At 40.0% G+C, this 129945-nt stretch overlaps 3 protein-coding genes and 1 pseudogene across 5 annotated transcripts in view; 3 read left to right on the top strand and 1 right to left on the bottom strand.

Moving 5' to 3' along the window:
• LOC110585868 (C-X-C chemokine receptor type 1-like) overlaps positions 1-6169 on the bottom strand; it is a 64653-nt gene extending 58484 nt beyond the window's left edge. Inside the window, 1 exon segment of the mRNA XM_021696015.1 lies at positions 6051-6169. Within this exon segment, the coding sequence (XP_021551690.1) occupies positions 6051-6169 (119 nt within the window).
• A 3359-nt stretch (positions 6170-9528) lies between these two features.
• TM9SF2 (transmembrane 9 superfamily member 2) lies at positions 9529-67907 on the top strand. The gene is made up of 17 exons (XM_021696036.1): positions 9529-9899; positions 22500-22567; positions 24851-24944; positions 30189-30316; positions 34411-34540; positions 35605-35729; positions 37488-37599; positions 38873-38952; positions 40172-40280; positions 47327-47459; positions 50579-50698; positions 53609-53666; positions 57348-57507; positions 58858-59009; positions 60081-60192; positions 63439-63610; positions 67214-67907. Exons 1-17 carry the CDS (start codon positions 9729-9731, stop codon positions 67279-67281), a joined length of 1992 nt encoding a protein of 663 aa, XP_021551711.1. The 5' UTR covers positions 9529-9728; the 3' UTR covers positions 67282-67907.
• Positions 67908-99940: 32033 nt separating this feature from the next.
• Positions 99941-129945, top strand: part of CLYBL (citramalyl-CoA lyase) — a 246200-nt gene continuing 216195 nt past the window's right edge. For 2 of the 3 annotated variants that reach the window (XM_044913523.1, XM_044913524.1), the window contains exon 1: positions 99952-100014. In XM_044913523.1, coding sequence (XP_044769458.1) covers positions 99953-100014 — 62 coding nt within the window. In that variant the 5' untranslated portion in view covers position 99952. Of the gene's footprint in view, positions 100015-129945 lie in introns of all 3 variants that reach the window. The other variant, XM_021696042.1, reaches the window with a different exon arrangement.
• LOC110585906 lies at positions 126278-126533 on the top strand (annotated as a pseudogene).

Below are 129945 nucleotides of genomic sequence, written 5' to 3'. Positions count from 1 at the left end.
CCTTCCTTCCTTCCTTCCTTCCTTCCTTCCTTCCTTCCTTCCTTCCTCCTTTCTTCTTTCTCTCTCTCTCTCTTTCTTTTTTTATTTTCAGAGAGAGAGAGAACAAGTGGTGAGGAGGGTCAGAGAGAGAGGGAGAAGCAGACTCTCTGTTGATCAGGGAGCCCGATTCGGGGCTCCATCCCAGGACCCTGATATCATGACCCAAGCCAAAGGCAGACACCCAACTGACTGAGCCACCCAGGCACCCCTGTTTTCTATTTTTTACTGTTAAAAACATCCTTAGAGCTAAATCTTTTCACACATTCTAAATGTTTTCCTAGGACAGATACTGAGAAGTGGAATTGTTCTTTCAGATTATACACACTTTCAAGGCTTTAAAAAAATACGTAATGCCAAACTGTCCTCCAGAAAGCCTATTTAAGTCAAATCGTCAGGGTATGAAATAACACTGGGTACTATTGTTGTTTTTTAACTTTGCTTCCTTGTTAGCTTAAAAGAAGTATCTCATTGATTTTTAAAAATAAACCATTCTTGGGGCGCCTGGGTGGTGCAGTCAGTTAAGTGCTTGGATCCTGATCTTGGGGTGGTGAGATCAAGCCCCACAACAGACTCTGTGCTCAGTGTGGGGTCGGCTTGAGATTCTCTCCCTCTCTCCCTCTGCCGTTCCTGCTCCTGCTCTCTCTCTCTCTAAAAATAAATAAATCTTTATTTATTTATTTATTTTTTTAAAGATTTTATTTATTTATTTGACAGAGAGACACAGTGAGAGAGGGAACACAAGCAGGGGGAGTGGGAGAGAGAGAAGCAGGCTCCCCGCCGAGCAGGGAGCCCGATGTGGGGCTCGATCCCAGGACCCTGGGATCATAACCTGAGCCGAAGGCAGACGCTTAACGACTGAGCCACCCAGGTGCCCCAATAAATAAATCTTTAAAAAAAAAAATGCCATTCTTTCATTACAAGTAAGGCTGAATATTTATTTAAGTGCTTTTTGCTGTTTGTATATTTGTGTATGTGTGTGAATTATCTCTTTGTGTCCCTTGTGCATTTTTGGGCACCTTCCTTGTTTCTGTTTTAAGGATCTTTGTGCATTTTTCTATAGGGAAGGTTCATCTTTTTATTATTCTATGATAACTCTTTTATTGCAAATGTTTTCCTCCAGCGTTTCATTTCAATGTTCCTTAATTGTGCAGGCCCTTCTTGAGGCCTCGTTCAAATCCTTGTAAGTGAGGGATCCATTAGTGTGAGGGTTGCCAGATTTAGCAAATAAAAATAAACAACAAATAAGGGTGCCTGTGTGGCTCAGTCGGTTAAGCATCTGACTTTTTTTTTTTAAGATTTTATTTATTTAAGAGAATTCGCACAAGCAGGGGGGAGGGACAGAGGGAGAGGAGAAGCAGACTCCCCAATGAGCAGGAGCCCGATGTGGGGCTCTATCCCAGGACCCTGAGATCATGACCTGAGCTGAAGGCCGATGCTAAACCAACTGAGCCACCCAGGCATCCCCTAAACATCTGACTCTTGACCTCAGGTCTTGATTTCAGGGTTGTGAGTTCAAGCCCCATCTTGGGCTTTATGCTGGGTGTGGAACTTACTTGATAAATAAATAAGTAAGTAAATAAATGAATAAACAAACAAACAACAAATAATTTTTAATAATTATGCCTGAAAAATTATTATTTATCTGAAATGTAAGTGTAACTGGGTATCCTGTATCTTATCTAGCAACCCAGTCAAGAGTCACAACTGCAGTGAAGTATGGCTGAATTGGGTATTCGGTTCTAAACTCAGCACATTTGGTGAAAATTGTGTAAGGCCAAAAGTGCCTTTAAAAGTCCTTTAAAGGGACACCTGAGTGGCTCAGTAGGTTAAGCATCTGCCTTTGGCTCAGGTCATGATCCCAGGGTCCTGGGATGGAGCCCTGCATCGGCTTCCTGCTCAGCAGGGGAGTCCGCTTCTCCCTGCGCCCCTCCCCCAGCTCATGCTCTCTCTTTCTCAAATAAATAAAATCCTAAAAATAAAACAAAAAACAAAAATCTTTTAAGAAGCTTTCAGTATGTATGGAGTTCTGTCTTCTACCTTACATAGTAATTCATTCATTTATTTATTTATTTAGAGTGTGAGTGGGGGGAGGGGCAGAGGGAGAGGGAGAGAGAAGCTCAGCGCTGAGCACGGGAGCCCAACAGCGGGCTCCATCTCACGACCCCGAGATCATGACCTGAGCCTAAATCAAGAGTCTGACTTTGACTAAAGCCACCCAGGTGCTCCGCCCCCGCCCCCCGCCCCCCACCGGGTGTATATGGTAATTCTTATGCTCAGTGAAGTTGAGATCCTCTCAGAACAGAAGGAAAGTAAGTCCCTGGGCAGATGTCTGGTCATTCAAACCACTTCATTCCGTGTAAATAGGTATGGGAGGAAAAAGGTGAGGAAGTTAAAGTGTTTCTGTTTGCCTACAAGCTTTTTCTGGTTTATTTCAGTTTCTAAAATGTTTAAACAAGTATTTATTGGTAGTTGTAATTCAGATATAGTAGCAAAGTTCATCTCACATGAGAATTATGTTCTAAAGTTAGCTCTCAAGGAAAACATGACCAGGCTGTGACTCCATCAAATTATTTTTATACAGTTACCCTTGAGTCCATGCTCCCCAACTCCCTCAGTCCAAACTGTATTTTCAATAAACTTTCTGATCCCAAATATTTTTCTTCAGGGGAAACATGTATATTTTGGCCCATTCAGCAGCTACTTAAGGGTAATCATGGTGATGGGCCTTACACCACCTGTTATGCAATCGTGTGCTGTTTTAGGCACCCTTTGTCTTTGTTTCTTTTTATGGATGTTTTTCTAAAAACTTTGCCCAACATTTTATCTTAGTGAAATATACCTATTGATACTCAAAAATTTCAAATCAATCATTAGCCAGGAGTCTAAAGCAAAATGAATAGAAAGATATATTCATTTTTCTCAAATAATTCATGAATGACATTCAAATCTCATGTATTTCTAGCATATTTGAAACAGTCCCATGAAATAAAAAATGTGTAATCCTAGCCTAAGTTCATTTTTAATAGGATTTGGCCTGTAATAAAAGGTTCTGTCATCTTATCTGCATTCTCTTCCATATATTTATATCTATTTCTTATAATATACATATAATACATATTCAATATATTTCTATATATTCATATACATATATATAAAGGATCACTCAGATTGTTGTTTTACATATTAGGTACATTGCTTTTGTTGGCTAATACTATCTAAGCCCACGAATTTTCTCCTTATATGCTAATTTCCAATCCAACATATTATAAAGGAATCACATGGCTCTATTCATTTGCTGTGGTCGCTGGAAAATCATGTTCACTTCTGAATAGATTGGCCAGTCCAGGTGCAACTCAAACATTTATAAATAAATATACATACAAAAATACACATACATAAATATATATGTACACATACAAATATATATACATGCAAACATATGTGTGTATATATATATTTAAACTTTTTATTGTGGAAAATTTCAAATGCATAAAAGTGGAGAAAATGGTATAATCACCCTCCTGTACCCAATACCCAACTTCAATGATTACCAACTTTTTCACAATAATGATATATATTTTAATTAGCTTTTTTGGAAGTGCAACATACATACAAAAAGTGCACAGATCATAGGTGTACAGCTCTATGAATTATTACAAAGTTGCTGCACCCAGGTAACTACCACCCAGATTAAGATACAGAACATTACCAGCACTACAACAGCCCCCACAAGATGGCCTCCTAATCACCACCTCTTTTTTTTTTTTTTAATTTATTTATTTGGCAGAGAGATAGAGAGAGAGCACATGTAGGCAGAGCGGCAGGCAGAGGGAGAGGGAGAAGCAGGCTCTCCACTGAGCAGGCAGCCCGATGCAGGGCTGGAACCATGACCTGAGCCAAAGGCAGATGCTTAACCGACTGAGCCACCCAGGTGCCCTAATCACCACCTTTTTATAGCTTTTAAAAGGTAACCACTATCCTGATCTCTAACATTATAGATTACTTTTGCCTGTTTTTGAACTTTATATAAAGGGAATCCTGCAAGTGTTCTCATTCTCTTTGTTTTACTTAATATGTTTGTGAGATTAATACATATTATTGTTTTTAATAGTAATTTGTTTTCATTGCTGTATAGTACTCTGTGGTAGAACTATATTATATTTATCCATACTACTGTAGATAAACATTAGAGCTCATTTTGATGAACATATCTTTTGGTGGAATGTAAGTAGGTAGTTAGGTCTAGAAGTGAAATTTCTGGGCTATAGAATATGTGTGTCAAATAATTTCCCACCAATTTATACTCCCACTCACAGGGTATGTGCCTTCCAGTTGTCCCACATCCTTGTCAACACTTGATGTTGTCAGTCTTTTCAATTTTAGCTCTTCTGCCATGTAGCTGTATCTCATTGAAGTTTTAATTTGCAATTTCCTCATAAGTAATGAGGTCAAACATGTTTTCATTTTTGTTGACCACTATCTACTCTTGTGATGTTCTATCTCTTGCCCACTTTTCTACTTACTTGTCTTTGAAAAAATTGATTTTTAAGAATTCTTGTATTGTGGATAGGAATGCTTTGTTGGTTTTACGCACAGCAAATGTGGCTAAACTGCATTCGAAAGATGCAGGGTCCTGAAAGAAAGCAAATAAATATAAAGTACTAATATTGTTGTTCACTGCTTCACTTATAAGATGAAGGGTGAACCATTTTAAAATCCAAAAAAAATGATTACAATCTGAATTTGAGGGTTGGAGCTTATCCAGTGTCTAGTATTTTTGCAGAAATTTCAAGAAAAAGGCAAGTACATCTAGTGATACAGAGGAGTAAATAGCTGGCTAGTTACCCAGACAAGTGGATGGCATTATTTTGGTGAGAAGAACAGTCCCTGACATGAGGATCTGGCCTGGTACTTACAGCTAGGCCTTGAGTATAAACAGTTTCACAGAACATGAACATCAGACAAGGCCACTCTTGACTATGATCAAGACAAAACACAACCCCTCTGTAATTATGTCTAAAGAACAGACAAAACCTGAACATTGGCCAAACCACAAAATGACCAAACATTCCCCCTACTCTGGCTAAGAAGAGTGACTTCTGTTTCTTTACCAATTTCAGCTTTAGCCTCAGTCTAGCCTGCTAACTTTCTAGATAAGCTCATTAAGATATCCATTCTTAAGAATTACCCCTGCTTCTTGGCAACATCCAATCCAGAGCAAAGCTTCACTTCTGTAAACACTCCCCCAAATCATCCAACAAAAGCTCCAATCCTATAATGAGTCCCTTTCTAATACTCTCCTACTGAGATGTCCCATGGTTCTCCATGATGTGCATCCTCCCTCCCTCTATTGAATAATAAATCTGACTAGTAATGAACCCAACCACTGGTGTGTTTGTGATGGCCTTTGGATGGAGGGCATTGACATTGGAGATTTCAGGACAACTAGCAGCCTGAGACAGGTAACTTGTCAGGACACTAAAAATACACCTATCTATGGAGCAAATTTACATTAGCCACAGACACAGAAATGGATGGATAAATAAAATTATTAATTTTTTTTAAAACCCAGAGGAGACAGAAAAATTTATAGAGAAAGTAGATTTGTGGTTGCCTAAAGCTGTGTGTGGAAAGGGAGATTAAATGTTAAAGGTCATCTTGTTGGGGGCTGGTCTAAATCTGTATTATGGTGATGATGGCATGACTCAGTAAATTTGCTAAAAATCATTGAATTGTACACTTAAACTGAGTGAATTGCATGATATGTAAATTATACCTCAATAGTTGTTAAAACAACAGTAATCCCACAGAACAGCTACTTTAATCCAGCAAACATTCTCTCTCTGTAAGCAAACTACATGGCAAACTACACTGTAAGCGGAAAGTTGGTTGCTGGGCATACAAAGTAGAATTAGCTACATGATTAGAATATGTTCCTGTGTATCACAGTACCACCCATGTTGCAGATGTGGAGGCTTTGGGCCAGGCCATTACTGTCTTCCCAGAGTTACCTTTTGGTGGTGTTTGCCTCTGTGGCTTTCATTTTCCCAGATTCTTCTGGCTGAATAATCCCTCTTCTGATTGCAACTCCTATTTTAGCTTCTAAATCAAGTCTTGTCCTGGGAACCATTCTTTCGTCTTAAATTTTAAGATTTCTTATACCTTGGCTCTGAACTACTGTGAGTTGCATTTAGAGCCTATTGTTCAGGGCCAGTTTTATTTCCTAGTTGCAGTATTTAGACTGGGGAAGGGGACCATGGATGATTCACTTTTTGTCCCTTGGACTATCATAGTTTTATACCAGAAATTAAAGAACAATGAGGTGATTTTTATCTTCTAGAAAATCCTGAAAGCTCATTCTTTTACAGGATTATAATTAGCAGACTACAGCTGCCCTTCCTGGAACTTGACACAGACGTGGGATTGCCGGATAAAATGCATGCATGTTCCACGGAATATTTGGGATGTACATGCACTAAAAAAACTGTTCATTGGTTAATCTTAAGTTAAAATTTAACTAGGCATCCTGTACTTTTATTTGCGAGTAAATATACATAGAAGCCGTGGGAAACGCAGAAAAACAGGCTGTCTAAATTACTTTGGCAGAGAGGAGTGGAAAAACCAAATGCCAGATTATTAAGAGCCTAAAACGGGAGTCATCAAATGCTATCTGTCTCAGAGGAAAGGAGAAAATCATATCCTTCAAGTTTTACAGCCGAATCTGAAGTACTAGTACTTCAAGAATGGGAGCGTCACAAAGGGAGGATGGTAGGAAAACTTAATTCCTTTCTAGTTTGAAATTGGAATCCCCACTCAGGCTTTCTGCAAGACAGAGCTCAAGGAAGAAGCCCACTCAAAGTAGGGACTCCATTTTGTAGCCCAGACGAAAGCGTGGGGCGATCCCCCTAAGCCACGCCCTGGGCACCGCGCAGACACCGGAGCCAGGTAACCAAGGGAACCCCGGGGAAGGCGTTTCCGGGAGAGGCCGGAGCCGGAAATGAGGGTCCGCTCCGCCCCACGGCCGGACCCCGCCCCTGTCCTCCCACCGGGCCGGTCCGCGAGGGATGACGTGTCTGAACTCTGGAGGCGGAAGCCGGGAGGAGGTCGCCGGGGTAGGAGGGGAGGGGCCGCATGCTGGCCCTGCGCCTGCGCTGTCCGCGCTCTGGTCAGACAGGTTTGCGACTGGAGTCCGGAGACCATTTATTCAGGAGGACTCCACTTCTCCGGGTTTTTGGTGATGTTGAGTTACGGGGGTTAAAGAGGCGGCGGGGTTCGGAGGAAAGAAGGTTGGGGACCGCCTTGAACCCCCAGACTGCTGCGGTCTCAGCCTCAATGAATAGCTGATTGGCTGCGGGCTGTCACTCCCCTTTGTTCTATAAAAGATTAAATGTATCTGGAAAACCTGAGGTTTATTTCAGCTCTGACAGTCTGCGATCGTAAATTCAGATTTAGAATTTCTGTGGTCCGGCCAGTTCTAGTCCTGTAGTGCTTTCCAGTTTACTTGCTCCTCTCGTCTCCTTTATGTGACACACACGCTGCTCTAGGCTCTGGGGATGTAGAGATGTGGGATGTAGAGACAAAGTCCTTATTCCCACAGATTTACATATAAACGGGGAGTGAGACTGTAAACATAACCACGTTAATTCCAGATAGTGACAAGCAGCGTGAAGTGTCGGGTTTAAGCAGAACGGTTTTGAGGGACTTAAAGATTTTATAAGATCGCTCTTGGCAAGAATGGGAATTGAAAGGCAGTAAGTAGTTCAGGGGATCTAAGATTTTGGCTTGGACTAGGGTATGGCTGCCGACATGGAAAGGATTTAAGTCTTGTTCAGCGCCCAGCGAGCAGAACTTGTTGGACTGTATGTTGAGAGTGAGGGAATGAGACATTTAGGTTATCTCCCAGGTTTGGGTTCCGGAGCAAGGGGCAGCGGTGCCATTTCCTGAGATGGGGAAAACTGGGCGAAGAAGGGTTGGGGGTGGGCAGTGAGATAGTGAAGGTCAAGGAAAAATAAAAGAGTGAACAAAAATGTTACTTTTCCTTCCTTCTCCTTTCTAAATGGAAAACATCTGCTTCCTCTTATGTTGGAAGTCTCTCTAACTTCAAGTACAGAATAAACCCTTTTCCCTAGGTCAAAGTGGATGTTCAACAGATATGTTAATTAAATTGCTGGAGGAAGAGGGTGCAGAGAGGAAGACCACGCTCAGGCCCCTGCTAGCTTGGCTTTTGTTATAAAAATGGCTGTGATTTCTCTGTGCTAAGCAGTGTGCTCAGCGTTTAGCATACTTTTTTTTTTTTTCCATTTAATCTTCACAACAACCTTAAGAAGAGGGACATTCTTTTCTCTCTTCTTTCCAGTTCTACTACCCCGGACTGGATTAATTAAGTTGCTCGAGGTCACATTAACTAGATAGTAGTTGCAAGCATTTTATCTTTCATTGTTCTGATTACTCCACAGTACAGAGCAGTGGTTCTTAACCTTTTTTGTAGAGTCATAGATCCCTTTGAAAATTTAATGAACGTTGTAACCTTTCCAGGGGAGGAAACGTGCAAACACCCACAAGAATGTAGATAGAATCTCATGGGGCTCCACTTTCCTGAATTACCCATTCAGCAAATTTGCCCATTCTTGAGCTGGAGGTACTCCCGGGTTTTGATTCCTTGCTATATAGTCTAAGTGGATGCATTCTTACAAGGTATTCTTTCTAAAGCTCAACTGAATTGACTTTATGTCACCAAAAGCAAGTTACTACTTGAAAAATACTCAAGAAAATTCACACACAAACTCAAATGCGTAAGTGCACATACAAACATGGTCATCGCGTCATTTCAATAAGGGGACAGAAACTTGCTCAAAGGTAATACCAGATTGCTATTTCACTAGAACTACTTTCGTCACTTAACTCTTGCCTTTCTCTGCGAAGAAATGTCAACACTATCTTCCGTTCGCCTACTCGTTTTTCTCCCCACATCATTTCCACTCATCCTTAGAGATCCTTATTCTGTGCAAACAATCATTGTCTCACGCAAGAATGCTCCAAGGCATCCAATACTTGGAACCTGTCCGTGCAAACACCTGAGTGAGTATTTGAGACTTTCTGGCTAGTTCTTCCCCATTTGTTTCCATATCCTGCTCCCAACCAGGTGTCTCCCGAACTTCTTCCCGCCGCCAACGCCGCCTCCATCCGCAGGTACTTTCTGGAGCACCAACCCTGTAACAGGGGTTGATGTGCTGCGGGCATGTGGGGAGGAAACCTCGTGATTGTTATGGGAAACTGAACCAAAGCGGCAAGCTGGAAGCACCAGCCCGACAGTGGGGCGCTCCCCGACGCCCCAAGGGAACTCTAAATCAGAATTTGTAAGGGGACCGTGAACGCGGAAGCAGGCAACCACCAATCGGCCGGCTGAAAACCTGGAAAGTGGATTTCCTCCACGCTCCCTCCCGGAAACTCCTCCCGGGGCTTGCGGCCCCTCTCACTGAGCATGTGCAGGCGGCGTTGCGCATGCTCTGTCGAGCTTCGGTTCGGTTGCTGTTGCGGGACCGGCGGTGTCTCCTAGCGTAACCGGAACTGTCCATCGTGGAGCGGTCCTTGCTCAGCTCCCGCGGTCTTGTGGTCGTGTCCAAGGCTTCCCGTTCCTCCTTCCCTCTTCACCCCCTCGGCTCGGCTGCCCTTTCCCCGAAACAGCCGTCATGAGCGCGAGGCTGCCGGCGTTGTCGCAACCTCGGTGGCCGGGGCCGCTGCTGCTGGTGCTGCTCCTGCTGGAGGCGGCCCCAGGCCCGCGCCCGGGCGCCGCCTTCTACCTGCCCGGCCTGGCGCCCGTCAACTTCTGCGAAGAAGAAAAAAAGAGTGACGAGTGTAAGGTGGGTGAGGCCTGGCGGACCTTGAGTGCTCTGACCGACGGGGAACCTCCCCTTACCCAGGGAGCTGAGGTGCGAGGGGAAGGGGAAGGGGGCGTAGCCGGGTTGGATCCGGTGTCCCAAGAAGTGTTTGGGTTCGGCCCGGCCGTAGGTCGGAGGTTCTGGAACGGCCTTTGGGGGTAAATTCTGCGGGACTCAGTGAGCCTCAGGCTCGCCTCCCGTCTAGAGGTCCAGGTAGCACGAGCAGCTGTATTCAGTTTGCCAGGAAACAGGGACTCTGTATGTATGGCGCTCTGTTGGAGTTGGGTGCATGCAGGTCAGCAAGCATTCCATGGGTGAGTGTTCGCTCACAGCCCTGTGTCACGCACTCCAGGAAGTGGACGGCCAGGTCTTCCAGATACTTTTTATTTCATTGCTTCCCATCTTACTCTACTTTCTTGGAACTCCTGGTTGGTTTTGAGAGCTTGTTTCTTTCTAGGACATTGGTATATTAACAACGCTTAGCAGTTTGTTGCTTAACACCCAAACCGCATAAACTGCATTAATCAAAAGTTGCTGTAATGGTTGAGACCGTTAATTTCTACCTTTTAAGTTAAAAAAATATTTTTAACATGCAAAAAATGCGTAAGATCCCACCAGTTAGTTTTCTCTGAGAGTGTTTTAAAGACTTAAAAGGAGTAGATGACAGGAGAAACGCGTTTTCTTCCTAGGGCAAATTTTGAAAACTTTGACCTCTTATGATCTTTACACTCCAGGTAAACTAACTGCTAGTGAAGAGGCATAAGTAACTTGATTTTAGGTTATTCGGTGTAAAGCATCACGGTGCACATAACAATTATTTTTAAGTTGCTAACACCTACCATTGGGGCATGAGCGTGTCTTTGAAACCATTAATAATTTTAACAATTCAAGTAATCGTTCGGCAAACTTTTACGGTCTATAAATAGGTTTATTTACTAAGTTTGATTTTATTTTTAAAAGCTGGTGTTTATTTTATTACTGCTAGCTTTACTGTAGCAATGAATTTCAAGCTTATTTTAGGGCATTAAATAAGCTGTTAAATTTTTCATAGCATTTTACAGTTTGTTTTTAAAATCTTGGATCTCTAAAAATGTCTAAAGATCTTTAAGGTTTACTCAAGTCAGCAGTTACCACTTGCATAGTTTAACTTTCATACCCTGCAGTGCAAGAAGCTTTCACTCTTTGAGAGTTATGACTGAAAGAATATATAGTGCTTGCAAGTGGAAGAGAGAGCTAATCTTGAAAGCACACTGGTTTTACTGTTAAATATTTTAGTAACCAACCTTTAAAACCTAGTGTTTGGTCTTTCAATTTAAATTTAACGGCAATCCTCTATTGTGTTCCTAGTGCCTTAGAGACAAAAAAATGTATCCCTGTCTTCTAGGGACTTCAAAGTAAAGGACATACGCTTATGAACAGATTATTGAAATCTGATATGTTATAAAAGATGTATGTCCAAAGTGCCTTAAAACACAAATGAGGAAACATCTGTGGATTGGTGTCTTTAGGGGAAAGCTGCAGAAAGAAAGTGACATTTGAGATGGACTTTAGAAAATTAATGAGTGAAATTTACAGGTGGTCTGCCTCTAAGATGATACTTGGTTTCTCAACAGGGCCTTTAAGTAGCTACTTTTAAGTTAACTTTTGGTTAATTGGGGGGACTTCTTTGGGATTTTTAATTTTCAAAGCTATAGGGATAAAACAGGCAAGGCAAAACTTCTTTTTCCTGAAATGTTTAGATTTCATCTTTGTTACCAGCTGCTCTCACGGTCAACGGAAACAACTATTAGAAGAGCAGAAAGATGGAACTTTAGCAGTTTTTTCCTATATTTGACTAACTAGGATAGAGAATTTGAAGTAAACTTTAATGTATCTTCCTCTTGCCTCTCAGAGGAGAAAAACAGTAAATAGTTCAAATTTTCATTACTTCAGTCAGAGTATTGATTTTTCCCTCATATTTCATATTTAAGGAGGTCAGTCATGTATCTACTCTTCAGAAAAGCTGAAGGGAATTATTTTTAAAATAAACAATGAAAAGTAAAATATTGTGAGTGGGAAAAATTATTTCCAGAAGATGCTGTTAGCATAGGAAATCAGGAGTTGGATGAGTTGGGTAGGACACTGATACTGTTTCCATCAGTTTTTCCATCTGTAAGATAGGAATGATCATATTTGCTTATTCTCTCTTCCCCTTGAAAAGTGTTTTGCATTTGTTAGCGAAAAAGCACAGTATTTATTAGTTGTGGTATTATAAAACATAACTATAGAGATGAAACAAGTATATCTTCAGCATGTGTAATTTTTGTAGTGTAGTCATTACATGTACAGTGTCCTGCATTTAGCTCACTATGTATATTATTGAGAGACAATCAAAAGAACCCTGAGAATTTGGTCATTTTCTCCTCTCAAAATTATTTTATGTTCAAATTACTGGCAGAGAAATAGGAGTCCAGTGAACACAAAATTCTATTTATATTGTTCTAACTTCTGATTTATGATCTTTATTAGCCTTCATAAATACTGTGACTGTGTTCTGTGGATTCCTTTTTTTTTTTTTTTTAACTTACTATCACTACATGTACATACATTTGAATATCAACATAGTGCACATTCTTACTGGTTTTTATTGGCCATATAGTATTTTATCCTATTACTATACTGTGTGTTTAACCATTTCTTGCCAATAGGGCATTGCGATTGGTCCCAGTTTTTTTCTGTTATAAATAACTTTGCTAGAATGTATTTAGCAGGAATTACTTACATACTCCCAAATATAAAATTACTAGGTCAAAGGCAAGAAGCAATTTTATAGCTTTATTTAATATTGCCAGGTTTCTTTCAAAAAAGATAGGTTTGAAAAAAAAAAGATAGGTTTGATTTATAATGCCTTTAGCTAAATGATTCCCTATGTCTCCAGAATATTTTATAATTTTTATTCATTTTAATAGCTGTGTGATGGTATGGAAAACATTAACGGTGTATTACTTTCATTGCCATTAAGGTTTCGCTTTTAATTTTTTTCTTTTATTTGTCTTGTGTTGTTAGTTTTTGAAACCATAGTAATAAAAGGATTGAACTGTGGTGTTCTTTTCCTCTAGAATCCATTTTACTTCCTTAAAATCAAGGGACAATGTGTTGACTGCAATAAATAGAATAAAGCTCTGATCAGAAGTTAATAGATCTTCACAGAGTAAAATGTGCAGTTCTAATCTACCTTGTAAAAGTTTTGATCATTTCAGTTAGCTGCTGCATGCTGTTTAGCTTTAGATTGGTCTTCAGTGTGCTGAGTGGCATTCTGATGACGAATAGCTGATTAGTGAGCAGCATACTGTTGCTGCATTTAACTTTCAATTAATTGTTGGCTTGTCAACATGAATTCAGACCTAACAATTAAACTCTCCAGAATATCTGCCACTTTTTTACTGTTTGATGTGTAGATTGTGTTCTTAGATGAAAGATTAAGAATTCCTTTCCTGTCCAGTAAGGAAAAATGACCAAATATACCCCTTGGTGTTTAAAAAAAAATGTTTAAATGTTTAACAATTTTTTAATAAAAAGGAAACAATCAGAATCATACTTTTTAAAAAATTGTAGTTGACACAGTTACATTAGTTTTAGGTGTGCACCGTAGTAATGGGACAACTCTACAACTCTCATACAACACTATTACAATACCATTGATTATATTCCCTGTGCTGTACCTTTCATCCCTGCAACTTATTCATTCCATAACTGGAAGCCTGTGCCTTCCACTCCCCTTCATCCATTTTGCCCAACACCACATCCCTTTCCCCTCTGGCAACCACCAGTATGTTCTTTGTATTTATGGATCTGTTTCTGCTTTTTTTGTTGTTGTTTATTCCTTTGTTTTGCTTTTTAGATTACACATATGAATGAAATCATACAGTATTTGTCTTTGTCTGACTTATTTCACTTAGTATCAGACCCTCTAGGTTGTCTGTAATGTTGCAAATGGCAAGATCTTATTCTTTTCTATGGCTGAGTAATATTTCTGTGTGTGTACCACATTTTCTTTATCAATGGACGCTTAGGTTGCTTCCATATCTTGGCTATTATAAAAAATGCTGTAATAAACATAGGGTGCATATGTATTTTCACATTAGCATTTTCGTTTTCTTTGGGTAAATGCTCAGTAGTGGAATTACTGGATTGTATGGTATTTCTATTTTTAATATTTTGAGGAACCTCCATCCTGTTTTCCACGGTGGCTGCACCAGTTTATATTCCCACCAACAGTGCACAAGGGTTCCTTTTTCTCCACATCCTTGCCAACCTTGTTGTTTCTTGTCTTCTTGATTTTAGCCATTCTGACAGGTGTGAGGTGATATCTCATTGTGATTTTGATTGCATTTCCCTGATGGTGAGTGATGTTGAGCATCTTTTCATGTGTCTGTTGGCCATATGGATGTCTTTGGAAAAATGTCTATTCAGGTCATTTGCCCATTTTTTAATTAGGTTATTTTGTTTTTTAGTATTACATTGTACAAGGTCCTTTTTTCTTTTTAAAAGATTTTATTTATTTTTGAGAGAGAAAAAGAGAGAGAGTGAGCATGAGTCAGGGGGAGAGAAGGGGGACAGAGGGAGAAGCACACTCCCTGCTGAGCAGGGAGCTTGATGCGAGACTCAATCCCAGGACCCTGGGATTGTGATCTGAGCCGAAGGCGATGCTTAACTGACTGAGCCACACAGGTACCCTACGAGGTCTTTATATAATATTTTGGATATTAACGGATATATCTTTTATCAGATATATCTTCTCCCATTCAGTAGGTTTTCTTTTCATTTTGTTGATGGTTTCCTTTGCTGTGCAAAAGCTTTGTAGTTCAGTGTAGTCCCAATAGTTTGTTTTTGCTTTTGTTTCCCTTGCCTGGGGAAACATATCTGTAAATATGTTGCTAAGGCTGATGTCAAAGTGATTACTGCCTATATTTTCTTCTAGTTTTGTGATTTCAGGTCTCACATTTAGATCTTTAATCTATGTTGAGTTTCATTTTGTGTATGGTATAAGAAAGTGGTCCAGTCTTCCAAGCACCATTTATTGAAGAGACTGTCTTTTCCCCGTTGTAAATTCCTGCCTCCTTTGTCGTAGATTAATTGACCATATAAGTGTGGGTTTATTTCTGGGGTCTTTATCCTGTTGCATTGATCTGTGTGTTTTTGTGCCAGGATCATACTGTTTTGATTACTGTAGCTTTGTAGTATGTCTTGAAATCTGGGATTGCTGAATCCTTTAGCTTTGTTCTTTCTCCAGATTACTTTGGCTATTCAAGGTCTTTTGTGGTTCCATATGAATTTTAGGTTTATTTGTTCTAGTTCTGTGAAAAATACTACTGGTATTTTGATAGGGATTACATTGAATCTATAGATTGCTTTAGGTAGTATGGACATTTTAACAATATTTTTCTAATCCGTGAGCATGATACATCTTTCCATTTGTTTGTGTCATCTTCAGTTTCTTTTTTCAGTGCTCTATAGTTTTCAGAGTACGGGTCTTTCACGTCCTTTGTTAAAGTTACTTCTAGGTATTTTATTCTTTGGGGGGTAATTGTAAATGGCATAATTTTCTTAATTTCCCTTTCTGCTACTTCATTAATGAATAGAAATGTGACAGATTTCTGTATATTGTGTCCTGCAACTTTACTGAATTCATTTATTACTTCCGATAGTTTTTTGGTGGAGTCCTTAAGGTTTTAGGTATAGTATCATGTCATCTGTTATACTGACAGTTTTACCAGAATTAGACTTTTAAATGTTCTTTCTTGGTAGTTATGTTTAGAAACGTTTAATAAATTGTGTGTCTGTTATTTTGGGAGCAGTTGCCTGTAAATATGGAATAAGTAAAATTGAAGAAAGCAGTTCCAAATGTTGCTTTGAACAGACATACTGTGTATTTTACTTGTTTTAATTTGACCATAGTTACAATTTGAAGATTTTGAAATATCTAAAAAAATACAATTACGTTTGCACTTATTGATAAAATTGATATATATTTACTTATTGGCATTTAGTTTCACATTATCAGAGTTTTCTCTGGAATAAGAGATTGATTCTTAGCTTCTGGAAACTAATCAGTGTATGTGGGTTACTGATAATGTTTCAAATACGAAATTTGGCATGGAATGACTTTGATTATGATAAATTCGCATTCCAACAATTGTTTTTCTTTTCTGTGGAAAAAGTACATGGAGCTTAGAAAGTTTGCTTTCAGAAATTAAATTTTTTGAATAAAATTATTGTAAAAATGAGATTATTCATTATAGTGGATCTGAGAGCTATGATTGGGAAAGCAAGCAAGGTCCACTTGGATAAAATACTGTCCTGCTGCTGTTGGCTCTCCACAAAGGGAAGCCCTTCGCAAGGTGTATTTTTGAACATCTGAAACAAAGCCACAGACATGTGCTTATAAACCCCCACCCCACACACATAAATTCTAGAGACTGGTCTGTGCTCTGTGGACCTTAGAGCCCTGTTCTTTTTTTTTTTTTTTTTTTTAAGATTTTATTTATTTATTTATAGGACAGAGAGAGACACAGTGAGAGAGGGAACACAAGCAGGGGAAGTGGGAGAGGGAGAAGCAGGCTTCCCGCCGAGCAGGGACCTCGATGTGGGGCTCGATCCCAGGACCCTGGGATCATGACCTGAGCCGAAGGCAGACGCTTAACAACTGAGCCACCCAGGTGCCCCAGAGCCCCGTTCTTGAAGCTCTTACTTCTTATTCTTCTTTGCACTTTTTTATCAGTGTCCTATTAGTAAGCTTTGTAGTTAATTGTAGCTACTTTAAATGTGCTCTACAAAGTTACAAGGTCTTTCTCTGTTGCCATTAAAATTAACTAAGTATTGATGAAAGCCTTTGGAGGAAACTTTTGAAATATATTTTCTTTGCTCTTATTCTCAACTTTCAAACCTATTTCTCACCTATGCTAATAATAATGATAGACTGCAGTTTGTGTACTTTGTGGATGCCTTAGTTAATCCTCAGAACAATCCTGTCATTTGTAAATGGGGAAACTGAAGCTGAATAAGACGGAGTAACTCTCTCAAATGTATGTACCTAGTAAGTGGTGAAGCAAAGATGCAACTCCTAGAGTGTCTGATTCTGAAGGTTGAGCTCTTCACACCACGTTGGGGTACTGCTGTTTCTTCCATGCTGAATACTCTCTACCTCTTCTGCCTCACCCTGGAGATCCCTGGCTGCTAATTATCCTTGACTTCCACAATTGATGCAGTTTTAACCTGTGTAACCAATTTTTAAGGAGTCAGATTTTGTATTTATTCCTTTATTTGATACAATCTAAAGTTGAAATTCTATTTTTCAGTGAGATGGGGATAGAAGGAAGAACCTTAGTATCTAGGAGATCAGCTTCTGGGCATTGCTGGTCAGATAACTCAAAGTTCATGAGCATCCATTTATGCGTTCCAGCATTTCCATTGGGATTGTTTTCTTGTGTCTGAGTTAAGATTTCCCTTCTTTGAAATTTTTCCCACAGTGGACTCCTCCAATATTAAGCATTTGTCCGTAGTTTTCCTTTTCTGTGGCTGTGCCTTGGTATCTCAGAGCTTTTTGTGACTAGTCACTTGCTTTGATTCTTGTTCAGAGTTACATTTCTTCTCAGAATATTTCTTTCTACCTTGAAAACCAGTTGTAGGTGGGTTTGGGACCGATGTGATGGAAGGTCAAGTGGAATAAAAGCAAAAACCAAAGGAACAAGGAAACAGGGGAAAAAAAAAAAATACAGCCCTGTGGCATGGCACACGTGGCTTAAAGCTATAAAACAAAGCATAGTTGTGACCAAAGCTCGGATCAGATGTAGAATGGGTAGGTTAGGACCAGAAAAAAATTGTACATTTGGGAGGAGAAGGATTTAGAAGGGAGACCATAGCACTCTAAATTAAACCATTTCCATAAAAAATTTCTTAGGGTGGGATTTAATTAGTCTTCCTTTGTCTAAGTTTTGCTTTAGGATTTATCTGTAACTTCCTTAAAAAGTTTAATGTTGTCACAACTTTCCATGCTTGTAATAACTCAGTTTGGGACACTTTGAAAGCAGGAATGTGAAGTAAGTAACCTTTAAAGCTCTTTCTGGTTATGTCAGAGATATTTTAGAGTTGGCTGACTCTATTTAAGGCAAATTTCCAGAAGGAGATGCACTTAATTAACTTTTGGATGGGAAATAAAGATACTTAGAGTGGAAAGTGACCATAAACTTAACCAAATACTGTCCTTTTGTAGCACATTGCTATTTTAATGATTAAAAAAAAAAAAAAAACTAAATCCCTTGGGTTTCAGTAACTACCCCAAGGACTTATAAATAGCTTTGTCATTTTTTTCTTTTACTTTCTTGAATGTATGTCTTGTCTCTCCACCTGGATTAGAAATTCTTCAAAGGCAAGTGTTCATGTCTTTTGTATTATTATATCACTCATAATGTCTAGTATTGTGGCCACTAAATAAATGTGTCGAGTGAATGACTTTCTCGTGGTGGTTCAGGATTTTTTTTCTTGGGAATGTTCTTCAGTTTTCATGTACATTGCATATTCTGTTTCCTCCTATTTAATACTTATTTTGAAGTCATCTTTCCTAGTCTAGAACATCTTTCCACGCTAAATTTTACTCTTTCATCTTTATTTCTTATTGCTTTGATTTGGCTTTTGTTGCTTCATAGGAAGAATAAAGTCTACTCTCAACTTTAAAGCCTTTTCTTTTTCCAACTTTTAATTGTGACAGTCTTCAAAATTCAAAAAAGTTGACAGAATAGTATAATGATCACCTGTATATCCATCTAGACCTCTAGAGCCAACAGTTGATTATATTTTTCCTGTTTGTTTTACGCGTGTATGTGTTTATATTTTTAGGGATGAATGTCATGATGTCTGTAGCATACTTTTGGAAACCACATGAACTCACTAGTAGTCTCATTTCCTTTCTCCTTCCAATTTTTAACATTTTTCTCTACTGCCATATTACAAGGATTTTGTTCATTAAAGCAGTTTTATTTATTTATTTATTATTTTTGAGAAAGATCATGTGCGCAGGTGGGTGGGGGGTGCAGAGGGAGAGGGAGAGAAAATCTCAAGCAGGCTCCACGCCCAGCATGGAGCCCAATGCTGGGCTCGATCTCACAACCCTGAGATCATGACCTGAGTGAGCTGAAACCAAGAGTCAGAAGTTTAACTGATTGAGCCACTCAGGTGTCCCTACAAGGATCTCATTCTTAAAATATTATTGAAATTTCCTTGTTTCAGTATAAGAGTTGATATTTAAAATATAGAGTATTATAAATGTAGCATATTGGGGCGCTTGGGTGGCTCAGTCGTTAAACGTCTGCCTTCGGCTCAGGTCATGGTCCCAGGGTCCTGAGATCGAGCCCCGCATCGGGCTCCCTGCTCAGCGGGAAGTCTGCTTCTCCCTCTCCCACTCCCCCTGCTTGTGTTCCCTCTCTTGCTGTCTCTCTCTCTGTCAAATAAATAAATAAAATCTTTGAAAAAAAAATAAATGTAGCGTATTTACAAATATGTTGTAAATTGCTCTATTCTTTGTTAAATATATCATTAAATGTAATTTGCATTTCTTAGCATTTTGTGAGACAATAATTCTTAAATTTTCAGATTCTCACAATTTAAAGGAAGAATGAAAGTGCTACAGAAATAGCCAGGATGAATTGAATATCCAAGTGTGTTTTGATTAGTTCACTGAATAATAGAAAAAGGTCCATAACTTAGTGATGATATTTGTGATAGACTAACTTTCTTGTAAAAGTAAATGTGGAAAAGCATCAGAAGAGACAAGAAGGAAGAGAAAAGTAGAGGACTGAGAGCAGCAGAAATTAAAAGTGATGGAAGTGGCACTTGAGTTTCCTCACTTTTTTTTTGAGTTAGCAGTCCAGCTTTTGAACTTATTTCCTTGTCTTAAAGTAGAGCAAGTAATCCCTAGCTCATAAAGTTATTATGAGAATTGTGCTTGATAATTATCATCTTCCCCTTCCCTAGACTAATAGCTAAGAAAAGAGTAATGAATTGGCATAAACAATAGATCAGAAGGCTGTTGCCTTAGTGTCCTTTTATGGGAGTGGGCGGGGGGGTGGGGAGCCCTCAAGGTTATCCTTATACTGATAAATATTCAGATTCAGGAATGTCTGTTTTCTCTGAAATAGTAATAGTAGCAATGTTTATTTAATCATTTACCTTATAGTTATTGTGTACCGACTATGGACCAGCTTCTATATTCTTATCTGTTTTATTATCACCTCATACATTTGTCACATTAAAAATTACTACTTGACCAAAAGCACATATTTATTGAGTAAATTTAGGATTTGGAATGAACTGAGCAATCTGGTGCTATGCTGCCTCTAGACTGAATTTGTGTTCCCTACTTGTTTATGTGTTGTGTGTAAAAATTAATTTTGTTTTTAGGTGAAAGATTTATAAGAAGAATTGTTCTTTGGAGTTTGTTATTTTGGAAAAATTTGTGGGCAGCCCCTAATATAGACATCCGTATAAATCACAAAGCAAGGCTAAAACATATGCTTATTCACACCTTTATTATTAGGAGTGGAATGTGAAGCTACTTCACCAGATTAGGAAAAATTGACAGATATGGTAAATTGAATAGGAATTAGATATTAAAGGAGAGAGAGAGGGAAAGTGTGTGGTGGGAAGGGGCAGAGAGAGAGAGAGAGGGAGAAGCAGACTCCCCGCTGAGTGCAGAGCCCAACTCAGGGCTCCATCCCAGGACCCTGAGATCATGACTTGAGCCGAAATCAAGAGTCCATCGCTCAACTGACTAAGTCACCCAGGCGCCCCTAGCTCTAACCACATTTTAAGTGACAGATGGCCACATGTGTATTTGACAGTGCAGATAAGAATATGTCCATCATTGGGGTGCCTGGGTGGCTCAGTCGTTAAGCATCTGCCTTTGGCTCAGGTCCTGATCCCAAGGTCCTGGGATCGAGCCCTGCATTGGGCTCCCTGCTCCGCGGGAAGCCTGCTTCTCCCTCTCCCACTCCCCTGCTTGTGTTCCCTCTCTCGCTGTGTCTCTCTCAGTCAAATAAATAAATAAAATCTTTAAAAAAAAAAAAGAATATGTCCATCATTGCTTACAGTTCTATTGGACATTCTTGCATAATAGTAAATACTTAGTACTTTGTACCAAGCACTGCTCTTGAATTTTCTCAAAAACACTCGAAGCAAGGATTATTATTCCATTCTACAAAGGAAAAAAACTGAGTGAAGAAATTTACCCAAGATCACACAGCTAGTAAATGTCATAGTCAGGATTTAAACTCAGGTAACCTAGCTTCAAAGTCTTTGTCCTTGATCACTTTGTACTGAACAAGGTTGAGAGAGTAAGAATAGGCTTAATTGTGGCACAGGGGATTTAACTTCTGTGGTGGAAATGTGGCTCTTAGAGATTTTTGAAACTTAAAACCTAAAAAGTTCCATAGAATATAATAGCTGTATTCCTTCCTAGAGAGAAATCTAGAGATGTGAACTGGATCATCTTTTTAGAAACCTTTCAATCTTCATGAAGATATATTAAATAGGGTGTTTAGATTCTGAAGTGTCTTCATAGCAGTATTGACCCCTTATAATTCGTGAAAATTATTTTGGCAGAGTAAGCCATCAACTGGGAATTTTGCCTTCACAGCAGTTACTTATATTTGTGTTAATTATTCAAGCATTCTGTAATCCCTAAATGTCGTGTCTCATTATCTTTTTAGCTAAAATGACTAATGACAAAGAATATTATGCACAGAGGCAGTTTAATTTTTTGTATATGTTTGAGGCAGTGTTACCATTGAGTAATTTCATTTGCTTACAATTTTAGGGATTGCACATGATACTGTTCTCACTACTGTATATAGAGGCTAGTGTCTTATCTTACACTGTATATCAGGAATATTGGGTGAGCATTTATTTTAGCAGATGAGCAGTGTAGTTTAGGCATTCCCTATTCTGAATATCATTAAGTTCATTTGTTTTTATTCATTTAACAAATAAATAGCACTTCTTGTTTTAGTCACTGGAGTTCTTTATAAATGTTAACTCATTTAATCCTCATACACTTCTCTCTCTCTCTCTCTCTAAAATAATAAATAAATAAGTAAATAAATGAATAAATAAATGTTGGGGGGGAAAAAAAAAGGAGTGGCCCCTGGGTGGCTCAGTCAGTTAAGTTTCCGAATCTTGGTTTCAGCTCAGGTAATGATCTCATGGGTTGTGAGACTGATCCCTGCATGGGGCTCCGCACTCAGTGAGGAGTCTGCTTAAAGATTCTCTCCTGCCCCTCCCCTGTTCACACATACTCACCTTCTCTCTCTCTCTTTCTCTCTCAAGTAAATAAATCTTAAAAAAAATTATTGGAGGTATTTGCAACTCTTAAAAATATTTTGTTGTAATTTAATTGCATATAAGTCTACTCAGTGAATGGATTTATAGGAGAAATGTTTAAATATCATAAAATTCTACATTTCAAACATGTCAAATTCTTTTTCAGTTCTAAGCATGACTTAAGGTTTGATCTCTGTTTGTTTATATTCTAATTCTGTGTTTCTTCATCAGGCTGAAATAGAACTATTCGTGAACAGGCTTGATTCAGTGGAATCTGTTCTTCCTTATGAATATACGGCGTAAGTTTTTCAGCTTGGTTTTTATATAAAATTGTATTGACTCATCAGAATTTTGTACTTTTAAATATTTGTTTTCTTCACAGTTATGGATGAATTCATATGTATTTTAAACATGTATAAGGCCTGGAAACATTTTTTAAGGGGTATTCATTATTTCCAAAGTAGAGTTAAAATGTGAAACGTGATCTTTTTTCAATACAGTAGAAGCACCAACTGAAACAATGGATTTCCTTTTTTATCTGAGTGGACAAAAAGGCATTGTGTTTTCTTTAAATTTTTTAATTATAAAAAACCCCACACAGTTTTAAATAAAATTCTTATATCCCACATAATCCCCAGAAACAATTGCTTTGTTTTCTGCTCCTCCACATTTTTTCTCTGCATATTTTAATGTACCTAACCACATCTATACATTTTTGTTTTAAATAAAAAGTGGTTTTGCACTTTTTTCTCACTAGGTTTATTGTGGGCATCTTTCCATGTTAATACACAGCTACAGTTACCTTAGTCTTTTTTGTAGCTGTTTATTCTTTCTTTTCTTTCTTTTTTTTTTTTTAAGATTTATTTATTTCTTTTAGAGAGAGCATGAGCATGAGTGGGAGGGGCAGAGGGAAAGGGAGAGAGAATCCCAAGCAGACTTTGTGCTGAGTGTGGAGCCTGACACGGGGCTTGATCCCACAACCCTGAGACCGTGACCTGAGCCAAAACCAAGAGTCAGACACTTAACCAACTGCGCCACCCAGGTGCCCCTCTTTTTTTTTTTTTTATATGACAGAGAGAGACACAGCGAGAGAGGGAACACAAGCAGGGGGAGTGGAGGAGGGAGAAGCAGGCTTCCTGCGGAGCAGGGAGCCCGATGCGGGGCTGGATCCCAGGACCCTGGGATCATGACCTAAGCCGAAGGCAGACGCTTAACCATCTGAGCCACCCAGGCGCCCCGTCTTTTTTTTTTTTTTTTTTTTAAAGTAAGCTATCACCCAGTGTGGGGCTTGAACTCAGGACCCTGAGGAGAGATCAAGAGTCTCATGCTCTACCAACTGAGCCAGCCAGGTGCCCCTGTTTATTATTTCTTTGTAGAGATTGTGTAGAGTCATGTATGATTTGTTTCACTAATTCTTTGTCTATGAACATTTGGTTATTTTCTTTTTTTGATATTATGAAAAATGCTGCCTAAATTTGCTTTATTCATTTGACCACTATATACCATATTAAGTATAAAGCATAGTTCTTAAATTTTAGTTGGCTTCTAAGTGTCTGTGGTATCTAAAAGTTTTAAAAGAAAATATGTGTTTTCTGTAGAGAAAAGCACACACCAAAAAGTAAGACTATCCTATAAGAATCCATATGCCTAAATATGTATAAGAAGAGAGTATAACATTCATGAATGCATGGACCATCATTTATGTAACTATTAGAGACATAAATGCTCTAGTTTTTGTTTCTTTTGTTTTGTTAAATAAATGTATCTCCTTATTCTTTGTGGATATTCCTGGGAAAACTCAGTGATCTCTTACATCCAGTACATGGAAAGTCTTCATTTGAGGATTTCCCAGCCCCAGTTTTTTATTACCTGAGATTCATCTTTCTCTTAGTAATCTAATCTGTAGCCATCACTGCATGGGTCTCAAGTACTCCCATATCATTCCAAAATGAACACAGAACTGTTCTTTAATCTTCTGTAGCAAAGCTGAAATTTGGCTGTAATGTTTAAAGAAAATTTTATTAAAATCTGGTTAATAATACAAGGGAATTACGGAGAAGCTTGCAACTGACTGATTATGGCTTCTCCACAGTTTCATGTTCTCTAGGGTCTGTCTCGCCATGCTTCTCATGTTGGGATGTGTTGGCCAGTGTATCGGGATGAGGCAGAAACCCAGGGAACTTTGACACATCTTCCTGAAATGTCATTATTATGTAAAACTTTGGATTAGGAAGTTACAACAAAAGGAGATAAGTTAGCAAAATTCACTTGAAAAATAAGGATGTAAATAATTTTATCATTGGAATGAACAAAAATAATGTGTCAATTTTTTAAATTCTATAATTTACATCTTCAAAAAGATAGTTAGACATCAAAGTATTCTCAGGCCTAATTTTCTGATGTTTTGGTTTTTTGGGGGGGAAATGTACATGGGACTTGGAGTGTAACTTTCTTATTCTTTGACTAGAGCTATTGGAATATCAGTACTTACTCTGCCCTCTAGATTGGCTAGGGGTTTGATATTTCATTGTTTCCCTTTATGTGTAAAAGCTTAAATACTCTTCCCCCTCTCCCCACCCCAGGTTTGATTTTTGCCAAGCATCAGAAGGAAAACGCCCATCTGAAAATCTTGGTCAGGTATTATTTGGGGAAAGAATTGAACCTTCACCATATAAGGTTTGTATTCAGTGTTATATAGAAGTTATTTAGTTGCTTCTTTCTCTTTCTTTCATTCCTTTGTTTTTTTTTTCTTTTTTTTTTTTTCCTTCTTTTTTTTCTACAGAAAAGCCTGAGATAACTTAGCTCTCATAGCTAAGGAGGATTTCATTTCTCTTTTACCTCTGGAAATAATTTTTTAAACTCATAGTTTGGAAGGATCCCTCTCCTCACGATATGTCATGGATAAGTTTGTCTTAATGCACATTCATATACCAGTATTATAAATGATAAGAATAGTACTCCAACACCCTACCTCACCTTCAGAGGGACCAGAAACCCAGCCTTCAGTCATGAAAAGTGGCCCAGCAGCTCCTCATTTCCTTCTCCCCTTTGGGAACGGTATTCATACGTATTATATATATTGCCTCTTAGCAAATACAGCACTACTTGGGCTCCCCCATTGGGTTTTGGGAAAGCTAACCTTTCTCTTTTGACCATTGAAAGTATGTTTGGAATGTTCTCAGTACATTTTTAGGACATCAGTTAAACCAAATTCAGCACAATATGAGAGATTCTCTTCAATATATGTACTTCATCATCATCCAGAATTATTCTACCTTTTAAATCTCTTAACACTTAAGCCTGTTTTCCTTCCACATTGCACAGTCTCCTGTTCATTTTTTTTAATTAACGTATAATGTATTGTTTGTTTCAGGGGTACAGGTCTGCCCCTCTTCATTTTATATCTGCTCTCCTGCTACACAAAGAATAATAATCACTCTCTTTTACAAAAATTAAACTTGTTTATAATAACAGTGTACCGCCATATAAAAACTTAAATGTATAGAATAATATAAAGTGAAAAGCAAGACTGTCTTTCCCCCAGTTTCACATCACAGTTTTTTGTTAATCTTTCCTGAAATTTTCCATGCACTTACAAGCACATATAAATAAAATTAGATTTACTTATTTATGGTTACTTATTTATGGTTTAACATATTATTCTGCACTGTGCATTTTTCCTTTAACTCTCTACTTTGGGATCTGTCTGCATGAACACATTTATTTTAATCGCTGTAACTTGACTCCCAAATTTTATTCCCCAGCCTAATCCTTCCCGCAGAGTCTCATCCTTGTCTTCTGTGACTTAGACCCTATGGTTAGCTGCCTTCTCTGCTTTCTCACTAAACACTGCCATCTATTTTTCTTGGCACTTCATTGCACTGAGCATTGTCCAGCAAATCCGCACACCTAGAGTGGTCCCACTACCCATCTTAGTCCCTCTAGCACTGTACTGCACTGTGAAGCACTGGGGAAAAGACACAGAGTTTGCTAGTTTAATCCACATAATTGTACAAGTTTACAGTTTTCAACCATAAGTCCTCTTAAAATACTGCAATTTAAAATTTTCTACCCTAAAGATACCAGTAATTTAAAATTTTTTTCAAAGACGGGTGCCTGGATGGCTCATTCAGTTAAGCTTTTGCCTTGGGCTTAGGTCATGGTCCCACATTGGGCTCCCTGCAGGCAGTCTGCTTCTCTCTCTGCCCCTCACCCTGCGTGTACTCTCTCTCTCTTGCTTTCTCTCTCTCTCCCTCGCTTTCTCACTCGCTCTCACTCAAATAAATAAATAAAAACTTTAATTTTTAAAATTTTTTTTATTTTCAAAGACCGATTTGAAGGCATATGGGATTAAGTTACTGGGGAGAAAAGGCACTCAAAGTGTATAGACATGGGTGTTACTGAACAGGGCAAACATATTAATTACCTATCATCTTAATTGTGTATCACTCCCTGATGTGATATTTTGAAAGATTACTTTGGAAGTTATTGCATTGCTTTTATAGGAGAGGGTGATTTTCAGGCAGATTTATTAAATTATACAATCAACTTAAGATATTCCTGTGGTGTCTCAGCCCCAACATTCTGTTCAGTGATGCCTTCACCTTGAGAAATGATGGAAGAGAAGAGTATCAATAACATCTTCAGTGAACTTGAGGGGCAGCAGGAGTTTCTTGCAGTAGACAGCCCATAGCAGATTGCAGATAAACAGAGGGAAGACCAATAAAATATTCAAAGCCCTGGAGAAGTTTTGTCCCTTTGGGGTAGAATTTAAAGGCAAATTACTTCCATGGTAGGCTTCCATCCAGGGTATATTTATTTACAGGGAAAGACAGCCTTACTTATACAAAGGACCCTTCTTTTAGGCCTACTACTTTGCAGATTTAACTGTGAATCAGGAGTTGAGGTAAAATAGGAGAACAGGAGTGCTTCAAAATGAAGAAAGATGTACATCTCATATTTTCTATGAGTTTCCTAGAATTTTTTAGGATCAAGATTAAATCTTTAAGTCCCAACCTTAAAGTGACAGAGCAGGCATTTCTTAAGACCAAGGCATATAGGTAAACAGAAATATGGGGCTGAGAGATTAGATTTGTCCAAGCCAGCCATAAATGTATTGACCCATATTTTTTTTTTAAAAAAAGGTTTTATTTATTAGAGAGAGTGAGAAACAGCATGAGAGGGGAGAGGGTCAGAGGGAGAAGCAGGCTCCCTGCTCAATGTGGGACTCGATCCCAGGACTCCAGGATCATGACCTGAGCCGAAGGCAGTCGCTTAACCAACTGAGCCACCCAGGCACCCAGACCCATATTTTTCAGTATTGATTCAGTATTGATTCTTTGTCCTTTATTTTCACTGAATTTTGCCTTATTTTAGATCTGCAGTAAAAACAATAGTAAAAACCAGAAACAAAACAAAACCCCAAAGCTGCTTTGCTATCTTTTATTTATGAATTCTGTTGAGGTCGGAAAAACAGCAGTGCCAGGTTGTGTGTGTTATGTGAAGCTGGAGCCACATTTCATCCCAAATCTAACCAATCATATTCATTCATTTACTTAGTTAACACGTTTGTGCCAGGCATTGTGGTAGGTGTGGCATACAGCAGAGACCAGAGACAAAAATCTCTGCCCTCGTGGATCTTATATTCTGATGAGGAGAAGGAAACAAAATGAATTACTAAAATACATAGTGTATCAGTTGCTGATGGAAAAACTATCAAAAAATATATCAGGGAAGGTGGATGGAGAATTGGCAATTTTAAATGGGCCAGTGAAAGTCTTGCTGAGAAGGTGATATTTGAGCAAAAGACCTGAAGCATGTAAGGGAGTGAGCCACGTGAATATCTGGGAAAATGTTCTCTGTGAAGAAAGCAGCAAATGCAATGGTCTTAAGGTGTCAGCTTGCCTGGTGTGCTCAAGGTACAGAAAAAAGTTGGTGTGACTTGAGCAAATGAGCAAGATAGAGAATAGCAGGAAATGAGGGCAAAGAAGCAGTGGGAACAAATCACATAGTAACTCATAGGCCACTGTAAAGACTTTGGCCTGTATATCTGAGCAAGATGGTTAGCACTGAAGGGTTTTGAGTAGGCTTAGATTTTGATAGGATCACTAACTAGGGCTGCTGTGTTGAGGATGGACCATGGGAGGGGAGAGCAAGGAGAGAAGAGGGGAGACCGGTTAGGAGGATCTCAAAATCATTGAGATATGTATGACCTGAGAGTAGCTCAGACCATGGGGTAGACAGGTAGGTGTTGTGAAGTGGTCAAAATCTCAGAAACTGGTTACATTTTGAAGGTGGGGTAAGCGCAACAGAATTTGCTGAGGGATAGGATGTGGGGTGTGGGATGTGAACTTTCTGTTTTCTAGAATGGGACAGTCTCTGGGAAGAGCAGGTTTGGGGGGAATGGGAAATGAGGCATCTAATTAAGGATGTGAAATAAACACTTGAATATATGTGTCTGGAATTTGGAGGAGGGGCTCAGGCTAGATCTATACCTTTGAGAATCATCATTAGTGTATAAATGGTATTTAAAGCCAGGAATTGATGGGATCCCCAAGGGGGAGTGGGTATAGATAATGTAAGAGAAGGATTCCAAGGATTGAGCCTTGGGGCACTTGGTGTTACTAGGTCACAAGATGAAGATTCAGAAAAGGAGACTACCTCAAAGTTGGGAGGATTACATGAGTTAATAAATGTTTATTATTATGATTAAACATCCTCTCTAGTTTTGCTGTTTTCCTTCACAATTGAACACACAGTTGACTTGCCTAAACCCGGTAAGCATTGGATTGATTTGCCACTTTCCATATAACTAGTAATGTCTATCTCTGCTAAATTTAAATTTGACACCTATCCCTCTGATTCCTTAGTATGTGTACTTTTTTTTTCATTTTCCTCTCTTTAAAAAGGTACCTACAAGATGCATATAAGGTCAAGAATATTAAATAATTGTACAGACATTGCTACATTTACAGAAGTAGCAATGCACCAAAACTAAACTCTTGGCTGACAGGTGGCAGCAGTGGGCTACCCTTAAAGCATTTTCTTGTCAGCTGATGCACAGAAACCTGTTCAGGTGTTTTAATAATGTACAAAACAATGGACCACTTAAAAGTGAAACATATGCAGGTTTTTTTTAACCACCTGTAATAAAGTTGGAGTGTATGGAATGGTATACAATTATGGACTATAGTTAGTTTATAAAGTAAATTATAGCCTTTAGAAAACTAGGAAATACATTTTTAAAATGAAGCCGTAAATGGATCCTGATAAAGTAAACTTACATTATGAATACCATTATTTTTACACACATGAAATAAGTCCTAGACTCCAAAATTGGAGGAATCCTTAGTTTTTTAACTTTTAAATTATCCATTACTATCTGTTTCAGTTTTATTATTAAATAAAATCCTGAAAATTGACAGCCTTTTCAAATGTGAGTAAAAAGAATCATGTTTACCCTGATTTTTAGACATCCAAGTCTGACTTTTTCTTGTATCATCATAGTCTGCTACTGCTGAATCTCTCTTACCTGGCACAAGGAGGCACTTAACAAATATCCATCAAATGAATATATGGACATAGAAACCTGTCTACTTATTACTAGAAAGACTGATGTTCCATTTTGTTCTGCATGTAGTTTTTTTCCCCTTCTCAGATTCAGTTACATTTAAAAGGTGGGTGGATTGAAATTACCAAAAATAAAAATAAAAACTATTACTTATCAAAAGAAAAATTGATTTAAATTTTTAGAGAAACAGTAAGACTAAAATTTAAATGTGATTGAGCGATGAGAAATTTAAAAATATTATCAATATTAGTGCATTGAAGTAATTTAAGGAGACTAGTACTTTTACTCATGGCATAAGTGTGAAGGACCTAGATATTTTTTAATTTGCTTTTCACTTTATTTTAATACAGTTTACATTTAATAAGGAGGAGACCTGCAAGCTTGTCTGTACAAAAACATACCATACAGAGAAAGCTGAAGACAAACAAAAGTTAGAATTCTTGAAGAAAAGCATGTTACTGAATTATCAACATCACTGGTAAGACATGGAGATTTTAGACTTTTGTTATTTTCCTTTCCTAGATGCCACCTGTTTCACTGAATGTATAAATTACTTCATTAACTCTATAAAACATAGCAAATCAGTTGATTTCCCTTTTTTGTTGCTAGTAATAGCATGAAGTATGACTTCTACTTGCCAAGGATTACTAAGGTTGATGGCTTACAATATCATCTCTTAACTGCTTAGATTACTGTAATATTTGGTACTTCTTTTGGTACATAGACCTGGTACCTAGGGCACCCTTCTTTTTCATATGTAATTAACAAGAGCATATTTATGCTTTGAGAAAAGGACCTGGATCGGTCATCTAGAAAAATACTGTTATTTTATACTTGTAGGCCATGAAAGAGACCATGGGAAAACAAACTTAAACTATGTTTGATGTTTGATAAATAGCATCTACTGCAAATAAAACACTTGAATTTTGAGTAACCTCTTTTAATTTTATACACATGGTGTTACACTAACTAGGTCTTTACCAGTTTGTGTTGTAATCAAAAAGCATGTAAACCTATTTTATTTTTGCTTCTAAAGTAGTATCGACTCAAAAAAATAAAAGTAGTATTGAGTCATTATACAGAATTCAAATGTGGAATATTTAGAAAAGGGTCTAAGGAGCCAACTTTTCAAGTGTAATCATTATTATTCTTCCAGATAATTTTGCTGACAAATGCCTTTATGCTATGTGGAGTCCTAACTTACAAATGTTTTGCCTCTTCAAAAAAGTATAAGGTGTTGGAGGTAGTGAACAGAAAGACTGTCTTCATGTACTTCCTCTCGAATGTTTGTCCTATCAGTATCTCAGGATTGACTCATTTGCCCACACTGAGGGAGGTTAGGAAACATTGATCTCAGTTTGACATGCCCAGATCCTATGGTTCAAAACTATGCTTGGAGCCTATCATTCTGTCCCTTCTCCCTTCCATATACACAGAACAAAAAAGTCCTAGGGAGGGGCAGCCTTGGGTCACTTACCCATCCACGAACTAGTCTGTGATTAGGGGGATTTACTCTGATTGGCCAGATGGGTAGAATCTGGTTCAGTCTGCTAAACCATACAGGAACAAGTTTCTCATAGCAGGGCACTGTTAGAATAAGGAAGGAAACTTGCCTGATTACACTTGTGTCATCTTCTTCCTCATGTGACCCTCAGTGTAAATAGGAACTTGAAATCTCATTTCTTTGGTTTCTAGTAAGCCAAGAGCTTTTTTCTTCTAGGCTACTGTGAGAATACCATGTAATTGCTGAATCAGTATAACTTGGGGTACATTTGTTTATTCATAAATAATTGGTGCTTTTTCTTTGCTTCAAATTGTTCTTTAACGGTCTTCAAAGTGATACCTAAGGCTCAGTTCTTATAGTTCCACGTTAACCCCATCCACCCCCATTTACTCTAACAGCTACTCATTTGTTGGTGGAATGAAAGAATGGCTCTTCAGGCCTACAGGTTATTTTTAGCTATTTCTTCTACCCTCTGTTCTTAGAATACTGTTTAGAGGCTTGCTCCTAAAGGTACTAGAAACACCTCCCCTTCAATAGTTTCCTCACGGTAAAGTACTTAGAAATATTTTTAGCTGATTCATGACACAATTAATATAGGTCCTATTTTGATGCCAAAATACATATAATAACAAGAATAAATCATTTAAAAGAGTTTATGAAGTTAGAAAGCATTTGATAATGAAATTGACTCAATAATTTGTGATGGGTGTGAAACTATATTCTGCCTAAAAAACTTGAAACTTGCTGGGGTTTTCCCCATGACATTTTTAACCGTATTACCTTTCAAATGATTAGAATGACTGAATATTAGCTAATACAGCAACGCATTATAGAGAACAGTTAATTAAGAATAGTTAATTTTCTCATCTAAATTAACGAATACTTGAAATTCTTATTTGGAATGTTAGAATACAATTTGAGGATCTTCTTGGCTTACTCTGTCAATAACCTAAGCTACTTCTTGATTTTTGAGAATGACTAATGTTTTGATCTTAGCGACAGACACTTGAATTCCTTTCAACTCTACTCTGCATGGTTTGTAATTTTACATCTTGCCAAGTTTCTAGATGTTCATGACATTTCATTTATAAAAGTAGTATTTATTTAAATTTTTTAGGTTCATAGCTTATTGGACAAAGAGGGGTCTTTGAAGATATTTTAGTCAAGTGGGTTCTAATCCTGGATCCCAGCAAGCTAGCAGGGGAGGGGAATGATATGCTGTTTTCAAAAATTCAAAATCCTAGCAGTGTAAATGTACACTTGCTAAAACTACAGAGAGTAACTTAAATGCCAAGTTCCTTTGCTTTTGGCTACAATTTTCTGAATGCATTGTGGTAACATGGGTTATTCCATTGTGATCAGAAACTCTGGGAATTTAATTTATTGGGGAAATGAGTTATAAATAGATGAGATTTCATTAATAGAAGTGTTTCAAATGGAGTCCATGGAAGGTAGAGGAAAATAATGGAAAGGAGTCCTTGATGGTTAAAAAAAACAACAAAAAAACGGGGCCAGTCATTCAACCTTTATCCTTTTGAGTCCTTTTTTTTCACTGTATCAGATAGAAAATAAGATTTTTAGTATTTTTGGTGTTGTATATTCAAATAACTAACTCGCTAACTTATTAGCAAAATTTAAAGAATTTAATTTTTATTTACTCAACTTATTAGCAAGGGAGTAATTGAAAATTATATTCTTTAAATTTTCTTACATTTATTTCCAAGTGTTTGGGGGTTTTTTGTTTGTTTTGTTTTGTTTTTTAATGCTTCCTATTGCCAGAAAAAGGTTATTGCGTCAAGGCATCATATACATGATAAGCTTAGGATGCTTGCTTTTAAAAAGTCTAAATTGCTCCTTAATTTCTCATTTTGTAACTAGCACTATAATTTTTATGTAGTACTTTTCTCTACTATGATAGTTTAAAGATATTATAATTAATATATTGCTAGTATATATTCATTGATTGAACTTCATTCTCTAAAAAAATTGAAGCAATTAACTGATTGTTTAAGCCTCTAAAAAATCTGAATTATTTATTTTATGTAGCATTGCTTTATGCTTCTAATATTTTATAGCCTTTTTCATGGGAACTACTGGCCTGCTGGTTATAATAATAAGCAACTTAATAGTGTAGGTGATTCTAAAATTTGGTATATTGGGTACTATTAAATAGCATTTAAATGTGACGAGACATGTTTTATTAGGTCATTAATATATACCTTGGGTGCATATAGAATCATAATTCTACTTCCTAAGGCATACATTAATTAACAAATAAAACATGCCCTGGAGTGTTGTCTTATGACTGTAATATAGCTAGTATATTTTTAGTAATTTTTTTAATTTGTATCCTGTAGTGTGCTCTTGGCATAAGGGACCACATGCTCGGACTTTAATGTAGTTAGACAATGCTACAGAACCTTATTCTTTACTTATTCTTTATTTTTATCCCTTAAGTTCTTTTTCACTATAGAACTTTTAAATTTTGTTTCTCTAGTTTTATAGCAGCATTTCTTTTAGACAAAAGTTGGATTTACACAGCTTTAATAGATAATACTATAATTTTCACTCTTTTCCCCTGGCCCTTAAGTTAAATATTTTCCCATCTTGCAGTTATGTTCCTCTCCTTTTTATTGAATTACCAAGTAATAAAGGACATTTGCTTCTATATTGTTCCATCAGATTATTCCCAAGGAACTAGATACATTGCTTTGCACCTAATTTAGAGCTTTGAGTATTTTGCTAAAGGTAAACTATACTTATGTATCTAGATAATGATATTGTTAAATTAGCAACTGCAGTAAATTAATTTATAAAATTCCCTTTCCTATATACATTTATAGTTTCAAAGAAGCTATAAAATTTTTTTCTTCACTGTAGTGTATCAAATATTGACATAATGCTGTTGCTTATGAAATATACCACATCTTATCAAAATTCTTTTATTGTAGTTTTGACATCTTAAGGCATTTATAGACATTTAAATTTTATGAAGTGGTAACACAGCTTTGGGCACCATTTCTTAGTCATGTTCGACGATTTCTAACTTGACTTATTTCTGTGCATAGGATTGTGGATAATATGCCTGTAACATGGTGTTATGATGTTGAAGATGGTCAGAGGTTCTGTAATCCTGGATTTCCCATTGGCTGTTATATTACAGATAAAGGCCATGCAAAAGATGCCTGTGTTATTAATGTAAGTTCATGAAAAACTCTGTGCTACTTTTTTTAAAAATGGTTTTTTGGTATGGAAGGATTCAGTCTTTACCTGGACAAAATTTGTTATAGTCATTGGACGAGTATAACTCAGATGTTCTGAAGCACAGCTACTTAGACCTTAAACGTAGGCCAGATTAACAATGTATAAATTTAATTCTAGAACTAAAATAATTCAGATTTAGTTCAGTATTCACTGAAAGTGTCTGTTATATGCTAAGCACTATGCTAAGGGCTGGGACTTTGTATGTTCTGACTCTATTAAAAGTTAGACTCATAAATCTTACATATATATTTTTAAAAGTAGATTAGTGGAGTACCAGAAAGACCTCATTATAAGTTCATGAAGTTTGTATTACAAATTTAAGTCCATAAAATATTATATTGCAGAAGTTTGGTATTACACCTATTTTTTTAAAAGGTAAATGCCTTTATGGCCATTCTTTTATATTTAAAAATGATAGTAAAGTGAAGATGTTAATAATAGAAAGTATTAAAATTATTGGGAGTATATATTAAATGTTGTGTAATCAGGTCAATCAAGTTTAATCTCTTAATTAATATGACTTGATGGTAGAAGTTAGCATAAGCTTGATCGTGAAACTGGTTACATTGGCTAATGCTTCTGGGAGAGTTGACCAGAAACACTTAAATAATTTAAGTTATTGGTTTAGTCTGGTTATAAAACTTCCAAGGAGGGAAAGTGTTGGAATGTGTAAGATCTAAGCATGCTCATAACATGCAATATTTTAAAATGTATTTTGTTAGTTTTATCGTAAGTGGAAAGATAGAAAATATTAGATGTGTTCTTTTTAACAGGTACCTACTTTTATGTAAGAATTAAGGCATTAAAGAAACCTAATTTGTACTCTGCCAATTAGTTGTGGCTTATAGAGAGTTTAAGCTTAAAACATAAAGGTTTTTTTATGGGGAAGGATTAAAACTCTGTCTAAGCTCAAATTTTCCTGCTTGTTGTGCCTCATTATAAAGTTTTGTTTTGACTCTTGTATAGCCAGTTTTCTACCTTTAAGTTCTGTTCCATAGTCAGAATTCCATGAAAGAGATACGTTTTACATCTTCAACCACGTTGACATCAAAATATACTATCATGTTGTTGAAACTGGGTCCATGGGAGCAAGATTAGTGGCTGCCAAACTTGAACCAAAAAGGTAACTATACAAAACAGGTAAATAAATGTGGGGGTGCCTGTCTGGTTCAGCCGGAAGAGCACGTGGCTCTTGATCTTGAGGTTGGGAGTTGGAGCCCCACGTTGGATATAGAGGTTACTTAAAGGGGGGCACATGGCTGGCTTTGTCAGTGGAGCACGCAACTTGATCTCAGGGGCGTGAGTTCAAGCCCCATTTTGGGCATACAGCTTACTTAAAAAAATAAAAAGAAATAAAAAGAAATTAAAAAGTAAGTAAATGTAAGTGAAATTATTCCCAAAGAATAAATATTTGGGGCCTAATTAACTTTTTCTTTAATCAGTATTCTGACATAAAATCTGGCATTTCAGGATTGATTTTACTAAAACTCTCTTTAGTGTGATTGGTTATTGAGTTGTGGGTTGTCCAGAGAAGTCATACAGATATTTTTTTTCCTGTTAAGGTAAGTGGTCAAGCCAAAGTGCCTTTTTGTTGTTTTTTAATCAGGAAGTTTTGACACCTTTGCTGTGTCAGCTTGGAGTGGAGAATGTGAGTGGTTGGGACAGTGTTTTCTTTTATAGTGGAAAAGCATTGTCTCTAATATTTTGCAACTTGACCTCTCATTAGAGGCCCAAATGAGCTGATTTTTTTTTTTTAAGATTTCATTTTTTTAAGTAATCTCTATACTCAACATGGGGCTTGAACTTAGAACCCTGAGATCAAGAGTCCCACACTCATCTGACTGAGCCAGCCAGGTGCCCCCTCAAATGTGCTGATGAGTGCTATCATTTCTAAAATCTCCACGCACTGTTAGATGCCATTGTGTGAGAAGTCACTGAAAGAGCATTTCTTCCAGTTGTCAGTATTTTTAGTATGAAAGTACTTGTCTTTTTTTGATTGAGTATTCCATTTTTTTTTTTCATGTTTCTCCACACCCCCCTCCACCTCACCATTGAATTAGCCTTTTTCCCATGCCACTGCTGGTAAAGAAATGCATGCCGGGGTGCCCGCGCGGTTCAGTTGGTTGACCCTGGAACTCTTGATTTCGGCTCAGGTCGTGGTCTCAGGGTCGTAGGATCCAGCTTTGTGTGGGGCTCCATGATCAGCACTGAGTCTGCTTGAGATTCTTTCTCTCCCCCTCCTCCTCATCCTGCTCTCACGTGCACACTCTCTCTCAAAATAAAATAAATAAAATCTTTAAAAAAAAAAAAATCCGTCTCTCTCTGCCCCTCCCCCCGTCTCATGTGTGCACTCTCAAAAAAAAAAAAAATGCATGCCATTATAAGATGGCAGTTAATTTAAACTCCCTCAGTGTTTATTTTTGTTTTTTTAAGGTACTTACTTTGGAAAATGTATTTCAGAGAGAGCCCACTCTCGTGAGATGGGGGAGGGGCAGAGGGAGAGGGAGACAGACTCTATGCTGAGCAGGGAGCCAGATGTAGGGCTTGATCCCAGGACCCTAACATCATGACGAGCTGAAATCAAGAGTTGGACGCTTAACCAACTGAGCCACCCAGGTGCCCCCTTTTTTTAAAGATATTTAATGCTCTTCAAGTATAGTGCTTTCAAAAGTTTGTTTCTAATTTTGAATAATAATTTCTTACACATACCTATAACTAAGTCCATTATTTATATGAAGTAAATATTTGTACTATTAAATGTGACAGGAATAATTTTGCCTTTGACTACAGTAGCACTATAAAATATGTAGAGTCTCTATAGTCTTTACCCCATTTTTAAAAACTACTTTATCAGCATCTTGCCAAAATGTTTCCTCCACAGCTTCAAGCATACCCATATAGATAAACCGGACTGCTCTGGACCCCCCATGGATATAAGTAACAAGGCTTCTGGGGAGATCAAAATTGCCTATACTTACTCTGTTAGCTTCCAGGTGAGTTTGTTTTTATCTCTAGTATAACTCAGAAATTGATTTTAAATTCATACTACTTAAACTAATTAAAAATATTAATGATTAACCTTGTCACATAGATAAGCTTTTAGTGAGCTGATTTGGAATAGTTTGTCAGTGCACCAGGCAACATAATCACACTCAAAACTAAGTCTCCATTTAAATGAGAAGTATAGTAAATTGGAGAATTGAACCTGATTAAATGTTAAGTCATAAGAGATACATAAAAGACAAACTGTAGAAAATAGGCATAGATAATGGTATGAAAATGTCAAAGATTTATGTAACAAGCATTTGGGAAAGCAACATTCTTTTAAAGTCTGAATTAGTATAAACTTTAATGGAGTGTTCCCTGATAGTAGATGATTTATATAGGTTCTTAGGGAATTCAAGGGAGTGTTTTCATTAGTGGAGAAGTTTCTTAGGAGTAAAGTACAAGTTCACTTTATGAGAATCTGAGGCACTATTCCACCTCTACTTCTTTTTCTTTTCTTTTTTTTTTTTTAAGATTATTCTTTAGTGTGCGTGTCAGAGGGAGGTGGGTAGAGGGAGAGAAGCAGACTCCACATTGAGTGCAGAGCCCGACACAGGGCTCGATCTCACCACCCTGAGATCACAACCTGAGCCCAAACCAGGAATTGGACACTTAACCGGCTGTGCCACGTAGGCCCCTCCACCTCTGTTTTTAATAAACTGTCTTGGCGATCAAGTATAGTTGTGATGTTTACTCTCCCCCGTATAGTGTGTAATTTTGCAAACCTAAGGCAAAGAATACTATGTATTTCTTTCTAGGTATTAAGAGCTCATTGTGGGTGACACCTGCCAGATGCTCAGTTATGACTGTAGTGTCTCATGAGCATAGATGGCATCAAAGAGAATAAAAAATACGTTATACCACTCAATTTTCTGAAAAAATTAGTGAGTACAGTTCTAAATTTTGATATCTAAAGTAAACTTTTGTTAAAATTTAAAGCAAGACTTCAAAAAAATACAGATAACTAGGTACTTTTAGGAACTCTTTTATTATTTGTTATTTACTGCTGAAACTCATGACTAATCCAAGTTATGATAATGAGAAATTACATTCATTAACTGAATGGGAGGTCGGGCTATGAGTGGAAATGTTTGGATTCTTAATATATTTTGTCAGCAAATGCTTATTTATTTTTTGGTTGGTTGTTTTTGTTGTTGTTGTTGTTGTTTTTAGCAAATGCTTATTTGAAGAGTTTTGTTTTCTTTTGTTTTATCTCCCTAGGAAGATAAAAACATCAGATGGGCATCCAGATGGGACTATATTCTGGAATCTATGCCTCATACCCACATTCAGTGGTTTAGGTAAGAGTACAGAGTTAATCCACTTTATGCTCTGGGCTTACTCTATGTTTTGTCCCTTTGAACATCTCCTTCATTCTCTAATCCTGTCTAGATCTCCAGAAGTCTGGGCTTTTGAATTGGATAGACTTGCGTTCAGTCCTGGTCAGGTCACTGTTCATGAGTCAGGCAAGGTCACCCAGTTATTTAGAGTCCCATTTCTTTCTTTCTTTCTTTCTTTATTTATTTATTTGAGAGAGAGAATGAGAGAGAGAGAGCACATGAGAGGGGGGAGGGTCAGAGGGAGAAGCAGACTCCCTGCCGAGCAGGGAGCCCGATGTGGGACTCGATCCCGGGACTCCAGGATCATGACCTGAGCCGAAGGCAGTCGCTCATCCAACTGAGCCACCCAGGCGCCCTAGAGTCCCATTTCTTTATCTGGAAATACCTGCCTCACGAAACTGTCCCTGAGGATTAATGGACAATGAATGAAACAGAACATTTGAGCACCTTACCTGAAGTGGAAGAAGCTATGCTCATGTTACGACTATTTATTATTATTATTATTATTCTCTTCAGAGCATGACTCAAGTTTTATCTGGAGAGTTGTTCGTGGTGCCGTCACTTTCCTTTTTCTGCTTTGTTGACTACCTTTTTTTTTTTTTTAATTATTTTCTTTTTTTTTTTTTAATTATTTTATTTATTTATTTGAGACAGAGAGAATGGGAGACAGAGAGCATGAGAGGGAGGAGGGTCAGAGGGAGAAGCAGACTCCCTGCCGAGCAGGGAGCCCGATGCGGGACTCGATCCCGGGACTCCAGGATCATGACCTGAGCCGAAGGCAGTCGCTTAACCAACTGAGCCACCCAGCCGCCCCTGTTGACTACCTTTTGACACTCATTAACTTACGGAGTAAATTTGTTTGTCATAAATTTCTTGAGGATACAGACCTTTGTTGATCCCTGCAGCTTGTATTGCATTTATTTGGGCATAGTACTTATTTAATAATGTTGACCACACATAAAAAAAATTCTAGTTCTCAACAGATTATGATGAGATTATTATGATAAGTATATAAAGTTATATATCCCCTAGAAGGACACATAATAGAACAAAGCTCATTGAATCTGTTGGGTTTTAGGTCAAAGTTCGATTTTGATCAATACTGTTTTAATGTTACTGATTAAATATTTTAAAAAGGTAATTAAGCTGCAGATTAATCCTGACGTGTTTATTTCTACAGCATCATGAATTCCCTGGTCATTGTTCTCTTCTTGTCTGGAATGGTGGCTATGATTATGCTACGGACACTGCATAAAGATATTGCCAGATATAATCAGATGGATTCTACGGTGAGTGAAACATTTGACCTGCTAAGGATAGTCTTTATTTAGTTCTTTGGAAAAGGTTGAAATAATGGCTTTAGACAGAATCTTTCTTCTTAAAAGTTATCCTGAATTCACCTTTTCAAATAAGAAAGTGATCCTTAAGAATTGGTATTCTCTAGAACTGTAGTCGCTCCAGCGTTCAGAGCTGCACTGTTCACAGCTCCATCTGTGTTAGTGCGTTGGTGTGGAGTGAGCATAGGTGCCCAGCTCCAGGTCTGTCCCCTGTTCTCACGGACATGCTGTCAACTCTCAGATTTTCCATTCCTAGCCTGCACCCGACTCGTGAAACAGCAAAGTTGAGTGGGATAGCTCCCAAGCAGTTTTTATTTGTGTGTATGTTTAGCTTTTTAAAATTAATTTTCACTGAATTTTATCATTTTAGCCTTTTGGTATATTCAAAGTAATTTAATGTCCCAATCTCATTTATTCTCAAAACACTTAAAGTTACATAATGTTATACATTTTATACTTTTTCATTGTATAGCAGCTCTTTGATAAAATTTCCACAAGAATCATAGTGACTTGTAATGAATACAAAAAACTCAGATTTTATTGCTTTCTTTTCCCCAACTTCTTAGTCTTTTCCCCATAACTTTTCTGTCCTAATCAGAAAAAGAACATACAAATGTTTATAAGCTTTTTAGCATTTGTACGCTACAGTCTCTTTTCCATTATTTTTACTGATTATTAAATATTTTATTAAAATAATTTCAAAATACTCTTCATAATTGGCAATTTCAAATGGTATTTTCTTCTTCATTTGTACCGAGGTGCCATGGGATAGAGGCCATGGTACCCTGCTTCCCCTCTTGCTCCCATTCCTTTTTCCTCCCTTACTGTAGTGATCCTAGCAAGTCTGTTCAGACATAACTCGGATCATTCACTCCTGCTCACAGCTGTCCAGTGGCTTCCCATTTCACTCAGAGTGAAAGCCAGAGTCTTCACAGTGGTTTGTAGGCCCTACAGTGCCCCCTTGGAACTCTGCTCCAGCCATACTGGCTTCCTTAGTATTCCTCAGACATGCAGGCATGGTCTCACACCTCCGGCCTTTACACTTGCTTTTCTCTCTACCTCAGACGTTATTTACTCCCTCAGGTATTTACATGGCTAGCTCCCTTACCTACTTAGTCATTACTGAAATAGGATCTTCCCAGTGAGACCTTCCTGACCATCAAATTAAAATTGCACCTTTCTGGCCCCATACACATCCATACCTTCTAAGTTTTCTCTGGAGCACTTATCACCATCTAATGTACTCTATATTTTACTTACTTGTTGTGTTAATTGTCTGCCTTCCCAGTGAGAACACGTATGCAAGAGGGATTTTTCTGTTAGACTCACTGTAGTATCTCTGGTGTTTTAAACAGTGCTGTGCTTTTATAGTTGGTGCTCAGTAAATGTTTGTTGAATGAATGAGTCATTCTCTTTTCTTTTTAAAATTTTATTTTATTATGTTAATCAGCATACATTATATCATTAGTTTTTGATGTAGTGTTCCATGATTCATTGTTTGCGTATAACACCCAGTGCTCCATGCAGTACGTGCCCTCCTTAATACCCATCACCAGGCTAACCCATCTCCCCACCCCCCTCCCCTCTAGAACCCTTAGTTTGTTTCTCAGAGTCCATCGTCTCTCGTGGTTTGTCTCCCCCTCCAATTTCCCCCCTTCATTCTTCCCTTCCTACTGTCTTCTTCTTCTTCTTTTTTTTTTTTTTTTAAACATATATTATTTGTTTCAGAGGTACAGGTCTGTGATTCATTAGTCTTACACAATTCACAGCACGAATGAGTCATTCTTTGATGTACTAGCCTTGTTGATGCGTTGCTGGGCTCATGATAGGTAAAAAGGTATCCAAGGACTATCTTCCAACTCCACCCTACCCCCCAAAAAAGTGAGCTGAGACCAGAGCAGGAAACAATGCAAGCACAAGAGGATGGAGTTCTCCTTTGAGTCAGTCCTTATATAAAGTAACCAACTGGGAGACTAAACTTTGGGTCACTAACAAGGGAGCTGAACCTCAAGTCTCCTCCTGTATTAAGCATGGATTCTTGAAGGGGAGCAAAATGATTCTAAGTTAGCAAGTGCCTTCTGATTCTTGGCAGAATCAAGTAGAAATCCTTTGGGGTAAAGTCTCCCAAATTTAGGTTTGTAGAATTCCCCCAATTTAAGATCAATAAAATATGATCTAGGGGCGCCTGGGTGGCCCAGTCAGTTGAGCATCTGACTTTTGATTTCAGCTCAGGTCATGATCTCAGGGTCATGAGATTGAGCCTCATGCTGGACTCTCTGCTCTGCGGGGAGTCTGCTTGGGATTCTCTCTATTCCTCTCCTGCTCCTCTTCCCCCTTCTCTAAAATAAATAAGTAAATCTAAAAAAAATGATCTATTAGAAATTCACAAAAATTTACAATAAGCAACATGTTTAGAACCCCCTGAAGATTTCAGATACTACAACTCTTTTTTTTTTTTTTTAAGATTTTATTTATTTATTTGACAGAAAGAGACATAGCGAGAGCAGCCGGGGGAGTGGGAGAGGGAGAAGTAGGCTTCCCGCAGAGCAGGGAGCCCGATGTGGGACTCGATCCCAGGACCCTGGGATCATGACCTGAGCCGAAGGCAGACGCTTAATGACTGAGCCACCCAGGCGCCCTAGACACTACAACTCTTAATTACAGAGTATAAAGTATATGAAAAAATAAGAGGAATATTTAGATAAAGGAAACATAGTGTGTCCCAAGCAGAAGAAATAAAAAGAAATCCACATCTAGATCAACTGTGACAAAACCATAGAACACCAGAGAAAAAAGATCTTAGAATCAGGTAGAGGGGGGGAAAAAAATTCGAGCATCTGCAAAAGAAAAACAGTTAAATTGGAAGTGGAAGCTCAGGGACAAAACATCTTAAATCAGTGAGAGAAATTAACTGTTTACATGGAATCATGTACCCAGAGAAGGTATCTTTCAAGAATAAAGGTGAAATACCTTTTTCAGATGAACAGAAGTAGTGGACCACAGACCGTCACTGAAGGAATATCTATAGAAGTAAACTTTAGCAGTGAATCAGTCAATCCATCGATCGATCAGACCTGAAGAAATTTCTATAGAAGTACTTTAGCAGAAAATAAATAAAAACCAATCCCAAAGAGATAATTTAGAAAAATGGGTGAACAAAAAGATTCCAAGTAAACATTTTCTGTTTATAATAATAATGAGTCTAAAAATTTGGAGATTAACAAAAGTGTATCAGCAGAGAAAAAACAAATTTGATGTATAGTATTGGATAAAGTGGGTGGCCATTTGGTTAAAAAATAAGGTAGATTCCAACCTTATTCCTTATGTTAAATGAAAATGTGAAACTGTAAAATACTAGGACACATGAGAAGTTATTTTTAAATCTTGGAAAAGGGTAGAATTTTTTAAGTATCACAGAGAGCCAGAAGTTATAAAAGAAATGATTGCTCTATGATTACTATGTCAAAAAACATTTGAATAGGAAGAAATACCATTAAGTAAAAAGATAAAAGTCAAATGGGAAAATATTTAACACATGTAACAAACAAAAAGTTAATTCCTCATAAATAAAGAAATCCTAAAATCATTACAAAAACAATCATCAGCCCAGTAAGCAACCAGGCATGGTACATGAAAAGAGAGTCCATTAAAAAGAAACACAAGGGACACCTGGGTGGCTCAGTCTGTTAAGCGTCTGCCTTCAGCTTAGGTCATGATCCCAGGGTCCTGGGATCGAGGATCGAGTCCCGCATCGCGCTCCTTGCTCAGCGGGGAGCCGACTTCTCCCTCTGCCTGCAGCTCTGCCTACTTGTGCATGCACACGCTCTCTCTGACAAATAAATAAAATCTTTAAAAAACAAACACAGATGGTTCTTAAACATATAAAAAGATATAACATCATTCATAATAAGAGAAATGCAAAATAAAACTGCAGTGCAAGATTGTTTGCTCCTCTGGCGCACTGACAGCAATTAAAATGTTTGATAATGTGTTGGTGGATTGAGGACATGAGCACTTTGATACGTAGTTTATGAGAATGTAAATTGGTATAACTTATGAAAGGCACTTTGGCAATATTAGTTTATAATGTAGATAGTTTGACCCAACAATTCAGTTCTTAGAAACTAACTTGGGGGCACCTGGGTGGCTCAGTCGTTAAGCGTCTGCCTTCGGCTCGGGTCATGATCCCCGGGTCCTGGGATCGAGCCCCACGTCGGGCTCCCTGCTCTGCGGGAAGCCTGCTTCTCCCTCTCCCACTCCCCCTGCTTGTGTTGCCTCTCTCGCTGTGTCTCTCTCTGTCAAATAAATAAAATCTTTAAAAAAAAAAAAAGAAAAGAAAAGAAACTAACTTGGATGCAAAGGTTTTTATTATTACTGCTATTTTTTATTTTAAAACAATATATTATTGCTTATAATAACTAAAGATTTTAAGAAACTCAAATACTCACTAATAGGGGACTGATTTTATAAATTATGGAATGTCCCTGCAGTAGAATACTATGTAATCATTAAAAAGAATGAGGCAATTCTGTGTATACGAATGTGGAGGCATCTCCTCATTATTAGGCCAAAACAGCAAGATGTGAAATAATGTGTATAATATGCTACCATTTATGCAAAATGAGAAAAGGTATTCATGCATTTCCTTATGTATGAGTAGAGTATCTCTGCAAGGATAGTAAGAAACTCGTCACATTTGTTTTCTCCAAAGAAAGGGTACCTGGCCCTTTATGGAAAACTTAGTTTTTACTTAACTCTGAATTTTTTAGTGCTTATTCAGTAAAAAAGTAATCAGAAATGGTGCCTCGTCTGTAATACTACCCCACCTAAAAGAAGAGGTGAATGTACTTTTTTCCCTCATACTTTTAATGTAAACATTCACAGAAGCACAGAGATTAGTATACCCATCACCCTGGTCCAACAGTTCTCAGCTCATGTTTAGTCTTTTTTAGAATCCCACCAGTTCCTCCCTTTCAGTTGTTTTAAAGTCAGTCCCAAATGTAATTTTATTTAATCCATTTAGAACCCATGTACTTTTTTTTTTTTAAAGATTTTATTTATTCATTTGAGACACAGAGATACAGAGAGAGAGAGAGAGAGCATGAGCAGTGGGAGAGGCAGAGGGAGAGGAAGAAGCAGACTCCCCACTGAGCCAGGAGCCCGATGCGGGGCTCGATCCCAGGACCCTGGGATCATGACCTGAGCCAAAGGCAGACGCTTAACCATCTGAGCCACCCAGGCGCCCCATAGAACCCATGTACTTTTAATAAAACTTCAGTTTGTACATTCCTCAAAAATGACCAAGTAGAGTGTAATTCCATGGTGTATATGAAAGTATTTTGATTTTTACTATTGCCTTATATTAGGCATTACAAGAGCAGGATTAGTACCTATATAAAAGTTTCCATGTTTCAAATTCCAGTTGATTTATATTTACTAAAAAATATGTTTAAATGTAACATATCATCAGTAGCATTGTCTGCTGCGCACAAAGGTAGAAGTTTGAGAATTTGGGGTAGAGGTGAGATGCATCCTGAAGGAAATGTCGAGAAATGAGGCTGAAAAAGTAGTGGGGGTCAGAGTCTGAAGGACTTGTAACTAATACAGTTTGAAAGTCACAGGGAGGCTCTTAAAGAATTTTAAACAGCACTGCATAGCCAGGTTTGTGATGTAGGAAAATCACTTTCAATATTATGTGGAGCATCATTCAGAGCAGGGCAAGATTGAAGGTACAGAAACCAGTCCAGGGGGCGCCTGGGTGGCTCAGTTGGTTAAGCGACTGCCTTCGGCTCAGGTCATGATCCTGGAGTCCAGGGATCGAGTCCCACGTCGGGCTCCCTGCTCAGCAGGGAGTCTGCCTCTCTCTCTGACCCTCCCCCCTCTCATGCTCTCTATCTCATTCTCTCTCTCAAATAAATAAATAAAATCTTAAAAAAAAAAAAAAAGAAACCAGTCCAGGGGTGATTATGGAACTCCCAGAGATAGGATGGTGCCAGGAAAGAAAAAAAGGAGCTGAACAGACAGATACAGCGGGTGTTTAGAAGGCGGGATGGAATACTGTTTGGTTGACTATGGAGAAGGTGGAAGAGGGAAAGAAAATAAATGACCCAATGTTTCTGGTCCAAAACACCCAGTTGGTTAAAGGACCCTGCTGGATGCTGTATTGAGAAGTAACTGAATAGAAGCAAGGGCAGGAACACAGAGGTCAGTGTGGTGTACTACAGTAGCCAGTAAGAGGTGATGACTTGAACTAGGGGCTAGTGTTCGGTTCTGCTGAAATATCTTGGAGGCAGAGCTGAAGATTTGTTAAAGGACTGTATTCAAGATGTGAAAAAAAGGAAGGAATCAAGGAGGATTCCAAGGTTTGAGGTACTGAACTGCTGGCCAGATGGAGCTGTTACTACTGGGTGACTGGGTTGGGGCGGTGTTGCTGCTGCAGAAACAGTATAGATGGGGAGAGAGAATCCATTCAGTTGTGATAATTCTGTTTAGGGTGCTTGTTAAACAACCAAGTGGAGCCGTGATTAGGCAAATCGTGTATGTGTGTCTAGAGATCAGGGGAGCAGTTAGGGCTGGTGGCAGACTTACTCATATGCTCATAGCTAAGTCTACTATACCCAGCAAAGTAGCTGTGAAACCTAATACCATTCACTCATTTTGGATATTGGTGAAAGTAGATTGAAAAGGATGGAGTGTGAGTGAAATTAAGTCATCAAGTTGGATCATAAAGCTTGACTATCACATTATTTTACATACCTTTTTGAAGTTTCTCAATGTATTTTTATAGACCTTAACATACAACATTCCTTTAAAAGCAATTCAAGAAAACTATATAAAGCTCTGGGAGTCAAACTTCATAACACTTTGGAATTGGAATAAATACTAACATTTGTAAGTTTAAAAGAATTTTTCTGTATCAGCATATTCACCAGTGAACAAACTGTGTAGCTGTCCTGGTGATACCACATGTCAATTAAACAACTTCATTCCCTTTTTAGGAGGATGCCCAGGAAGAATTTGGCTGGAAACTAGTTCATGGTGATATATTCCGTCCTCCAAGAAAAGGGATGCTGCTATCAGTCTTTCTTGGATCAGGGACACAGATTTTAATTATGACTTTTGTGACTCTATGTAAGTATTCAATGAAAATTAAAAAGTAGAAAATACTTTTTCTGAATAATTATTTGAGAATCAGTTTTCCAGGGTGCCTGGGTGACTCAGTTGGTTAAGCATCCAACTCTTGATTTCAGCCCAGGTCATGATCTCCCTCTGTCCCTCCCCCTGCTTGCACACTCACGCGTTCTCTCTCTAAAATAAATAGATAAAATCTTAAAAACAAAAAACGTGGAAACTGGTTTTCCTAAGTGTAGCTAGGCTAGATTGTTTCTAAGAGTCCTTTTGGCTTTTAAATCTGTGTGCTTTGGCTATACATTACTTGGAGGCAGGGTTAGCTGTGCCGGAAAACTGACCTCACATCTCCCTTACAGCTGCATAGAGACCAAGCCTTTGTCATGGAGTTGGAGCTGAAGATGACTAGGTACCTGAAGACTGTCTGGGTCTGAGTCTCGGTGGCTCGGAACGAGGGTCATGCAGGTTGCCTCTGCCCCACTACCAGGAGCAGTATGATTAGGATTCCAAGACATTTTTGGCTTCCACTGAGGGAAAAAAAAGGAGAAGAGGGAATGGGGCAGGAAGCTTTTTGTAGACCTTCCTCATCTTGGAAGGATTTAGGAAGCAAGGGAGAAATGTTATTACTTAAATTTTTTTCAGTTAAGACAGTCTTTTTTTTTTTTTTTTTTTTTAATAGCCCCTCCTCCTCCCGTAGAGTTATTGATCAGCCACAGGGGTGGTTCTGAGGCTGCTGTATGGGAATACAGTATTTCTGCAGTTTTCCTAATTGTAAGAGAAAAAAGGTTTATGAATAGAGTTTTCTAAATTTTGCTTTTATTTTCCTTATGTTTCCTTTATTGGTGCCTTCTACTGATGAACAGTAACGAATTATTACTGGAAGAATTCAGAAATCCCTGACCTTTTAATAATTTTTTAATGAACATTTGTCCTTATGTTTGATTGCATATTAAATATGTAATACTAAAGTCATTTTATGTTAGTAAAATTATTCCACGTTTTTGTGATGGAAATATATAAATACTTTACAAAGAGGATTCTCACTTCCAAATGTCTGGCACCTGAGTAAGTTTGAGAACCACTGATTTACACCTCAGGCTTACTTTGAAGACTAATCTGAAGATTAACTAGAACATGTATCTTTATCTACTTGGTAAGGAGATGCAGCTATGATGAGTAGGCCTAGAATTCTTAAGTATATTATACCGAAGAGGGTAGGTTGGGAGAAGGCATCATGACAGAGGTTTGGACACAGCCAGAGGATAGCATGAAGGCATTAGATCCCCACAGAGCCAGGATAGAGCTAGAGCAGAGTGGATGCTTCAGGATAGAATTCTGCTTGAAAAAAAAATTTTTTTTTTAAAGATTTTGTTTATTTATTGGTCAGAGGGAGAGAGCACAAGCAGGGTGAGCGGCAGGCAGAGGGAGAAGCAGGCTCCCCACCAAGTGAGGAGCCCGATGCAGGACTCGATCCCAAGACCCTGGGATCATGACCCGAGCCAAAGGCAGACGCTCAACCAACTGAGCCACCCAGGCGTCCCCTGCTTGAAAATTTTATTGGGAGTTGCCTTCTGTCATCATCTCGTTCTTGTTGGGGGTCTGCTAGAAAGTGAATTCGTGAGGAAGGAAAGTTTCAGAGAGCCTAGAGATCATTTTCCTTAAATGTTCAAATATGAACTTTCTTCTTCAGAACAGTCCATTTCTCAGTTCTGGGGAGAATGGGGGGGATGCATTTTGGTTGAAATTCTGATAGGTCTTCTAAAGTTACCCTGGTTGGTTTCCTGCTTATGAGTTTCTCCTCTTGCCCCTTAGTCGGTGCTGATCAGGTATGGGTGGGCACGTGCTTGATTCTGTACACCACGGAAACACTGGAAACTTTCTTGTTCCTGGGATTAGAAAGCCACTTGGATTTCTTACTGAGCAAAGTCATAACTTCTGAATCCCAGCTTAAAACCAGGAATCTTTACAAATACAGCATTTTTATTCTTACTAGTCAGGTGGGTTATATAAGGAAGAACAAATAAAACCAACCAACTAAATAAAGGTAGAAGCCAGAATTTCCCAAAGTTATTGACCAAGTCCTTCAGTAACTTGTGTTCAGAAAGCTAATGGTACTATGAAATCTTTATTCTCTTGTTTTATTCATTGATTAGATTCTGTCTTGTCTTTTGTGTTTGAATGTTATAAGGTATTTTTTACCACAGAGGACCCATTATTATTATTATTATTTTTAGATTTTATTTATTTGAGAGAGAGAGAGAGCGAGCACAAGCAGAGGGAGAGGGAGAAGCAGACTCCCTGCTGAGCAGGGAGCCTAATGCGGGGCTTGATCCTGGGACTCTGGGATCATGACCTGAGCCAAAGGCAGACACTTAACCTGAGCCACTCAGGCACCACCCCGCGCCCCAGTATTATTTTAAAGGGAACAAAAGTGGGACTATTTCATGGTGGGAATATCTTTATTCATATTAATTTTAAAAAGCTGTACTTGACAGGGTACTTGGGTAGCTCAGTCGGGTTAAGCATCCAGCTCTTGGTTTCAGCTCAGATCATGATCTCAGGGTCATGGGATCAAGCCCTGCATCAGCTCTGTGCTCAGCACGGGGGTCTACTTGAGACTCTCTTTCTCTCCCCCCCCCTGCTGGGCGGGGGGGGTTCCTTGGCCCCCTCCTTCCCCCCCCCCCCCCCCCCCCCCCCCCCCCCCGTCTCTTTCTGCCCCTCCCCCAACTCATGCTCGCGCTCTCTCTCCCTCTCTCCCTCCCTCCTTCCCTCCCTCTCCCCCTCTCCCTCCCTCCTCCTCTCTCTCTTAAAAAAAAAAAGAAGAAGCTGTACTTGAATCAGAAGAGCTAAAAGCACTCGTGAGCACCCAGTCAGCCTTCCCTGATAATAGGAAAGGTGGGGTTTTACGGACCCTGGCAAGAAATATTCAAAGTAGAGTTTGCTTTGTTATCCTGTTGATGTAGTACCTTAAAATATTGCTAAGATTTAGTGTGACCGTATGATAAGACAGTATATTCATGAAATTGTATTTGGTTTCTTGTTTAAAAAATGAAAGCTGTCTTCTGTCACTTTAGAAAGGAAGCAGTAATGAAATTTGTAACTTAAAATCACTTATTTTTTAGTTTTTGCTTGCCTGGGATTTTTGTCACCTGCCAACAGAGGAGCACTGATGACTTGTGCTGTGGTCCTGTGGGTCCTGCTGGGCACGCCTGCAGGCTATGTCGCTGCCAGATTTTATAAGTGTAAGTAAGAGCGACCCTGACTGTCAACGTCAGGGATCTCATCTGCCCCATCACTGCACCTGAGCCAGTAGGTGATTTTCTCGAACCAGTATGTATCATAGGTACATATCTTTATATAAAAGAAGCTTGCAATGTGGATGACCATCCCTAGATTTTGTTAAAAAAGGTTTATACAGTGAGGTAAGCAAATTTAGGTGCTGCTTTATCCGTCATTCCCTCTGTTCTTTTACTTTTAAGTTTTGACATAAGAGGTTTGGCTGAACAACTTAGATTGCTACATTCATAGAAATGTGTATAGACTAATAAAGGAAGATAATATGAGTGTCACTGATTTATTAACTAAAATAAGTAATATATATAGTAATACCTTTTCTTAAATAAGAGAGGTCATGCTCAAGAGCCCTGATATAATTTAATTTGCTTTTATAATATAATTAGTTGCAATCTCTTGTATTCTTGCTTTCTAAAAGTAAAATAAAGTTCAGTGAAAAAAAGTGTCAGGGCCACAGGGTAAGGATGGGCTGTGACTAGATGACTTGGAAAGCAGTTTTGCCAGGGTCAGCGAATGCCAGGGTTACTGTGGAATCCTGAAGTCTGTTGAGATGACCTCATAGGTAATCTGTAATTTAAAGTGACAGGGACAGGGAGGAGGTAAAAAACTCATGCTCTGAAAACTGTAAGACATTGATGAAAGAAATTGAAGACACAAACAAATGGAAAGATATACCATGCTCATGGATTAGAAGAATTAATACCATTCAAATGTCCATACTACCCAAAGCAATCTGCTGATTCAGTGCAATCCTTATCAAAATACTAATAGTATTTTTCACAGAACTAGAACAAATAAACCTAAAATTTGTATGGAATCAAAAAAGACCCTGAATAGCCAAAGCAATCTGGAGAAAGAACAAAACTGGAGGTATCACAATCCAAGATTTCAAGATAACACGACAAAACTGTAATAATTAAAACAGTGTGATACTGTCACAAAAACAGACACATAGATCAATGGAACAGAATAAAAAGCCCAGAAATAAACTTACACTTATATGGTCAATGAATCTGTGACAGAGGAGGCAAGAATATACAGTGGGGAAAAGACAGTGTCTTTAAAAAATGGTGCTGGGAAAGCAGGACCACTTTCTTAAACCATGTACACATATAAATGTAAAATGGATTAAATGTGAGACCTGAAACCATAAGCCCCTAGGAGAGAGCAAACAGGTACGTGATCTTTTACATCAGCCTTAGTGACACATCTGTGGATAGGTTTCCTCAGGCAAGGGAAACAAAAGCAAAAATAAACAATAGGAACTACACCAAAATAAATATTATTGTCCTTTTGCACAGTAAAAGACAAATATTTTATATGATTTTTTATATGTGGAATCTAAAAAACAGAAAAAACAAAAAAATAGACTCTTAAATACAGAGAACAAACTGGTGATTGCTAGAGAGGAGTTGGGTGGGATTTGGGATTTTTGGCTAGACCCAACCCCAAATATAAGTATTAGTTAGACTTTGCCATATACAGTGCTCTTGAAAACATGAAATCCTATATGTATGTGTGTCTGTGTTTTACTCTTTGTGGATTTTGTCAGGGTTTTTTTTCTTTCTTTCTTTCATCCTTTACGAAAGGACAGAGGATTGGTGTCATGTGTTTTTAACGCATATGAGATATGATTGGACCCCTGCCTCCCATGCAGCACTCTAGCTTTCTCAACTCCGCTAGCTTTCTTTCAGTTCCTCTGTCGGGCTGTGTACCTTCACATCTGCCTGAGGACTTCACCCCATGCTCTTCCCTTTGCTAGAAAGTTCCAGCTCATTCTCCCTCATTCTCCCTCCCAGCCCAGACGCAACCCTCTTTAACTCCTGTCTGTCCTTCAGATCTCAGCTGCGCATTAATCAGGCAGAACATTCCAAGAGGTGCCACATTCCAAGAGGTGCTGTCATGTGGCCCCAGTCACAAAATACTTCATTTATGGAATATTTATGTTTCAATACAGATTGTTTGACTTTTGATTGGAATTGTATTAAACCCAGAATTAATACTTCCACAATAGTCTCTTTATCAGTAATGCTGTGAATTCAAATCATATACATATTGTCATTTTGTTGTAGGGCAAGTGGTACTTAAACTTGGCTTATAAACGATTAAAACTTTTTAAAAAAATCAAAGCTGTTCTCACATCTCAGCCAGTTTTATCTCCAACTTTTAAACTGGAAGCAGGGAGTACTTTCATTTTTTACTCTATATATTTAAAAAATTTTTTTTTAGTGGGGAAAAGAAATTAGGGTGAAAGGAGATTAACAAGTTCATAAGCAAATTCTGTGAAGTGTCCAAAACCCTTTCACTCTTCTTAGTCACCTAATCTGACACGCTGATCTCCCCATCCCCACTTAAACCCCCTACCAGAAACTGCAATGCCAGAGGAATCCTAAAGATTTAGACCTGCTGTGGAAATTTAAATGTGCTGCACTTTAGGCTTGAGGGTTCCTAGTTTTATAACAAATTCTGAAACTGGCCACAAGGTAAAGGAGAATCCCCAGTATGCCCTTTCTCTGCCCAGTCCCATGGATTCAAACTGGCCTAGAGCTTAAGGGTTTGTTTTATTTTGAAATAAAAAAAAATTAGAAAAGAAGTAGTCTTGATGACCTTCCTTTGATATTAGATTTATTATGCTGAAGCAAACATCTTGAGAGCAGGGCTTATCCAGGGAAGTGCTGTGATGTGCATCTCTGATCTGGATCACTTGTGGAGGGGATTATCATCATTTGCTGGTGTGATTTTCTAGGAGTGGGCACCCAGTGCTGTCTGAAAATTTGTTTAATGCTAGACATATATGGCCATTTGGTTTGCTTTGAAGAGAAGTCTGTGTGTTATCCCACTTTTGTTTTCTTCTACAGCCTTTGGAGGTGAGAAGTGGAAAACAAACGTTTTATTGACATCATTTCTTTGTCCTGGGTAAGTAATAGTAACTTTTCAGTAGTAACTTTCTTACATAGTCATAAAATTTAGTTCCCAAATTTTCGATCTCTTAAGTCTTGAATCTTCTCTGTCTCTAAACCATGTACCCTAGAAAATGAACTTAATTTTTTAAAAAGGGATAAAAAGTGAGTATTTAATAAACATTTGCACAGTGACCGCCACATGCCATATCTGGAAAAAGTATCTCTCTCTCTTTTTTTTTTTAAGATTTTATTTTATTTGTCAGAGAGCGAGAGAGCACAAGAAGGGGGGACAGCAAGCAGAGGGAGAAGCAGGCTCCCCGCTGATCAGGGAGCCTGGTGCGGGACTTGATTCCAGGATGCTGGGATCATGCCCTGAGCTGAAGGCAGACACTTAACCGGCTGAGCCACCCAGGCATCCCTGGAAAAAGTATCTTTGCACATGAGAAATTGTTACATTGCTTTTCTTAAAAGTCTGTTTCTTAGCCCATGTAAGTTGGTCTGGCATGTTGTTGTGTAAGGCTGCATTGAAAGCTTTTGACCTAATCACAAGAAGGGGTTTTCACCTGAACATAGTTTAGGCAAGCGAACATTTTTAGATTTCTATCAAAAGTATTGCCGCTTTTAAGCCACCTAAGTGTCCATTCATAGATGAATGGGGTAAGGAAGATGTGGTGTGTGTGAATACATATACACATGCAATGGAATATTACTCCGCTATAAAAAAAAAAAAGAACGAGATCTCACCATTGGTGACATGGATGAACCTAGAGGGTATTATGCTAAGTGAAATAAGTGAGACAGAGAAAGACAGATACCATAAGATTTCACTTATATGTGGAATCTAAAAATAAATGAACAAAACAGAAGTAGACTCATAAATACAGAGGACAAATTGGTGGTTGCTGGAGGGGAGGGGGATGGGCAAAATAGATGAAGAGGATTAAGAGGTACAAACATCCAGTTGTAAAATAAGCAGCAGAGGTGAAAAGTACAGCATAAGGAACATAGTCAATAATATTGTACTAACATTAAATGGTAACAGATGGTGACTTTATTTACCATGGTGAGCACTGAGCAATGGATAGGCATTGTGAAATCACTGTTGTACACCTGAAACTAATACAACATTGTATGCCAACTATAATTCAAAGATAAAAAATTGTTTTAAAGTATCACCCCTTTATTTAGAGCTTTTTCCATTAAGTAGAGTAATATGTAGCAAGCGTTTAAAAAAAAACAACGATCACATAAAAAAACAAATAACTGTGACCCTTTGGAGGATAGCTTTTGATATCACGTACCTGACTGGTGTCTGGTCCTAGAAATAGAACCCACTTTCTTCCCAACTCCCAATTTCGGGTGGACAAAAACCAGCCTCTGAGCAGTCTGCAGCAATAGTGAAAGCCAAAGGTTAAATTTAGAAACCAGGAATTCCATTTGCAGGCCAGAAATGAAAGAGTGACAATAGTTGCGTTGTTTATACATGTTTGGGATAAAGATTCTCTCAGATAATTACCTCCAGTAAAGAATGGCATGCTTCTCAGCCATTCATGTTGTATTCAGATTTTTAGATGCTTTTCTCAAACTGTATCCTTTGTCAACTAAAGAAGTGTCTCCTCTTCCCAGGACAAGTCAGCTGTGATTTCCTTCAGAATCTTGCCTTTCAGACATTCCTCCTAATCTCTGGCATCTTCTCTTTCTCCCTTTCTGTACGTTCTGTTCATGTGTTTCATCTCCTTTCCTACAAATATACTTAGGCCTCCCAAATCCTAAAAAGAGTTTCTTCTCATAAGCATTTTTCCCTCTATCTTACTTCTTTTACGTTCCCAACAAATTGCCTTGAAAAAATATTCTACATTCCTTTCTTCTCAGCATACATTTACAGTGTAAATCCACGTCATCAGTCTGTCTTCCCCATCACTTTAGTGAAAACTTTTCTCAAAGGTTACCAACAGCATTCCCATTTCTAAATCTAGAAATCATTTTCTCTGTCTTCACTCTTTCTACATTATTATCTAAGATTGGGATACTTTCTCCTTGAAACGCCTTTCTTTTTTGGCTTTATAGAAATTATCCTAAGCCAGTTCTTTTATACCTCTGATCAGCCCTTCTTTGATTTATCTTCTTCATCCCACCCTTAGAAGTAAGTGTTCACCAGAAGGATGGTGAGGTAATGAGAGAGGGAGAGAGAAGAAAAGAGCATAAGAGTGCACCAAGAACCCAAGGGGACAGGGAGAATTGGTGTTCACCTAAGAAAAGAAGTACCATTTAATGGGATACCTGGGTGGCTCAGTCAGTTAAGCGTCTGCCTTTGGCTCAGGGTCCTGGGATTGAGTCCCGCATCCTTCTCCCTCTGCCCCTCCCCCTGGGCTCCTGCTCTCCCTCCCCCTCCCTCCCCCCAAAATAAATAAATAAATAAATAAATAAATAAATAAATAAATAAATAAATAAATAAATCTTTAATGAAAAAAGTACCACTTAATGACACGAAATTAATTCATGTAATTTTATGTAAACACCTGCATATAATTATTACAGTAGACACAACAGAATGGCATTTGATATTATTAAACATTGTTTCCATATTTAAAAAGAATTTAATGGAGAAAGAAATGCTTCCTTATATTAATAAAAATCTCTATTTGTGATATAATTTGTATACAGAGAACATCAACAAATTTCAACTATAAAACATAGAGAATTAAAAGAGTTTGGCAGTATGGCTAGGTATCAGCTAATATTCTAAGATCCTGAATACTACCAATAGCAAATTAAATGTTTTAATGGTAGTTGTAGTTGTATGGGAAGAGGACTCTATTTACAGGAGAATTAGCCACAGAAAACCTTCATGCTAGATGTGGCATCACAAACCAGAGGAGGGGAAGTGTTAGATGATGCTGGTAAAATTGTCTAAATGAAGGGAGAAACTCTCTTCCTACCAGTCACACACAATCAGTTCCAGGTGCAGTCTAAATGTAACGGGCATAACGATTAGAAGAAAATATAGAAGAGTGTCATCATGATCCCGGGTTAGGAAAGACTTTCTTCTCTTAAAGTACACAAAGGATAAAGGGAAAAATTAATGGCCGATCACATTAAAAACTGTGGGGAATGTAGAAACAATTACAGTATGATTACAGCCATGTTTTTAAAAAGGTACTCATTGAAGAAGGACTGAAGGGAAATTTAGTATACACATTCACTTGTTTGGGTCCATAAAAAGCTATAAACTGGGAAAACAAGATATTTAACAAGGAATTATTAGTAGCTGGAATACATAAATAACTCACATCTATAAGCTGGAAAAAATGTACACCCGAAATGAAAAATGAGCAGTAGATGTAACCAGCAAGTCACAGAAATAATACCTATAAAGCCAACAAGCACAAGATGCTCAGCGGCAGTTGTCAACAGGAAATGCAGATTAAAACAACAAACTTGACAATCCAAAGCATGATAAAATATGTGAAGAGGTAACTTTCATAAACTGCTGGTGGGAGTTTAAGTCAGGCAGAAAAATCTGGAAAGCAATTTGGCAATTTCTAGTGAAGTTTTAAATTCATGTACCCCATTATTCAGAAATTTCATTTTCTTTGTATATAACACAGAAATTATAATATTAATTACATATGATTGGTACTGTATCATTTGCTTCTGACTCAAGTTTTACCCAAAAGCCTGTTGTGTCTTTCAGGATTGTATTTGCTGACTTCTTTATAATGAATCTGATTCTCTGGGGAGAAGGATCTTCGGCAGCTATTCCTTTTGGAACACTGGTTGCCATATTGGCTCTTTGGTTTTGCATATCTGTGCCTCTAACATTTATTGGTGCATACTTCGGTTTTAAGAAGAATGTAAGTTTATAGGTGTTAATTTATTCAAATAAATTTCAGCTAAGGAATTTAGCATATGCCACCTTACAAGATAGAAAAGTGTCTTTGAGAAAAGAATATATGTCTTTTAAAAAAGGATATATAAATCTTTTTTAAGATTTTATTTATTGGGCACCTGGGTGGCTCAGTTGGTTAAGCGACTGCCTTCGGCTCAGGTCATGATCCTGGAGTCCCGGGATCGAGTCCCTGCTCAGCAGGGGGGTCTGCTTCTCCCTCTGACCCTCCTCCCTCTCATGCTCTCTGTCTCTCATTCTCTCTCTCAAATAAATAAATAAATAAAAATCTTTAAAAAAAAAAAGATTTTATTTATTTATTAGAGAGAGAAGGAGAGACGGTGAGAGAGTACAGTGGGGAGGAGAGGGAGAAGCGGGCTCCCTGCAGAGCAAGGAGTCTGATGTGGGGCTCAATCCCAGGACCCTGGAATCATGACCTGAGCTGAAGGCAGACACTTAACTGACTGAGCCACCTAGGTGCCCCTAAAATTTTTTTAATTACATAGATAAGTAAGTACTTGAAATTCTGAAAATATGCCTATTAAAAATATAAACACTGAAGAAGGACATGATGGTTCGCTACCTGTACACATATATATGTATATCTGTAAAATAATTTAGTCCACAGAAGTATCATCTCCATGAGAATACCAAATTTTAAGTTTTTGATGTATCATCACAGAAACTGTAGAAGTATGTTTTTGCAATTTTTGCAAGAAAATGAATTTCTACATATGTACCCATTTTTCCCCTCAGCTATGTTTTAGGTACTTTAGGTTTCACTTATTTTTATACTACCATGTCATGTGTTATAAAAGGGAAAACATTATCAGTAGCTTATGGTCATAAAGCTTCATGTAGCCATTCATTTTTGCCTTTGTGTTCTTAAGTCTTAGTAGAATTGAGCTATTTTAATAAAGATGACATTGCCCGTCTCCAAATAAAAATACATTGACAATAATTTCAGAACCAGCTGATTTCTTACAAGTATATAATTAAAAGGGATTTCCTTTGTCTTAACTATTATTTTTAAGTACGATATTATCTCCTTCTATGTATTTCTTACTTTATCTAAAGCCATTAGCGGATAGCTGCTGGAAACAGTGGTGGCCTGCTTCAGTAGACAGACTGAATATTGTACTAACAGTGGTTGGGTCATTGCTTCTAAGTGCAGATTTCAGTTTGATGACTTAAGTAGACTTGTATTGCCAATAGTGTCGGCATGGAAGCTGAGAAAAAAGCAGGCAAATAGTCTAATAATAGAGAAGAATTTTTAAAATAGATTATAATTATGAATGCTTTCTTTATTTTACTGAAGGCCATTGAACACCCAGTTCGAACCAATCAGATTCCACGTCAGATTCCTGAGCAGTCCTTCTACACAAAGCCGTTGCCTGGTATTATCATGGGAGGGATTTTACCCTTTGGCTGCATCTTTATACAGCTTTTCTTCATTCTGAATAGTATCTGGTAAGCTAAGTGTGAAGTCTTCTTATTCCCTTTACCCTTATGTGTAGTATTTGCTTTCTCTTTTTGTTTCTCTTGATGACTGTTTGTATCTTATAAAGGTAAACTGTTCTCCAAAAATCAAAAATCTTAAGAGCCAAAAGGTTATTTTATCTTTTCCATGTGAGAAAAGGAATAATAGTGATAACAGCTATTATTAATTGAGTTCTTATTAATTCTCTTGATTCTCAGACCTCTATGAGGTGGGTATTATCCCCATTTTAGAGAGACAGAGGTGAAGCTTTGGATGTTAAGTAATTTATTTGTGTCACATAGTTCCTGTGTAATAGAAAATTAACCTGTCTCTCCAAACCTCTGTTCTTCAGTAAGTAATCTGTACTGCTTCAGAGAGGAGACACTCTGAGCCCATGTATAAAGGGGATTCGAGCAAGCGTTGGGAGAAGGGTGGTGACCTTCAGAGTTCTTACTAATCCCAGGTTTCCTTCATTCTCTGATTTCTTATTTGCATGGAGAAGCTCATAGTGCTAATTTTGAGCCAGTCTATATTAGGGTGTGTACACTGCAGTATATCATCATTATTGGATCACATTGACATGTTACAGCAGGTACCAAGGTTTGCAGTAGCATAAAGTCAGAACTGAATTTGAACTTTTTAGTGATGAGAATGTATCTCTCCTTCCCGATTGTTATAGCATTTTCACAGTTCAGCTGTTTCTGTCACAATAAGAAACAATACGTACCAAAAGGAACCTTTTTTACTTTGGCTCTGCCTGTCCATTAATTTTTTATTGAGCTTAACCTGACTCACCGGTAGACAATTAGACTAAGCATATTTGAATAAGAGTTTCAGGTTCAACTTGAGTGAGAAGGCAGAATCCAATGACATCGCCGTATCCTTTCCTCTCCCTGTCCCACCCCTACTCCATCACTGTCTACACCTGTGAGAATTTGTTGTCTTTGATTAGTTGGGACAAAAAGCAAACATTTCCCAGTTCAGGGAATGTGAAGAGATTGTGTTATTTACTGTGTCAAAGAGAAAATGTTTATAGTTTAATCTTGACATGTTTGTTATAGGTCCCACCAGATGTATTACATGTTTGGCTTCTTATTTCTGGTGTTTATCATTTTGGTGATTACATGTTCAGAAGCAACTATACTTCTTTGCTATTTCCACCTATGTGCAGAGGTATGTATTAGCAATATTCACTTAATTTGTAGAAAGTGTTTATAATTTTGGCATAAAGCAACTTTGAATACTATTAATTGAAATAATTTCTGTAAATATGTGTTTATTAAGATAGAAATTGACCTGTATTCCTAAATCAAATGTAGCCCTCTTTAGGAATGGATGAAGATAGTATCCCAGTTCAGTATATTTTTATTTATTTAGAGCTTAAATTTATAAATTTTTAATTTTCTGAGAATAGCACATTATGCTGAATTTTCATTTTTGAGTTTTTAAATGTCTAAATTAAAAATTAATATTCTTTATGAAATATAGATATTTCTAGACTGAAAATTTAGTAAACATTTTCAAGTGGAAAAATACATTGAAACATTTCAGCAATTACAGTATAATGAATTATATTCATGGCAAAATGATGGCATTCTTATGTAGAATTAATTTTTAGAGGTCCGGGTTGTATTAAATCATTCTTTCATAGTTACTGTCTATACAGGAGGTTAAATCTAACTTTATTAAACTTGAGGTGCTTTTTTTTTTTTTTAATGTTAAATTCACATAACTTAAAATTAACCATTTCAAAGTGAACCGTTCAGGGCACTTACTACATTCATTTACAGTGTTGTGTAACTACTACCTCTTTCTAGTTCTGAAATATTTTCATCACCCTTAAATAAAACCTCATACCTATTAAGCAGTTACTTCCCATTCTCCTCTCCCTACAAGACCCTGGCAATCACCAGTCTGCTTTCTGTCTAGAGATTTACCTGTTCTGGACATTTCATATAAATGGAATCCTAAGATATGTGGCCTTTTGTGTCTGGCTTCTTTTACTTTAGCAAAATCTTTTCAAGATTCAGTACTTTGTTCCTTTTTATAGCTGAATAATATTCCATTGTATAGATATATCCCAATTTATTTATCCATTCATCTCTTGATGGAAATTAGGTTTGTTTCCACCTTTTGGCTATTGAGAATAGTGCTGCTATGAACATTCATGTACAAATACTTGTTTGAGTACCAGTTTTCAGTTCTTTGGGGTATATATGTAGGAGTGGAATCGCTGAGTCATATGATAATTCTTTAACTTTTTGCAGAACCACCAAACTGTTTTTCACAGTGGCTGTACCATTTTGTATTCCTACCAGCAATGCACAAGGGTTCTAATTCTCCACTTGCTATTTTCCTTTTTTTTTTTTTTTTTTTTTTTTTTTTTTTTTTTTAACTCTAGCCATCCTAGTAGGTGTGAAGTGGTATCTACATATTGTGGTTTTGATTTTCATTTCCCAGTTGAGCATCTTTTTTTGTGCTTGTTGACCATCTGTGTATCTTGTTTGGACAAATGTCTATTCAGATCTTTTGCCCATTTATGAACTGGGTAGTTCATCTTTTTGTTGAGTTGTAAGAGTTCTGTATATATTCCGAATACTGAATACGAGACCTTTATCAGATCAATTAGAGAATATATTTGCAAATATTTGTATATTGTAGGTTGTATTTTTTACTTGATAATGGCCTTTACGCAAGTTTTTAATTTTGATAAAGTCTGATTTATCTATTTTTTTCTTTTGTTGCCATATCTAAGAATTCATTGCTAAATCCAAGGCAATGAAAATTTACCTCTATATTTTTTTTCTGAGTGTATGGTTTCAGCTTATATATTTGGGTCATTGATCCATTTTGAGTTAATTTTTCGTTATGGTAATTAGTTAGGAATCCACCTCATTCCTTTGCATGTTGGATATTCAGTTTTTCCAGTACCATTTGTTAAGGAGACTATTATTCTTTCTTCACTGAATGGTCTTGTAACCTTGTGGAAAATCCATTGGCCATAGGTGTATGGATTTATATCTGGATTCTCAAATCAATTCTATTCCAGTGGTATATATGCTATCTTTATGCCAGTACCACACTGTTTTGATTACCATAGCTTTGTAGGAAATTCTGGAATTGGGAAGGGTAGGCCCTCCCATTTTGTTCTTTTGTGAAGATTATTTTGGCTACTCAGGACCTTTTGAAATTTCATATGAATTTGGGATCAGCTTTTCCTTTCTTGCAAAAAAGGTGGTTGGAATTCTGATAGGAAATGCATTGAATCTGTGAGATTTTTAGGAGAGTATTGCCATCTTAACAGTATTAAGTCCTCCAGTCCATGAACATGGGATGTCTTTCCATTTATTTCAGTCATCTTCCGTTTTTTTTTTTTACCGATGTTTTGTAGTTTTCAGTATATAAGTCTTTCACATCCTTGGTTGAATTTGTTCCTAGGTATTTTATTTTTTTGGATGCTGTTGTAAATAGAATTATTTTTAAATTTCCTTTTCAGATTAGATTGTTCCTTGTTAGTATATAAAAACATAGCTGATTTTCATTTCAGTCTTGTACCCTGCAACTTGCTGAATTTATTTGCTATAGTAGTTTCTGTGTGTGGATTCCTTAAGATTTTCTCATTTGTGCTGGTATGCTTTTTAAGTATATTTATTTTTCACATATTCCAAGGGGTAGGAAAGAGTAAAGTATTTTTTTTAAGATCTCCTGCTAAGCGATAAGCTACTTTATGTAAAAGTAAGAAGAGCTGTTTTAAAAATCGACCTTGTTTAAATTTTGTTAGTAATAACTGAAAATAGGTTCAACCAGGCCTTCATAGGATAATAGTCTTCCTAATATAGAGTTGACCAGACTATAAGATAAGTAATATTAATTTTGAACTATGTAAGTAAGTTCTTGTACATTGCTTTTCTTTGGGAACCAGAGTACATTTTAAAGTACATAAACCGTTTAAGATTTTTCAGGGGCGCCTGACTGGCTCAGTCGGTTAAGCCTCTACCTTCAGCTCCAGTCATGATCCCAGGGTGCTGGGATCGAGCCCTGTGTTGGGCTCCCTGCTTGGCGGGGAGCCTGCTTCTCCCTCTCCCTCTGCCTGCTGCTCCCCCTGCTTGTGCTCGCTCGCTCGCTCGCTCGCTCTCTGTCAAATAAGTAAATAAAATTAAAAAAAAAAAAAAAAAGATTTTCCAACACGATTTTAGCCAGTATTTAAGTAGCTCCCCCAAAAGTAAAGGATGGTTCTTAGCATCTTTAGTGAGGAGGGAAATGGGCAAAGTTCAGTAGGGGAAAGAGACTGGAAATGATAGCAAAAATTAGGTTTGGAGGCTCTTTCATTTAGCTGTGTTTGCTTTGTTAACTCTGTTCAGCTACATGTTATCTATTAGCTGGAAAGTAATTCCTGTTCTTTTTTTCTTTTCTACCTAGGATTATCATTGGCAGTGGCGTTCATTCCTTACCAGTGGCTTTACTGCAGTTTATTTCTTAATATATGCAATACACTACTTCTTTTCAAAACTGCAGATCACAGGAACAGCAAGTACAATTCTGTACTTTGGCTATACCATGATAATGGTTTTGATCTTCTTTCTTTTTACAGGTAAGAATTAAAATGATTGGTTTTAGTTAACAAGTTTATAGGCAAATTATTTATAAGTATTTTCCTTTTATAAATCCATGAAGGCTTCTACTACTCAGCACTCCTGTATTTAGCCCTCCGTGCAGCTAAGCATTATTTGGTCTGTTATGCTGTGAGGTGGATGTCAGTAAACCAAAAGTGAGGGGACTGAACCTAAAGGAAGAAGGCTAGACAGGCTCCATTGTTGTGCTACCAGCCCAGGGGTACCTGGACCCACACCTGCCCAAAGTTTTCCCCTGGTAACCTCTTAATGGTACAGTCTTTCTCAAGCTCGTTTCAGAGGTAGGGTAAAAAAGCTTTAGCTACCTCATTTTAGGGATAAGTAGAAATTGACGGGGTGAAGTCAAGATGAGCTTGAGGAAAATGTCATCAAGAAAACACAATCGGGCGCCTGGGTGGCTCAGTCGTTAAGCATCTGCCTTCGGCTCAGGTCATGATCCCAGGGTCCTGGGATCGAGCCCCACATCGGGCTCCCTGCTCCGAGGGAAGCCTGCTTCTCCCTCTCCCACTCCCCCTGCTTGTGTTCCCTCTCTGGCTGTCTCTCTCTCTGTCAAATAAATAAATAAAATCTTTTAAAAAAAAAGAAAAGAAAAGAAAGAAAACACAATCATAGAACACTCCTTATTCCAGAAGTTTTAAACTACAGGTTTATATCTCCACTTTAAAATCCAAGTACCTAGGTGGGAAACTGTATTGGTATTTGTTACATATGTGTGTCTTATCTGTTCACTAGATAAAAGTTTTCTGCATCTTAGAGCCTAGAGTAGTTGCTTGGTAAACATTTATAGAATAACCAAACTAAAAAAAAAGAAGTTGTGGGACCTTTCTTTTTCACAAAAAAAGTGCATCTAAAATTTTATCTTGGATTGTGTTGCATGCTCTGTGAGGAAGTATAGGATCTGAAAAGGAAGAGGGAATTAAAAATAAATTAGAACTGTTCTATTTTTTAGTCATCTGTTAACATTTGAGAGTATTAGGTAGGGTTTGAAATTCCCTGCTGCTGTATCAGCGTAGAATGAACTTCAGGCTCTTACTCTGATTCTGTATTCCAGGTCATTGGTCAGACAGAGTGGGATAGGTGTATGGGGGGAGGGGGGTGTTAATCGTGGCGCCATGTGTTAGCTAAGATATGTCCACAGCCATAAATCTTAATTAGTAGTCTGTAAAGCAGAGGTAGCCTATGAAACAAGGAATTACTGTTTTTGTGCATCTGTATCTGTGTGTCCGTAAGTGCATATATAGAATAATTTATTCCTTGCCTACACACAAAGTAGTGATCTTAGTGAATGTCTCGTTTTTTCCAGGCATGTGATAGAAAGATAGTTTAACCAACACCTAAAACTTTAATGTTCTTGATTTTTAGTGTCATATTTTATTTATTCAGAGTAAAACTTCATAATCCAAATTTGGGAGCCACCTCAAATTAATCAACCAGTTTAACCAATAACTTTTGGTGTATTTTACTTTATGGGAAAGATTCTCTCTACAGGGGAGTGGTGAGCTCTTTGAGTATCTTGCATGTTTCTAAAGTGGGATACATCTGTATTTACTTCAATACTCCAAACCACCATGTTATTGAAGTCAGTCTGTTTTACAAAACAAAACAATGCTTCTGTCACATAAGGAAAGATGCCACTTTCATTATGTACATTATATTTATCCCATATTAAAAACAAAATAAAATACTAAAAGTATTTTGTTAAGAACAAAACCTAAGGTTGCCAAATATGGTGATAAATGTATTTTCTTGTCTTTAAATATCTTATTATCTTGAAGTTCTTGGTAAGCATAAGATTGTTTAAACACATTTATGTTTTCACCATTACTTTTCTAAAATAGCCCCAGCCTCTTCACAAACCTTACTTTTGAATATCCAAAAGGTGTATTTTTATGTCCTCCAAAACACACAGTAACTGGCACATTTTAGGGGCATGTATGGTAACATCCCATAATAACAGCCCATAGTCTCTTGACTTAGAAAATCCCCTTTAATACTTTTTCTTTGTCTTATATTTAAAACAGTGGTGAAAACATTGGACCTTTGAATATAAAGCTTACACAAGGATATGTATATCCCCTTCTGTGTTCTTCAGCACTTAGACTTATATTCTCAGGGGGTAATTCTGGAAAAATTCCCAGTTTTTAAAAATATGGTAAGCAGTTCACAATTTAGTTAAATATTCTTTTGCAAAACAGAGTCTCTGAATTTGTTTAGTAAATCTAAGCATGGTAAGGTTTAAAATAGCACTGTACTTGAAGTCAGAAAAAGTGAATTTGCATTCTGATCCTGCCTACCAGCCAGGCATGTGGCCATTAGACATTTACTTAACTGATCCTCATTTTTGTCACCTGTCTAGGATTCAAATTTTTTGGAATCTAGACTGATGAAGGTACTTGAAAACCAAAGCATACCTTTTTTCATGAATCATCTCATTTACTCTATATAGGGCAGATGAAATTATCTCTGTTTTATTGATTTTATTTATTTTTTAAAAAGCTTTTATTTATTTGAGAGAGAGAGAGTGACAGATAAGTGACAGAGATAGAAAGAGCACAAGCAGGGAGGAGAGGGAGAAGCAGACTCGCGCCGAGCAGGGAGCCCAACGTGGGGCTCGATCCCAGGACCCTGGGATCATGACCTGAGCCAAAGGCAGATGCTTAACCGACTGAGTCACCTAGGCGCCCCTATTTTATTTTATTTTAAAGATTTTTTTTTTTTTTTTAAAGATTTTATTTATTTGACAGAGAGAGACACAGCTAGAGAGGGAACACAAGCAGGGGGAGTAGGAGAGGGAGAAGCAGGCTCCCCGCTGAGCAGGGAACCCTGATGCGGGGCTCGATCCCAGGACCCTGAGATCATGACCTGAGCCAAAGACAGACGCTTGACTGAGCCACCCAGGCGCCCCCAAATTATCTCTGTTTTAATAAGAAATGGGCTTGGAGATTTCAGTTGACTAGTCCGAGGATAATACAGTCTTGACAGAGCTGCTCTGTCCTTTGACAGCACGCCACCTCTCATATTCAGTGGGGATGCATCTTTGTTATTATCCTAATTTATCACTTTCAACACTTTGTAAAAACTTTGAGTTTAGTTTTATTGTAGTTCTTTGGAAACTGATAATTCCCAATAACTATACTTAGAAAATATCCCCATTTGATTATTTTATGAATCTGATATTCTGTTTAAGCTATTCATGTCATACCTTGAATTAATTTTAATAGCAGTTTTCCATTTTGTGATAAAATATTCTTAAATAGGAAAGGAAAATTGGTATCCTATTCATCTTTTAATTTCAGGTTTCTTGCATGTAATAAGGAAAAGAATGTATTGTGGAAAGCTTAGGTAATCTTAAAGTATTAAAAGTCCTATTTCTGTAAAAAATTTGATTTGAGATAGTTGTATATTTTTCAAAAAAGCTTGTGGATCTATGGTATATTCCTGGTAAGTAATAGTTTATAGCTTTGTGGCTTTTTTTTAAAGGAACCAATCGTTTTAAGTCTGTGTTTTTGGTAAATTATGAAATTTCCTCTGGAAAGTGTTTATTTTTGTTTTTTCTTTTATAGGAACAATTGGCTTCTTTGCATGCTTTTGGTTTGTTACCAAAATATACAGTGTGGTGAAGGTTGACTGAAGAAGCCAGTGTGTCCAGTTAAAACAGAAATAAATTAAATTCTTCATCAACAGAGACCTGTTTTTGTGACTACCTTGAGTTTTATCAGACTTATTGGCCTACTAATCCTTCAGAAACAACATGGTTCTAAATACACCTCTTCCCGTACACCTGTCACCACAAAATGTGTTTTCAACACTAAAACATTTGTAATGTGATTTGATTAAGTATATATTCAGTTGTTCTCAGTGAAGAGCAAATTTAAATATTATGTGCATTTGTAAATACAATAGCTATAAATTTTCAATACTTTTAATGGCAGAATAGAGGAGGCCATATGAAACAGTACTGATGAAATGCAGGACAGTTCATTGTAAATAGGATTTTCTAGGCTCGGTAGGTGGAAAGAATTATTTTTCTTTGAAGGAAATAACTTTTTATCATGGTAATTTTGAAGGATGATTCATATGATGTGTTTATTGGGGGGATGTGGCTTTTAAAAAAAAATCTTGTATTGGTTGTAACTGTTCATATCTTCTTTTCTGCGTTGACTTCATTATTCCCATGGTATTGGCCTTTTAAAACTATGTGCCTCTGAGTCTTTCAATTTATAAATTTGTTATCTTAATAAATATTGTAAAAACGTCTTCACTGCATCATTACCTATTGTGTATTCAAGGAGAGTCTATAAACAGAAATCTGTTTACTAATGGTATTTTAAAATGGTGTATACTGTTTTATCAGATTTTACTGATTTTTGTTCATGTAACACTTTCTTGGTTGATCTAAATGAAATTCCAGTCTCTTGGGCTTTGTGATAAATCTGAGATTTTCATTATTAGGCAGTAATAGAAATTTTAGTTGTGCACATCTAGCCAGATAAATGATGTAAGTCTAGTAGTTACTGTGGGCCTCACTACATTGCCATTGAGGATTTTATATTTTTGACCTGTTTTTCAAAATACAGTATTTTTTATTTTTTAATAAAAATCTTAGTCATTATTATTATTTTTTAGAGAGAGAGCATGAGCAGGGAGGGAGGACTGAGGAGAGAGGCAGAAGGAGAGGGAGAGAATTTTAAGAAGGCTTCAGGCCCAGTGGGGAGCCTGACGCAGACCCTGAGATCATGACCTGAGCTGAAATCAAGAGTTAGAATCCCAACTGACTGAGTCATCCAGGTGCCCCATTTTTAGTTTTTTTAACTCAGTATTTGTTTATACGTTAGCAATGACTAGCAAATCTCCCTCTTTATGATTACATTGTCTTCACTTGGATTTCACAGTTTGATTTCTTAAAAGTTAAGAAATAACTTTCTGGGGTACCTGGGTGGCTCAGTCGGTTAAGCATCTGCCTTCAGCTCAGGTCATGATGCCACAGTCCTGGGATCGAGGCCCCTCCCCTCCCCCACCCCTTAGGCTCCCTGCTTAGCGGGGAGTCCGCTTCTCCCTCTGCCTCTGCCCCTCCCTCCCACTCGTGCTCTCTCTCTCTCAGATAAATAAATAAAATCTTTAAAAAAAAGAAATAACTATTTCTCTTTCACATTCATCTGACTAATTGAAATCCATTTATGTGGAAAAAGAAGTTTGGGATGATTTCAGAAACATTAGTCTGCTTACACCTATAAGAATATTCATCTTGTATTTTAGGGGCTTGGTGCTTGCTGCATATGAGAGAACAAATCAGATGGTAAGGTTGCTGGGCTCCTACTCAATAATTTTATGTTATCCTTTTTTAAGAAAACAAACCTGTTGGTTCTTTGTTTTTGTTTTTTAAGATTTTATTTATTTATTTGACAGAGAGAGACACGGCAAGAGAGAGAACAGAAGCAGGGTGGGTGGGAGAGGGAGAAGCAGGCTTCCCGCTGAGCAGAGAGCCCGATGTGGGGCTCGATCCCAGGACCCTGAGATCATGACCTGAGCCAAAGGCAGTCGCTTAACAACTGAGCCACCCAGGCACCCCCTAACCTGTTGGTTTTGAAGCATGAAGGAGCTCTAGTTATTTTTACCTTCTCACATAGAGACCTAAGATAGAGAAGTTCCTTTCAAATTTATTTTCTACATCTGTTGAAGTATATTTAGTTTTTTATATATAATATTGTTAAAGTACAGTTGAGATAAGCTGGTTGACTAAACAGAAGGCTTTATTAAAAAACTGTATTCAGAACTAGGTTAGTTTTGTTGATAAAGCTTAAATTTTATTTTTCCTTCCCTGAACAATTAGCTTAGTGACTAAAACAGACAACTTACTGTTTTGATAGAATTTTTTAATTTAAAACTTTTTTCTTTATACTTTGCAGTAAGCACATTTTACACTTAAATGAGGCAATTGGAAAAAATAAAAAGATCAAAGGAAAAGAGTTAGGGAGTAAAGACGAGGAAGGAGACAGCGAAGAGGAAGGCAAGACCTGTGGTAAGAAGGGCTGTGGAGGATGCGGTCTCTTCTCTGTGGCTTTGACTGCCTGAGGAGTCAGCTGCCGTGTTTCCAGCTCACTCGCCTCGCTTGGCACTGTGCCGTGAACACAGGGCAGTCACAAGATGTCTGAGTCGTTTTTTCTTTTCTCGTCGCTGCAGAATTTACCTAGTTAGGCCTTTTTCTCTGTGTCCCAACTCTTGGCTGATTTGATCATCTTAAGCAATGCCAGTGTTCAAAGTAGTCTTAGTTAGTAACGCTAGTTAACATGTGCAGTTTGGGTTTTATGGCATATGATCAGTGCTATAAGTGAAAGGAGTGCGTCTAAAGGGTGCCGTGTAGGTAATGGAGCACTTGGGGGAAGTAGCTCAGGATAGACCTTTCTGTATTCATCACACCATAGAAGGTGCAAAGCTTGTGCACAGCCCAGAAGTTGCTGTGTGGTCCTAAATGGGCATCTGGTGCCTTTGTTCTAGTTGATGTTTGACTTGAAAAATAATATCTTAAATCTGTGCTATCAGTCCCTCATACTTTTACATATACTAGCTAAGATATGTAATGCCGCAAGTCACAAAACACATTTAAAATTATAAAGCATTACAGGCCTTAAGGATGTTTTTAAATGATTAACTTTAGAAGGCTTTATAAAGGCCTGCTTTTGGTTTTTAATGAACAGGATAAATGACCTCTAACAGAATGCATTCCTCACTTTGTGCCTATTGATAGCAGGACATTCTAGTATTTCGTTAATATGTAAATTTATGTCATTAAAGTATTTTTCCATATCTGTATTTTTCTCCTATAGCCTGGACAGTGGCCATAACATCTCTGCCTGCAATGAAATCTATATGTAGAACATAAAGCTTTTTGCTTTCTCAGAAATTTTTACTTTGACAGAGTCAAACCTGTTTCCTTCTGCTGATTTGCTCTCTCCTTGTCTATATTTTGAAGTCCAAACACTAAAAATCATTGTTTCTGCACATTTCTCTAGCTTTTGAAATTCTACTGGATTTCTATGTCCTGCCCATTTAAACTTCCTATCTTTGTTCTCACATTTGATTATCTTTCGTTCTCTTTTATTCTTTGGCCCCCTCATATAGTTGACATTTTTATTAATAATGAATTATTTTATAAAGAAGAAAGCATTGGCTCCTAAAAGTCCTATTTATTATTTCCTTTGGATATTTTTAGCAGAAAGCAGTCTAGGCCACATGAATGGTCTTGACTGTGCTATACAAATAGTACTGTAATAGGTCATAGGTCATTAATTTCTCTGAAAAGAATTAAAAATACGACAGATTTAACTAAAAAATGATAGATTGAAGGATTAGTGTTTATTTTTAAAAGCTAGTTTTTACTGGTACTTTATCATCAATGGTGTCTATGTAGAACTCAAATCTGATTTTCTTCCTCAATATAAGCTAAATGTTTTTGTTAACATTATTATCGAAGAAAATAATAGGCCAGTGAGTCAGAGTGAACCAGGCTCTCTTTTCTGGCTAAGGCTGCAGCCAGACAAGGTGTGTTGCAGTGTGTTGACTGGGACTGTTTCAGGTACAGTAGCACACTAAGGTGGTAGGGTGAGGGTTGACCACAGGAGAGTTGCTTCCTGTGTCCTGCTTTGGCAGGGCTAGGGTGGAAGGAGCTGTGGACTCAGAAGAACCCATCCCATGATCCTGCTGCCGAACCACACCCCACCACAGAGTCCTCAGTGGCCACCAGCACTAGCAGTCAAAGGACACTCTCCAGACTCTTACTCCTCTGCTCTGGATTATGTGACTTCGAAGAACCTCACCAACCCCCTGAGGAGAAGGAGTCATGATAAGAAACATGAAGCTGCAGAACGGAGGTGGGAGAATCTTCCTTTAGGACATCGGGAAACTAGATGGTAAGAACTGGGAGCACCTGAGCGCAGTGGCGTTTGCTTTACCTGCGGGGAGACAGTGAATCAGTCATGACTGGAACTGCCATCAAAAATCACCCCTCTTCCCCCCATTCATATGACTTCCTTGAGACCCATTGCATGACTCGTATCAGAGGATTGGGCAATCTATCTGTGCAGGATGGGGGCCCGGGAATCTCGTGTCTTTGACAAACACACCCTGGGAGGCAGTAAGGACGAGGACCAAGATTCAGGCTGGCTTCCCTAAAGCCACCAGGGTGTTCGGACCTTCACCAACACAGTGATGCGTCTTTGGGTTACCTTTAACCATTCTAGAGGCTGTATGCCCACCTTTGTAAACGCACGCGCGCACGTGTGTGTATGTGTGAGAGATTTGAGTGGAAGTGACGTAAAGGACCACAGGCGTTGGAATCCTGCTCTGCCACTACTGATCAGACCCCTCCAGGGTAAAGGTTTTGGCCCAAGTAATCCTTCCCATCCCCTGAACTCCTAGTAATCTGTAAAGTTACATAATGATATTTGACAGCTCTATTATTGTCTTAAATATTACTCAGATTATTGTTTAACTTTGCAGGCTTATCCTCCCAAATCGATCACAGGATTCTTTCTGAAGGGCAGGAACCACTGCTTCCATCATCTTTGGTTCATGCCCAGTGCACAACAGTACTTGGCACATAGTAGGTGTGTATTTATTGAGTGAAACTAAGAATTTAGGTAAACGATATTGATTTTAAATATTTAAATTGTTTGATATAATGACGTAAAGACACCATTTCCATATTTTTTTAGCCCTCAGGTTCTAGAATGGGCTGTTTTGATTCCATAAAATCATGCATTTTAATGCGTATCCAGCAACATTGTCTTGTACACTTGTTCCATGATCATTGACAGTTGTTAAAACAAATCAGCACTGGCAGAACTTGGCCAGCTCCTCTCTACACTTAGTTTGAACTGTTAGCCATGGAACCAGCTCAAACATAAAGCTACAAAGAGGCTAATTGAAATCAGAATGCTGGGTCATTTCTCATTCAAACAAAACAGATGGCCCTCCTTGCCGCACTTCTGTCAAACTTTGGGGGGAAATGATTAAATGCATTTTTAACTCCCACACATGCTTACTGGGCTCCTCAAAGGAATTAACACACAGCTATGCAGAGGGTGGAGGAGAGGGGGCTTTTTTTTAATAGTAGAGCTTGTTTCCCTTTACCTTGGAGGTTTAAGAAAAAGCACTTTATCAGGATAGCTACTATTCACAGTTTCAACTTAGATTCTGAATATTTATTTTAATTTTCACTATTTTATTTCAGTTTTTCCTTGGGAATAGGTAATTCATGTACATGGTACACAATTCAAACTGTACTAAAGAGTATAGAGAAAATCTATCTTCATCCTCTAGTCACCGAGTTCTCCACCCAGAAGATAATCACTGTTAACACTTTCCTATGTATCTTTCCAGAAATCGAGACTTCATTTTTAATTTACCTACTTGAAACCTCTTATTTGGATCCTTATTCAGATGACAATTTTAATAGTATTTGGTTTCAACGTTGACTGTGAGGATTTTAAGAAAGCAGCTGTGGGGATTGTGTTTTATTGTGCAGCGTGTTCGGCATGTAGTACAAAGCATCACTATTATTAAATGACACCTCAGTGATATTTAGTAAATACATAAAGTGATGTCAGCTACCTCTTAAAAACTGTTTGGCAAAACAAATTTGAAGAGAGAAACTTCTATTGCTCCCTAACTCAGCCACCCACCGTCAGTACATGATGGCAGTGAGAACATTGCCAGATGCCTACTAATGGATGCACCATCTAATTCCATGGGTTGCTACACAGAAATGTGGCCCCTTATTACCGATCTTTGAAAAAAACTTAAAACCAACCTGATGGCAGCACTTGTCTGTCTTGATGTTTGCGCCTCCCTATTTGCCTCAGGAGCCCAGTGGGCTCCCTTTGCTTTCTCTCCACCTCCCCCCCTCCCCCACCAAAGTGCAGTTTCAGGAGAACTCACAGAAGTGATTTATTTCTACCTCAGGTGTGATTTTTGTTTTCTTTTAATCTCTGTCAGAATGGTTGCATTTTTAACCATATGAATACCAGTGGAATGAACTTTGTTTTCTGGAAAAGAAAACCCACAGGTCAGTGTGAACAGGTGTGGAGTGCGGTTCCTTTGGCTCCTCTGACACTGCTCCACTGCGGCGGCTGCTTCCTTCGCTCACCCATGCCTCGTGCTGTGGCCGGGGCTAACTTTGGGACGGGGGGTGCCGCCTCCCAACTCGGGCTCCAGGTCCCAGCAACTTCCCCAACACATCCCGCCACACCCTGGCTGCCCAGAATAGTCTCAGGAGAGTGAAGCACTCCGCACCAAACTAACCCCAAGGGATGTTGGGCAGAGCCTCCCTGAGCGCCTATGAGTTGCTCTCTTCCACCAGAAGAGGAAGCCTATTTTCAAAGCTGTGAAAAATCCTTAAAGTCTACTTTTTTAAAAAAAATATTTTATTTTATTTATTTGACAAGAGAGAACACGAGAGAGGGAACACAAGCAGGGGGAGTGGGGGAGGGAGAAGCAGGCTTCCCGCCGAGCAGGGGCTCGATCCCAGGACCCTGAGATCATGACCCGAGCAGAAGGCAGTCACTTAACGACTGAGCCAGCCAGGCGCCCCTGTAAAATCTACTTTTATCCTTCCTGACTTACCTTTACATTCAAATATTGAATCTCTAGGTTGCGGTAGTTATGTATGAGTAAATATATGTGAAATTCTGTCAGCAAGTGGCAGAGGGCTAGAAAGGAGTTAGGTCATTTTATATTAAGTGACAATTACCTCTGATTCTCCCAATGTCTTGTCCCATAAGCAATGGTTTGGCATTTGCAATATTTATCCTGATTTTGCCAGATTCTCTATAATGTGAAAGTGTTCTGTACACACATTATAAAGAGTAACATATTACTTTCTTTTTAAAGAAATTTTTTTAAGTTTTAATTCCAGTATAGTTAACATACCAGGCTATATTTGTTTCAGATGTACGACATAGTGATTCAACAATTCCATACATTACTCAGTGCTCATCACGATAAGTGTACTCTTAATCCCCATCACCTGTTTCACCCATCCCATCACCCACCTCCCCTCTGGTAACCACCAGTTTGTTCTCTATAGTTAAGAGTCTGGTTTTGGGGGGGCACCTGGCTGGCTCAGTTGGAAGAATATGTGACTCCTGATCTCAGGGTTGTGAGTTTGAGCCCCACGTTGGGTGTAGAGATTACTTAAAAATAAAATCTTTTTTAAAAGAGTGGTTTTTGGTTTATCTTTTTTCTTTGTTCATTTCTTAAATTCCACATCTCAGTGAAATCATATGTCTTTGACTGACTTATTTCCCTTAGCATTATACCTTCTAGATCCACCCATATTGTTGCAAATGGCAAGATTTCATTCTTTTTTGTGGCTGAGTAATACCCCATTGTTTATGTATACCACATCTTCCTTATTCATCAATTGATGGACACTTGGATTGCTTCCATATTTGCCTATTGTAAATAATGTTGCAATAAACCTAGGGGTGGATATATCATTTCAAATTAGTGTTTTCATATTCTTTGGGTAAATACCCAATAGTGGAATTGCTGGGTCATATGGTGGCTCTATTTTTAACTTTTTGAGGAACCTCCATCCTGTTTTCCACAGTGGCTGCACCAGGCTGCATTCCCACCAACAGTACACAAGGGTTCCTTTTTTCCCACGTACTTGGAAATTCTTGTGGGTTGTTTTTTTTTTTTTTTAAGATTTATTTATTTGAGAGAGTGCGCATGAACAGGGGGTAGACCAGACTCCCCGCTGAGTAGGGAGCCCAACACGGGACTCAATCCCAGGATCCTGAGATTATGACCTGAGCTGAAGGCAGATGCTTAACTGAGCCACCCAGGGGCCCCTCTTGTGTTTTTTATTTTGGCCATTCTGATAGGTGTGAGGTGATATCTCATTATGGTTTTGATTTGCTTTTCCCTGATGATAAGTGATGTTGAGCATCTTTTCATGTGTCTGTTGGCCATCTGTATGTCTTCTTTGGAGAAATGTCTGTTCATGTCTTCTGCCCATTTTTAATTGGATTATTCGGGTTTTTGTTTGGTGTTGAGTTGCATAAGTTCTTTATATATTATGGTATTAACCTCTTATCAGGTATGTCATTTGCAAATATCTTCTCCCATTCAAGTAGGTTGTGTTTTTGTTTTGTTGATTGTTTCCTTTGCTGTGCAGAAGCTTTTCCTTTTGATGTAGTCCCAGTGGCTCATTTTTGCTTTTGTTTTCCTTGCGTTAGGAGACATATCTAGAAAAACATTGCTATAGCTGATGTCAGAGAAATTACTGTGTGTGCTCTTTTCTAGGATTTTTATGGTTTCAGGTCTCACACTTAGGTCTTTAACCCATTTTGAATTTATATTTGTGTATGGTGTAAGAAAGTGGTCCAGTTTCATTCTTTTGCATGTAGCCGTCCAGTTTTCCCAGCACCAATTTTTTAAAGATACTGTCTTTTCTTCATTGCATATTCTTGCCTCCTTTGTTGTAGATTAATTGACCATATAAATGTGAGTTTATTTCTGGCACATCCATTGATCTATGTGTCTGTTTTTGTGACAGTACCATACTATTTTGATTACTACAGCTTTGTAGTATATCTTGAAATCTGGGATTGTGATACCTCCAGTTTTTTTCTTTTTCAAGATTGCTTTGGTTATTTGGGGTCTTTTGTGGTTCCATACAAATTTTAGGATTATTTGTTCTAATTTACTCCTTATATTCGTAAAATCTTAACATGACCACTATGGAAAAAAGAGGAATCGTTAAGAGGATAGCAAGAAGGAACTGGTGTGGTTCATTCTGAGGTTTAGAGTCATTGCTTGGGTGGTAGGAGGCAAGCCCGAGTCCCCGCCAGTCAAGGCAAGGGACAGTAGTAAAAACCAGCTGGAGGTTGACCAAGCAATGTTCATTGACTGGGACCTGCTAGTTGAAGAGCCCAGATTTACTGGTTTTCTAGTGAACAGAAAATGCGAATCAAATAGAGGATGTAGCAGTTGGACGGTAACTGTCATTGAGATAGAAATGTGGAGAGGTTAAGGGAGGACAATGAGCCTGAGTCCCTGCTACCATGCCAATTACTCTCTGAATAAGGCAAGTGGCCTCTTGGCCGAATTGGAGTTCAGGATGTTGCCCTTGGTTTGTGCTTTTTGTTTCCATGTCTGCGCTGGGCAGGGCCAGAGACAAAGCTGCAGTAACCTGTGAACACCCCGTAAGCACTGAAGGAACAAGATCCAATGGGTGGGACACCAAGAGATGACATGGAGGGAAGTTCCAGAACTCTCAGTCTGTAGGCACACGGCAGTCCTCAGGAAAATGAACTGTTGCATTAACTCTCTCCTGTCTTCAAATGGAATTTGATGAGTTCCTCAGTCAAAAGCAAGTTTTAGAAGCTGCTCAGGGCCTGAGTGCAAGGAAGGCCTGAGCCAGGCCAAGCCACCTGGTGGAGTGTGGCTGAAGCGCATCCCAGAGAGACTTCCCCTGCATGTGGAAGCCACAGATCAGTGTCCTGCATGGCTCATGTAAAGGACATGGTGCTGACATGTGGTCCCCCACTAGGGGACAGGGAATCTATCTTGTAATTTCTTAGGTTTTCTGGCAGGTTCTGAGGGATGTGCTGCCTGGGCTATGGTCACCAGTTACTTTCGTAGGAAGAATGGTCTAAGTGATGGTCTCTAATTCCATAGAAATATAGGGCTTCTAGGGAATAATTAAGATGGCCTTTCTTTCTCCCTTCCCATGCCACACCCAGCAGAAGCACCCAGACTCCTCAGCTGTTAAGAATCAAAGCACATTTCTCTAATGGGGACCAGGACACAGCTCTCCTTTTTTTTTTCCCCTGACAGAAATAATTTCTTTCTTGTTCTTCTCTCGCTTTCTTTTTTGAGAGAATTATAAATTTATGTGCAGTTGTAAGAAATGACAGAGAGATCCTGTGTTCACCTTGCCCAGTTTTTTGAATCCTTGTTTTCTGCTCTGAATGGGGTGGGGAGGGGATTGTCTGCAAGAAGGGAGTCTTTCCTGTGTGTATTTACGGTTGCTAAGAAGTGGGACATTTTCCCTCCAACCTGCTCTCTGAGAGGAGGAAATTTTAAGTTTCATACTGACTGGCTCCTTGGTCTCCCTCCATGACCACCAGACCCAGTGAGTCTTAAATCAGTGCTTCTCAAACTTCCACGTGCTTGTGAATCAACTGAAGATCTTAAGATGCAGATTCTGATCCACTGGGCCTGGGAAGGGTCCAGAGATTCTCCATGTCTCACCAGCTCCACGTAATGTGATATTCTTTGTTCCTGGGCTGTGTTCAAGTAGCAAGGACCCAAAGACCACTGGAACCTTTGAGCCCCCTCCCCCTCACGGAAGAGGAAGCTGAGACCCAGGTCAGTTAAGCAATTTAGCCAAAGTCACCCACAGTGCCCACAACCAGCCCCTCCCTGCCCCCATCACTGACAGCACCCCATAAGCCCCACCACCCACTTAGGGAAAATGACATTCTTCTCAGGAAGCAGCCAGAAAGTCCTGCTCTAGTATGTATTTAATGAGCTAATGCAATTTCCTCCGGGGGATTTCTGCCGTTTTAGTCTAGTCTTAATTGGTTTGTGTCCACTAAACAGATTCCAGGCTCTATCAGTATAAATGAGCACCTATTTCATAAACTGAGTTTCATCAAACAAACAGACTCATAGCTTTCAGGGTCTGTGAGAGTGGTATGCTGTCAATCTTGTTACCAGCTCTTAGGGGCTGAATTGTCTCCCTAAAATTCCTATGTTGAAGTCTTGACCCCCAGTACCTCAGAATGTGACTATATTTGGACATAGGGCCTTTAAAGGGGTAGTTAAGTTAAAATGAGGTCATATGGGTGCACCTTGATGCAATATGGCCAGTGTCCTTAAAGAAGAGACGAGGACACAGACACACATGGGGGAAGATGATGTGAACACACAGGAAGAAGAGAGAGGAGTCAGGAGAAACTAAACCTGCCAACACCTTGATCTTGGACTTCCAGCCTCCAGAACTGTGAGAAAGAACTTTGTGTTGTTGAAGCCCCCAGCCCGTGGTCGGCAGCAGCGGCAAACTCAGAAGCCAGGATTAGGATAGAGACAGACGGGACGTAACAAAAAGTCCTTGGCATATTCTGCAGAGAAGCGTGCTAGAGGGTGGCGGTCTTTCAGCAGCAGGAGCAGGTTGCTGATCCTAGTTTCTGGGAAGAGGCAGGCAGGGCAAAGTGGAATGTCCATTCTCCAAACTGCACACCCTGCCCCAACGAGAGATTGTGTTATGCTTATTCTAATCAGGCTCAGTCAAAAAGAAGAGAAAAATATTCATAGCATTGTTCACAACAGCCAAAAGGTGGGAACAATCCAAATGACCATCAACAGATGAATGGATAAACCAAGGTGAATGTAGACACAATGGGATATTATTCAGCCTTAAAAAGGAATGGAATTCTGACATGTGTTACAACACAGATGGACCTTGAAAACGTCATGCTCAGTGAAATAAGCCCATCACAGAAGTACACATATTGTACCATTCCACTGATACGAGGTACCCAGAGTACCTCGTATTTCATAGAGACGGGGGCGCCTGGGTGGCTCAGTCAGTTAAGCATCTGCCTTCGGCTCAGGTCATGATCCCGGGGTCCTGGGATCGAGTCCCGCATCAGGCTCCCTGCTCAGTGGGGAGTCTGCTTCTCTCTCTCCCTCTACTCTTCCCCTGCTCCTACTCACTCTCTCTCTCTCAAATAAATAAGTTAAATCTTTTTTAAAAATTCATAGAGACAGAAAATAGAGTAGGTGGGAGATACTGTTCAATGAGCACAGAGTTCATGTTGGGGTCGATGAAAAATTTCAGATACAGATAGTGGTAATGGTTATACAATATTATGAATGTATTTAATGCCGCTCAACTGCACACTTAAGGTGACAATTACTATGTTGTATTTCCACCACAGTTTTATACATTTAGCATAAATCTAAAAGTTAATATTTTTAAAGAATTTTTTTTTTCAAAAGGAAGAGAAAAAATGCCCTTACGGAGTTTCACTCAGTTTCATCCTCTTAGCTGGGGAGAGGGTCTTGCTGGGAATGGAAGAAGGCATTTTGGATCTTGCAGTGGTGGGGCCGAGTCCAGACCCTGGGGGTCTCTCTATATATAGCCTCAAGTCAGCAAGGGGAGGGAAGTTAAGAGTGTTAGGAGGTGAGGAGAAGAGAATTGGAAAGATCCAATGACCGAGTTCACCTCTTTTGAATTCTCCCCCAACACACGTCCAGAGGCTGCTTCCTCATCCTTCCCCAACCCTGGCTTGATGTTCTCCATAGCTGCCTGTGTCTCTGAGCCTTCGGATGCCCATGCCTGTCTCACTTCACTCCTCTTTGCCTGTCGAAGAATCAGATTCTGAAAGGTAAAAAAAAAAATCCTGACTTAGGGGGCGCCTGGGTGGCTCAGTCGTTAAGCGTCTGCCTTCGGCTCAGGTCATGATCCCAGGGTCCTGGGATCGAGTCCCACATCGGGCTCCCTGCTCAGCAGGAAGCCTGCTTCTCCCTCTCCCACGCCCCCTGCTTGTGTTCCTGCTCTCGCTATGTCTCTCTCTCTGTCAAATAAATAAATAAAAAATCTTTAAAAAAAAAAAATCCTGACTCTTCTATAGACTATAACATGCTTGCATGTGAAAGATTCTATTTAACTCATTAATTTAAGACAGACCCACTAAGATGTTAAAACCAGATCAAGTAAGATTTAGACTTTCAGGGATTTAGATTCCCTACTGGACTAATGTAATTTGCATCACTATAAACAGGACTCCTTGGCATCACTGCGTGACTCAGTTTTCTCCAAGTTTACTAATACCTCTACAGGGTTGTAAAATAGGCCAATCAAAGACTATCAAATGTGCACACACCCTTATAGGATCTGGTACGCCTGGCCAGTCTGGGGGACAACACCCCAGCATTTCATTGGGAGAATACTAATAGTCTTTTTTGCCCATTTCCAAATCTTTGACAGTTCTTCTGGCCTGCCTATTTTGCAGTGTATAAGTGGGTCCACGGGGCTCTCCTGAGTTCTAATCCAGCTTTGTGGGCCTGGCGTGCGTGGGAAGGAACCTGTCACTAAATCCCTGACTGAACCTGAACTCAACCCTCTGTGGGTCTGCTCCAGCTTGTCTTTCCTGAGCGGAGCTGCAATCACCGCATTAGCTGACCCCTTGCAAGGCCACTTGAGCCCCCACTTCATCCATGTTTACATTCCTGGGGGCCCATTATGATTTGGTGTCCAAGGGGAACACAGACTCTGCCAACAATCCAGCATGTTCTGCCTCAGAGTTTGCCATTTTGTCTTATTTAACCTACTCGTGGCCAAACCCTGAATATGGTTCCAGCTTGATCACCCTTAAACTGTGTGTCCACTTCCTTGGTGCCCAGCTGAGAAAACCAGTATCAGCTCCTGTAGTATGAGCCTTCCTTGCTCATTCTGTGGTACAGGCAGATGACAGCTCACAATGGAGAAGAAAATGAATAGGAAAATTAACATTTTTATAATATCTAAAACATATTTATTAAATTGAGTGCCTATTATATGTTAGGCTTTATGGTAAGATATAAGATAGATTCAATAAATAAATAGCCAGCCTTCTCAATCTAATGGGGATAACAGCCAGAAAAGCAGATAATTAGCCATGACTGTGCATGGCATTCTAATGTCCCCATCTTTTTTTTTTTTTTTAAGATTTTATTTATTTGTTTGACAGAGAGACACAGCGAGAGAGGGAACACAAGCAGGGGGAGTGGGAGAGGGAGAAGCAGCCTTCCCGCCAAGCAGGGAGCCTGATGTGGGGCTCGATCCCAGGACCCTGGGATCACGACCTAAGCCGAAAGCAGAAGCTCAACGACTGAGCCACCCAGGCTCCCCTGTCCCCATCTTTTAAAAGCTTGTTGCTTTGCCCCGATTCCCCATTGTTATAAGCTCTATCAGAGCGTATTTATGAGTTACCTCAAGCATATCTTGTTGTGCACAAGAAATGACTTGTTGGGACAAGTCATGCCATATAGGCTAGGTCTTCCCAGTCCCGGCTTGGATATTTTTACTCATACGTATGTCAGTTAATATGCTTTTGGGAAAATCTGGGTTTGATTAGGAAGGAGAAAAGAGTAGAAGGACCTGGGTAGATGTTACGGGTTAATTGTGTCTTTCAAAAAAAGGTAAGTCAAAGCCCTAAGCCTCATACCTCAGAATGTGACCTTATTTGGAACTAGGGTTGTTGCAGATAAAATTAGCTAAGCTGAGGTCCTACTGGAGTAGGGTGGGCCCTGATCCAATATGACTAGTGTCCTTACCAGAAGAGAAGAGAGAGACACACGGGGGAAGCAGGTGGTAAGGGGCAGAAGCTGGAGTGAGGTGGCTGCAAGCCAAGGAGCCCCAAGGATGGCCGGCCGGGCACCAGAAGCAGGGAGAGGAAGAAAGGGTTCTCCCCTACAGGTCTGGGGCTGGGGGTGGGGGAGTGGGGGGGGGTGGGGGCTGCTGCTGACGCCTTGCTCTCAGACTTGTAGCCTCCAGAACTACGAGAGAACAAACATTTCTGCTGCTTTAGGCCTCCTGGTTTGTGGGCATCTTTTCCGGCGGCCCTAGGGAACTCATCCAGTAGGCAACAAGTAATGTCCCATATTCAGTAAGGAAATGTGCTCTCAAGTGGGGACAGAATTGAAATTAAAATATCCATCTGAGGGAGCTCTGGAGCCGTCACTTCCTCAGGCCCAATTTGACTTTCACCTAGATGATGGACACATAATAGCTGTTTTCAGGTGACTCTCTTAACCACCCTTGGAAGTGATTCTGATTATTTTGAGTTTCTGTTCTATTGAAATGTGGATTCAGACCACAGATTGCCTTTATTGCATCTGAATGCCTTTGACCTGAGGGCTTCAGCTGAAAGTGCAGGATTCCAAGGGAGAGAGATGCCAATTAACCCATTAACTGTCTCTGACCTGCTCTGACCGTTCCAGTCAGGGCTGGGTGCTGGGGCAGTGTGATGACAGCTTTAACGAAGAAGAGTCACCCACGCCACCTGCCACTGTTGACAATGGGGTACTCCAGGGGACAGGAACGGGGTTGGGTTTTTTTTTTGTTTTTTGGGTTTTGGGTTTTTTTGGTTTTGGGTTTTTTTTGTGGGTTTGGTTTTGTTTTGGTTTTTTTTTTTTTTTTTTTTTATGTTTTTCACAAGACAGGAAGCCGCAAAATCTGCTATTCTCTGGAAATTGAGACTGACAACATAGAAATTTTTCAATCTGTCTATTACTTCATGCCAAGCCTGGGAGGTTTGAATTGTCTTAGCCACTCACTCCTTGAAACTCTCGGCTCTCAGTGTGGTTCCCAGACCGGCAACATCAGCACCACCTGAGAACTTGTTAGAAATGCAGGTTCTTAAGGCCCCCATTCCAAACGTCCTGGATCAGAAACTCTGCCAGTGCGGTCCAGCAATCTGAGTTTCAACAAGCCATCGAGGTGATTCTGATGCCCACTAACGTTTGAGAACCAAAACTTGAATCTATTGACATCTGTGGCAAGGCATTGTCTTAAGGCGCTGGCTGGCCTTCTCAGCCTCTGCTTTCCCACGTCCTAGCCTCGCTCATTCCTCCTTTATGCCCCTGCTTGTATGTGAGTATGTACGCATGCGCGCACACCTGCATTCACGCAGCCTTCAGCGGACATCCGGGAAAGCGTATGCTATGGTCAGTTCCGTAGGTGGATCCACATGAGTCGGAAGCTCTGATGGGATGTTAGTTAAGCTCCTTCAGGGTGTAAGCAAAGATCCTTTTCAGATTTTTTCAGGTGGCAGCATTGATTGTAAAGAAACAAAGAGAATGCGCATCTCTTACTACAACAATCAGGAAAAAACTATGAGGGTATTTCTGAGAGAGAGGGAGGGACAGAAACAAAAAGAAGCAAGACAGGAAATCATCTCAGTGTCTAGGCTCCATGGAATCTTGGAATGTTCTTCATGACAAGCAGTGACTCCCAGCCACTCCAGCGGTCCAACATCAGGTGTCCTTTGCTACTGGCTCTAGGAACTCCACGTGCACATGACAGAGCTTCCTACATCTCTGCCTCTTCCGTGACTATTGCTGCTTCTCCTCGATGCCACCACCTACCCTTAGGTGTTATTGCCATGAGGGATCTGCACATTGCCTTTTTTGCTGCTTTCTTTCAGGCTGGCTGCCAATGTGGAGTTCCTCTGTCTCAAAGAGCCCCCAGAGACATCCGACTGGGTCTCCAGTGTCACTGTGTCAGCATAGAGCTTTCCCATTTGGGTGGAGAATTGCTACGGCCGGTCCAGAGGTGGCAGCTCTCACGTGGGCACCGGTCTCTGGTCAGTCAGTGGTGGCCAGGACACATGCGGGTACAGGCGAGAACCTGCTTAATGTTGCGGGGTACACAGAGAGATTCTGGGTGTCATAGGCACTCAGGCTACATCAGACCCCTCTCTGGGTTAGGAGAGAGGCCTAGGAAGAAAATATAGATCTTAAAGTCATGACTGTGTAAGCAGATGGTAGTTAAAGCCTCATGCGTGGTAACGTCCAGGAACGATGATAGAAAGAAAGAGAAACAGAAGCCCAGGGTCACTCACAGCTACTAAGGGGTAGATGGAGGGCCATTGGGATATAGGAACTAGCATTGCTGAGCACCTCCTGTTTACCAGGCTCTATGTTTTGATGCTTTACATAGATTACCTTATTTATTCTTTAAAATTCTTGCAAACCAGATATTATCATTATTGTCCCCAATTTACAGATGAGAAGGCTGACTGAGGTTCGCAAAAATCAGGATCAAGCAGCTTTATAAATGACAGAGCTGAGGTTTCAGGGCAGTTTTGTCCAATTCCAATATTGTTGCTCTTACTATGGTATATGAACTATATTGGCCTCAAGGATATGGTCTGAAACATGGTAGTGATACCAGGGAAAAGAATGTTTTCTGGAGGAAGTGATTAAGGGAGAAAACCTCTGAAAGGTGCCTCTTTGGGCAATTAGAAATTTGTCAATAAAACTTCTATTTCATTTGGGAGAGTCTGATTGCAATGAATTAAGAAGACTGGCAAAGGAGACAATGAGGGTCAGCTGTGAAGAGTAAGAAGTGGGGAAAGCCTTGTGTTATGTTATTGTTTGTTGTTTTACTGTGAGGATGGTCCAATCAGGAGACAGAATCCATGCCAGTAATTTGAACAGAGAAAATTTATTTATGTATGTATTTTTAAAAATTTATTTTTTAGGGGCGCCTGGGTGGCTCAGTCGTTACACGTCTGCCTTCGGCTCAGGTCATGGTCCCAGGGTCCTGGGATCGAGCCCCGCATCGGGCTGCCTGCTTCTCCCTCTCCCGCTCCCCCTGCTTGTGTTCCCTCTCTTGCTGTGTCTCTCTGTCATATAAATAAATAAAATCTTTAAAAAAATTATTTTTTATATGTTTTAAAATTTAAATTCAATTAATTAACATAATGTATTATTGGTTTCAGAGGTAGACTTCAGTGATTAATCAGTCTTATATAACAGCCAGTGCTCATTACATCACATGCCCTCCTTAATGTCCATCACCCAGACCCCATCCCCCACCTCCCTCCCTTCCAGCAATCCTCAGTTTGTTTCCTATGATTAAGAGTCTCTTATGGTGCAGCGCCTGGGTGGCTCAGTCACTGAGCATCTGCCTTCGGCTCAGGTCATGATCCCAGGGACCTGGGATCGAGCCCCGCATCAGGCTCCCTGCTCTGAGGGAAGCCTGTTTCTCCTGTTCCCACTCCCCCTGCTTGTGTTCCCTCTCTTGCTGTGTCTCTCTCTGTCAAATAAATAAAATCTTTAAATAAAAAAAAAGGAGTCTCTTATGGTTTGTCTCCCTCTCTGACTTTGTCTTATCTTTTCCTCTCTTCCCCTATGATCCTGTTTTGTTTCTTAAATTCCACATTAGTGAAACCATATGATAATTGTCTTTCTCTGATTGACTTATTTCACTTAGCATAATACCCTGTAGTTCCACCAACGTCATCACAAATGGCAAGATTTCATTTTTTTGATGGTTGAGTAGTATTCCATTGTATATATATACCACATCTTCTTTATCTATTCATCTGTCGATGGACATCTGGGCTCTTCCCATAGTTTGGCTATTGTGGACATTGCTCTATAAACATTGGGGTACAGGTGCCCCTTCGAATCATTACATTTATATCTTTGGGGTAAATACCCAGTAGTGCAATTGCTGGGTCTTAGGGTAGCTCTATTTTCAACTTTTTGAGGAACCTCCATACTGTTTTCCAGAGTGGCTGCACCAGCTTGCATTCTGTGCTGCAGGAACAAGACCAAAGACACTGGAACCAGGGCAAAAAGCCCTTTCCACATGCAGTGTCTCTCTCCCCCCCTCCCCCAACCCCCCAGGGCCTGCTGCAGGTAAAATTTCTCATTTGTGACGGGTGGCAGGAGAAATGTTTCCAGGGCCCAGCCTCAGCATCACATAGCGGGACAAAGAAGGATGGATTTGGAGCTCCAAGGAAATACATTGATAACTGGCACAAATGGGATATACTGCAATGGAAGAGCCATTAGAGGTAAATATTTTCACCTGTGAAGGGTTGTTCGTGTTAGAACTCCAGTGATAACACTCCCTGGAGAATTCTCAAGCCATCTCTCATCCTAGCAACCCACCCAATTTGACTCCAGTCTAGTAGCTACCACCACTTTCTCTGATTTAACTGTGAGTGCACATCCATGTGTTTGGAATTCAGATACACAGAATTTAGCTAATTCCATCATTGTTGTCTGTATATGTAAGGCCCTTCTCTTATTTTTCTCTTAGTTTCCAAACCTTACTCCCATGCCCACTCTACCCCATCCAATGCAATCTGTTTGGTGTGTGTCCTTGGATATGTACATAGGCACGTAATTTTTTAAAACACATAGAATTGTCTTGTATATGTATTATATATATATGTTATATATATAATACATATACATCAATATATATATATACACAATTGTACATACATACAGCGTTGAGTTACGGGTCTCAGTCTGTTCTGTTTTTCTCTCCTCTACAGGATGATCTACCCACGCAGCTCCACGGACATCTTGTTCACTACTAGCTGATGCGTAGCCCTCTGCAGGCCACACCCAGGACATCTGATTGCCCCTTCTTTTGAATATTACCAGGCGGACTCCGACAGCCCACTTCCGCAAATGGCCAGGATGAGCATCCTTGGGCACGTTCTCCACACACCAGATCAAAGATTCGCAGAGCTGCCCCCAGGAGTGGGATTACTGGGCATACCACACAGGGATTTTACTAAGTCCTGCTCAGCTTCTCCCAGAACACTGCGCATTCTACAATCCAGTCTGTACTGCGCAAGAATTTCCATTTGCCTACATCCTTCTCAACGATTGCTATCACCTGACTTTCTAATTCTTCCTATGTTGTGGGTGTAAAGTGGAATCTCATATAATTTGCATCTCTTTGACTAATAGTGAAGTTGAGCATTTCTTCATATTTTCCCTTTTATATCCTTGGCCCATTCTGCTGCTGGTTTCCTGACATTTTTTTTGTTAATTTCCTTGTGTATTCTAGATAAGATATCAATAAACTCTGCTGTAAAGGGCCCAGAGAGTTAGCATTTTCGGATTTGCAGGCCGTATGTTCTCTGTGGCACCAGCTCAACTCTGCTGTTAAAGCATGTAGCAGCTATGATGATGCCTAAGTGAACGAGCAGGGCTGTGTTCCAATAAAACTTACACAAAAAGGTGGCAGGGCCAGACCTGCTGCCATTTGGCTTCAAGCCATTACAGGACAGAGCACAGAATTTGAAATCAGGCAAGCTCTAAGTGGTAATTCTCTATTGAACATGGTTTAGCTCCTGTTTCTTCTTCTTAAGATTTTATTTTTAAGTAATCTCTGCACCCAGTGTGGGGCTCAAACTCATGACCCTGAGATCAAGAGTCACATGTGCTTCCAACTGAACCCCATTACCTACTATTTCTTGAATACCTGCTGACTCAAGACTCTTGGTTTCAAGCGCCAAAAACCCAACTCAAACAACATTAATTTAGAAACTATATACATATTGGCTGGAAATGTATACAGCAGAAAAGGTATGAAGAAATCTGTGTCATTGAAATGAACTGGACGCTTAACCACCAAGCCACCCAGGTGCCTCATACAGGTTGTATTTTTAAAGAAAATTTATTATTCTTTCTTGCTTAAAGTGAGTTTCAATTTGTATCACCACAATAATACAACAGAGCAGAGCACCCCAAAACTCAGGGGCTTAAAACAATGGGTATTTACTCTTGGCAAGTGTGCGTGTGTCTGTTGAGGTTCAGCCGATCTGGGCTGCGGCAGCTTTGTTTCTCACTGCAGGTGGAGGCTTGGCTCCACGGGTCTCTCCTTCTCCACAGTGCGGTCTGCTTTGCCAGGGGCCTGTTCGTCTAACGGTGACAGCAACAGTGCAAAGGGCAACCGGAAAGAGGCGAGGCCTCCCAAGGCCTAGGTCTTCAATGGGCATATAGCCAAGCTTGAAGTCAAGGAGCAAGGGGTTTACTCTATGCACACTGAGCCGATGGAAGGGTGTTGAAGCAAAGAGGATGGAAGATTCGGAGTCATCGACTCCATCTACCAAGAAGAGGGTGAAATCTAAACTCCATTCCCTAGATTTCGAAGTCTCCTATTGTCTGGTCTCACTCCATTCATCCAATCCTACACCCGACTTTGGGTTATTCATCTTGGACACAGTTCATGGACCTTGGGAATCTTCTAGAAGCCGGACAAGATTGGGCAATCCCAGATAGCAAACCGTCTTCCAACTGCAGGCCAAACTTAGCTTGCTGCTGCTTTCCCACTGCACAAAAAAGAGGGGGGAGTTTTATGGGTCTGCTCGTTATCAGGAGTGTTTATAAAACAAACAAATGTTAAACAATTTCTCCTCTAGGAAATAAACGAAGCCAGAGATCTTCTTTATGATCTTTTATTTTAGTTCTTTGGGGGAAAAAAATCTCCAGGAATTATTTTCTCAATAAACAATGGCAACAGTTTATTTTTGTGGGATTGACTTGAATCCTCCCCCACTTTCTTTTTTTGGATTAAGAGGTTGACTACAGAAATGAGAAAGAGATGGTTTTTTATTCTTTTTTTGTATGTGGTTTCTCTGACTGGAAAATAAAAGCTCTGCATTCTTTCTGTATTCAGTGCACTTCAAAGTTATAAAAATTTAGATAAAGTACATCAGGGTTATGGTTGTTCTAGATTTCAGTCTATTTATAACTTCCTCATATTTCACATTAGTTTGACCTCAGGTTAAAGGAATGCTTTTGAAAAGTATAATGATTTGATCCTAGCAATGGATATAGCAAAAATACTGGGGTCAATAAGTTAAATTAAAAGGCTTAAAATAAAAAAAGAGAGAGAGAAGAAGAAGAAGAAGAAGAAGGAAAAGAAGAAGAAAAAACTAGATCTGGCAAACTTTAAGTTTAGGACTGCATGACAATAGGAGAATTTCCCAGCCATGTTCTTATAAAAGAATTATGGTGTGAAAAATCTTTTTCAAAGCTTGCCAGAGTTAAAAAGGTTGAACTAGAAGAAACTAATTTCCAAATACTCTGACTCATTTCCACAGCTTACATAGGGATTTTCTCTGGATTTGTCTTTAGTACCTTTACATATGTGTTTTGTTTCTTTTCTTTTCCACCAAAGTCTGAATAATGTCAAATGAGTTGGAGTTTCACAATATTACCTAAAATAATGCTTCAGTAATTTTTGAGAGGAAAAGAGCAAGTTTCAAAACATATATATACATATATATATGATTTTTAAAATATATATATGCGTGCGTGTATCTATATCTGTCAATCTAGAGTGAAAAAGAGATATACATACACACATTACACAGAAAAATGTGTAAGAACATGTCTATAAAGAAGATACCAGAATATTAACGATTACCTTTGTGTGTTAACTTTCTCTCCATGCCTATTTACTTGTTTTCATATGTCTAAATTTGTTTCTAACGAACATATATCATTACCTATATAGTACTAAATGGGATTTTTTTTAAAAAAGAGAATAAATATTTAATAATTTGACCTTTCGCCTGAGGAATTCTGAAAGTCCTCTGACTTTAAGGAAACTGATGACAAACCCTTCTACAGGGAGCTTGTTGGAAGGCTGGCAATCCCGTGGCAAGCTTTACTGTCTCATTAGGCAGAAAATCAGATTGGGACCGGACGAGTTTGGATCCCACCGACTGCCTGCCTCACCAGGCTGGTCCAAACACGCCCCTAGAGAAGCACGCTGTGCGCGGGAGAGATACACCCAGAGTCACCTCTGAGTCTGGGCTTGCATATCAGCATTTCACCCGCCACATATGAAGCATAGGGGAGCTGTTGCTAGATCAAGGGCCAGGCAGATCTTGCCAAGCGAGACATTAACTTATGCTTAGAAATGGTTCTCGTGCAGCAATATTTTAAAAAATAATCACATTCATTGTGATATTATGGATAAGATTAAATACCATATGCATAGGTTTAGAACTTGGCAGATGGCATTTTACTTCTTATAAATCAAAAGGAATTATAGATGTGATTAAAATTAATCTCTCTTTGTGTTTCCAAATGTAGCCTGTTGAAATTTAGATATCTGAGGACTGACATTATGATAGTTGATGAACAAGGCAATCCCACAACTGGTTTTCAGAACCTGCTGAGTGTTAGCTACCGGAGCTGGAGCCGGGAATGAAGCAATGGGCTTCGCATTCAGGGATTTGTGCTTATCACCGCAACAAGTTCAAGATTTGCTTTGTCCTTTTGTTCTAAGTCTTAGAACAACAAATAAAAACAAGAAAAGTGACTAGGGAACCTCAGCCACAAGAACAATTATGAACAAATGGTTCAGTTTGTTAGATGGACCATTTTGCCATCCTGGATCAAGGCCAGTTTTACCATTGTGGGCAGGGGTGCAGAGGTTTAGCAAATGGGGATTAAGGAACAGCTCAGAGCAATTAGATCATATAAAGTCCCAAATGCCTAGTTTATCAGGATGAATCCAAGTTTGGCTCCTATTGCTGAAAGAAAAAATAAAAAGCGATGCACATGTTACCTACAACTAAACCTGAGGGCATGGCATCTATTATCAGCAATAAACAGATTTGATTCTTTTGTCAACGAGATTGTCAGGGCCCGGGGGATTTGTCAGCACCCGGATAATCCTTCAAATCATCTGCCTGGCCTACCATGGTAATAGGAAATTGTCAGTAATAAGGCTGGTTAACAATCTTCTTGTCTGGTGCATTAAAGATTATTCCACAAAACCCAGAGGGTCTTAGCCAACCAGCCTGCATTATATGGTTCAACATCACGAGTCCACAGAGCCTGCAAAGATTGTCACCCATGCAAGTTGCGAGGCCCTCACTCTGCACAGCAGCTGGGACTTGGGGAGTTTTTAATGCAATATGGGATATGAAACAGAGAATTCAGTGGCCATGGGCATGCCAAAGTGTCTACAGTATCCCACTCTTCACACACCAAGATGGTGCAGGGTGCCAGGCCCAGTTAGGGATCCACAGCTTCATGAAGGTCAGACTGTGGTTTCTTTGTTTCCTTTTTTTTAAAGACTGATTTATTAGAGAGAGAGAGAGAGAGAGAGTGTATGTGTGTGTGTGTGTGTGTGTATGGGGGGGGAAGGGAGGGAGGGGCAGAGAGAGGAAAAGTCCTAACTGGGCTCCTCGCTCAGCAGATCTCGATCTCATGACCCTGATATTACGACCTGAGCTGAAACCAAGAGTCCAATCACTGCACCACCCAGGTGCCCCTAGACTGTGGTTTCTTGTTTCTTCTTTTCACCGTATTGTTCATATGATTCAAATTTTGTGTTTTGAATAAGTAATACATACACATGATTACAAAAAAATTTTAACCATTTTTTTTAAGAAGGCTCTACGCCTGCTAGGGGCGCCTGAGTGTCGAAGTCAGTTAAGCCTGGGACTCTTGGTTTCAGCTCAGGTCATGATCGCAGGGTCATGCGATTGAGCTCTGAGTCAGGCTCTGCACTCAACGCGGAGTCTGCCTCAGATTTTCTCTTCCTCTCCCTCCTACTCGCTCTCTCTCTCAAATAAATAAATAAATAAATCTTTAAAAAGAAAGAAAGCAAGCTCTGAAATCAGGACCCTGAGATCCAGAATCTCATGCTCTACCAACTGAACCAGCCAGGTGACCCTCAAAAAAAAAAATTTTTTTTTTAAAGATTTAATTTATTTATTTAAGAAAGAGAATGAGGGAGAGAAAAAGAGAGTGGGGGAGGGGCAGAGGGAGAGAGATGGAACCTCAAGCAGATTCCACAAATATTTATTTAGCATCTACTGTGTCTTAGGTATCGTTTTATTTTATTTTATTTTTTTAAAGATTTTATTTATTTATTTGACAGAGAGAGACAGCGAGACAGGGAACACAAGCAGGGGGAGGGGGAGAGGGAGAAGCAGGCTTCCCGCCGAGCAGAGAGCCCAATGCGGGGCTCGATCCCAGGACCCTGGGATCATGACCTGAGCCGAAGGCAGATGCTTAACGACTGAGCCACCCAGGCGCCCCTTAGGTATCATTTTAGGCATTGAAAATACAGCAGCAGACAAGGTAAACTCAGTTCCCATCCTCATGGGGCTTCCATCCTAATGGTAAGTAACGTACTGTGAACAAATAAAATAACAGTAATGGCAAGCAATAAGCAAATCAATGTATAACATAATATGAGGTAGTGATAAGTGCTCTGTGTCTCTATTTAATGGGTTCAGGGGTGAAGAGTCTTTTTTTTAATGACATATAGAGGAAAGGCTCCAATTCTGTCTTGAAAAATTACCGAAGCTGCTGACTTTAGAAACTTTCACGCTGAAGGAGGCTCTGGCCACAGCATAAACTTGCTGACCCTGTTTGAAACTGAATGAAATGTCTCTGGTCTTTTGAACAATACGGTGTCACTTTGGATTTACAAATGACTTTAAAGGCACTCTTTGAGAATCAGTTTGTATGTAGAGGTGCTCTTGGGAAGGTTTCTTTTACTAGTGAGTAGTTTCTTATTGCTGCTGTGAGAAGTTACCATAACTTTGGTGGCTTAAAACAACACAGCTTTACTATCTTGCAGTTCTGGAGGTCAGAAGTCTGAAGGAGCTCTTGTGGGGATAAAATCAAGGTGCATGCAAGACTGCATTTCCTCTGGAGGCTGCAGGGTGGAGCCTCCAGATGCGAGGAGCCATTTCCTCGCTTTTTCCAGCTTCTGGAACCATCTGCATGCCTTGGCTGGGGCACTCCTCACTCTAGCCTTGATTTCATGCTATATCTTGTTGTTCGGACTCTGACCCCCTTGCCTCCTTCTCTGAAGGGCTAGTGATTCCACTGGGCTCACCCAGATAATCCAGGATAATCTCCCCACCGCAGGATCCTTAATGTCATCACCTGCAAAGTAACATATTCAGAGGTTCTGGGGATTACCTTGTGGACAAGTTTCAGGGGCCATTTTTCTGCCCACCATATAGGCAATTAAGAAACAGCCTGGGTGGCAAAATTGTTAAGCATCCGACTCTTGGTTTCAGCTCAGGTCATGATCTCAGGGTCGTGAGATGGAGCCCTGTGTGGGGTTCCAAGCTCAGAGCACAGTCTGCTTGAGATTCTCTCTCCCTCTCCCTCTGGCTCTCCCAGTCGTGCTTGCCCTCTTTCTTTCTAAAATAAATAAATAAATAAATAAATAAATAAATAAATAAACAAACAAATAAATAAATCTTTAAAAAAGAAAAAAGCAAACAACCTGGCTGGCTCAGTTGGTGGAGCATGAGACTCTTGACCTCGGGGTTGTCAGTTTGAGCCCCACATTGGGAGTAGAGATTACCTAAAAATAATAAAATATTTATTTATTTATTTATTTATTTATTTATTTATTTATTTATTTAACAGAGACATAGCGAGAGCAGGAACACAAGCAGGGGGAGCGGGAGAGGGAGAAGCAGGCTTCCTGCCAAGCAGGGAGCCCGACGTGGGACTCGATCCCAGGACCCTGGGATCATGACCTGAGCCGAAGGCAGACGCTTAACGATTGAGCCACCCAGGCGCCCCTAAAAATAATAAAATCTTAAACAAACAAACAAAAAAGAAACAGGGCACCTGGGTGGCTCAGTCAGTTAAGCACCTGTCTTTGGCTCAGGTCATGATCCCGGGGTCCTGGGATCAAGTCCCGCATCAGGCTCCCTGCTCAGCGGGGAGTCTGCTTCTCCCTTTCCCTCTGCTGCTTGCTCTCTCTCTCTGTCAAATAAATAAAATCTTCTTTAAAACATTTTTAAAAATTATATTTAAAAAAGCAACTGAGGAGCAAGATAATAACATACAAAGTGAATTAAAGTAACAGGGAATTATGTAAAGAATACTTCTGGCAGAGGATGCCTCAAGATTCAACACTTTGAGTTTAGCAAATGAGTTTTAAATATCTGGTGTGTGCCAGGATACATCAGTAAACAAAACAGGAAAAAAAAAATCCCTGCCCTTATGGGGCTTACATTCAACAAAGACACCATCAGATTTAGTAATTTAGAAACGGCTGAGTTCTATGGAAGAAAGGAAGAGTGGATCAGGGAAGGGACTGGAGAGCGGCCAGTGGGCGTGGGGGGAAACCCTCTGCCTGCGGACACTAGGGGGCGCTGCAGCACACTTTTGGCGGCTGAGACTGGTAAAGGATCTCCGTTATACAATCAGAGTTTGGGAGCCAGACGGGAATTTTTAGAGGTCAGCTAGTTTAACTTCCTCAGTTCCTAAAGAGAAAGCTACGGCTCAGAAGGTCCACAATGTGGTCGTTAGTTATTCTGCATTTGGCCTAAATTTGAGAGTCTCCTCCTCTCTCCCCAAGAAAGCCAGACATAGTCATCACCTTATCAAAGGCAGTGCCTGCCAGGAGGTGAGGCTGGGAGGGTTTTGTATCCAAGCAGCAGGAGGGATGGATGATCTCAGAGTGTAGTTCTATCTATGCACTGTTGAAAAATCATTCCACAGAACTTCTAATACGTCTCTTTCTAAGTGCGGCATTCTGAAGTCTTAAAACAGTGACACTGCCCTTCAGCCTTTGAGACTCAACATTGGTGAAAATAACCTACATTGGCCAGACACCAAAGGAAGGGAAAAGTGGATTATAATAAAGAGCCTTTGGTGTTTATAACAAAAGAATAATGTAGCTTCATTTTCCTAATCGTTACTGCTTCAAATGGTTATTTAAGCTTTAAATGGTTACAGTAAATCATGGGTTGATTAGATATTTTCATCCAGTATCTCCTGGGGTGTGACTATTTGCCAAAGGCGTAGTTGAGCCAATACAAAAGCCCGATATTTCTTAGATTAACAGGAAGAGTTATTTGAGTTTCATGACAATTATAAGACCAAGTGGTAACAATGTAATGCACTTCTATTCAGGAGACCTGTATTTTTTACGGCAACGTTGGTTGAGACTGGGGCATTCACACTAACATGTCTGTATAGATTCGCTAGGGAGTCCCAGCTGGTTATCCCCTTCTCTGCAAAGTCCCCTGCTTGTCCCGCCCCTCTCAAGCAGAGGGAATTCCAGGATTCTTTCTGTTCTTTCTGTTTCTGTATACTTTTCCCCGTATCACCAGCAGACCTCAGGACCCACCTATTTTTCCCATTCACCTGTCTGCCTCTTTCACTAGGCTAAATAGCTTCTTTTTTTTGTTTGTTTAAGATTTTATTTATTTATTTATTTGAGAGAGTGAGAGAGAGCACACGAGCAGAGGCAGACTCTGAGCAGGCTGAGCAGGGAGCCTGATGCGGGGCTTGATCCCAAGACCCTGAGATCATGACCCAAGCCGAAGGCAGACGCTTAACTGACTGAGCCACCCAGGCGCCCCTAAATAGATTCTTTTTAAAGTCTTTTTTTCTTGGGGTGTCTGGGTGGCTCCATTGGTTAAGTGTCCAACTCCTGATTTTGGCTCAGGTTATAGGGTTGTGAGGTTGAGCCCTGCTTCGAGCCCTGCACTGGGTGTGGAATCTGCTTAAGATTCTCTCTCTGACCCTCCCCTCCCCACCTGCTGCCACCACCCCCCTGAGTGAGCTCTCTCTCTCTCTAAAAAAATAAAATAAAATTTTTTTTATTGTGGTAAAATATACATAACAAAATTTATCATTTTTAACCATTTTAAATGTACAGTTCAGTAGTGGTAAGTATTTTCACATTGTTGTGCAACCATCACCACTATCCATCTCCAGAATTTTTTTCGTCTTGTAGAACGGAAATTCTGTGCCCATTAAACAGTAATTCCCCATCCCCACTTCCTCTCAGCCCCTGGCAACCCTCATTCTCTGTCTCTATGAATTTGATTACTCTAGGAAACTCCTAGAAGTGGACTCATACAATATTTCTGTGTGTATGTGTGTGCATGTGCGTGTGGCTTATTTCATTTAGCATGAGGTCCTCCAGGTTCATCCAAGTTTAGCATGTTTCTGAATTTTATTCAGTTAGCTTCTTGAGGTCAGGAATCATTCAATAAATGTTTAAATTTGTTTGAGTTGAAAAAATTAGGTGGATATGAATGTAAAGTAATGAGATCTGTAAACAACCTCAAAAGGGAGGACGTTAACACTGAGAGCCCCGTATCAACAGGAGGACGCATAGATGTATAGGCATGTGCCTCTATGGTCACAGTGCCTGGTACCCCACGCTGACCTGCTGCTTCACTTCCACCTTCCAGAGCTCATGCAGATGTCTCTTCTGAACAATCTCAACCTGGAAATACACAGGCAAAGCAATTTCTGGGAGAAGTGCTTCCAGCTGAGCGGGGCCAACAGTGTGAAAGCCCCTACAATGCCATTAGAGTTTATTCCAGACAGGAGTTTCCCTGTTGACCAGATACAGATAAGAACTAAACATTCTCTTTGTGCTTTTATATATCTGATGGCCACAGATGGTCTCTGGCTTCATATATTTCAAACTTTCTCCTCTATCACCCACATGCTTCTGGGCCAGGTGCCTTACGAGCATATTCTTATTGAGACATGACCTCTGGCCTTGCATGTCTGCATAAACACATTCTACTAAATCTAAGCCAAATATATCCCAGCTCAACTTCCGCTTAACTGGATCCTCAAAATGCTGCAGCCAAAGGGGTGCCTGGCTGGCTCAGTCAGTAGAGCATGTGACTCTTGACCTCAGGGTCATGAGGTCAAGCCCCATTTTGGGTGCAGAGATTACTTAAATAAATGAATAAAATTTTTTAAAACTGCCGCAGCTACCCCAGCACCACCCAACACAAAAGAAGCTTGAGGGAGGGTAAGTTGGAATACACAGGGAAAGCACCTAGACCAATGGTAGTGAAAATATCTCACTTTTCTACTTTTTTTTTTTTAAAGATTTTATTTATTTATTTGAGAGAGAGAGAATGAGAGAGTATGAGAGGGGGGAGGGTCAGAGGGAGAAGCAGACTCCCTGCAGAGCAGGGAGCCCGATGCGGGACTCGATCCCGGGACTCCAGGATCATGACCTGAGCCGAAGGCAGTCGCTCAACCGACTGAGCCACCCAGGCGCCCTCACTTTTCTACATTTTACAAAGAAAATGACCCGTGAACACACTGGGGTGGGTGGGGACCTATAAGGGGCCTATTCAAGTCAGGGCCCTGAGGCTAAACCTCCTTTGGCTTTGGGTAAATCTGCCGTTGGCTCTTTCTATGCTAAGCATTAGTTGAATTGATTTTTATTTTAATTTTTTGTTAAGAATATTTTCCAACATACACAGAGGTGAGAAACATGTAATCAACCCCACTCCCACCCTGTGTACCAGCCACCCAGCTTCAATAATTATCAGTGTTGGTTTATTATTCTAGTGCCCAGCATTGCCACTCCTGAGCTTATTCTGCTCCAGAGGTAATGTTTCTGGCTCCTATCCTTCTTTCTCAGATCTCTGGAAGGTTTTTACCCTACCAGATTGCCTAATTCAACAGGATAATGAGTCTCTGCTAAATTTCATATTTTTAAAACGTCCTTGGGGGCAAACATGTACTTTTATTTTAGTTTTGGAGGCTGTGAATAAAACCAGATTTGACTAGCCTCAAAGGAGGAACTCTGGATTCCTTTCTCTATTATATCTGGAAATATGGGAAGTTAATAAAGCTTTATTTTAAAATATACAAAAATTAGGAAACAATTCTTAAAACCTATGAGTTAGTAATCTCATGAAGAAGCTCAACAAAACCACAGATGTCCTGGTGAGAATGGGCATAGCTACAATTTCTTCAAGCAGAATCTGAAAGAAATTGAATCAGCAAATGAGTCACCGGAGGTCCTACATTACCTAAAAAGGCATAAGGTCCAGGGCATTTTTAATAAAGATAACTACTCATATGGCAGTTCTTGGAGTTATAATGAGGCTTGTGGAACATTTTCATTTTATAGTTACTAAATACTGACTGGTTACAAGTCACTCACCCAGATGCTGGGGGCACAGAGCACTGACAAGATACACCAGGTCCCTGTTTTCAAAGAGCTCACAGTCTATTCCTATAGATGGTGTTTTTTAAACCAGAGCACTCACCCCTTTCTAGGAGTGGGATTGCCCACACAACCCTAGTCCTGCCCCCTTAAGCCCACCCCTTTGATCAGTGGGCAGCAGTTCCCTCCCACCTTGAGAACCACTGAGGAAAAGGCAGCAATAAGAAAGTGAGTTCACAAATCCCCAAATACTGTGCTGAGGGCTGTGATGGAGACCATCAGGCTGCTGTGGCAGTAAAATAGATTGGGAGGACACTCTGGGTCATCAGCGCAACCCTCTCGGAGCAGGTGGCAGGTAGTCTAAATATCCTGGAGGATGAGGTGTAGCTGGGGTTCTGGGGATGGGAGCAGCATGGGGGGAGGCCCTGAAGTGGGAGATGGCTTAGTGAACTTAAAAGAAGTGGAAAAAGGAGCGCCTGGGTGGCTCAGATGGTTGAGCGTCTGCCTTTGGCTCAGGTCGTGATCCCAGGGTCCTGGGATCGAGCCCCACATTGGGCTCCTGGCTCAGCGCGGAGCCTGCTTCTCCCTCTGCCACTCCCCCTGCTTGTGCTCTCCCTCTCTCTGTATCTTTGTGTCTCAAATGAATAAATAAAATCTTTAAAAAAAAAGTGGAAGGAAGAATGTGGGGCTGAAATAAGGTGGAGAGATAGGCAGGGGCCAGATCCTCTAAAGCCTTCAGGTTTGTGGTGAAGAACTTCGGTTTTATTCTAAATGCTTCCCATTGGAAGCCACCAAAGAGTTTCAAGAAGGGAATTGACATGATGATAATAATGAGAATTAACGCTACTGGGCACTTGCTCTGGGCCAGCAAGGTTTTAAGCTCTTTATATAAATTAACTCAAGATATCCTTAGACCTATGAGGTGAGTACTGTTAATACTCCCATCTTATAGAGGAGGAAACTGAGGCACGGAGAGCTTAAGTAACTTAACCAAAGTCACACAAGTCTGTTTTAATACCTTAGCAGTCCCCCGACTGTGAAGCGGCAGGAGTTGTATTTGCTGAAAAACTGACAGGAAGGAGTTAGAGTGAGGTGTTGTGTTTGCTGACCGAGTCTTCAGCAAGCATTTCTCTGGCCCAGAAAGTTGCCCACAGCTGTTCGATCCTATTACGGGAATATACGTCCCATAATGGATTAACTGTTAAGGCGTGCAAACGGTGAGGTTCACAAATTTGTTAGGCAGTACTTTATTTTATTTTTTTTTTAAAGATTTTTATTTATTTATTTGAGAGAGAGAGAGCACATGAGAGGGGGGAGGGTCAGAGGGAGAAGCAGACTCCCTGCCGAGCAGGGAGCCCGATGCGGGACTCGATCCCGGGACTCCAGGATCATGACCTGAGCCGAAGGCAGTGGCTTAACCAACTGAGCCACCCAGGCTGTTAGGCAGTACTTTTAACAACAAAAGCAACTAATCCCTAGAAAAATTGGCCTGTTCTGGTTGGGAAAACGCAAAGTATCTCAACGTCGCCTTAAAAAACCCAGAGGCACGGAGAAAACTGGATTCAGTCACCAGAAAAACCGCTCAAGAAGTGGCCAACCACTCGGAACCCTTACTCTGCCTGCCATGACAGCGGAGAAGTTTCTGGCAGCAGGGACACCCCGGGCTCGGGGTGGGAACAGGTGCGCCAGGCAGGGGGCGTGGCTTTCGGGGGACGAGGCGTGGCGCGGTGGGATTGCGGGGGGCGGGCCCACCTGGGGGCGGGGCCATAGGGGCGTGGCGAAATGAGGAAGGACAGGACTGAGGCGGGGCGCGCGCGTCAGGAAGATGGCGTTGCGTCTGCTGTGGAGAGCGCTCCGTGGAACGGCGGCGGCGGTGCTGCCGAGGCTGTGAGTGCAGGTCCCTAAGTCCCCCGCCACCCGGCCCGGCCTCCCCAGTCCCTGCCGGGAACCACCCCCACGCCGGCCGGGAGCACCGCGCGCCTCCCGTGCGCCGGCTCGACCTCTGCCAAGGTCGCCGACGCCCCGCGACGGTCGCCTCTCCTGCGCGTGCCTCCCTGTGGGAGGGTCCTTGCTTGGGCCCGGGAAATGGGTACAAACATTCGGATTAGCAGCCCCAGAGCACACAACGAGTCTCTCCCACAAGTGGAAGCCGCGAACGTACGGCTGTTTTATAAAAGGGTCCTGGAGTCAGCCTGTGAGCGGCGGCTCGCCTGCTGAGTGAGAATACCCTCCACCCGTTGGTTCTGCACAGCGGCTCCCGGACTGGTCTCAGGACCCCTTTACCCGCCGAAAAATTATTGAGGACCCCTTAGAGTTTTTCTTGTATGTTTTAATCTTTACGGTGTGAGGAATTAAAACAGGATTTTTTAAAAAGATTTTATTTATTTATTTATTTGAGAGAGAATGAGAAACAGCAGGAGAGGGGAGAGGGTTAGGGGGAGAAGCAGGCTTCCCGCCGAGCAGGGAGCCCCACGCGGGGCTTGATCCGGGGACTCCGGGATCATGACCTGAGCCGAAGGCAGTCTCCTAACCAACTGAGCCACCGGGGCGCCCTTAAAACAGAATTTTTAAAAAATACTCATTTAGAAATGACAAACCCGTAACATTTTAACACATGTAGTGAAAGAGGGGCGTGGTTTTAAATTTTTGAAAATCTCTTTGGTTTAATAAAGGACAGTTGGAGTCTCATCAGCTGTTTTGGAGGAAGTTTACAGAGCGATTCTGGGCTCCGGCAGACGCTAGTTGGAAAAGGGAAGACCTCTCAGACCATCTCGAAAGGTCTCAGGAACTCGCAGATGCCCTCGGACCACACTTTGAGAACCGCTGGTCTAGCAGTTGCCTGTTGGCCAACCACATGCACACACCTTATCTCATTTGATTCCCTGACCACCGTGTGAAGAAGTCAGAAGACTTCTTTATAAAGATGAGGAAACAGGCTTAGGGAGGCTAAGTGACGCAAAGCAGAGAATGGCAGAGTTTGGTTCCGAAATCAAGCCTATGGCTACTGGTCCAGAACTCCTTACATTTGCTTGCACCGTGCTTCCTGCCTCACCAGTGTGTCCTGCACTGGGCCTACCCAGTCTTGTACATCCTACCTTCCCCTTTTCTAGACCTGAGCCTGGTACATGGCCCTGGGCTCAGGGGATCACCCCTGGAACCAGAGATGCTGCTGAGGCAGTATACGCAGACCCTTCCAGAAGGTCCCTTTTCTTGCAGGCCAGTGTCTGGGGCCTGTTTAATAATGGGTCCAGGGACCACATACAGTCACCTACTTCTAAGGCGCTTGGGACTTATCTCACAGTGCTCTTTGCCATCCTTATTAACACACTGGTTATTTCTGCACACACTTAACAGGTCCCACTAAGGCCATGGCAGCGGAGATCGGAGCAGTAAAGGTGCCAAGTATCAACTTGCCAAATGGCAACTGCTTACAGATGCCTTAATTTCTACCCCAGTTGGGTTGCACTTAAGCTTCAGGCCAGTGGGCCTGCTTCTGGTGGCTTTATCCTTCTGTTTTTAGAGTATTAGCACCATTGCTGGTAGGCAGGGACCATTCCTGACTTGTCTACCGAGTCTCCAATATTTCCCCTGTTGTAGTGCTCTCCCTGATGCTTCCCCTTCCATCCTGTCTCTGGCCCTTCCACTTTCTGTAGCCACTGCTCAATTTATGTAAATAGCTGGCTCTCAAGTTGGGGGAGCATAACTCCCCACTCCTAGGAGTGCGACTGGTAGGAGTGTCTTTTAAGCCCTCTCCACTGACAGAGCAAAGAAGAATATGTGTGAATAGTGACCCATGCATATATTATAAATACATATATTATTTAGGTAAGCTCTGGGCCCAACGTGGGGCTTGAACTCATGGCCCTGAGATCAAGAGTCACATGCTCTATAGACTGAGCCAGTCAGGTGCCCCTAAATATTTCTATATATAACCACTGTGTCTATATTAGGCTAAACATGAGTTCAAATTACCTCCAATTCTAATCCATTACCACATGGATCATTCTAGCCTCCTCCACTTTGCTTACTAATAAAGTTTTACTACTACAGTTAGAAACCTGGCCTTCCCCCGCACCACCACCAAAAAAAGAAAAGAAACCTGACTCCCACCATCCACCATCCAATTTCAGCATACACATATAGCAGTATTTGAATTGTTAGACCATACTCCATGGGAAAAAACTATCGAAGTACAGTACTTATGTGCAGTTCCTTTTCCTTTAATAGGCTCTATTCATTTCCTTAGTTACTTAGGTCGGTGCTTTTTCCTCCCATCCCCTTCAGTGAGGTTGTTTCATAAATCTGTGATACAAGTAGATTCCCTTGTCACAGTCTGCATTCTTTCCTGGGATTCCCCTACCTCCCAGGTGAATTTTTTAAATTGCATATATTAAGGTTCACTCTTTTGCTATAAAATTCTATGGATTTTGACAAATGCATAATATCATGTATCTACCATAACAGTATTATACAGAATTATTTTATTTCCCTAAAAATCCCCTGTGCTTCATCTCTTCAACCATCCTGCGTTCTCCCAAACTCCTGGCAAGCACTGATCATGTTTCTGTCTCTAAAGTTTTGCCTTTTCCAGAATGCCGTATAATTGGAGTCATATATAGTCATATAGTCCTTTAGACAGTCTTCCTTCACTTAGCAATGTGCATTAAGGTTCCTCTGTGTTTTTTTCATGGCTTCTTAACTCATTTTCTTTTGTTGCTGAATATTCCATTTTAGAGATGTTTCATAGTTAATCTGTTTATCTGTTCACCTACTGAAGGACATTTTAGTTGCTTCTATTAAGGTTTAATAAAGCTGCTCTAAACATTCTTGTGCAGGTTTTCTGTGTGCATAAGTTTTCAGATTAATTGGGTAAATACCTAGGAGTATGATTGTGTGGTAAAAGTATAAATTGGGTTTTGTAAAAAAACTACCAAACTATGTTCCAAAGCGCTATGCCATTTTGCATTCCCATCATCAATGAAAATTCCTGTTGCTGTCACATCCTTGCCAGCATTTAGTATTATCAGTAAAAAAAATTTGTTTAGTCATTCTAATAGGTGTGTAGTGGGATCTGTTGTTTTAATGTTAATTTGTTTTAACTTGAAATTCCCTGGTGTCAACTGATGTTGAGTATCTTTGGTGAGCTATTTAGATCTTCTGCCTATTTCTTGGATTGTTTTCTTTTTTTTAAAGATTTTATTTATTTATTTGACAGAGACACAGCGAGAGAGGGAACACAAGCAAGGGGGGTGGGAGAGGGAGAAGCAGGATTCCCGCCGAGCTGGGAGCCCAATGCAGGGCTCAATCCCAGGACCCTGGGATCATGACCCGAGCCGAAGGCAGACGCTTAACGACTGAGCCAGGCGCCCCTTGGATTGTTTTCTTATTGTTGAGTTTTAAGTATTTTTTGCATATTTTAGATATAAGTCTTTTATAAGATACATGTTTCGCAAATATTTTCTCCCAGTCTGTGACTAGTCTTCAGTCTCTTAACAGTATCTTTTACAGAGCAGAAGTTTTTTATGTTAATGAAGTCACGCTTATTGATTTTTTTCTTTCATGGACCATGCTTTTACCATTTTTTATTTGTTTTTTAAGATTTTACTTTGAGAGAGGGTAGGGGGAGAGGGAGAGGATCCTCAAGCAGGCTCCCCGCTGAGCACAGAGCCTGAAGCCAGGCTGGATCTCAGGACCCTGAGATCAGTACCTGAGCTGAAACCAAGAGTCGGACGCTTAACCGGCTGAGCCACCCTGGCGCTCCTGCTTTTGCTGATATATTTAAGAATTCATTGCCAAATCTGAAGTCACATAGATTTTCTCCTGTATTTCCTTCTAAAAGTTCTATAGTGTTATGTTTTCTACTTAGGTCTATGATCCATTGTAAGTTGTTTTTGTTTTTTGTCATGAATGGATATTGGATTTTGTCAAGTTCTTTTTCTGCATCAATTGATATGATCATATGATTTTCCTTGTTTAGCCTGTTGATGTGGCCGATTACATTCACTGATTTTTGAATGTCAAACGAGCCTCGTATACCTGGAATAAATCCTACTTGGTCGTGGTATATAATTCTTTTTATACATTGTTGGATTTGATTTGCTCAAATTTTCTTGAGGGTTTTCCATTTATGTTCATGAGAGATATTGGTCTGTAGTTTTCCTTTTATGTGGTGTGTTTACTGAGTATTGGTTTCTGTATGTCTCATGTCTTTTTTGTTCCTCTATTCCTTCCTTACTGCTTTCTTATGCATTAAGTGAATAAATTTCTTTAATGATTTCTAACTATTTTTTTACTTTTTAAATTGTATTTTTAAAGAGCTTTTTTAGTGGTTACCCTAGGGCTTATCATATACCTTTTTTAAATAGAATTGTGGTAAAATAAAATATATGTAACATAAACTTTGTTATTTTAACCATTCTAAGTGTACAATTTAGTGGCATTATCACATTCCCACTGTCGTGCAACCATTGCCACTATCTGTTTCCAAATTTTGTTCATCACTCCAAACAGAAACTCTGTACCCATTGAGCAATAACTCCTTCCCCTGCACCTGGTAATCTCTAATCTACTTTCTGTCTCTCTGAATTTGCTTATTCTAGATATTTCATGTAAGTGAAATCATATAATTTTTCTTCTTTTGTTTCTGGCTTATTTCACTTTGCATAATGTTTTCAAGAATCATTCATATTGTAGCATGTATCAGAATTTCATTCCTTTTTATGGTTCGATAACATTCCATTGTATTATTACCATATACATCTTAACTTATCAGAATCTACTTTTGATTTATACTAACTTATTCCAGAAGATAGAGAAATGTTCCTTTTGTATAGTTCTATTTCCTTACCTTTTCTTCTTCTTCTTTTTTAAGATTTATTTATTTATTTGAGAGAGTGCGAGCAAGCGCATGCAGGGAAGGAGCAGAGGGAGAGGGAGAGAATCTCAAGCTGACTCCTGGCTGAATGGTATTATACTTAAACATATTATATTTATATGTTACAAACCCAGTATATACATTGTTGTAGTTTTACTTATATAATTTTATGTCTTTTATTTTTATTTATTTGTTTATTTTTGAAGTAGGCCCCACACCTAGTGTGGGGCTTGAACTCACGACCCTGAGACTGAGTGGTATGTTCTACCGACTGAGCCAGCCAGGTGCCCCAGTTTTATGTCTTTTAAAGACACTTAGAGAAGGAGATGCAAGTACATACACACTTTATAGTATTTGTTATGGTTACCTTCTTATTTACTATTTCTGGTTCTCTTCATTTGTTCTTGTTGATTTGAGTCACCATCTGGTGCCCTTTTTTTTTTTAGCTTAGTACATCTTTGCTCTCACTCATCTGCTTTGTGTTGTTATTGGTAAATATATTACATTTCTATGTTACAGACCTAACAACACAATTATATAATGTTCTTTTATATAGTTTCTTCTTAAATTAGATAAGAGAAGAAAGGAGCAAGAGTATGCATTTATACTTACTTACTTAACTGTGTGTGTGTGTTTGTATGTGTGTGAATTTGAATTACTGTCTGGGATCACTTACTTTCAGCCTGAAGAACTTCCTTTAGGATTTCTTGTAAGGTGGGTCTACTAGCAATACCACTACACATGTATGTGGCCTTTTAGAATCCCAGGAATATGTCACTCTTTCAAAACTGCCTTTGGACATTTCATTTTCCATCTTTTCCTTTAAAAAAAAATGTATAAGTTTCAGGTGTACAGCTTTATAACTCGACATCTGCATACACTACATACAAAGCGATCACCACCACAAGTCTAGTTACCATCCATCACCATACAGTTGCCCTCTTCACCCATTTTGCCAATCCCCCCACCCCCTTAACCCATAACCACTAGTCTGTTCTCTGTATGAGATTATTTTTGTTTGTTCATTTCTTTTGCTTTTTAGATTCCACATATGAGTAAGATCTTATGGTATTTGTCTTTATCCATCTGACTTATTTTGCTTGACATAATACCCTTAAGATCTATCCATGTTGTAGATGGCAAGATTTCATTTTCTTCTTTGGCTGAGTATGGCTTCATTGTATAAATATGACACATCTTTTATCCATCTATTGCTGGACATTTTATTTCTATATCTTGGCTATTGTAAACTATGCTGCAGTGAACATAACAATAAACAGGGATGTATATATCTTTTTAACTAAAGTTTTCCTATTTGGATAAATACCCAGAAGTAGAATAGCTGGGTCATATGGTAGTTCTATTCTTAATTTTTTGAGGAACCTCCATACTGTTTTCCAGTGGCTGCACCTGTTTACAATCCCACCAACAGTGTGAGAGTTCCCTTTTCTCTACATCCTCTCCAACACTTGTTATTTTTTGTCTTTGATAATAGCCATTTTTACAGGTATTAGGTGAGATCTCATTTTGGTTTTGAGTTGCACTTCCCTAGTAATTAGTGATGTTGAGCATCTTTTCATGTGCCTATTGGCCATCTGGATATATTCTTTGGAAAATGGCTATTCAGATCCTCTCCCCGTTTCCTTTTTTTTTTTTTTTTTTTAAGATTTTATTTATTTATTTGAGAGAGAGAGCATGAGAGGGGAGAGGGTCAGAGGGAGAAGCAGGCTCCCCACTGAGCCAAAAGCCTGATGTGGGACTTGATCCCAGGACTCCAGGATCATGACCTGAGCTGAAGGCAGTTGCTTAACCAACTGAGCCCCCCAGGCGCCCTCTCTCCCCATTTCTTAATCAGGTTGTTTTGTTGTTGTTGTTGTTGAGTTGGATTAATTCCTTTTATATATTTTGGATATTTACCCCTTATTGGATATATGGTTTGCAGATATTTTTTTTCCCATTCAGTAGGTTGCCTTTTCATTTTCCTGATGGTTTCTTTTGCTGTGCTGAAGCTTTTTACTTAGATGTAAGTCCCATTTATTTATTTTTGCTTTTGTTTTTCTTGCCGTTGAAGTCCGATCCACAAAGACGTTGCTAAGACTGATGTCAAAGACTTTACCACCTATGTTTTCTCCTAAGAATTTTATGGTTTCCGGTCTTATATTCAAATTTTTAATCCATTTGAGTTAATTTTTGTGTATGGAGTAACATAGTGGTCTAGTTTTTTTCTTCTGCACGTGGCTACCCAGTTTCTCCAACACTATTTGTTGAAGAGACTGTTCCTTCTCCATTGTATATTCTTGGCTCCACCTTTTCCTTTTAAGCTTTTGGTTAGCCTATTGTTTGCCCTGTTATCTGCCATTTCAGGTAGCAGTGATATTAAATAATTGCTTCTGATTTGACAAACACCCTCAGGGAAAATGCTATGCCCACTGTTTAGGCTCTGAGCTGGGTGAGCCTTACATGTGGGGTTTTCCAGGGAACTACCAGATAGGTCAAATAGTGTCAGTTCTCTGTACATGGTGCTTTGAAAGAGCTCCAACCCTGCCTTGCCTCCTCCAGTGGCTGCCAGGCAGCTGGTTTTAGACCATGATGGTGGCTATTGGTTTTCAGGGCTACCTCTGAACTGGGAAGAGGGAGCGGGTAAGTTAAAAAACCCCACATAGTTTGTGTTCTTACTGAGATTCATCCATGTTTTTTGAAGTAATGCTCCCAGATTGCTGCAAGCCTTTGGTTAATTTCTAGAGTTCTAAAAAAGTTGATTTTGACAATTTTTGCTAGTATTCTCATTGCTTTTATGAAGGATTGGGTTTTTGAAGGTCCTTTCTCTGCAATTTTGCTGAAGTCACTCCTGCTTAGAATTTTGACCAAGAATGGATTTGAGGGGCGCCTGGGTGGCTCAGTCGGTTAAGCATCTGCCTCCTGCTCAGGTCATGATCCTGGAATCCTGGGATTGAGCCCCACATTGGGCTCTCTGCTCAGCGGAGAGCCTGCTTCTCCCTCTCCCTCTGCCTGCCAGTCCACCTGCTTGTGTTCTCTCTCTCTTTATTAAATAAATAAATAAAATATGGGACGCCTGGGTGGCTCAGTCGTTAGGCGTCTGCCTTGGGCTCGGGTCATGATCCCAGGGTCCTGGGATCGAGCCCCGCTTTGGGCTCCCTGCTCCCACGGGGAGTCTGCTTCTCCCTCCCCCAGCCCCCTGCTTGTGTTCCCTCTCTCACTGTCTCTCTCAGTGTCAAATAAATAAATAAAATCTTTAAAAAAATAAAATAAAATCTTAAAAAAAAAAAAGAATGGATTTGAGTGTATAAAATGTTTTTTCAGTATCCACTGAGGTGATCATGTGGCTTTTCTTCTTTAATTTGTTAATATGATGAATTAGATTGATTTTTTTTTTTTAAGATTTTACTTATTTATGAGAGAGAGAAAGAGCAAGAGGGATAGTACAAGCAGGAAGAGCAGCAGAGGGAGAGGGAGAAGCAGGCTCCCCGCTGAGCAGGGAGCCTGACACGGGGCTCGATCCCAGGACCCTGAGACCATGAGCCAGGCCAAAGGCAGGTGCTCAACCAAATGAGCCACCCAGGTGCCCCCTTGATTTTTATTTTTTTATTTTTTATTTTTATTTTTATTTTTTTTAAAGATTTATTTTTATTTATTTGACAGAGAGAGAGACAGTGAGAGAGGGAACACAAGCAGGTGGAGTGGGATAGGGAGAAGCAGGCTTCCCGCCGAGCAGGGAGCCCGATGCGGGGCTCGATCCCAGGAGCCTGGGATCATGACCTGAGCTGAAAGCAGACGCTTAACGACTGAGCCACCCAGGCGCCCCGCCCCCTTGATTTTTAAAGTTAAGCTAACCTTGAGTTCTTGGAATAAACTCTACTTGATCATGATGTATGACTTTTTAAAAAAGATTTTATTTATTTATTTGAGAGAGCTTTTGAGCAATGGCAGGGGCAGAGGGGGAGGGAGAAACATTTCCTGCTGAGTGAGGATCCTGAAGCTTAGCTCCATCCCAAGACACTGAGATCATGATCCCAGCGAAAGTCAAATGCTTAACTGACTGAGCCACCTAGGTGCCTCATGATGTATTATTTTTATATATTGTTGAATTGAATCTGCTAACATTTTATTAAAGTTATTTGCATCTGTGCTCATAAAGAACATTAGCCTATAGTTTTTTTTGTACTGTCTTGTTCTGGGTTTGGTATGGGGATAATAATAGCCACACAGAATTCATTGGAGAGTGTTCTCTTCTATTTTCTTGAATGGTTAGTGTGAATTGGCCATATTTTTACTTAAATGTTTGTGCCTGGAGTCTTTGTAGAAAATGTAGAAAGTGAACATATGTGTTTGGTTGTGGGTGAGCCTGGTGGAGGACATCATACATGGTCAGTGAGACTGCATCCACATAGTGGCTGGCGCCGCTCAGCATCTGCACTTCACTGAAGTTCTTACTTTCTCCAGTTACGGCTTTACAACAGCCGGGGTCTGACTGATGTAATTTCTAAGAACAGTCTTTGGTCACAGTTTCCCTTAACTGAATGTTGTGGTGGCTGCTCCCTAGGAGCTGCTCTTTTATGTGTGACTCCCTGTGAGGAAGTCCACAGATGCATGTGGCTAAAATTTTAGGAAGTCAGGGAGAAGAAAGCTGGGCTCCTTGGAGAGTGGTTATTGGTAGGTTTGATAAATATTCTTAAGATTGGAAGAGTTGTTAATTGTAAAAACAATATGCTTTCTTGCCCCTGAGTGCAACTGGAGTTGTGTTCTATTGGTACATTTTGCTTCGTTATTCCTCTACACATTGCTCAGCCGAGTTAAGTTTAGAATTTTATTAGTTAATAAAAAAAATCAAGGAAATAATGCTTATGTTTTCATATAGGCCACCTGGGGATGAATTTAAATCCATTGTAATTAAAACAGGTTTAATTTATTTCATGTTGTTACTTGAGTGTTTTATGGCTTATCAATTAAATAACACACTTGAATGCTGTAGATAATAAATGGGCTCCAGAATTGAGACTCATTCCTTCTTTATCTCCTTCTCTCCCTCCTTCTTTCCTTTCTCTCCTTTCTTTTTCCCCACCTTCCCTCCCTCCTCTCTTCCCTTTTTCCTTTTCCCACTATAAGCCAGTTTTTTTTTTTTAAAGATTTTATTTATTTATTTGACAGAGACAGAGATAGCGAGAGCAGGAACACAAGGAGCGGGAGTGGGAGAGGGAGAAGCAGGCTTCCCCCTGAGGAGGGAGCCCGATGTGGGACTCGATCCCAGGACCCTGGAATCATGACCTGAGCCGAAGGCAGACGCTTAACGACTGAGCCACCCAGGCACCCCTATAAGCCAGTTTTAAGGTGGCTTTTTATTTAGTTGCTTTGATTTTATATTTTGGTTAAATTTTAGGATGTTAACCTAATCTTGGAGCATTGATTTTCACTATTGTTCTATGACTCTATCGTATATATATTTGTGTGTATATAATTCCAGTTATCCATTTAAACTATTTCCAAGTTTTCTCTCTCGGGAAATGCAGAGATAAATGTCTCTACAGCCAAATCTCTGTGGTTACTCTTACTCATGTACTTGGAGGTAAATTTTTGTATGTGAACTTGCTGGGTCAGAGTATGGACATTTTAAGTCTTTTGATGCTTGTTTTCAAATCACCCTCCAGAAAGACGAAAGATACCTGGATTGCAATATGCCCTTTGGAGGCTCATCTGCCCATTTTCCTTGGCATCAGCAGGCCCAGTAAAGTAAAGCACAGTAAAGTAAGCACAGACTGTCTTGCTGGTCAGGCCTAGAAAGAACCCCATTGCCTGGCTCTCAGTCAGGGGCGGCTTTTCTCTCTGTGGTGTTGGCTGTCACACTGACCTCACTTGTAGGTGTTTCTGTAAAGAGCTATGAAATTTTACCTCTTCTGCAAGTTCTCTTTTGAATTACACCATATGTAATGTCTTCCTCTTAGGCTTTTGAGATTGACAGAGGTGCCTGATTTCATAATAAAGGATTCAGAGTCAGTCTCTGTGAGAAAGTAAAAATTCTGTTTTAATAGGATGCTAGTGTGGGCAAGTCTTAACTTATCTGTTTCCCTTTACTGTGTTCTGGCTGGGAAGGTTGAATGACTATAGTATTCTGTAAGTATTTGCTGGACACTTTTCAAATATGAATATTCAGAACATGCAAATATTGGAAATTTTATTTTATTAAAAAAAATTTTGTTTTAAAGATTTTATTTATTTGAGAAAGAGAGTGAGAGAGAGAACACGAGCAGGGAGGAGGGGTACAGGAAGAGGGAGAAGCAGGCTTCCCACTGAGCAGGGAGCCCGATGCAGGGCTGGATTCCAGGACCCCAGGATCATGACCTGAGCCAAAGGCTGACGCTTAACTGACTGAGCCACCCAGGCGCCCCCAAATATTGGAAATTTTAGAAGACACTTTCTACTTTATTGCCCTACTTGCCCCTTCAATAAAATTAGGGTCACAGTTTAGTGGTAGATTGTGTTCACTGTTTGACTGAAAGTTCTATATTGCTAAAAATTTGAATTAAAAAAAATAAGAGACTATGAAACTTTTAAAAGTTTTTTTATAGGTTTTTTTTTTTTAATTTAAATTCAATTAATTAGGGCCGCCTGGGTGGCTCAGTCATTAAGCGTCTGCCTTCGGCTCAGGTTATGATCCCAGGGTCCTGGGATCGAGCTCTGCATTAGGCTCCCTGCTCAGTGGGAAGCCTGCCTCTCCCTCTCCCACTCCCCCTGCTTGTGTTCCCTCTCTCGCTGTGTCTCTCTCTGTCAAATAAATAAATAAAATCTTTTTTTTTTAAAGATTTTATTTATTTATTTATTGGAGAGCGAGCGAGAGAGAAACAGCATGAGAGAGGAGAGGGTCAGAGGGAGAAGCAGGCTCCCCGCTGAGCCGGGAACCCGATGTGGGACTCGATCCCAGGACCCTGGGATCATGACCTGAGCCGAAGGCAGTCGCTTAACCAACTGAGCCACCCAGGCGCCCCTAAATAAAAATCTTTTTAAAAAAATAAAATAAATTCAGTTAATTAACATATAATGTATTATTTGTTTTAGGAGTACAGGTCTGTGATTGAACCTTTTAAAAGTTTATATGGTCATTTAAAAGTATCATTGCACATGTATACTTTGTACTGCTTTACAAGTAGAGCACGCTTATTTTAAAGCACACTTGCCTTGTTTTCTTATTTAATCTCACAGTATCATTTGCGAGAAAGATGATATGTCCTTCTTGCTATATGTATCAAGGATGGTATTTATTTTTGGCCAAATACAGAAGTTTAAGAAATTAAAAAGAACAATCTGTGCCAAATGCTATTTTCACACAGAGGCACTGGAGGGCGCTCTAGCAATGGGAGATGTAAATTGTCTCCTTACAAACCTGCCTCTTGCAGAAAAAATAGCGGAGTTGGTTTTTCAGTCACTTAAAAAAAAAAAATGTTTTTTAATTAAGTAATCTCTATACCTAACATGGGGCTCGAACTCACGGCTCCAAGATCAAGAGTCACATGCTCTACTGACTGAGCCAGCCAGGCCTTTTCTGTCCCTCTTTAAGACAAATGAAAGACACATATATGGCAGAGGAAATATTTCTATACTGATCTTTTCCCTTGAAAAGTTTATAAGAAAAGTTTATAAGAAACTTAAGAAGTAGGTCTGTGCCCCAGGGCTCCTTCTTACTCCTCCCTCTATTGGCTCCATCCAACCATACTGCCTCCTTGGCAGCACTGTCTCTGGCCTGGGGCACTCCGTTCCTTCAAGTCTTTCCTCAAATGTCACCCATGGGAGAGGTCTTTCCCTACAGCCCTATACAACATAGCAACTTCCCACCCCCCAGCTAGACCCCACACTCTCTTCCCTCTCACCCTACCTGATGTTTTTTCCATTGCGTTCATTTCCACCTGACATAGTGTGTGTTTATCTGTTTATTGTCTGTCTTCACCCCATCATCCCCCACCCCCCAGATATTCATGAGAACAGGGACTTGTTCCGTTTATCCCATTGCTATATACCCCAGCCCTAAAACATTACCTGGCACATAGTAAATATATAAATTTGCCGAATAAGAGAAAAACAGATTTGGGGGTGCCTGGGTGGCTCAGTCAGTTAGGTATCCAACTCTTGATCTCAGCTCAGGTCTTGACCTCAGGGTCATGATTCAAGCCCCGCGTGGACCCTACTTAAAAAAAAAAAAACAACAGATTTCAGAAATGAAGTATTTAAGATAGTGCTTCTGGAGATTAGTGCCTTTTTTTTATCGTAGTAAAATATACATAACATAAATTTATCTTTTTTTTAATTTTTATTTATTGATTGAGAGAGATAGTGATAAAGAGAGAGCATGAGAGGGGGAGAGTCAGAGGGAGAGGCAGACTCCCCGCTGAGCAGGGAGCCTGATGCGGGACTCGATCCCGGGACTCCAGGATCATGACCCGAGCCGAAGGCATCGCTTAAACAACTGAGCCACCCAGGCGCCCCAACATAAATTTATCTTAAATGTATCTTATTTTTTTATTTTTATTTTTTTAGAGATGGAGAGAGAGAGGGAGATGGGGAGGGGCAGAGGGAGGAGAGAGAATCTTAAGCAGGCTCCACACCCAGTGCAGAGTCCACCAGACTCGGGGCTTGATCTCACAACCCTGAGATCATGACCTGAGCTGAAATCAAGAGTTGGAGTCTTAACTGACCGAGCCACCCAGGTACCCCCATAAATTTATCATTTTAACTATTTTTAAGTGTATGGTTTAGTGGCATTAAGTACAACCAGCACTACCATCTATCTCTAGAACTTAGTCATAATCTCAGACTGAAACTCTGTACCCACTATGTGATAACTCTCCATTGTCTTCTGTCCTCAACCCCTATAACCAGTGTTTTCCTTTTTTTTTAAATTTTTTGCAAAGATTTTATTTATTTATTTATTTGAGAGAGAGAGAGAGCACGAGCCAGGGGAGGGGCAGAGGGAGAGGGAGAAGCAGGTTCCCTGCTGAGCAGGGAGCCCAACACTGGGCTCGATCCCAGGATCCTGGGATCACAACCTGAGCACCCAGGTGTCCCTTTTTAAAATTTTTAAAAACGATTTTATTTATTTATTTGAGAGAGAGAGAGAGAATGGGAGGAGGGGAGAGGGAGAGCAGATTTCCGTTGAGCAGGGAGCCTAATGCGGGGCTGGATCGCAGGACCCTGAGATCATGACCTGAACCGAAGGCAGATGCTTAACTGACTGAGCCACCCTGGCACCCCCAGTGTTCTTTTCTATCTCTATGAATTTGACTATTCTGTATTCTCATATAAGTGGAGTCATGCAATATTTGTCTTTTGTGTCTGGCTTATTTCACTTAGCATAATGTCCTCAAGGCTCATCCATGTTGTAGCATATGTTAGAGATTCCTTTCTTTTTAAGGCTGAATAATATTTTATTTCATGTATATACCACATTTTATTTATCCACTCCTCCACGAATGGACATTTGGATTGTTTTCAACTTTTGGCTATTGCTAGTGCAGGTTTTATGTAGAGCACAGAAATGTGATGTTTAGGTTTTGAGTCTAAAGTGGATTTCTTTGGAACAGTGATAGCATCTTTAAATTATACCAGTGAGTCACAGTTCAGCCAAGGGTGATTTCTGCCGTCAGTAAAGTACTTTTAGTTCAGATTAAAGTAGAAACTTATTTAAGCTCCGAAAGATCAGAATTGGTTTAATACTCCTATTGGTGCTGTTCAAGTTTTTCTTACAAATGCCAAAAAAAAAAAAAAAGGGTTCACAAAATCAAATTACTAACTCTGGTATAAGCAAGAAGATCCTGGATAGATACTCTGGGGTTCTAGTCCGGTGCTGACCCTGTAGTTAGTCTTTGACCTTGTTCAAGGACCTTGTCTAAATTGAACCTTATTTTTCTCACAGTTAAAACAAGGAGGGTGGACTAGGTGCCTCCTGCCAGTTGACATTTCATAATCTAGAAAGGAATTTTTGACCTAAAGCAAGAGAACTTTCGAGAACTCAGAAATATAACATATGGTTTTTTGAGCTTTTAGTTATTTTGGTCTATTTCAGTTCAATTTGAACAGAGATTGAAGATAATAAAAGCTCTGCTTTCCCCAAATTTATGGGTTCAGTCTGCACTTAATTGATTTGAACTCTTCCTTCCACGTTGGGAGGTTTTTTGTTCATGTGTTGTTCATCCATATCCTTTAGATCTTCTAGACAGGAGGTGTCTTCATTTTTCTCCCTCTCTGCAGCAGAAACTGCTGCCAACTGCTCTGTTCAAGCCCTTAGTTCATGTGGCTGCTGACTGCCACAGTACAGAGGGTTATGATTTTGAAATAATTTGGATATACTGGAAATACAGAACCTAGAAGAGCTCAGTGGCAGAGGTAGATATCCTAAATTTTAGTCTGATCTGCAGGATTGACTCAGAAAAGTAGAGATGTGATTTTTGCCTCCATTCTATCCCCTTCCAGTTGTCTCCTACCCTTCTAGTGTTTTCGTGCTGACCCATAAATACCCCAGTGCATGGAACTCAGTGCTCTCAGGGCCTGCCTGTTCTAGCTCTCATAGTCCACAGCTCACCTCGTGATGCCTAGTGAAGATGAGAAAACCAGCATGTGCTAATGTTATGTTTGTAACTCCTCCCAAATGCCTTAATCTGCAAAGGAGGCAGGCCACTGAAGAGAATTTCTCTTCTACCAGGGAAGCAAATGTGGACCTAGGAGAGGCTTGTGGTGCCCTTCCTGCCCTCCAGTCTCTGGACAAGGGTCTAGGCTGTGAATTTGGGTCATCAGTGTCTCCTTGTGCTGCAGAAAAGTCAGGGATTTACCAGGTGACCTGATAACATGCCTGAGACTGGGGAGAGGACTTACCTTAGAAAGCTCCCTGCCCTCCCCCACCACCCTCGCCACTTAGACTCACTTCTTACTGACCTAAAGTTTCCTAAAGTGGGCTCTGATCACCCCCTTTCACAGCATAAATTCCCTGATACCCTCTAACTGCCGGCTGCATGAAGTTGGGACCCCCGAGTATGGTGTGCACATGCCTCCTCATTTATCATCCACCTTTTTAACATCTCTCCCAGTACGGCTTACCTTGCACCATTCAACCAGAACTCTCACCATGCCTCACACCCACTGAACCCTCTCTCCTCTCCAATTTGCTGACCCTCTTCCTCCCACTTCTCATCCTTAGGTTCTGCCCATCCTTCAGAACCTGTCCCAAATGCTGCTTCCTCCTAGAAGCCATCCTTCCCTGGCCCTCTCACACAGCAGCCATCTGTCCCTTCTCTCTGAAGCCCTCACCCCCTCTAATGGCTCTTGCCACCATTTCCTCTGTTAAGGTCATCTGGGATCAAAACCCTGAGTCATGGTTGATGCCTTCATCTCCCTTTCCTGCCCACACCCCATCTGTTGCCAGGTCTGTTGAGTTTTCCCTCTTGTCAACTCTTCCCCACTGTATTAGTTTTCCATTGCTCCTGTAACAGATTGACACAAACTTAGAGGCTTAAAATAGGACAGATTTATTATCTGACACTTCTGGAGGTCAGGAGTCTGAAATGAGTCTCAATGGGCTGAAACCAAGGTGTTGGCAAGGCTGCATTCTTTTCTGGAGGGGCTAGGGGAGAATCCATTTCCTTGCCTTTTTTTAGCTTCTAGAGACTGCCCATATTCTTTGGCTCATGGCCCCTTCCTTTGTCTTGAAAGCCAACAAAGTGGGTCAAAGTCTTCTCCCACCACCATCTTTTTTTCTTATTTTTCTTTTTTTTTGCTTCACTCTTCCTCTTATAAGGTCACTTGTTGATTAAAATGGAGCCCACCTGGATAATCCAGGCTATCCTTTGCATCTCAAGGGCAGTTGATTAGCAACCTTAATTTCATCTGCACCTTTAATTCCACTTTGTCATGTAACCTAATGACTTCACGGGTTCTGAGAGTTAGGACTTGGACGTCTTTAGGGAGCCATTATTAGGCTTACCGTACCCATTCTCCTAGATTCAGGTTTGAGCTTATGGCATCTGTCTTATTGGCTGCCCGGCTTACCTCCCTCATTGCCTTTGATGTTACACACCGCCTGCATAGATATTACCATGTGTATTCTGTTATCAAGACCTATTGGACCACTCCAAAAATATCTTTTGGATCTGTCCCTTTTTCTTTGTCTTCACTGCCACCAGCCTGGTGGAGGTCATATCTTATCTGGACCGTTTTGAAAAAGGTCTTTTATATCCACTTGTACCCCTCCAAGCCATTTTTAAAAATTGAGGTAAAATTCATATTATAAAATTAACCATTTGAAAATGTACAATTTAGTACATTTACAATGTCGTGCAACTATAAGTCTATCTAGTTCCAAAATATTTTCATCACACCAAAGGAAAACTTTTTACCTCTTAGCAGTCACTCCCTGTTTCCTCTTGCACTAGCCCCTGGCAACTATTAATCTGCTTTCTGTCACTGTGTCTACCTGCTCTGGATGTTTCACATAAATGGAATCATATAATATATGGCTTTTTGTGACTGGCTTCTTTCACCTGGCATGTTTTCAAGGCTCATCCATGTTGTAGCACGTATCAGTCAGTATTTCATTCTCTTTTGTGGCTGAATAGTATTCTTTTGTAGGTATATATTATATTGTTTGTCCATTCATCAGTTGATGGACATTTGGGTTGTTCCACCTTTTGGTGCTTGTTAATGGTGCTGTTATGAATATTCGTGCGTAAGTATTTGAGTACCTGTTTTCAGTTCTTTTAGGTATATACCTAGCTATGGAATTGTTGGGTCATATGGTAATTCTATGTTTAACTTTCTGAGCAACCATCAAACTTTTCCACAGTGGCTGCACCAGTTTACATTTCACTGGCAGTGCATGAGGGTTTCAGTTTCTCTGCATCCTTGCCAACACGTGTTACTTTCCATTGTTTTTGTTGTAGCCATCCTAGTGGGTGTAAAGTGGTATCTCATTGTGGTTTCCTCCAGACCATTTTTAAATATACAGATCAGTTCATTTCACTCCTCTGCTTAGCATCCTTAGAGCTCCTTCCCTTAGCCCCCTAGGGCATGTCTGGCCTTGTTCCTTCTACCCCTTGAAGCTCACGTGCTTCCACCCTTCTCACATACTCTGCTCATGCTGGCATCGTTGGCTTTCTCTTGCTTTTTTCCAGCAAGGAAGGCAGACCATGGGCTTTGAGGGTCAGAGGGGTTCAGACACTTCCCCAAGGTCACACAAACCTGAGCGATAGCCCTGGCCCTGCCACTTACTAGCCAGCTCCCTTTAGTTTTGTCATCTGTAAAGCAGATTTTTACTTACCACAGAGAGTGGTTAGAATTAAATGAGATGCACTGAATGCATGGTGCCTGGCTCATAAGAACATCAATAAACAATGAATGTGAAAAGGAAGTAAGATAAATACATAAAAGCCACCTCCTTGGGGAGGGGGATGACCATCTAAAGCATGTCTTCCCTCACAACCCCATGTTCCTCCCTAAGAGCATCCTGTTTAATGTGATGCGAATGGGTCCATTTCCCTCTTGTGTTTGGTCTCATCCACTAGACTGGAAACTCCATGTGTATTCTTTATGTCTGTGCCCAGTGTAGCGCCTGACACATAGTAGGTACTTATTAAATATTCTTGAATGAAAAAATCACCATAGGGTCAGAGTAAACAGAATTCATTACTCCTTATTCACTTGACATGAGAGGGTGGAAAGGCAAACTTTTTATGTGTGAGTGTGGGTGTATGTATGTTTTCCTAGATTATAGATTTGTCTAAACATTCCTGCTAATTTAAGATGTCAAATCTGAAGGTTCTTTCTTGGCTTGAGTTTTTGAACACAGTCCAGGGCTGTTTTCAGATTCCTTAGTATTCTCCTTTTTTTGAAAGAGTTTTTGAAAGCATAAAGGGGTGTCTGCACGTGCTTGTCTACATTATTTGTTTACAAACATGAGTTGTGGGTGGAGGGGATATTTTAATGGCAAAACATGGCTTTACCTTGGCATTGAGGTATCACTGGAAGAACCCAGCCTGTCTGAGTTCATGTGGTATAAATCTCCCTCCAGCCAGTGTTTCTGTCCCAAGTACATTCTGTTTATTGCAGAATTTCTCACCTGGGGAACACACTACTTTCTTTCAACTCAGGATCAACTCAGCAACTGGAAGATGTGTTAAAAAAAAAAGTCACAGTCTTTAAGTTCAGTGTAGGAATCTTAGCAGGATCCAAAACAATATTTGCTTTTATTCTGAAATTTTTTCTGTTTTTGTATTTTCCCTGCCGCACACCATTCCCCACTCCCACCCCAGATACCCTGGTTGATACTAGGGTGAGGTGTCCTCGAAGGCTTGGCCTTCTGGCTTTGGCTATAAACATGTATGACCAACACTGGATTACTGACCACTGTTGGAGAAGAGCCTCCTACTCTCGGACTTCTCTGTTGGGAATTAGTTAAATGAACCCACAGGCTGATAGGGGCAGAGTGCTGTTGTTGATCCAATGCCTGGTGGGCTGTACACTTCTTGAGGACAAGGCTCCACGCGTCCTTATTTCTGTCTCCGCGCAGTGCCTGGGTGGAACTGCTCATCAACAAGTTTCTGAAACCAGCTGGCTGGCTCCACACATTCTGTTGTATGTGGGAACTGCTAACCGTTAGCAACTAGCCAGTGACCAGCAGCGATGAGCAGTTTTTAGGCTCCATGCACATTTAATGTGCTAAATGAGGACTCCAGGCATGAGCTGAAGAAATGACTTTCAAAGATAGAAACAGGACTGTTGACACAGGTGTATTTTACTAATTAGTGTACTGTTTTGTTTTTTTTTTAAAGATTTTATTTATTTATTTGAGAGGGAGAGAATGAGAGAGAGCACGAGAGGGAAGAGGGCAGAGGGAGAAGCAGACCCCCTGCCGAGCAGGGAGCCCGATGTGAGACTCGATCCCGGGACTCCAGGATCATGACCTGAGCCGAAGGCAGTCGCTTAACCAACTGAGCCACCCAGGCGCCCTAGTGTACTGTTTATGAGGCATAGTAAAAATGTTAGTATTTCCAGGATTATTGTTAATGAAGGATAAAAAACTTTATCTTCACAACCATATGGCTTACTGCTTGATGTGGTGTTCTTTCTGTGGGTCTTTTTTTTTTTAATTTGGCTTTTATTTTAGTAAGGGCAAAATCATTTTCTTGCAGGAATCATTATTCATTTTATCCTGCAGGTAAATGGGAAAAGTATTTATTTTGTAGAACATTTCTTTACAACAAGAAATTCTAAAACACATTGATGGTGTTCTTTTTCAGTAAGAGGTACTTATAACACATTTCTTTTTTTGTTTTTGTAAGATTTTATTTATTTATTTGACAGAGAGAGACACAGCGAGAGAGGGAACACAAGCCGGGGGAGTGAGAGAGGGAGAAGCAGGCTGAGCAGGGAGCCCGATGTGGGGCTCGATCCCAGGACCCTGGGATCATGACCTGAGCTGAAGGCAGACACTTAACGACTGAGCCACCCAGGCACCCCAACACATTTCTTTTTATTATTCAGGCATTCATTTATACATTCTCCTGGAAAGGATGAGAACTATGCCTCTTCCTAAGTCCTAGGCAGCTCCTAAAAATGAGGAAGGAAGAAAGTTTCCACAGGTCGCCATGCCAGGTACCTGGAGGTGCTTTATTTGGCACATCTTTTGTAAGATATGTGTGTAGTCTGAGGTGCCTGGGTCAGGGAATGAGACCCTGAAAGGACAGTTCTACCACTATTATATTTTATTCTTTGAATAGCCAGCATAGTGCTCTGGCCCATGGTGGGTACTTAGTAAATGTTGAGCAAACTGAATGTGGCATGGGAAGTGGTAAAGCAGAGGCAGGAGTGACTTTAGAGGGCATGGGGACTATTCCCAGGGAAGTTGACCTCTGAGCAGATTTGAAAGGATGATAGGAGAGGGAAGGGCATTCCTGGCTGAGGGAACTGCATATGCAAAGGCACAGCAGGGGGGTGAGGAGGGGGTTGTTATGGAGTCAGGGGTGCCTAGCGGCAGAAGGGCTGGGCATGAAGCTGAGCAGGGGGTTTGGGGCCAGGCGGCAAAGGGCCTCAAAGCCAGCCCAGGATTTCAGATTTACATCCTGTTGGCAACAGGGAGGCTGTGGAGATGTTTACTCTCTCTCAGCCTCCATCAAGTTAGTGCTTTGCTCTTAGAATTGTAGTCTAGGTTGTAGTCCCTCATCATGTCAACCTCTTGTCTTTCTCTTTTCTTTTAATTACACTTAAAATGTGCTGGGAAACCTAGTTGGAATAGAGAAAAAGTGATGAAATTGTAGCCTATGGGGCAGGCTAGTTCATCCTTTCCTCCTAATGCACTTACTACATTTAAATGCTTCTAGTTATTTGGAGCCTTCAGGTGACTTCATTTCTCTGAATACTATACACTTGGTTTCCTACATCTGCTCTTAATTTCTTAAGCAACCTTAATGAGAAACTTCAAACAGCTTAAATGTCAGTTCCCCAAAAAGTGAGGTTTTCAAATTCCAGTAATCTGTCCATATTGGTCAGTGGAACATAATTCCAGGTGGGTAATTTAAGACAGATGACATTCCAGAGCTTCCCTGACAAAGAGTTTATATATCTTTGGGACTAACAGGCAGGCCCTGGTGTTGCTACTCTTGCAGGACTGCCTACAGTTCCGGCTTATCTGGTGCAGGCTTTTCGCTCAACGCTTTCAGTTCTCTGCATTCCCTCTGGCTCTGTGTTTTGGCTGGTGCTTTTGAATCTGGGAAGACCCAAAAGCTACTATGTATATAAAAATATGTTGAGAATATAGTAAATGTAATAATTCCAATTTTTAATCCTACACTTTTGAGAGGAAAAAAGTATTCATGATGTACTTTATCATAGATTTATTCTTTTTTTATAGGTTTATTTTTTTTAAGATTTTATTTTTAAGTAATCTCTACACCTGGAGTGGGGCTTTCACACTCACAACCCAAAGATTGCTGTACTGACTGAGCCAGCCAGGCACCCCTTCATAGATTTATTCTTTAGATTTATTTGTTTATTTATTTAACAGAGAGAGAGAGTGAGCAAGAGAGAGAGAAAGCGAGCAGGGGGAGGGGCAGAGGGAGAGGGAGAAGTAGACTCTCCGCTGAGCAGGGAGCCCATTGTGGGATTTGATCCCAGGATCCTGAGATCATGACCTGAGCCGATGGCAGACACTTAACTGACTGAGCCACCCAGGCACCCCATAGATTTATTCTTAATGCATAAGTTATCTTAAATTTCTGACTGAGAAATCCTGATTTGTTTGTTTCTTGCCACTCCCACTTTTTTTTCCCTGTGTTTCTTCCTTTGCCTTTATTTTTTTTATTTTTTTAAGATTTTATTTATTTATTTGACAGAGATAGAGAGACAAGTAGGCAGAGTGGCAGGCAGAGGTAGAGGGAGAAACAGGCTCCTCACTGAGCAGGGAGCCTGATGTGGGACTCGATCCCAGGACCCTGGGATCATGACCTGAGCCAAAGGCAGACGCTTAACGACTGAGCCACCCAGGTGTCCCCCTTTGCCTTTATTTTTGATTAAGATAAAATGCATGAAGAAAGAGTAGAATATGGTGATGAGTATTACTTTTAACAGGAAGTAAAACCAGAGCATGCATAATAAATTAAGCTTGCATTTTCTCTGCAGGTCACTTAGTGGGTGTTATGTGCTACGGAGTAAACAATTTTTGGCAGCTAGTTTAGTTTTCACTACTTCTAAGCCTCTGACAAATGATCTCTTAGATGATCTTTGGTCTTTTTTTTTTTAAGATTTCATTTATTTGTTTGACAGAGAGAGAGAGTGAGAGCAGGAACCACAAGCAGGGGGAGTGGGAGAGGGAGAAGCAGGCTTCCCGCCGAGCAGGGAGCCCAGTGTGGGGCTTGACCCCAGGACCCCGGGATCATGACCCGAGCCGAAGGCAGACGCCCAACGACTGAGCCACCCAGGCGTCCCGATCTTTGGTCTTAAAAAGGAAAACGTTTTATGTGTAAGTTTTAAGTTCAGTTTTGTTGTTTTTTGAAGGCATTTTTATGTAAGCCATTTGTGTGAACTTTTGTTTTATTTGAATTTGAAATTTAAAAAAAGTTCTAAAAGTAGAGTCTGCTATATTGAACTGTTTTTCACATGTTTTACATTTAAAATTTAATTTGCCTTTTCTAGTTTTAGAAGATACTGAGAAAATAAAGTTTCCTCATTAAGCAGCCACTATTTATCAACTGCTTTTGAAAATTGGGAAATTATGTTTAGTGTGTATGACTTTAGGTTGTTTTCCCCCGCAGGAGAAATATATTCTTAGACCTACTGCCTATCCATTTATCTATTTAGCCTGCTTTAAGTCTCTTAAAAAAAAAAAAATTTATTTATTTACTTGAGCCTGCATAAGCGGGGGGAAGGGCAGAGGAGGAGGGAGAGAAAGAATCTCTCAAGCCGACTTTGCGCTGAGCACAGAGCCCGACTCAGGGCTCGATCCCACGACCCCAGCCAAAACCAAGAGTCGGATGCTCAACCAACTGAGCCACCCGGGCACTGCTGCTGTAAGTCACTTTCAAAGGTAAAGAAATAATCATACAAAGTTAGATCTAGCTGAACATGTGAATTTCATGTATTTCCTGATAATCAGTCCTGTTTTAAAGGCTTCTAGAGTTCTTTCAAAAGCAGTCATTGGTGCTGTATTTGGCATTTGTATATTGTTAAAACTTCACGTAAATGTAGAGGTACCAGATTGTGCACTTTATAGAATCTCTAATGCTAGTATCACTTTTCCAAGTATCAATAATCTTTGTGTTGTGAGATACACGTATACAAAACCTGTGTCTGGCTTATCTGATTGGAAAGTGAAATTTAACATTTTCCAGTAGTTACTTGTCAACATTCTAATGACTAATACCCACTAAATGTTTATTTAAGTCAAAATGTAAAGGATCAGTGGGTTGCTTAATCAGCTTTACAGGGGTAAAGTTAGAATGCAAAATCAAATCCCCTCACTCTCCAGAGAGGCGACTTGATGACTTACTCCTCTTTCTCTCAGTAACGTAGTAGAGCCTATTTGGCTTAATCAGCAGCCTTGGGAGTTGGAGTAATCATTTGAAATATTGAGTGGAAAAGTTCCTTGCACTTGGAAAAGTTAGGAGGCCAGGAGTGAGAGACATATCCACATCCTTTCCCTGGTGGCCCCTCACCTGTGAATTCGCACCAGGGTGGTAATAAAATTGTAGGAGCTCATTTTATATGAAACCATTAGCAGCCTGAGAATTTGGGGCTAGCTGCCTCTCATACTTTAAGACACTGGAAGGTGTCATTTATAAGCATGGAGGGCCTGAAAGAAGGCAGAACAAGCTTGTAAACTGTAGCTTTAGGCTCTGAACAGTAATCAGTTTGTAATACAGTTTAGTCTTAGGCTATCAAAATCACAAATGTGCCTTTAAGTATTGCAGGCAAATCCCATGAAACATCTGCCTATAAAAGGTAGAGACAATGGCTACTTATTTCCTCTTGTTACTGTGATATGTTATTTTCTTTTTGTGCCTTCATGGATGAGGGTGGAGGGGAAGGGGGCCATGCTGCAAGTGGAACAAGTAAAACTGAATATTTTTGTTAGTTTGCTTTTTTTTTCTTTAGGTTCGCTATGATAGATGGTTTAAGTATCACAGCTAATATGGAGGTTTTACTTTGAAACAGCTACTCGTGCATGGTTCCTGCTTCTTTGTGTGGCTGACTCTGAGTTCCCAGGCTGGGGCAAGTGTGTGTGACAGGCAGAGCTCTTGGGGTTGAGGGAATAGGGAAGCATTTCCAGCTTCCATTGACTCATAAGATGGAGGGTTCCCCTACATTAGGGCAGAATTCAGGTTCTTGGTCACATGTGGAAATGGCAAATGGCCCTGAGTGTGGGCCAGCCCAGCTTCAGGATCTCTGCTGATGATCCCAAGAATGATTCTTTAACTGAAGCCATGAAGAAAACCAGATTGTAAGGTAAGAATTCAAGAACTCATTTTGCAGATTGAAAACAGTCTACAGAATCTACCTGGGCATAACGATGTGTATATCAGGGTGCTCCAGGCTTTGCCTCCTGACCAGTACAAATGTGACTGTTTAAAGATTTATTTATGATTTGAGAGAGAGAGAGAGAGAGCACATGTACATGTGAGCAGGGGGTAGAGCAGAGGGGGAGGGAGAAGGAGGGGGAAAGAATCTCAAGCACATTCTGCACTGAGCGTGGAGCCCAAGGCAGGGCTCAATCTTATGGCCCTGATATCGTTGTGACCTGAGCTGAATCAAGAGTTGGATGCTTAACCAACTGAGCCACCCAGGCGCCCCCAAATGTAACTTTAAATCTTAGTGCCCTGGGGTGCCTGGGTAGCTCAGTTGGTAAAGCATCTGACTCTTGATTTAGGCTCAGGTCATGATCTCAGGGTCATGAGATCCAGCCCCATGTTGGGCTCCATGCTCAGCGCAGAGTCTGCTTGAGATTCCCTCCCCCTCTGCTCCTCCCCTTGCTCGTGCTTGCTCACTCTCTCTCAAAAAATAAATAAGCAAATAAATAAAATGTTAAAAAATATATATATATCAGTGCTCCATGTCCCCACTGCCTGCCCTCCTCTAGGAGTTAGGTAAGTTACCTGAAATGTCCCTGGTTCTCCCCCTATCAGATCAGAGCTGTCCCTGTGGCTTAGTGATGGCCCTCCTGCTCCAGGATCCTGTGGCAGTGAGAGTCCCAGGTTCATCTGCAGCCCTGTTGCTTGTCTCTTAATCTGGCCAGTAGGAAACAGCCTTTCCAATTCCCATGAGTGACCCAGAGAAAATTGTAGGCATTCAGTAATATTTCTGTGCTTCATATCAAGGTCTAGTTCTTTCCAAAGGACATCGATGGGACTGGGCAGGAGAGAGATGGCCCTATACCAAGAGATAAGTATTGTCTGGGAGAAACCACTGTCCCCTTTAGACCTTAGGTTCCTGTTGCTCGGGATTCCCATTTTAAGCCTGGTTCCTTTATAAGACTTTTTTTTTTTTTCCCCGAGGAGATGTTATGTTGATCCTCTCTTGAGGATCTCAGACTACTTCGGTACATGTCTGTCAGCTCAGAGATGGTGTTTATTCATTTGAAGGCAATCTCTGCAAACATATGTGTTCAGAATCACCAGGGTAGTGTTCTCCAGTGATGTGGTCAGAAAGGCTCTGTTCGAATGCCAGGCCTACCACGGGAGCATGAGGGACGCCTCAAATTCCATTTGGAGGCATCTTTGAGCTCGCTGAGTAGACACCATGAGCAAAGCTCACCCTCCCAAGTTGAAAAAATTTATGGACAAGAAATTATCATTGAAATTAAATGGTGGCAGACATGTCCAAGGAATATTGCGGGGGTTCCATCCGTTTATGAATCTTGTGATAGATGAATGTGTGGAGATGGCAACTAGTGGGCCACAGAACAATACGAGGAAATAGTATCATCATGTTAGAAGCCTTGGAACAAGTATAAACAATGGGTGTGTTCATCAGAAGAAATCAACTCCTTCCACATGTCCCCTCTCCATAGTACCTGTTTTACTACAATATAAAAATCAGGTTGTGTGCATTTTCATATTGAATTTTTTGTTAAATAAACTTTTATAATAGTCCAAAAAAAAAAAAAAGAAAAGAAAAGAAAGGCTCTGTTCACTCTCGCTAGCTCTGAGAGGTGCCCAAAGTTGGTTGGATATGGTTTCTCTACTTAGGTAGCCTTGCTTGCTGCCGCTCTGTTCTGCACCCCTCCAAGGGTGAGGCCCAGGTTGAAAGTAGATTGTTCTCATCCAGCAGAAGTGTGCTTGGATGCTGGCCACACATCCCCATCCCCTCCTGCAGAAGCAGCTCAGGGCATTCCTTGTTTAACTGTCATATGGGCCACTTAAGCAATGCTTTTCTGAGAGGCAGTGTGGGAGATATTGTCCTGATAAATTGTGAAATGCCTCTTTGTAAGCCATCCTGTTCTTTTTTTTTTTTTAAGATTTTATTTATTCATTTATTTGAGAGAGTGAGAGAGAGAGGGCACATGAGAGGGGGGAAGGTCACAGGGAGAAGCAGACTCCCCGCCGAGCAGGGAGCCCGATGCGGGACTCGATCCCGGGACTCCAGGATCACGACCTGAGCCGAAGGCAGTCGCTTAACCGACTGAGCCACCCAGGCGCCCAGCCATCCTGTTCTTTTATGCCTCCTCTCCTTTCTTTACCCTGGAGCTCCTTGTAGTGCAAGCATTAATGTTTTTGTGAGGTCTTCCTGAGGTTGAGGGAAGCTTTAGGAAGGCTGCTGGCTAGGACAGTTCCTGAAAACAATTTTTGTAGTTGTAACTCAGGCACCAGGACCCTAGAAGGTTCAGAGAAGTGCTAAAAGTGCAAAAGTTGTGGGCAGGGACTTTGCCTATTTTACAAGTGTTGATTAAAGTAGTTCTGGGGGCGCCTGGGTGGCTCAGATGGTTGAGCGTCTGCCTTCGGCTCAGGTCATGATCCCGGGGTCCTGGATCGAGTCCCGCATCGGGCTCCCTGCTAGGTGGGGAGCCTGCTTCTCCCTCTGCCTCTGCCTCTCTCTCTCTCTCTCTCTCTCTGACTCTCATGAATAAATAATAAAATTTAAAAAAAAAAACCATTTAAAGTAGTTCTGAACCAGAAAATCATTTGATGGATTCTTATCTTGTACAAAGATGTATTATTTTTGGCCTCTCTTTTTTCTTCTCTTCTCTTTTGCCTTTCCCCTGTGACCTCCCATCCCAACTGATCTCTCTTGTCCCCACTTACCCTGTACTATTCATCTTAATACCAGATCTGCCCTCTTCTGTACCCTGTTCTTATTTTTGAGGAGGATTACACTCTATTGAGCTCTGTGTGCCAAGCACTGTGCTTTTATGTATTAATATTATCATGAGGAAACCCTTTGGTTCATTTTACATATGAGGAAAATGAGATTCAGGGAAGTTAATTGACTTATCCAAATTTACATACCTACTAAGGGATGGAGCAGAAGCCAAACCCATTTCTGAAGCCTGTTCACTGAATCACTATATTTCAGTCATCTAGTCTGGACACCTTTGGAAAGGAGGATTCTTTTATTGTTACCCAAAGAGATGATAATATAAAATGTCCATAAATTGGAGGTTAGCTAAGTAAATTATGGTATAGTCATACCATAATAATAATGATGTAGCTATTAAAAATGAGGTAGTTTCCATGAATGGTTAAGTAGCTTGATTGCACTAATCCCACTGTACATAACATTTATATAATTTGCAAAAAATATTTTTATTTTTTTAAAGACCTTATTTATTTGAGAGAGAGAGTGCACATGAGTGGGGGGAGAGGCAGAGGGAGAAACAGACTCCTGTTGAGCAGGGAGCCCGATGCAGGACTCGATCCCAGGAGTCCTAGATCATGACCCAAGCCGAAGGCAGATGCTTAACCAGCTGAGCCACCCAGGTGCCCCATGCAAAAAAAAAAAAACACAACTATTTGGGGACTGCTTCTCCCTCTGCCCCTCCCCCCACTCATTCTCTCTCTCTCTCTCTCTCTCTCTCTCTCACTCTCTGTCTCTTTAAAATAAATAAATAAAATCTTTAAAAAAAAACCCAACTATTTTAAGGCAGTGGAGAGCAAGCACAATCCGGCAGAAACTAGAGTAGAATCTACCCTTGAAACACAGACTGTATTGGATAAAGTTTGCAACTTGATGGTTTTTTACCTGAAGGCACTTCTAAATCTACCTTATGTACACTGCAAAAATTGCAGCCATACTGTATTGAGGTGCTAGAAGGCAGAGGTAGAGGCTGGCAGAACAGCCAGAAAGTTAGGAGGGAAAGGCGCCAAGAGGGAATAAATTCCAAAATTTACATATGAAATGGCACAAACCCTTGGCTAGCCACTGAGCTGTGTGTGTGTGTGTGTGTAGAGGAACTTCCAGTGGAACTGGGGAAAAAGCAGCCCCTGGAAGCTGAAAGAACAGAGTAGAAATCCTAGCTGCTGCTCACCACAGAGGAGGCGGAGTGTGGTGTTTGTGTTCAGCCAAATTAACTGTCGGCTGGAATAAAAATCACTCTTCAGAGAAATATACAGAATCTAGAATCTCTAGAACATATTAATCATAATGTCCAAAGTCTTACCAAGAATCACTGTATCAAATCATTATGTCATATACTTTAAATGAATACAATATTATATGTCAATTATATCAATAAAATTAAGAAAAAAATCACTATATAGATGAGGAAACGAGGGGGAAAGCAGTTAATTGAAGCCAAACTCAAGATGATCCATATGTTATAATTAACAGGCAAGGACATTAAAGCATCAGCCATAAGTATGTTCAAGGACTTAATGGTAAATAAGTGTGTGTAAATATACACACAATGAATGAGCAGATGGAGAACATCACCTTAGAAATAAACACTATTAAAAAGAGCTGAAAGATTAGTGGTTGCCAGTGGCTAGAGGAGAGGAGGGAATGGGGAATGACTGTTTAATGTGTATGGGGTTTCCTTTTGGGGTGATGAAAATGTTCTTGAACTAGATAATGGTGATGCATGTATAATGTTACGAATTTATTAAATGCCAGTGAATTGTATACTTTAAAATGGTTAAAATTAATTTTATGAAAAGAGAGCTGAAAAGTACATTAAATTGAAAGCTCTGAAGTTCTCTCCTCAACACTGCCATCCCAATGATGTGGGAAACAAAGGCAGAAGAAAAATTATTAAATTTCCTTACTACCTAGAACCCACTGACAAGTCCTTGAAACAGGCAGAGTGACATTCCTCTAGGGACTCACTCGATGTTAATATTTTGCTAAGGGCAAAAGGCAATTCTAGTCTGACCCCCCCCCACCCCTGCAATCCTGTAAGTCTACTTTAACGTATAAGAATTCCTTTGGAAACTTCCTTTATCTCTAAAGCCTCCAAGACACATGTTGGCAAT

This window comes from Neomonachus schauinslandi, chromosome 3 (genome assembly GCF_002201575.2).
Source record: "Neomonachus schauinslandi chromosome 3, ASM220157v2, whole genome shotgun sequence".
Taxonomy (NCBI): Eukaryota; Metazoa; Chordata; class Mammalia; order Carnivora; family Phocidae; genus Neomonachus; species Neomonachus schauinslandi.
This window is presented reverse-complemented; position numbering and strand designations above follow the sequence as displayed.

What these genes read in the sequence shown, in the direction of transcription:
- TM9SF2 (XM_021696036.1), top strand. Translation starts at nt 9,729, where the DNA reads ATGAGCGCGAGGCTGCCGGCGTTGTCGCAACCTCGGTGGCCGGGGCCG. An exon ending in CTTACTCTGTTAGCTTCCAG is followed by an intron (nt 37,600 to 38,872) that starts GTGAGTTTGTTT and finishes TTATCTCCCTAG; the next exon opens with GAAGATAAAAACATCAGATG. An exon ending in ATTTCCACCTATGTGCAGAG is followed by an intron (nt 60,193 to 63,438) that starts GTATGTATTAGC and finishes TTTTCTACCTAG; the next exon opens with GATTATCATTGGCAGTGGCG.